This window comes from Vulpes lagopus, chromosome 10 (genome assembly GCF_018345385.1).
Source record: "Vulpes lagopus strain Blue_001 chromosome 10, ASM1834538v1, whole genome shotgun sequence".
Classification (NCBI taxonomy): domain Eukaryota; kingdom Metazoa; phylum Chordata; class Mammalia; order Carnivora; family Canidae; genus Vulpes; species Vulpes lagopus.
In genome coordinates this window covers 68,990,295-69,129,266 of record NC_054833.1, presented here as the reverse complement: position 1 = coordinate 69,129,266, position 138,972 = coordinate 68,990,295, and the positions used below count along the sequence as shown (strand labels likewise).

The following is a 138,972-nucleotide window of genomic DNA, read 5'->3' as shown; positions in this document are numbered from 1 at the left end:
CAAAGGAAGGATGAAAAGCGTGCCACAGACATCAATGAAGTGACTCTCATCCCATGCCAGCCTCCCGGGCACCCACATGATTCAGGCAAGGCCCTTCAGCTGCAAGAGATGATGGTTAGTCAGGGAGCCTGACAGACAGCCCAAGAATCACAAAACTCCATGTGGGGCACTATAAATAGACTCATGAGCAAGAGTCTCCGGAAGGTGCCAAACACCACCTGGGTGAGGTCAGGGAAGGCTCCTCAGAGGAAGTGACTTTGGTACTGGACCTTTAAGAATCAATAGGAGCTTGTCAGGCAGAGAAGCAAGAAAGAGTCTTCCAGTAAAGTGTTGGAGGTGCTAAATGGGCCCCATATAAGGGCCAGCACGGGATGCAGAGCTGCATTGCTGCCAGGGGAGGAAGCATCACATGACAGCTTCTGTTTTTCTTCCTCACCAGTTGTAGCAGTATCTGCTGGCTTCCCTCTACCTCGAAAGAACCCGGGGAGGGTGATGAACCTCATGATCACTCAGAAACCAGAAGGAGCATTTGATGGGATCACAGCAGGTTGCTGTTTACCCTGACTCTGAGAAGGAACATCCCAAACACCCCTCTCTGTGCACCCAGGGAAACAGACACAGGGAGGAAGAGGGTGTGGCTAAATAGGGTGTGGGTGTGAGCCAAGATGGGAGGGACCCCGGGATGACAGAGGACTGGAAAGAGAAGATGGCCAGAATTCACAACTGAGGAAGTTCACTCACTCATTCATTCAGCAACTATTTATTGAGCAGTTAGTGTGCCTAGCACTGAGGACACAACACAACATTGAACAAGACAGACACCACTCCCTGCCCTCAGGGAGGTGATGGTCTGGTGGGCAAACCAGACAAGCAAAATGCCTAGGTTGCATCATTATAGCCTATCAGAGGATAAGTGCTATGGGACGAAGGATAGAAGGCGATGGGGAGTGCGTCCGGGTGTGGGGACTATACTTTTAGAAACAGAAGTCAGGAAAAGGTTCACTAGAAGGTGACATGTAAGCAGAGAGCTGAGGAAGTGAGGGAGGAGTCATGGGATGTCTGGTGGAAAAGCATGCAGGCAGAAGGAACAGCATGTGCAAAGGCCCTAAGGTAGATGACTTCTAGGGGAATAACAGTGTGGCTGGAGTAGTGGGAGCTTGGCGGGGGGGCTGTTCTCACCTATGGTACCTCTTCTACATCTGCAACACACTCTTGCACAAGCAAAACACCACGAGCCTCCTTTCACACCTGTGTAGGTCCACACAGCCCAAATACACATGTATACGTGAACACAGCAAGGTGCACAAGTGTGCACATACATGTGGAATGGCCACACAGATGCAGGCACATTAACAGACTCCATCCACACGCACAGCTGTGCCCACTCACCACCCGGCACTGGCAGGGGTCTCCGCGGCCTGCTGATACACAGCGCCCTCTGGTGACCGTTTCTGGCATGGTGGCTGGATGTGAGCGGGTCACTTGAGGGAGCCCCGGGGCAGACTCAGCCACCCTCTCTACTCTTTCCGTCCTTTCCTTTCCTGCCCCCAGTCCCTCCACACTGCAGCCAGAGAGAGCCTTCCAAAATGCGGGGCTGGCCGTGCTCCAAACCCTGCCTGGGCTCCCTCAGTGGGGAACTTCCCCCGGCATCTTCCCATTCCAGCCACTCCCAGCGCAAGCTTTCCTCCCTGAACCTGTGTTCGCAGAGGCTGCTCCCTCAGCTAGGGATGTGCTCCCTGCCTTCTCCACCTGACTCAAGCCCTCCCCTGCTTCGCTGCCCAGTTCTGAAATCAAATGGGGAGGCTTTTCCTGACACACACCAGTAGCACCTCTACCCCAGCCCTCTCATCGAGGACCGTGGCTCTGCCAGCGCCTGCAACCCATCAGCCTCTCCTTCGAACCTGTGGCCCTCCAGAGCAGGAGCTGGGACTAGTTCCTGCAGGCCCAGCACGGGGCCAGCTGCAAGTGATGCTCGGAGGCAGTAGGAGTTACCTGGAAGGAGCACAGCAGCGGGTGGGAGCCTCTCACTCAGGATCAGGCTCCAAAGTTGTGGTGTATGGAGAAAACCGAGAAGGCAGGCAGGGGCTCACTTGCCTTATTTATTTATTCATTCATTCATTTATTCATTTATTCATTTATTCATGAGAGACACAGAGAAAGGCAGAGACATAGGCAGAGGGAGAAGCAGGCTCCCTATGGGGAGCCCGATGTGGGACTCAATCCCCAGACCCGGGATCACACCCTGAACCGGAGGCAGATGCCCAACCACTGAACCACCCAGGCGTCCCTCACTTGCCCTATTTAAATTGTGACCACCCTCAAGTATCAAAGGGTGAATTCCTACAAGCTAGATGACTCTGCTAGCAAAGCAGCAAGTACTATTTTTAGAGCACCTGCTATGTGCTAATCCCTCAAAGCACATCGTCTTGTAGACTTATTATGATGCAAGGTGCATGAGGGCAGGGACTTTACTTTGGTCACTGCGGTGTCCCCAGCATCCAGCAGGCACTTAGTGAATAATCATGGAGGGGAGAAAGGCTTACACAGCTCAGAAGAGGCACACTAGCATCACCATGCCCATTTAACAGAGAAGGAAACTGAGGCCCAGAGAGATACCTGAAGCAGTTAGTCACAGTAGAATCAACTGTTGTTGAAACTGTCAGTTGGAGACAGAGTTTTCCCTGCCTTTCTCTGCCCGTGCTTTCATTAAATGGTTTGCAACATCCTTCTACTGAGCAAAACAAGTTGTCCTTGAGCTCTTGCCACTGCTCTCTGGAAAAATGCCAAGCCCTTGCTTGGAGCCCTTGGGATGGAGCTCTTGGGGCTGTCCAGCCCAATGTTCTGCAGGGATAAGCTCAGAAACCCTGAGGCTACCCCAGGGACACATGCAGGCAACCAGGGGCTCTGGACCCCCAGGACCCCCAGGACCCCCAGTCCAGAGCTTGTCTGTCACCAAGTCCTCACACATGGCCCTGCCTGCCCAGGAGAAAGGGATGGGTGTTGATTGACACCTGTCTCACTCCAAAGCTGAGCCTTGATGTGACCCAGTGCGGTCAACATGGTTAGGCTTTCATCTTATACAAAAGGAAACTGAGGCCCGAAGCTTCAAGCAGCTTCTGTGTTCTCACTGCCAGGAAGAATGAAACCAGACTTTTAACCCACATCATTGGAACAGCCTACTATGTATTAAGCAGTTTACTAGAAGGCTCATACCTGTTATCTCACCTCCAGGAACTCAGAGTGGTCCTTATCACTGTGGCATGGTGTTTGCAACAAGTGCAATGACAGAGAAAAATAAATTGCCTGTCTAGACCAAGGAGAAGAGAGGCAGAACTGCATTCAGATCGGGCTGACTCCATGACCTGAGCATACCCCAATGGCTGCCTGCAAAGAGCTGTTTTTGGATGTAAAGGCGTCCTGGCTTCCCCAGGAAGTAGCTGAGTGACCTTGAGCTAACCACTTGTCTCAGCCAGGCATTGGAGATTAGCACATCCGCATCCGTTCTCGTCAATGCTTCTGTGCCCTTTCAGCTATCTCCAAGCCTTGACTTCCATCCTTCCTATGACAGGGGTCTCATCCCCTCACTAGAAGTGTCTTCCATTCCCGGGGAATTCTGACCATCACCTGCTTCTTCCTGAGGTCATACTGAGGTTTGCCCCTCTTGGAGATCCCAAGCTCAAATCCACCCATCCATTCAGTATATATTTCCTGAGCATCTACTTTTGCCTGACACCCATTAAGTACGGAGGAGACAGCAAAAAGCAAGACATACAAGGTCCCTGACTTCATGGAGCAAACTTCTGGGGGAGGTTGAGAAGGAAGGCAATTCATCATATGTACATATGAAGTAAATACATCAAATAATTTCCAAAAATGAGGGCTGTGAACAAAAGCGAAGTATGGTGATGTGGCAAAGAAGCACCATTAGGAAAGTCAAGGAGGCCTTCCTGGAGGAAGTATCTTCTCAGCCCAGACTTGGGTGGAAAAAAATGCCCATGTGAAACTGGGGGTAGGAGCTGACATAAAATAGACCATGGTACAAAGTAGGTGCTCAGAGAAAAAGATGAAGGGGATTTCTAGTTAACCATGAACTGAATGGGGATATTTTTTCCCTTCCCTCCCCAAACCCTTCTAAAATAACAATAGAAAAATATAAGATAAAATAAATCTTTGAGGCACAAGCTCACAAGGACAAAGAGACAATTTGAGACAAGGGGAATCCACAACATCTTCAAAGCTAGCCAATGAACAGACAAATAGAAACTAACTTAGGTAGTGGAAGGAGGTGAAATCAAGTCTGGAGAAGGAGGGGGCCAACCTCAGGCCAGACCACTGACCTGACACTCCCTCAGAAATACTCAGCCCGGGAGGCCCCAGGTTCCCCTGGAAGGGGAGGGGCAGCTGGGGATGGAAACCCAATGAGGCAAGAGTTTATAAAAGGAGCAGTTATGCCTCCCAACCTCCCACAGACAAAGATCATGAACCTCCAGCCTAGAAGGATCCCCTGAGTGCCCCCCTTGACATAAAAAGGAAAAAAATCAGCTGCTAACTCCTAACAAAACAGATCACACAAAATAGAGGATGTACATAAAATACTCCACAGCTCAGATGGGAAACAATATTTCCATAACCACGATACTGTAAACACCAAATACTGATGTAGCCACACATTTTGAGCACATGAGGTTGGGCACTTGGGGGAGGAGAAGCACAGGAATGTGCATGTAAGAGAACGAAATCTTCCCCTCCACCCTAGGAGCTATCAGATACTGTCTAAAATGGGAAAGAAAGACAGAAATGGCCATCTAAGCATGTGATGGAGAAATAAGGAAGGAAGAGCTAAAGGGGTTGCAAGCAGTCACACTAGAATATCAGCTGCGGGCAGGAAGGGACTTGCTCTGCTGGGGACATCGCAGAGTCCCCAGTGCCCAGAACAGAGCCTGGCACACACCGGATGCTCCATCCTATTTGTCCATGGACAGGCAGCTGCTGGCTTCTCCTTGTTCTTCTTACAAGCCTGGTCGTGCTGTTTGACTCCAACACTGTGTACATGCTTTGCTTTAGTACGAAGTGGAAGTCAGCTTGAAGAGAAAAGAAGAAGGCGAGTCATCTAGAGCCTGGCTCCAGGCATGAGAGGATATGAGGGGAGCAGGCCCAGGTCGTGGAAGGCCAAAATGGAATAGGTTTAGAGCACCTGCCGTCATTCCGGGACGCTCTGGCCTGCCAGCCACACACTCCCCAGAAAAGCCACAGGTCCCTCCGCAGAGCCATGTGCTTGAAGACCCCACAGGGGCCTCTGCTGTGGGATCAGTGCTGCAGCCACGCCCAGCGCCCCCAGTCCTCCCGCTGCCTGCCTTCCACGAGTTGGGGCACGCTGTCTGCTGGGTTGTGCCCGGGTCCTGGTGTCCCATGTCTCCAGTGGAGGCAGCTCTGCCCTGGAGGGAGGGAACATGCTGGAGACCCCAAGCCAGCATCTGCTGCAGAGCAGGCAAGAAAAGGACACATGTACCCACCCAGGGGGACCCTGGGCAGGACAGGCCACTGTGTAGTGTCTGGCTGCCCGCCCCGGCCTTGGCTGGGACGCGACCTCGAAGCCGAGGACCACTCTGAGGGACCCGCTGTGGAGACAACCGGGACAGCACAGACATCCAGCCTGAAGCCAGGCCTGAGATCTGTCCCGGCCGGTTCCCAAGTGGTGTTGAGCATGGCCCACCTCCCCACGCAGAGAGGCCTCAGGGGAAGCCTCCTCCGGCCCAGCTGGGCCCTGTGCAGGCCTAGAGTCAGGGCTCTTCTGGGGAAGCTCCCCTGCGTGAAATGCCCTTGGCTGCCACCCGCCGCCAACTCCTGCTCAGAGTCAAAGGCTCAACCATCTCATCCTTTGAAATGTTCTGTTTCCAGACCCTTCCCAGCACCCACAGGTCTTCCTGGTATAAGGAGAGAAAGGGTATTCAGGTGATCCATGTTGGGGAAATTGTCATTTGAAGGGTCACAGACATTCGTGGGTGGAAAGAGGAGTCTGTCCTGGAGGGAAGCTCCAGTGAAAGATTGAGATTGATCAGACATCTGGTGGGCTGGCAGCCACGATGCCCCCGGCCTGCCAAGACCAGTGGCTTCCTTTGCCCTTCTCCTAGGGATGGATTTGCTCTGCCCTGGCTCTGGAAGTGATTGCTTCTGCTCAGGGATGAGAGAGCCAACAAGTAGCAGGGAGGATGTTGGGTCTCGCACACTCAGAGGTGCCCTCCGGCCTCCACCCCACGGTGTTGTTCTGTGAATGATTCAGATCTGAGGCCACTTGCAGGGGGCACTGCTGTGATGACCAAGTCCTTAGGGGCTATGCAGGGGCAAGGTTGGAGAGCACCGAGCCACATGGCCTCTTTTGTGGTAGGAGCTCTCCCCTCTGCCAGCTGGTCTCCGCCTCGCATGAGCCACCGGGAAAGTTTGCTCAAAGCTGCTGCCTGGACCGAGTTGCTCTGTGGGAATGTAGGAAATAGTCCCAGCAGGTCAGCCTTGGTGGCATCTGGGCGAAGAGATCACAAGGAATGTGTTTGTCTTCTTTATGCTTTTCCATCGAACGGCTCTGTAAGAACCATGTGTTATTTTTAATATATATTAATTATGTAGTGGTTTGATATGTTTATAAAGCCAATTAATCTAATTGATGTTTCTCTGATTTTTAAGATTTTTTTTAGAGACAGAGAGTGAAGGAGAGCAGGGAGAGGAGAGTGGGAGGAGGGGCAGAGGCAGAGAGAATCCTTAGCAGGCTCCACGGCCAGACGGAGCCCCACGCGGGGCTGGATCTCACCACCCTGAGATTGTCACCTGAGCCGAAATCAAGAGTTGGACACTTAACCGACTGAGCCAGCCAGGCACCCCTATTTGATATTTCACTGTAAACAAACAAAATATCATCATTATTTTTAACACTACCTTTCTTTACACCTCAGATCCTGCCTTTTACGTGAAGTCTTCCTGAAATACCCAAACCGAGAGCCTCACAGGACTTGACACCATCTAATGACTCAAAACTGCAGACTCTGGTAGTGTCAGGGGCTGGGTGTGTATGGTGGTTTGGGGGAGGCAGAGGGTCACAGCCAAAGGTCCCTGGCTCTAATCCAGCCTGGCTGTTTCACAGATGGGGGGTAAACAGTGTCTCTCATGTCTGACCCAGGCTGAGTTCCAAGCCAGCACTGCCTCTGCAGCCCCCGGCTCCTAAGTCCCAGAAGATATATGTTGAGAAAGGCATCAGGGTCAGACACAAGGAGTCACCCCTCCACTTATTTCCTGCTGAGTTTCAAGCTCCCCTAAACTCAGTGCTGTAGAAGAACCATTTTATCATGCTCAGGGCACAGCAGCGGTGGCCTGGCTCTGACCCATGACATCTGGGGCCTCAGTGGAGTCGCCTGGAGCCCCTTCACTTCAATATTGGGTCTGGAGGCCTGGTAGGGTCTGTGGACTGGAGCACCTCTGCCAGTGGCCAGGGCTTCCTCGCAGCCTGGTGGGTGGAGAACTGGGGTGGAAGTTCAATGGCCATGTCCCATGTGGTGTTAGAAGTCACCCGGTATCACTTCTGCCTTACTGTATTGGCCAGAGAGCCCACCCTGTTTCAAGGACAGGAGGCATAGACTCTGCCTCACGATGAGAAGAACATTGGAGAGCATACAGCCATTTCTGTAAAAACTCACAGCCCCTCTGCCATTTCTCGTGGACTGTGACCATTGGAAGAGCCACCTACCACACTTCCCAGTATGTCAGCATCTCTTAGGGCCCCTGTGGGGACCTTCTTCCTCCAGTGAGGAGGCTGGTACAAGTGCAGGCGGGCAGGGCGGAGGCACATGGTGGCAGGATCTTAGAAAGATGCAGACCTCAGTAACTGGCAGGAACGGGGTGGAGGCTGAGGGAGGAGGCCAGAGTGATGAGGCTTCAAGTCTCCCATAGGTTCAGGAGAAGGGTGCCAATCACAGAGATAAAACTGGGCTGGGCAGTAGGTGTGAGAAGAGAAGATAGTGAGCTTGGTGGGGAACATGTTGAGTTGAAGAGTCTGACAGCCCTCTCATCTTTCTAGGCTGAGTGACAGCACCACCTCCCCCAGAAAGCTTTCCCTGCTGCTCCAGGTGGAATTACTGCTCTGTCCTCTGGGTTCCTAAAAACCCTGTGTTGCCCTCATCATGCTGGACTGGAGCCCACAAGCCCAGGCCTAATGCAGCTTTGGGGCCCCAGCCTCATCTAAGGGCAAGAGAAGGGCACTTCCAGGCTAAGAGGCCTCCCGGCAGGTGGAAACCCCACAGATGGCCAAGAGCCTCTGGGATGGAATTCCGGCTCCACCATTTACTGGTGTGTGACACCAAGCAAGTTATGGGATTGCGTAGCTGCTCCATGAGCCTCAGTTTCCTCCTCTGTTTGGAGGTTTTACTGGTACTCACTTTAAAGAGTCAGAGGGGAACTAGAAGGCACCTAGCACGTAGGCAGAGCTCAACCAGAGCTTGGATGTGAAAGCAGCCCACTCCTGAGGCCTGGGGGCGGGAGGAGGCCTCAGGATTTGGGCCAGCTCAGTGGCCTCCTGGGTTTGGAGCTGGATACATGGGGTCCCCTGAAGGATGCATCTCAGCCTGGCCCTTCCCTCGGGGGCATCCAGTCTGAAACAAAGACGAGCCTTGGGCAGGTGGAAAGTGGCTCACAGAGGGGGCAGCTGGGGTGAAGGGCAGGTGCATCCTAACACGGCTGGGTCCTGCCATAGGCCCTCCCCGCACCGCGGCCTCCGAGGAGTGTCTGAGCCGGCCTGTTCCCACCAGTGAGATCTGAGATCCCAATGAATGAGGGCAAGGCCTGGGTGGGGAGGACAGTTGGAGAAGCAGCACTGCATGCAGGAGGACTTGGAGATGGGGCGTCAGTGAGCTTGAAGGGACAGGGGAGGGGCCGGTGGCAGGTGAGGTGGGGATGGCACGATGGACTTCCCAGCAGCCTTGTGGCGCTCAGCGAGGACGCGCACATACTGGGCCCAGGAGCACAGAGCCGCCGGCCACACAGGCTGGGCAGGCCCCATGGCAGGCACTGAGGCCACGGGCCCAGTGTGGCCCAGCAGACAAGCACTCAGGGCCAGGAGACACTGTGCCCGCATGTAAAGCCTGCTTGGCTGCTATTGCATCCAGTGAGCCACTTCATCTCCCCAAGCCTCAGTTTCCTCATCTGGAAAATGGGACCATAGCAGCCACTGCCCACAAGGGGCATAACTCTTGCAGGCACGGACAAGGTGTTCAGTAAACAGTCACTGTTTGCCTCCAGTTGTTAGCTCAGCGCACCCAGGTCCGTGCAACAGAACCTGCCAATGTGCCTCCGTGCCACCCTGTCTGGGCTGTGGGATCTTGGGTGGCCCTATCGGCTCTCCAAGTCTCAGTTGTCTCTTCTGGCAAACGGAAATAAGATCCTGGGTGCCCCAGTGAGGCTCAGAGCAGAGAGCGTGTCCATGCGTACCGGGCACACCGGAGTCGTGGCTCTGGACTGGGAGATGGGGAGGCATGTGGCTTTGCCCGGTTGGCAGGGAGGGCAGGCCGAGCTCATGTCCGAGGTCTCCTCTAGGGCACCCTCCCTTCCCAGGAGCAGCCTAAGCAAGCAGCCTAGGCCAGCTGGTTGGTTTTGATAAGTCAATAGTATAAGCAACAAATCGCACAGAGATGTCCTGGGTGCTGGAGGAGGCCGTGTCTCCCTCAGGCCTCCTCCTCCTCCCACTCAGGAGGGGACCTGAGTGTTGGGTTTGGCAGCCCAGGGAAGCCTCTGTTGGCAGGTGCCACTGAGAGTTCTGGACCAAGAGGCATGAAGTTTTGTTCTATCCACAAGAACAAAATAGAATAATAAAGCAGAAGTAGTAATAAGAATAGTAATGATAAAAGCACCCACTTATTGAACATTTATGATGTTATTGAATTCTCAAAACCAGCCCAAAAGAATATATTTGCAAAACACATCTCTGATGAAGGGCTTGTACCCAGAATATACACAGAATTCTTACATACAAAAATAAGAAAACAAACCACCCAATAAAAAATGTGCAAAAAAGGGCACGTGGGTGGCTCATTTGGGTTAAATGTCCACCTACAGCTTGGGTCATGATCCCAGAGTCCTAGGATCAAGCCCCGTGTCAGGCTCCCTGCTCAGTGAGGACCCTACTTCTCCTTCTCCCTCTGCCCCTCCTCCTGCTTGTTCTCTCTCTCTGTCTCTCTCTGTGTCAAATAAATTAATTGAGTCTTTTTTAAAAACGTGCAAAAGATCTAAATCGACACCTCACCAAAGAAGATACACAAATGGCAAATAAACATGTGAAAAGATGATCATCATCATTAGTCATTAGGGGAATGCAAATTAAAACCACGAGGTGCTACTACATATCAATTAGAATGACTAAAATTTAAAAGATGGACAATTCCAAGTGCTGGACAGGATGTGCAGAAACCTTACCTCAGCTCAAGACTTGATCTCAGGGTCATGAGTTTCAGCCCCGTGTGGGCTCTATGCCGAGAGCCTGCTTTTTAAAAAAGGGAAAAATGGGGGGGAATCCCTGGGGGACTCAGCGGCTTAGTGCCTGCCTTCGGCCCAGGGCATGATCCTGGAGACTGGGGATCGAGTCCCAGGATTGAGTCCCACATCGGGCTCCCTGGATGGAGCCTGCTTCTCCCTCTGCCTGTGTCTCTGCCTCTCTCTCTCTCTCTATCTCTTGTGAATAAATATTTTTTAAAAATAAATTAAAATAAATTTAAAAAGGAAAAAAACCTGCATGCAATAGTAGTTGTTTTCAATATAACCAAAACCTAGGAGGAACCAAATGTCCATGAACTTGTGAGTGGAAAAACAAATTATGGCATATCCATCCATGGAATACTATTCGGCGATGAAAAAGTTCTGAGCTACAGACAGAGGCAACAGCACGAGGCAACAGCACGGGTGACTCTCAAGTGCATTATGCTGAGTCAAAGAAGCCACGCTGGAAAGGTGACATCGGATATGATTCCATTTGTGCGCCGTCTGGAAAAGGCAGAACTAAAGAGACACAAACAGATCAGTGGTTGCCAAGGACCTGGAGTGGGAGGATTAACTGCAAAAGGGCATAGGAAATTTGGGACTGAAGGAAATACTCCCCAGGATGTTTGTGATGGTGCTTACAGGGCTGTATACTTTTGTCAAAAGCCATTAAAATCATATTTAACATGTATGAATTTTATATGAATTTTATAGTATTACACTACACCTTAAAAGCTTGTGGAGGAAGAGGGAAGCCAGTTCAATAAAGAAAAAAAGCCCTGGGGATCCCTGGGTGGCGCAGCGGTTTGGTGCCTGACTTTGGCCCAGGGTGCGATCCTGGAGACCCAGGATCAAATCCCACGTCGGGCTCCTGGTGCCTGGAGCCTGCTTCTCCCTCTGCCTGTGTCTCTGCCTCTCTCTCTCTCTCTCTCTCTGTGTGTGTGTGTGTGTGACTATCATAAATAAATAAAAATTTAAAAAAAAAAAAAAAAAGAAAAAAAGCCCTGAGCAGCTGGCATGGGAGGGGGGGGACGGACCTGATGCTCAGAGGATGACATCATGGGTCCAGGCCTTGTGGCAACTGTGACAGGAGGAGCACACGGAGAGCTAGGTGAGGCTGAGGGCAGTGGCAGCCAGGTGGGTCTGGGCTCGGGGAAGACAAGGGCTGGAGGAGGCAGCAATGGCTTTTCAGGGCAGGCTGGGGGCAGGGTGTCACAGCTGGAGATTTGGAGATTTGGGGAATTGCAGGGGCAGAGGGACATGTGGTGGCTCCAACTGTTCACAGGACAATGGGTCAGGAGCCTTCTCACCCATTACCTCCTTAATTCCTCACCCCAAACTATAGCTCAGAGAGGTTAGGCCAGCCTCCCAGGTCACACAGCAAAGCTGGTGGCAGAGCCTGGCCTGTTGACTCCAAAGTCAGTGTTCTTGCTCAAGGTGTAGAAGGGAAGCCAAGAATCTCTGAGGACCAGCCTCCCTGCCCAACTTGATATGCAACTCAATCAAGTCACTTCCCCTCCCCAGGCCTCAGTTTCCACCTCTGTAAAATGGGACTCTAACAGAATCATTCTCATAGAGCTCTGGTGGGGGAGAAAGAAAAGACTCAGGGATAGGAAGTGCCCTACTGCCACCAGCCCAAACACCTACCCTCACACTGGCTGAGGAAAATGAATTAGGAAGGTAAAGTGGCAATAAAAATGGGGCTCCTTCCTGCTCCCTGGGCCTCAGTCTCCCCATTTGGCATGAGGGTTAATTGAGTTAAGTGACAGGTGGGAAACAGGGGGCTAGTTTGAACACCCACACATATTTTTATTATGAAAAATTTCAAGCACTTAAGCTGAAGGCTGGGGGTGGCCGTTGCTAATGCTCGGCTGTGTGTTCTCCTCTCTCCCCGCTTCTCTCTCGCTCCCACGTGGAGGTATACGTTGCGGTCTGAATCACTCCAGGGTAAGTTGCTGCCATCACAACCTTTCACTCCTAACCCTTCAGCATGAAGAACAGGAACATTCTCACTTGTCACCACTATACGATTATCCCATCAAAGAAAAAAGCTATAATTCCATCTAATACGTAATCCATATTCCAGGCACCCCATTGTCTCCAAAATATCTTTTATTGACTGGATTTTTTGTTTGAACCAAGATCCAGCCCAGATTCACTTATTCTATGTGGTATTGTCTCTTCTTTTCCCATATTTTTTTGAGAAAATTTTACATCTCCAGAAAAAAAAAATGGCCTGAATTGCACAATGACTGTGCACACGACCTTCACCCAGCCATGTTGGTTGGTTGTTAAACTCCCCAGATCCTCTCTCTCCCCATCAACCATTTGAGAGTTAGTAGTAGAAACGCATAATTGAAAAAATATTTTTTAAAAAGAAAAAAAAACATGCATAATTGTGTTTTCTAAGCAGATGCCATCATTTATATATAAGAAGACTTGACTTTATTATTTGATTTCCAGCTCCTGTTGAAAAACCAGGACAGCTTTCCCATGTAGGATACTCAGTGAGTAGCTGATGCCGCTTTGGATGGGGCAGGAAGTCCCCACTCTGCCACACTCCACACTGCTCCCTGTTGTCTGACACCCATCCCGTCTCCCTCAGTCACACAACCTGCCTGGGCCCCGCCGCCACTGCACTTTCGACTCCGATCTACTCCAGATGATCGCTGAGAGACTTGGTCTTCTCAAGAAGGAGCCATCTTTGCCCTTGGGAAGGTCTTGTCTGTCAGGCCCACCTGGTGTCTTGTCCTCTGCTTGGCGTGTCAGACTCTGGACTCAGCCTCATCTGGGTTCAAAGCCCAGCTCATGACTTACCACTGAGGAGGCTACAGACAGTTCTCAGCCTCTCCAAAGTCTCGTCCCCTCATTTGCACAATCCCTGCTTCCCCGGGTAAGTGTGAGGATTTAATGGGATCACACAGCACTCAGCGCAGTGCCCGGCATCGAAGGAGCACTCCAGAGATGCTGCTGGTAGCAGATGTATTTTTGAGAAGACAGTTGCAAAGGTAGGCAGAAACATCTGTACAAACATTCATGTCAATGCAGTGGAAAACTGGAAGTTGACCTAAATGCCCAACAATAGGGAACTGGTTAATTACTGTACCTTTAAGACAGAAGAATCAGCAATGGAGACAAAGATGCTATATTTAGAAATGACCCAAATAGCCATCAATAAAGGACTGTGTCTAAGAGAATGGTTAGGGTCTCGTCATCTGTTAGTGACATCATGAGATTTTGTTAATGAAACAGTGCACAGCTGTAGAGCAGGGACACAGCGATGTACTGACACGCCTGGGCCTTGGGGACATCCTGGTAGGTGATATGCCCCACTTCGGGGTTATATGCTCATTTGCAGATTAAAAATGGGAAAAAAGAATATATACTTGTATTTACTCAGGTTTCTGTGTGGAGAAGTCTAGACACATTAAAAAAATAAACAAATAAAACTGCTTCCCTATGTGCAGTGGGGAACCGGGCACATGGAGGACATGGCATGAGGCCGATTGTTCCTGGTTGCCCTTATGTATTTTACTTTAGTTTTTCACACATGTGAACATATTGCTAAACTAAATTTAAAAATGCTTTTAAAAGGGGCACCTGGGCAGGGGCGCCTAGGTGGCTCAGCAGTTAAATGTCTGCCTTCGGCCCAAGGTGTGATCCTGAAGTCCGGGATGGAGCCCCACATTATGCTCCCTGCATGGAGCCTGCTTCTCCCTCTGCCTGTGTCTCTGCCTCTCTCTCTGTGCCTCTCATGAATAAATAAGTAAAATCTTTAAAAAAATGAAAGGTGGGACGCCTGGGGACGCCAGGGTGGCTCAGCGGTTGAGCGTCTGCCTTTGGCTCAGGGAGTGATCCTAGGATCCGGGATCCAGCCCTGTATCAGGCTCCAAGCCTGCTTCTCTCTCTGCCTGTGTCTCTGCTGTTCTCTGTGTGTCTCTCATGAACAAATAAATCTTTTTTAAAAATTGGGGGGTGTCACCTGAGTGGCTCAGTTGGTTAAGTGTCTGCCCTCAGCTCAGGTCACCAGGTCATGGTCTTGGAGTCCTGGTATCAAGCCCCAGGTCGGGCTGTCTGCTCAGTAAGGGGTCTGCTTCTCTCTCTGCCTCTTCCCCTACTCAAACTCTCCCCCCTCCTCCAGCAAATTAATAAATAAAAATCTTTTAAAAAAACTGTTCTTAAAAAAAAAAAAAAAAAAAAAACTGTTCTTAAGAATAATCTGTGGTTTCCATATATTAACAAAGGAAAATGTTCACAGTTTATTGTTAAAAGGGAAAAAACCCACTACAAAACAGTGGTTATGATCTGATTACATTTTTGTTAAAGTCTATGTGCAGAGCTCCAGGTGAGCAGGAGTTTCATCCACCTTATTTGTTACTGTTCTCAGCACACACAGGAGTGGCTCACTAAACATTGAATGAGCAAGTGAATGAATGAGTGAGTGAAGGCCGGATGTCTAGGACACGCAGCCAACCTGTGAGCATGGTGGACTTTGGAGGTAGGTTTCCGAGGGGCTTTTATACTGTTGAGATTTTTTTGGTTTATTCTGAAACTTTTAAATGAGCACCCCTTGTGCATCTAGTCAGGAAAGAAGAGCAGTGAAGGCATCCCACCCACCCCACCCACACTTATTCCACGCAGGCCTGGCAGAGATGAGGTCCTGGGGGTTAGCTAAGGCTGCGGGAAGGAAGGGGAGGCCCAGAGAAGGCCTGTGACTGGCTGAGGGTCCCACAGTGGGGCCCAGATGGACGAGCCAGGCCTGCTCAACCTCCAACACCAGGAAGTTTGGATGCTTGGTGAGGTTACTCGTACCCATCAACTCCATTTCACAGATAAGGAAACTGAGACCCAGGGGTATGAGTTAGAGGGGCTAAGAGCACAGGTTCGGAGACAGACTGGCTCAGATTCTAAATCGGTCATTTTACCCCCGGAGTCTCCTCCTCATGAAGCTTCAGTCCCCCTGGCCTACGCACTGCAGTGGCGTGGGGGCGGGGGGGGGGGAGGGCTAACGCCCACAAGCTACCTGCGACAACCACAGATCTTAGCACTGGCCATTGTTGCCACTGCTTGCAGTGGTGTAAAGGTCCCCTGCCTCTCAGCTTTCCTTTCCATGGTCCACCCCTGACTAAAGAGGCAGGAGCTTCCTCACAGCTGAGGTCATTATGCAGTTCCATGGAATGCTCCAGAACCTTGGAAAGGAACAGACTGCTGACATGCATAGCACCCTGGGCACATCACAAAGATGTCATGTCAACTGACAGAGGCAGACACAGCCACATATTGTATGATTCCATTTCTATGACATGCTGGAAAAGGCAAGAGAAGAGGGGCAGAGAACAAATCAGAGGTGGGAGAGGTTTAAAGGGGCTCAGAGGACTTGGGAGGATGATAAAACTTTCATTACTTGGTTGGGGGGAAGCTATGGGAGGGTATACATTTGTCAAAACTATACGCTGAAAGGCTCATTTTTTACTATATATGAATATGATCTGAAACTTTTTCAATTAAAAAAAAAAACCCAAAACAAAAACCTCAGCCATGATGGGTACGTTGGGCTTCATTTTACTATTCAATGTATTTACATCTACCGTATGCTTGAAATTTTCCAATATTAAGAAGAAAAGGAAAAAACCTAAGACTGCATCCCTGATCTGCTCAAAATGTTCCCATAGCTCGGTCCTGGCTCAAACTAAAAGCCAAATGCCCCATTGTGGCCAGTGAGGATCCTCAATCTATCCCCCAGACCCCTCAGCCTCACCCCTCTCCCCAGCTCACTTTGCCCTAGCCCCACTTGCCTCAATGTGTTTTTAAACATACCTCAGGGCCTTTGCACTAGCTATTGTCTCTGCTGGACCGCTTTTCCCCACAACATCGCCTGACTCACTTTCTTACCTCCTTCAAATCTTAAGAGACCCCAAGTCATTTGAGGCATATCCTGGCAACCCTGTGAAATTTCCTTCAGAAGCATGCCCCATTTCCCTCCCGGCTGAATCTCTGGGGCATTGGTCTCCATGAGATGGGCCATGTAGTTCTTTCTTTGCTTATTATCTCTCCCTCTGCTAGAATGTAAGCTCGTGAAGGGCAAGGAGCTCAGTCTGTTTTGTGATGTCCCCTTAGAATAGTGCCTGGCACACAGTAGGTGCTCAATACATATTTGTCAAATGAATAGTGCTCACTTTGGCAGCACATATGATATTTGCAAAATGAATTAATGATTGACTGAATAAATAATATCCTCATCCATAGGACCTGGTCTCCATGTGGCCCCAGCAGTTCCCAGCCATAGGGTCTTTAAGCACCCCCAGCTCATCTACTGGGGTCTCACTTTCATTCAGCAGCCCATCCCCAAGGTCTCTTTCATGGCCAGCATGCTCTAGGGTCAAAAGATAAAGCAAATCCATTCAGCTTGGGGTGTGTTAACTGCTCACTTTACCTTTTATTAAGCTACTGCCTTGTTTCATAAAGGACTTCTGCAAGTTTTAAAGACCCAAGCAAGCTAATAGACATTACAACCCAGGAGAGAAAGAAAGGAGTCAAAAACAGGGTGGATCCTGGGCTTTTCCGCTAGGCCTCACGTGCACTGGGTTCTGCCAAGGACTCATTCAGAGAGGAATCTCCCCTGGACCTAGGCTGACCAGGAAGCATCAATGAGGGCTTCCTGGAGGAAGTGATGTTTGAGCAACAACACAAGCAAAGGCCCAGAGTAGGAAACAGAATGGCCTGTTCATGGAATGTCCAGAACAAGCTCTTTGGAGAACAAAGAAGTCACCTGAGGCATATATGAGGTCACATCTTGCTTGCTCAGGATTGTGGCCAGCCCTGCCTCAGGTGAGGTCAAGGCCCTCTCTATCCCCAGAATCTGTCTCCTTGTACATAATGACTCACTCCTCGGCCTTGTTTTTGTTTGCAAACTCCATGATATAATGCACTCTTGTTAGAAAAAATTCTCCTACAGTATTCTCAGTAAAAATATCTGGCAAAGGACTCACAACAAGTTATGGGGGAAAAAAACTCCCATAAATCAAAAAGAAGAAAAATGAATGGGCATAACATTTAAGCAGGTTCTCCACGAAACGGGCATCCAAGTAGCTAAGAATCATTTGACAAAGGCTCAACGCCATCAGTCTCAGGAAAATGCAAATGTAAGCCATCGAAAGACCACTTCACACTTATCAGAATGGCTAAAGTTAAAAGGATGGCAACACCAAATGGAATTCTCAAGATTATCATTAGGAGGAGTATAAAATGGTGCAAGCACTTTGGAAAAAGGTCTGGCAATTTCTCTTATACCTTCTATAAGATCCAGTATAGCATCCAACAGGAGTGCTACAGTAGAGATACCAAAAGAGGGTTCAAGACTGTGTTCAAAAGACGTGTTCAAGATTTAGTCATAACAGTCAAAACCTGAAGGCAACACAAATGCCCACCAACAGGTGGGTGGAGAAATAAATGATGGTGGGGCACCTGGCTGGTTCACTCAGCATGTGACTCTTGATCTCAGGCTCTGGAGGTCAAGCCCCACCATGGGTGTGGAGCCTACTGTAAGAATGTAAATAAATTAATAATAATATTAATTAAATAATTATGGTATATGCACACAATGGAATACCTACCATTCAGCAATGAAAAAGATACACCAACATGAAAGAATCTCCTACATAAAATGTTGAGCAAAAGATACTGAACACTAAAAAGTGCCTACTGTATGATTATGTGAAGTTCTGGGAGAATCAAAGTAGTCAAGGACAATGATTGGAAGGGAATGAGGGAACCTCAAGTATTCTCTACTGTGAGTTGGGTAGTGGTCACGTGGGAATGAACCTCAAGCTTCCATCTTAACAAACTAGTAAAAGGTAACCTGTAGTCATGTGTTTCCTAAGCAGCAGTGGTGGGAGGGGGCGCTGCTTTGGGTGTGAATCAGACGAGGGTTGGGGAAAGGCTGGTCAAGTCCCCTTTTGAGAAAAGAAGTCTGCCAGCACCCCCCCACCACCCCCACGGTCCTGTGAGTCGTTGAGAAAGTCTCTGCTCTCTTTCTGGAGCTCAGTTTCCCCATCTGTGGGGTGGATCCCAGGATCTCCAAAGCTCCCTCCTACACTTCTGCCTCTTTTGGGGGTGAGGCGGCATTTCACCATCCGCCCTATCGCCCTATGGGCTACCCCAAACAAGGCTTCTCAGGTTTGACCCTCCTCGCAGTCACACCTGCGTATAGGTGCCGCATCTGCAACATCAACCGTCCCCCTGCTGCTTATGAATTGCAGCTGTGTGCCTTGGGCCTCTATTCCTCATCTGTAAACTAGAGTCAAGCAGAACTATTTTCCAGGCTCGTGATAAGAATGTTCACTGAGCGCAGGTGTAGCTTACCAGGGCTTTGCCCCGCACCCGCTGCGCACACAGCAAGTGCTTAATAACTGGTGGCTTCGAGGGGAGGATTAGAGTTCCCCGTATATAGGTCGTTTCATGTTCTTGAGAAGGGGTCCGTGTAGGGGGCCCAAGTGGCTCGCGGGTCCAACGCAAGAGGGCACAGCGTCCCCGGGGCGGACGCGGCTCGCGTTGTTTTGTTTGGAGGGACGAGTGGCACGCGGCCAGGGAGGCGCTCGGCCCCTTTAAGAGTCGGATGGAATGTATCAAAACAGAAAGGCCGCGTGCCCATTGGCCGCGCGCCGCACGTGACCTCACAGCTGATTTCCTGGCCCCCCTCCTTTTTTTGTTGCTGCCGCCGCCGCGGCCGCCGCCGAGTGTCAGTTTCTGCGCCGCCGCCTGCGGTCCCCCGGCCGTCCCGCGGCCCCCCCGCCGCCGCCGCCGCCGCCGCCGCCCCCCCGCCGCGGGCCCGCGCACCTCTCCGCGCGGCCGGCCCCGCCGAGCCGGCTCGGCCCGAGGGTCCCGGCGGCCGCTGCCGGCGCTGCCCCGCGCGCAGATGGCGCACTCGGCGGCCGCCGTGCCGCTGGGCGCGCTGGAGCAGGGCTGCCCCATCCGCGTGGAGCACGACCGCCGGCGCCGCCAGTTCACCGTCCGGCTCAACGGTAACGCGGCGTCCGGCCCGCCCCCGCCTTTTGTCTGCGAGCGAGCGGGGCCCGCCGAGGCCGCCCCCTAGCTGGGGCGCGCGCCCTCGGCCCCGGGCCCGGGAGGGGCGTCGCGAGCGCGCGCCGCGGGGTGGCCTCCGCTGGGCCCCGCTCCGCTCCCGCTCCGCCCCGCGCTCCGGGAGCAGGCCACGCGCTGTGCCCGCGGGCGAGGCGGGGGCGCGGCCGGCTCGCGGGGCGGGGGGGGGAGGGGGCCCCGGGGCAGGCAGAGGTCCAAGCAGAGCGGGCCCGGGTCCTTCGCCGCCAGCACCCAGCTTCAGGCCGCAGGGGACCCGCACCTGCTCCAGCGCCGCCGTGTCCCGGTGTTGGACACCCCCTGGGGGCTGTTGTGGGAGTCCTGGAGAGTGAGTCCACCGTGACCTCCTGCCTCTCCCTGGTGGCCACACGGCTTCTGGCCACCCCTGGGAACTTTAGCTTTTCTGCACCCGGGTTGGGGGCATCTCCTGGGCAGACCTGGGGTGAGGGAGAGAGGGGTGTCAGCTTCACGGGGGGGGGGGTGCGATAGAGGGGAAGGTGTCACCATGGGTCCGTTGGCTCTGAGACTTTGGCCAAGTGACCTCCACTCTGTGTGCCCCGGCTTCTCCATCTCTACAATGGGAGTGACACCAGTGCACACCTGTCCCCTGGTTGGAGGGACAAAATGCTGTAATAATGAGAGTAAAGAAGCCTTAGAATAGCCCTGGCAGAGCAAGTGCTGCTCTACTGGTGGTGGTTTTGAAAACCAGAAAGCAAAGTCTTCATTTCCTGTAAAGAAAGTTTCCACCACTTACTAGCCTGTGCCCCCTCCCTGCTAAGAGGTCTGAGGGGACAGAAAATAGAATGATAAGATCTAGGATTACGAGCTCTCTATGCACCCCCTCTCTGCATTAATAACTTTTTCTTCCATCCCAGCTGGGCCCCCCTGCGGCAGTGTCCAAGCCAGAAGGGCCCTCAGAGGCCATTGTGCCCATTTCTGACAAGGGAAGACAGAGGCTCGGCAAAGGGAGAGGCTCGCCTGAGGTCAGGCAGTGAGTTAGGGCAGAGCTGGGATAGGATCCCCCCTGGTGTGAGCCCTGGAGCTGGGCTTATCCAGCCTGTACTTGCACGGGAGGTCAGGAGGGGCTGGGGCAGGGACAAGGACAGACCGCATCCTTGCTACAACATCCCCTTCATGTGGGCATTCTCACCCCACGTTACAGATGAGTAAACTGAGTTTTGAACGGTAGGGGAGGAGTGACCCCCAAAGTGCCAGAGCTCAAGCCCAGGCCCGACTGACCAGGCACCGTGTTCTTTCCGTGTGGACGCAAGTCCTTCCACCACTGTGGTGCTCACTGTGGTCCAGGTGACCTTGACACTCCAGTTGGCCACTTGTGTGGAGGGTCCTTGTGGCTTTTCACAGCTTCTTTTCTGAGGTTCCAGGGAGGCCTGTGTTTCCCTAGGGGCTCAGGAGGTTCCTCTGTACAGTCAGAATGTTTGGGGTTTTCCTTTTTGTTGCCAATCAGTCCAGCCAAAGGACACCCCTCCAGGATTGGCAGTGGTCAAGGCTGGATGTGCCTAGCCGTATTTCTAACCTTGTCTCCTGCCCTTCCCTGAATGGCTAACTCCATCATGGACTGGGGCTCCCCAGCCAAGCCCAGGGAGCAGTGGGAGGCCACCAGCTTCTGTCCAGCCTGGGAGGGGGGTCTGGCTGTGTATATGGGGAGTAGGGTGAGAGCATCCATGTCTGGGCCTGGGCCTTTCCTCAGCTGCAGAGGGTAACGTCCTGCCATAGAGCCCCCCCGAACAGCAGGGCAGGCCCTGGAGACTGGCTCAGGGTGCCTACCGAGGGAGGTGAATGCTCAGCCTGAGAGCCAGAGCAGCCTCTGGGGCCATCCCCCTGGCAGAGCTGTACCGATGAGTTTCTGGCGAGCTCTGCTTGTGGGCGATGGCAGAGGCTGAGCCACTGCATCCGAGTCCTTGTGTCCCGGGCGGGTTCTGGGCATGGGGGGGGAGGGGAGTGAGGGGAAACTGCTCTTCCTGTTTTATAGATGAGGATCCCGAGATACAGGGGAGTGACTGGCTTGCTCAGGGTCTTGTACTCAGAGGTGGGAGAACTGGGATCCCTCACACAAGCCGTTATTGAGTGCCTCCTGTGTGCCAAACATTGTTCTAGGTGCTGAGTACTGGTAGGCTGACAGTCTAGACGGGCGGTGGACAATACGTGAAGTGTCAAGTGTCCTAGAAGGCAAGGGCCTGGTTAGGCAAAGGCTGCTGCCTAGAATCCAGGGTCCAGGAGGGCCACTCTGGGAACGTGCCAGTTACTTAAAGACCTAAAGGAGGCAAGAAGGGAGAGCTCCAGCAGAAAGAGCATTCCAAGTGGAGGAGGCAGCAAGACCGAAGGCCCTGTATGTCACAGGTGGGGACACCAGGGCACACAGCCAGTAGGCATCTAAGGCAGCACCGAGCCCCTGTCCCTGGGAAGTCCCTCCTTGGCCTTAGCTCTGACCTCCCAGCCAGGGCTGAGTGTCCCACGTGTTGCAGGGAGGAAGGTCATCTGGGTCCTAGAATCCTGGTGCTTTCTGCATGCTCCCTGATCCCCAACCCTGGGGCAGGGTAAGCCCTGACTTCCAGTCCCAGCTCTGCCGAGTGACCTCAGGCTAGCCAGTCCTGACACCTCTGTGTCCCAAGCACTTACCTGTCCCTCCTAGGACACTTGCTACACCCTCCTGGACCTTAGAATCACCTTGAGATCATGAACTGTAACTAGTTTTGAGAACAGTTAAAGCTGCTCCACTAGTGAGGGCCCTGCCCTGGGTTTCTCCACTCTGGTACCCTCCACCCAGCCCCAACTCAGCCCCAAAGTCCCCGGGGAAGTTATCAGGAGAAGCGGTCACTGAGAAATTGTCTTCCCTGGCAGGTGGGAGGAGGAACCAGGACTCTGCTTGGTCCGGAGGCCCCCAACGGCCAGCACCAACCCCCTTGCTAGTGAGCTGGGAGTTCTTGGCAGCTCACCAAACCCCGCCCAGAGAAGGGTCTGGGGCCTGAGCAGGTGACAAGGACAGCTTGGCAAAGGCTGGGGCAGGTCAGGAGCTGGGCGAGCTTGAGGAACAGCAAGGCCAGTGTGGCTGGCCCGGGGCCCTGACAGGACATGCAGGATCCGGTGGGTGGATGCAGGGAAGCCGACAAGGCAGCCAGAAGGGAGTGCCTGCGGAGATGTGAGCAGTGGCCAGATTGCAGGCACGTTGTGAAGATCATGTCCGTGGACCTATTCAAGGGTCAGATCAGAGTCTGAGATGAAGGCCAGGCACAGAGGACCTTGAGGATCTTGGCCTGAGTCACAGGAGGATGGCCATGTCCTAGGGCTCTCCAGGGCAGTTTGGTAGGGTGAGGGGGATCAGGCTGTGTCAGATAGGGGGGTTGGGACAAGGTGACCTGCACTGCCCCACTAACCTGAGGTGCTGGGCCACAGAGCAGGTCCACAGAGCAGGTGCCCCAGGACTGTGCACTAGGGGTCTGGTTCCTCAGCCTAGAATGCTGTGGCCTGGCCGGTGGAAGGGTTCATTATAGAGCTTTTCCCTCACACGTAGCCTACGCCCACCCTGGTGACCCAGATGGCCTTTAAGTACCTCTTACAGCCAGAAAACTCAAAGTGAGCTCAGCTCCACATGCTGCCGGGCTGTGTGACTGCCTCTCAGAGTCTCCATTTCCCCATCTGTAAACAGGGCTGTAAGAATCTCACCCACTTTGTAAGATTGTGGTAAGGCATAGTGTATGGAGAGAGCTGAGCACAGGACTGCCTGTTGCAGCGCCCCATAGGGGTGAGCTGCCTTTCGTCTCCCAAAAAGGCCAGCCTGGGAAAGCCAGGACCCCCGCGTGGCTTCCTACTGCTCTCCCTCCCTCATTCAGGTTCAGCCCTGCCCACTCACTGATCCTTGAACATTCCACCTCAGGGCCTTTGCACATGCTGTTCTTGCCACCTGGACAGCTCATCCTCCACATCTCCTTTTGGATCATTCACCTTCTCCAGGTCTTTGCTCAAAAGAGGCCTCCCTGTAGACTCTAAGATGGCAACCCTCCCCCCTTCTCTGCTGTGTTCCAGCTTATCACCTTCAGGTTTCGATTATTATCACAGTATTATCTGTTTTCCTCCATGAAGGAAGGTGTAGTCAGTTTTCTTCACAGCTGCATGCACAGCACTCAGAACCCTGCCTAACACAGTCAGCCCTCCATGGGTTTTGGGGTACTTCAGTGGCCTGGGCATGCAGGCAGCAGCTCCGTCAGTGACTGGTGACCAGCTCAGGCCCAAAATAGCCTCCTGATCTCTGCCCTCCTGTATTGGGTGCGGTGAATTCACTCCTTGGGACAGAGGCAGGAGCCAAGAACCAAGTCCCATGGTGCAGGGGGCCAGCTGGGGCAGGTGGCAGAGGAGGCCATGGCCGGACCCTGGCCACATGGCTCCGCTGGAGCTCCGGGGAGAGGCAGAAAGCCGCCCACCTGGGACTGGAGTGTCCTGCAGCGTCCGGCTTGCTGTGAGACTCTGGTCTGGTCATTGAGATCTCTTGGCCTGTCAGCCTTCCACACTCGCCAGGGGCTGGGAGCCCAGGCAGCAGTTAGGGACGCATTCTCTAGGATGCTTTAAGTTCAAGCACATGAAAGACCCTTGGCTTTAAAGATTTTAGGGCAGCCCCGGTGGCTTGGTGGCTTGGCAGTTTAGTGCTGCCTTCAGCCCAGGGCGTGATCCTGGAGACTCGGGATCAAGTCCCATGTCGGGCTCCCTGCATGGAGCCTGCTTCTCCCTCTGCCTGTGTCTCTGCCCACCGCCCCCCCCATGTGTTTCTCATAAATAAAAAAATAATTTTAAAAAATCTTTAAAGATTCTAAAAAGATGCTTGGCATCTCCATGCTCTCTTTTAAAGCCAATGAATTGTGTTTTCTAACCTCAGGGCCTTGCCGTTGACCCTGTCCTGTCTGTCCCTCCCTCAGGCACCACCTCAACTCAGAGGTTTTCTTGGAGGATCCCTGGGACTGCCTTGGGCTACATGGCCCCGTCTCGCCCCCAACCTGCTTTTTTCTTTCCTTCGTACACTTTGTGAAATTATAGACCGTGGAGTTGTCCTCACCCTGTCTTTCTCTCATTTACCATGTCCAGGTCACAGGCATGGCCTGCCAACTACGCCCTCACACCACCGGCAGAGCCTGGTGCCTTCCCGCACCCCTGCCTCCACCTGGCCACAGCCTTGGTCCATCCTGACTCACCTGGCTAGTGCGGCCGCCGTCTCATTGGTCTCCCTGTTCCTGCCCGGGTCCCCTCTTGCAGCGGCCAGAAGGATCCCTGAAGTCATGAGTCACCTCCTGCGCCTCCCCTGCCGAGGACCCTCCTATGGTTCCCAGCTCACAGGGATTTAAAGGCTCTGCCGGACCTGCTCCTGTCACGTCCCCGCCCTCCTCACCCCCCACCCTCCCCTTTGCCCACACTGCTCTGGCCACCCCAACCTCCTCACTGTCCCTCAAACACACCAGACCCCCGCTGCCTCGGAGCCTTTGCATTGGCTGTTCCCTCTGCCAAAACACGGTTCCCCAGACATCCTGTGACTGACTCCTTCTCCTTCCTCTCTCTACCCAGCACTCCCTCCGCCCCTGCCCCACCCCTGGCCACACTACACATTGACTTGCTTTTCTTGTTTATTCTGTCTCCCCTTTTAGTCCGTTCCAGGAGGGCAAGGCTCTTTGTTTAGCTTGTTTGTAGCTGAGTCTCAGTACCAGAAACAGTGCCTGGGGCTCAGTAAACATCTGTCAGGTGGAACAGATGGATACAGGGACAGATGGACAGAGAGGACAGCTAGGTAGTGGGTGGCGGGGTGGGTGGATGAGTGGGCAGACGGCTGGAGGCGTGTGGAGAATGATGAACACTGCAAAGGCTCATGTGGGGCTCAGTGTACTCTAGGCGGTGCTCCCAGCATCTTGTAGAGATGACTCCTTTAATCTTCTAAACACTGTGAGGAATGCTTTATTATATCCCCACTTTATGGGTAAGGAAACTGAGGCACAGGGAGGTCATTCAGAGTCCAACTCCAGCACTCACGTTCCGCATCCCTAGCCCTCTGTTTGCCTGATTAAGCCCCAAGAGGCTCCAGGGCCTCACCTGTTCTCCACCCTCCCTCCACAGGATGTCACGACCGGGCCGTCCTGCTCTACGAGTACGTGGGCAAGCGGATCGTGGACCTGCAGCACACCGAGGTCCCCGACGCCTACCGCGGGCGTGGCATTGCCAAGCACCTTGCTAAGGTACCGCGGGCAGAGGGTGGAGGGTGGGGAGGGGGCGCTGTCCTCTCGTTCAGCTAAACCAGAGCCCTGGGGGCCGAGCCAGGCCTGTTTCTTGGCCAAAGTGCAGATGGGCGCCCACCTTGCCAACAACTTACTGCTGGGAGTGGGCAGTCGGCCGGCCACACACTCTGCCCTCCCCTGGCTCCTCTGGGGTGGGTGGTGGTGGTTCTGGGCTAAGGCCTGGGGTTCCATGGAGCTCAGCTTACAGGGCCACCGACACCTGTATGTCAGGAGCTCACTGGCTGAGCCCAGCACCCAGAATATAATTCATAGGTGCTCAGTAAACCTTTAGTGAGTGAGTAGATAAGCGAAGGTCCAAGTACGTGACTTCTGTCCCATTCCCTGCCCCTGAGGCCCTCCATCCCCACAACGCCTCCAGCCAAGGCTGGCTGCAGAGCAGGTTTGGGCTTAATGCAGGGAAGTACAGCCCAGAACAGAGAATGGCCTTCCACTCATGCCTCTGAGGGCTGCACCAGGCCCGTGTTCCTCCCCGGCCTGCTCTAGCCACCTCCACCCCCGCCTTGAGCCTCTGTCGCTCTGCTGCCCTCTGCCCTGAAGCAGCCACTGGCACCAGGACCAGCAGCTCATGCCCATGTCTGGAAGACAAAGTGACCTTCTTCCTTTACATGGGATCAGCCTCTGCACTGCTCTGGGGGGCTGTCCCAGGTTGCCTCTGTGGGAACTCAGAGAGTCACTGACCTGGAGAGAGGGGAGGTGGGCCATGGAGCTGCGGAGCCCTGGCTGGCCATGGGACCCACCGCAGGCCCTGTCTGGGGCTCCCCTGAGCCCCGCTTGCTGAGGGCATGGAGGTTCTTGCTGTGTGGCCTCTGACTGCCGCCTTCTGGGGCCTTGAGTTTCTTTTTCTGTGAAACGGGAGAATAGACTGGAATCTTGTCTCTCGAGGGTCTCAGGGTGTGAGCCCCAAGGTGGGGTGTGGACGGTGAGACACAGCAAGGCCTGCTCGGGCGTGTGGAGCTGGAGGTTCAGACTGGCTGACATGTAAGCACAGGGTCCCTGGTAGGCGCTCGGTACATGCTGCGCCCCTCTCATCAGACCAGCCAACCCTACCCAGGCTGTCCTCCACTTTGTTGTAGCAGACGTTTATTAAACACCAGCTGTGCGCAGGCATCCTGCAAGGTGCCGGAGAGCAGGGGGTGCACTGGGCACACCCTTGCTCTCCAGGGCCTGAGCACCTTCCTGAGAACAGCCATGGGTGTGAGGAGCGCCACCTGCTGGCACCCTCATCGCTCCCCCCATGATCGGCTTCAGGAGCCCTAAAATGCCCACACTGACCTCTGCTAGGTGTAGGGAGCCCTGGGGGTTGTGGGAGCCACAGGCACCCCTCACCCAGCCAGAGGGTGAGGTTCCAGGACCAGGCATCAAATGAGTGGCCACATGAAGATGAGAGAAAAGGAGCCATAGGCAGTAGGCACCTTGTGAGTGCAGAGGCGGTGAGATCGGATCGGAGGGTGTGCTGGGTGCCAGGCCTCGCACGTGGGGTGTGGGACAGGCAGGACGTGGCATGGGGTCAGGGGTTCTTTGGTTTCATGCCCACCTGATGCTGTGCCAGATGCACAGGGCTGCGGCCCCTTGCTACTCGGTTCCCTGGCTGCCTGTGTGCAACCTGCTCTCCCAGGGCCTTGGGAGAGCATCCTGGTTTATCTGCCTCAGTGTCATGTGGCCTCGGGCAATTTTGCCAAAGCTTTCTGCCTCAGTTTCCCCCACTGTGAAAGGAGGGTGGCGGCAGCACCTCCCTCCTCCCGTGGCTGGCCAGATAGGACCCTTGGCCAGTGCAGCCAGCTCCAGCCCTCGGAGGGACCAGGCTGGGAGGTGTGGGGGCTGGGCTCGGGCGGCAGGCACTGACGGCTTCTCTCTCTGCCCCGGCTGCCAGGCTGCTCTGGACTTTGTAGTGGAGGAGGACCTGAAGGCCCATCTCACGTGCTGGTACATCCAGAAGTACGTCAAAGAGAACCCCCTGCCGCAGTACCTGGAGCGCCTGCAGCCGTAACCCCGGCCCCGTGGGGCAGGAGCCTCCACGCCAGACCTCTCCTCGCGGCCTTTGCCCGGCCCTCCGCGTGCTCTCAGGAAACCTGGTCCCCACCAGGGACAGACTCAGAGTTATTTTTGTAAGGACACCTTGTCGGTGGCCCTGGGAGGCCACTGGCCGATGATGGGCCGTAGTCCAGCTCCCGTGGAGCAGGGGAGGCCAGGCGGCCGAGCTCCTGGCAGCTCCCCCTCAGCAGATGCCGGCTGGCTTCTTGCGAGGGCCCGCAGCCGGGTCTGCAAGGTGGCCGGGGTCATCCCTGTGGCCAGTCCGGGTGCCACCTGCTCTTCCTGCTCTGTGATGGGCAGGAGGGCTGATTTGGGGCCCCCTCTGCTGCCACCTAGGGCTCTATCCTTCATGCAGATGACGAGGGGCTTCCCTGAGTGCAGAGGAGCAATAAGAAACCTCGTGTGCCAACCTCCCGGGGGCGTAGCACCAAGCCACGGCTGCCACCAGTGCGGCCCCTTCTCCTCCTCCTCCTCCGACACACATGCCCCAGGCTCTGGGGGGCAGGCCAAGGCGAGGGGTGGCCCTCCTTCATGTGCAAAGCCTGGGACGCACAGACTGGGCTCCCACCATGGCTCAACTGTGCACACGTGAGCACACATGCACACGCACAGACACGCAAAAGCTCACACACACGGGACACTGCAGGGCTGTGCATCAGTGGAGTGGCAGGTGGAGGGGGCGCTGGGTGTTCTGTCCTTGGCACCCATGTCCTTAACTCCTTGCCATTGTCTGTCAGCTCTGCAGCACATCGCGGCCCTGTCCCCTGTGGCTGTCCTCCTGTCTCCCCGCAGCCTGCAGCCAGCCCCGTAGGTGGCCTGAGCACTGGCAGCCACCCTCCCTTTGCTGGCCTCTTGGCTGCCCTGTGGGTGGGCTTTCTCAGAGAGGACCCTTTGGAGCTTAGGTGGGAGGGAGGCAAAGTGTCCTCAGAAAACTGTCCTCACCATCCAAGGGGAAGGACGTTTCTGTGAAGGGGATTTCCTTTGTGGACATTGGACATCCGAGCATCTTTCTTTCATGGCACACTTACGGCTGGGCATGTTCTGTTGCCTGGCTGGGATCCCAGACCAACTTCCTTGGTAATGGCCCTGGAGGTGCACACCGGCACCCTCTGTCCTGCAGGCCTTATGAGCTGGGTAGGGCTTGGGGTCCTGACCACCTGTGCCCTACTTCCCACAAGAATCAAGTCTATGCCTCCCTCTCTGTGGGGCTGGAGGGAGACTCTGGAGGCAGAGCCCCTGAAGGGCTGAGACAAAAGTTAACAGCACAGTGCTCGGGGTAGCGTGGCCCCTCCAGGCCTCTGGCTGGCGTGGGCTTGGGGAGGCATGTGGGATGGGGCTGGCGACCCCTCCTTTTCTCTGCTTTGCTGTAGCAGGCCTTGGCTTGGGTTGCCTTTCCACTCACCTCTTCCCTCTGGGTCTCGGCACCAAGCTCACCACAACCACCAGGCCAGCTTGGCCGCCCATCTCAGATGTTTGCACAGACACCTTCCCACCCAGCGGCAGGAACACTTAGATCAGGACGCCTGACAGCCTACCTGTGTGTGCGTGGGAGGGGGGTCCCAGAGCCCCAGAGAGGCAGTGTCTTCAGCATCCCCACTCCCATGTGCTAGCTCCCAAACCTGCTCTGGCCTCTAAGAATTCTCCTCCCCAAGGGCTGGGGGCACCTCTCACCTTCCCACCATGCTCCTCAGTTCTTTTTGCAAAGGGCTATTCTGAGGAGCCAGAGAAGCCCCTGGGCCTCCACTGTGCTGGGAGTCCCTGGCCAGGAATAACTGGCACGAGTAGGTTCTGTTGCTGAGTCCCCTCCAAACTGGGGGTGTCCCCTCCCTGGCACAGCTCAAAGAAAGGGGGTTGTTGGCCTGAGCGTGGACAGATGGGCCAGTCTGGGGTCTGGGCCTTCTCCCTCTGGCTCCTGGGGCAGTGGGATTATGAGTCCCCTTCCTTTCCCACTCCCCACCCACACATGCCTTCCCAAGGTCAAACACAGACTCAGTCATGAAAACTCCGCAGTAGCTCAGAATCCCGTGGCCTGCAGAATGATGGGAACCAGCTCCAGGAGGGTACTGGGCCCCAGCGCCCTCCCAGGCCATCCATGGGGGGGCCCTACAAGCAGTAGCACACGGGACCCCAGAGAGGTCCCCAGGGCAAGCAGGGTTTACAAGAACAGAGAGCCACGTGGCACGGAGAGAGCAGGCCTGTCCTGGTCCTCAATGTGTCCACCTGTGTTCTTACCGCAGGTGACGTGCCATATCTGGCCAGCAGACACACAAAACACTTACTACTTGAACCAGGAGATACGCAGGGTCTTGGGGGACTGGTATCAGCCCTGGGCTGGGGAATGGCTTGTCCCCACTTCCTGCAGGAGCACCCTGGAGCCTGCCCATCTCCCGGATGCCTTAAAGTATTGCTGACTCCACTGCAGTGGCCAGCCTGGCCCTAAATCTCCAGCAGGGCCTCAGGGCAGCAACAGCCTGCCCTCTCAAGGCCCCGGAGCCCCCAGCCCACCTCCACCGGCCTCCCTACCCCCTGGTGCTACTCTGCCTGGCAGTCCAGCCTCACCCGCACCGTCCCTGGATGCTCCAGGAGCCCTTCCTCTGCAGGCAGGTCATGTGGGCCACCCACAGGGGCAGGGGGATGCTCTGGGATCCCACCCTGGCCCCCCTTCCAGCAGAGTGCCCCAAAGGCCCTGCATTCTCCCGCCACATCTTGCTTTGTGGGTTTCCTTCTCTTGCCCAGTCACAATAGGTGGTAACTCATGTGCCTTTCCTACTCAGGACCTGTTCCAGGTGGCGCCTGGGCCAAGGCTGGTCTTCAGACCTGCTCCCGTTGTTACTTCTCAAACTCCTCAACAGATTGCATGGCATACATTTCAATAAAAGGTGTGACCTAGTGCTCTGGCTTCCAGAAGTGGCACAGGGGCGCTCAGGCCAAGGGGCCGTTCCCCCCCACACCGTGGTGCTCTGTCCTCTACCCCCAACGTCCCTGCGCCGGTCTGATCACTGGCCCCCGCCTTTCCTGAGGAAGAGAGAAGTTCAGGGTCAGGATCCATGGGCATGAGTAAGGAGGGGAGAAGGCAGGCTTGGCAGGCACCCTCTGCTCTTCCATCCCCTGTCCCTGGCAGCAAAGCCCCCATTTCCTGGTCAGGAAGGCGAGGCTCTGATGGGCCCCGGGGGCCTGGCTGAGGTCTCCCAGCCGGACAGCGGTGGCATCAAGGTCTGGGGATTTGGCCATCCTTTCTTTCCCTTGTTGCAGCTCCCCCTCCTGAGGCTGCAGCCATGCTCTCAGCAATGCAGCCCGCAAAGCAGGGGAATGAGGTTTGCCAGGAAGAGGCTGTGATGTCCTGTCCCGTCCCGTCTCAGCCGTTGCCCTTAGACCTGCTCCTCTCCCCACTAAAGAGCCTTCCCTTGGGGCTTCTGGTGCAGTGGAGAGATGCAGGCTCCCATGTAGGCCTGCGGGGGGGGGCAGGAGGCTGTGCTCTGTGCTTGAGGGCCATGTGGCCACAGCGTGTGAGTGTCCCCCTCCCTACCCCCCAGGCCGCGGCCCAGGGAGGGGGACCCCTGCATGGGGAATTTCCTAGTTTACACTCAAGATGACGGCGCTACCCCAAACAACAGGAGAACAGGGCGCTGCGGTCACCAGGCCTTTTGAAATCCTGTCTGGCTTCTCATGGCACTGCCATGAGATCCCAGTTCTTAGACCTACTTCACAGATGGAGAAACTGAGGCCCAGAATGGGGCGGGGAGGTCGTCACTAGGCTGCAGAGCACCAGGACCCACACCTCGCTGGTTGTCTCAGTCCTGCAGCCACAGGACATCAGAGAGGGGCTTTCCTGGCTGCCAAGGATGCTCCGGAGCCAAGTCTACAGCTTCCGTTCTGCTGACCCCGCTGCAGCCCCAGCATCCCGCCCACGCGGCAGCATTTGGAGCTGTCTGTCGTCTGGTCTGTCCGGTGACTGGGGACAGCAGCCAATGGGTCTCTGAGCTCTGGCTTCAGGAGGCGCCTCCACCCCCAACACCCCTCCCTGAAACTAGGAGAGATGTTAAGTAGCAATCTTGCCACCACGGAGTGCTGTGAACCTCCAGGGTCTCCCCTGACCCCAGGGGGCAGTGAGGTCATGACTGCCCCAGCCCAGTCGGATCACACAAGCATGCCTGGTGCCTGTGTTCGAGGGACTGTTCCCTTGGAGGCCGTCGCTCTGACCCAGAATGACATGGGTTCCTGTAGAGATAGGAAAATGCAAACTGCACCAGGTGCTACAAATGGGATTTAATGCAGGGGACTGGTTACCAAATTGTGGGAGGAGCAGAAGGGCAAGCACAAGAAGGTGACCCAAACATTGGGAAGTGCAGGAAGCTGCTATGACACGAGTGGGGGCACAGTGTCACAGCAAGCCATGATCACTGGGCCTCTGCTAGGACCTCGCTGCCTGGATAAAGCCTGGAGTGCATGTGCCCACCCATCGCTGCTGCCATGGCCATTGAAAACACCCCCAGGTCCAGAAACTTGCCCGCACCGTCTCCTAGCCTCGTGCCACTGCCCCCCTCGGGCAGAAGCGAACGGGCAGCCACTGCTAAGGGCTCTGCGGAGTGTGGCTTGCAGGCATCTCTTCCCGGTGTGATCCGTGGATGCCCCCAGACAAGTAGTCAGGATGAGATATTCCTGCCAGCTAGGGGCAGGACATCTGATGTCATGCCCATCTGTCTACACCAATGGCTGAAGCTGGCCAGCATGATCGAGAATGACTGGTCCCGATGCCAGACCGACCCAGAATGGCTGTTGGAATGGCAACTCATGTTTGGAGGCACTCAGTCTTCATGATGCTGGTGTGTCACGGGCTGGGGTGTCCTGAGCTTGTCGTAGGTGAAAGGGGACACTTGCAGGCTGTGAATCAGGTTTGGGTGGGAGATCTGTGGATGAGATTCAGCAATCTTCTGAATTAGGGAGAGGGTGGAACACATGAGGTCAAAGGAGGATCCTTCAAGAGGATTCTATCAAAAGGCATTTCACGGGCAGCCCAAGTGGCTCAGAGGTTTGGCGCTGCCTTCAGCTGAGGGTGTGATCCTGGGGACCCGGGATCGAGTCCCATGTAGGGTTCCTTGTGTGGAGCCTGCTTCTCCCTCTGCCTGTGTCTCTGCCTCTCTCTCTCTCTGTGTCTCTCATGAATAAATGAATAAAATCTTAAAAAAAAAAAAAAAAGGCACTTCACGATGAAGTCACATGTTAGATGTGGAAAGATGCTGAGATGGAATGTGAATAAGCCTCTCCATGGTTATTCTGGAATTTAGAATAAGGAGAGTCGGGGAGAAAAGAATTTACCAGTGTTTTATCTGCTAAGACCAACAGGCCAATTAAAGGTATGAACTAGGTCATTCAAATTTCCCAAGCTGCCTGTGAAGGGAGAGTCTTCCTCCTACGTGTGGAGACCCTGCAGTTCAGAAGGCCAATCCCATTGCCCCGTGCAGTACCCATTATGTATTCAGTGAAGATATAGGGGTGACCAAGGCAGATGGAGCTCCATCTTCAGGGGACCCTGCACCCAGTAAGAAGACTGTGACAGGGCTACTGGTGTACACAGGCAAGGTGCCCACCCCAATGCAGAGGGCCCTGGAAGGCTCTCTTGAGGAAGGAATATCTAGATTGAAAGCTAAAAGGTAGGTGGGCTTTTTATAGGAATCAGCACACAGGCCCCATATGAAATGGTCCTCGTGGCCTCTGACCTCAGCTCACACCACTCTAGCCACACAGGCCTCCCTGCTGTTCCTCATACCCGTGAGGTCACTTCCACCCCAGAGCCTTTGCACGTGCTGTTCTATCAGTGCAGGATGCTCTTCTCCCAGTCATCCTTGGGTCTCCCTCCATGGCCTCCTTCAGGTGTGTACCCAACTGTCACTTCTCACTGAGGTCGCCTTTTCCAGATCCCACCCTGCCTTTAAGTTGCTACCCACCCCTCCTGATTCCCTTACTCTGCTCTAGTTTTTTAATTTTTGCTTTCTTCTTACATATTATCTAATGGATTTATGTTAGCTTATTTATTATGTGTTGTCTGCATCTCACTGCTAGAGTACAAGCCCCATGAAGGCAGTAGTTTGTTCGTTTTCCATTTTGCTCATTTCAATATCCCCAGATCAGATCAGTGCCTGGCACAGATTTAAGGCTCAACTATACTTGTTGGATCGATGGACAGACAGATGGACAGGTAGATAAGTGGATGGAACAGTAATGGGAACGAAAGCTCTGGGTAGACTACACAGCACAAGTGAAGGCCCAGCAGTGAGGCAGCTGACAGCACCTCTTGACCTTGCATGTGTCTGAAAGCAAGAGAGTCAGGAAACAAGTGTGGAGAGGAGAGCAGAGCCAGGTGATGGGGAGCCTTGAGGTGTGTAGAGGCTGCCCACAGCCGTAGCTGTTGCCACTCATGGACGCACAGCTGGAACTAGCAGCCTCTCCACAGCTGGTGTGCCCTGGGTCTGAGTCATTGCCAATGGAACATGTGTAGAAGTGAGGTGGGCCGTTTCTGGGCCCCGTCTTTCCCATCCACTGCTGGGTGCTGTCCATGGCAAGGCTCTGGGGGTCGTGAATCTACTGGTAAGGAACACAGGTTTCTGAGCTGCGGCATGGACACAACCCCCTGCCAAAAACAAACCCTTCTTTTGGCTTGTTCCATGAGCGAGGAATCCATGCCTACCATGTTTTAAGCACTCTGACTCTGGGGGTATGTATGTTACAACAGACAGTGCACTAACTCTAGGGTGCTTCTGTTCCTTAAAATCTGGTATTTGTAGCACTGGCTTGGCAGTGAGGCGGCGGGGGACATGGACATAGATACTGCAGAGTGGAAAGTTGGAGATCCACGCCATGCAGGGAAAGATGCAGAGCCGGCTCCTACTAAGCCTGTGGCTCCCAGAGCAATCCGAGACAAGCTGACAGCAACGTGAGCTGGTGCCTCCTTCAGTTTGCAGCGAGGGGTGAGGAAGGGGTGTGCAACAGAGGAGATGGCCTGCAGACGGTAGGCCGGGGGTGGAAGGGGTGTACCACCCCCACCCCCAGTGCTGGCGAAGGCAACTGCTACCGGCCACAACTAGCAGGGACTCTAACTGAAAATGTTTGAAGCAGCAGCAGCCCATCACAACTGTCTCGATTCTGTAGACAAAGCCTTGGCTGCCCGGCAAGATCAGATGCAGGATCCGCTGGGCCCGCCAGCTAGTTGTCTGAGCTGCTTGGGAGGTTAAGCATCAGTAAACTGAGGCAGAGACAGACAAGTCATTATAAAGCAAAGAGATGGAGCCTCTTGAAAGCCACATTAGGCAAGAGTGTCAGGCTCAGTCCTCCAGAACTTCCTGACAGGGAAGGTCCCTAAATTTCAGAGGGAATTATGTGGCCAACAAAGTCAAGAACTGGTGGCCTCGCCCCAAAGCCAGGCCCATGTGGGCCAGCTGCAGAAAGTGTGCAGAGCCCTCCTCAGAGGTAGTCATGGAGGAAACAGGACGTGGGTACAGTCCTCCCAGAGACTGGAGTCCAGGCCCCACAACACCTGCCCCTCAGGATCCCATTGTCGCTGGCCCGGTGTGGCCACCTGGGACCCATGCTCCTGCTCTCCCTTCTTCTGATGAGAGTTTCACCAACTTTGATCCTGTGCCGTCCCACCATTTCATTCTGGCTTGGAGTGGGCAGTCATTTGTATTTTCCTCCTAGCTCCCTGGCTACTGCTGGTGGGGAACATGCTGCATCTCTAAGAGACAGGGGGCCTCAAACAGGAATGGGGTGTGTGTGTGGGGGTGTCCGTCTGGTGAGGGTGCATGTGAAGAAGGCAGAGCACTGCTATTTGGTTGTCAGAGGACAGATTGTTGCAGGGACTCAGTAGGTCACCAAAACTCCATTTCCTGTCCTTCCTAGACAGATGGCATCTCCCAGTGTCCCTGGTCATTAATGGGCAGCAGAAGTGCACAGAAGCTTTCGGAGGATGGTGTCTCCCCTACCCCCACCTCTCTCTCACCTTCAGGAAGTGGCAGACTGCTGGGAGGGAGAACCCAGCATTGCCTCTCATCTCTGAAGCATTGTCGGTCTATTTGTTAGACTCACAACAACTTAACACACACACACACACACACACACACACACACACACACACACACACACAGGCCTGATCAGGCATTTAGACTTGCGACTGAAGCTTATAGGGACTCATCGATGGCTCGTAAGCAGAAAAGTGCCATGTTCGTATTTGTTTTAAAGGAATTATGGTGGTTGGAGTGTGGACAGAGGATTGCAAGGTGAAGGCTGGGTGTAGGAAGGCGGCTTAGGAGGTTGGGGCAGATCCTAGGTGTCCTGGAACAGAACAGGGGGAGCAAGATCGAGAAATGGGTAAGTGTGAGGTGTTCACCCTGTCCCAGAGTCCACAGCTGACAAGTGGCAGGGTCAGGACTCCAACTAGGGTCTGTCTGGGTGGAAGAGGGCCCTATGTGTTGAGGTGCGTGTGCACATGTGTGTGTATACGTGGCCCCCAGATTCCATCTCCCCTGCAGCCAGCCTAGGCTAGGGCCCTGCCCCTCACCTGACCTTCTGGTCTGGCAGCTCTCTCGTGCCCTCTGGGCTGCTCTTCACAAAGTAGCCAGAAAGATCTTCCTAAAACCTCAGACCATGGCTTTGTCCTGCTCCAAACGCTCCAGTGCCCTCCCACTGCATGAAGGGTCCAAGCCGAGGACCCTTGCTCGCCCATATCCCTCATGTTCGTTACACTTCAGCGGTACTGACCCGGTTTCTGGTTTCAACTCCCTCAAGCGTGTTCCTGCCTCAGGCCTTTGCACTTCTGTTCCCTCCTCCTGGAATTGTCTTCCTCCAATATTACCATAATTTCACCTTCCTTGTCACTTAGATCGGTTTTAATTAGACAGATGTTCAGCTGCTAGGAAAACCCAACTCTCAGTGGCATTTCATTGGTCCTATGTATTACAAAGTCCAGAGGATGAAGGTCCAGGGCTTGTGTGGAGGTACTATGATGTCACTGAAGGCCCAGGCTCTTTTCATCCTCCTTCTGCATCTCCTTAGTATGTTGGCTGTTGTCCTCCTGCTTGTTGTTTCATGGTCACAAAATGGCTTCTTACCTCCAGGTATCACAGCCATATTCTAGGCAAGAGGAAAAGTGGGTGCTGCCTGTCTTGACGTCTCCATCTAACGTTGCCTCCCTGGGCACTCTTTACCTCGCTGCCCCATCTTATTCTGGTCCTTTATCACTCCTTGGAGTTTTCTTGCTTGTTGATCAACTCTTGTCACTGAAATAAAAGCCCCCAAAGCAGGACTACACTTGTGCTCACTGCTAAACCCCGGCTGCGGCACAGTGACTGGAACATATTTGTTGAATGAATGAACAATGAAGTCCCCTAGTTGGCTTGGTGCTGGAGTCGGGACTCAAACCCAGATCTCCCACCTCCTGGGCCTGGACATTTCACAGAGCGTCCCCAAGACCCTCTCTGTGTGAGGAGCTACCCAGTCCATTTGCAGGTTCCGGGCGTATGAACAAGGAGCCTGTGTTTTCAGGCCTGGATGGAGAGACAGAGAAAAAAAATCCCCCATGCCTCCCACTGGGATTTGGGGAGTCCTCCTTACTCAGAGTGTGAGGCAGTCTTTCTTCAGAGGCCGCTGGCGGGCAAGATGATCCTGGGCCGTGCAGAGCCCAGAGTTAAATGGCAACCCCTCACCTCGAGGGCAAGTGCTTTCTTTTTCCTGGGAGCTTTAGGGGAGTGACATCTTACCAGAATTTAATAACCTTTGTTGGGGTTCCTTTTCATTGTATTTATTTTTGCAGGATCCTACATGCAATATAGGGATTCGATTCAGATAGTCATACAGAGTTTCTCCTTTAAATAAATATATTTCAGTGTTCAAAGAGTGAACCCATTCAAAGAGCAATATTAAGAGTGGCCTAAAGATCTGGTACAAATGCCAATCATCACCTCTACCTAATTCCAAAACATTTTCTTCATCCCCAGAAGAAACCTGGTACATTAGCAGTCTGATTCATCTGCCTCCCCCAACACTCCTCTCCCGCCTCCCACAACTACAAATCTACTTTATGTCTCTGTAGATTTGTCGATGTGGGCATTTCACATACATGGAATCATACAGTGTAGCTTCTTTCACTCAGCGTATTGTCAATGTTCATCCATGTTATAGCACGTGTCAGTACTTCATTTTTTATGGCCAAATAGTGTTCCATTGTGTGGATGGACCCTGTTTTGTTTATCTGCTCATCCATGGATGGACATTTGGGTTTTTCCATCTTTTGGTAATTGTGTATTATTGCTGCTGAGAGCATGGGGGTTCAAGCATCTGTTTACATACGACGTTTGATGGTCACGTTTGTGCTTCCTGCAGAGGCCTATGGCCAGGCACTTTTTTTTTTTTTAAGATTTTATTTATTTATTCATGAGAGACACAGAGAGAGGGAGAGAGGCAGAGAGAGACAAGGCAGAGGGAGAAGCAAGCTCCACACAGGGAGCCTGATGTGGGACTCGATTCTGGGACTCCAGGATCATGCCCTGGGCCAAAGGCAGGCACCAAACCGCTGAGTCACCCAGGCGTCCCATGGCCAGGCACTTCTAATTCCACTTCCTGTGATAGCTGGCTCTCCGGCTCTTCTTTGAACCCCTAGGGATATGGTGACCCATCCTCTCGGCGGGGTCCCCTCATCTCTCCAGGCATTCCCTGGGGCAGGACAGCATTTAAAATGGTGTCAGATCCCTTCTCCCATCTCCTCCTGTCCAGGTGGGGAATGTACCTGGCCCAAGCACCAGCCTGGCCCTCTCTCCAAGTCCTACCCCCTTGGTTGCCAGCGCAGCTTCCCAACCTAGGGGACCCAGAGCAAGTGTCGTCACCCCACATGTCCTTGTCTCAAATCAATCTGTCCTCTGATCTCCAACTCCTTTTAGGCTGGATGTGGGCGATGGTCACCATCACAGAGCACAAAGGCTTTCTACATTTGGTGGCCATGGTTCAAACTGGGCAACGGGGCTCTGGGCAGAGTTGTGTCCCTCCAAAATTCATATGATGAAGTCCAGTATCTCAGAATGTGGCTGTATTTGGAGGTAGTCTTTAAAGAGGTGAGTAGAATGAAATGAGATCAGATGGGAGGCCCCTGATCCAATCTGACTGAAGACTTCGTTAGAGGAGTCTGGACACACAAGGAGACACCAGGGTTGTGTGTGTACACGGGGAGACATGTGAGGACACAGCGAGAATGGGGCTATCTGCAGGCCAAGGAGAGAGGCCTCAGGAGAAACCAGCCCCCTAGCACGTGATCTCAAACTTCTAGCTCCTAAAATCATGAAAAGAGAAATGTCTGTTGCTTAGGCCCCCCAGTCTGTGGGACTTTGTTCTGGCAGCCCCAGCAAATGATTGGAGACTGTGTTTTAATGTCCTGTGAAGCTCCAAAATCGCTCTACTTCCCCTGCGGGTCCACAACCCCAGCCAGCTTGTGCCAATGACCTATGAGTAAGTGTCTCCCCTGCTTCACGCTCCTGAGGGAGGCACCTGCTATAAAATGAACTATAAAAAGGCACTATTATCATCAAACCATGTTGGCCTAGTTTGTCCAGGAGTTCCTCATATTGAAACTGGGACTCCCGTGTCACCCTTCGCTAACCCCTCAGCCCTGGATCCGGGGCTGGCCAAGTGGGCTAAGGAAAGGCAGGGACCTTGTCGACATCCTCCTCTGTCACCTGGGTTTTTGCACAACCTGGCATGGAGCAGGTACTCAGCAAGGGTCTGGTGACACGTAACTGAGTAACACACCTCGCACGAATATCTATTACTGCTGAGCGGCCTCATGCTGACGGTGATGGGTCTTCAGCGAGGAGGGCATGAAGACAAAGTAGGGGCAATCTGTGCCTTTCCCAGACTCGTGTTGGGAAACCGTGGGAACTGGTTGATCTTCACAGGCACCTGCTTGTGTTTCCTTAGGACTGTGGTTTGTACACAAACCAGGGCCTTTTCTGTGTCTGAGGTGGAGTGCTGATAGGTGGGAGGATGGAGGCCCCAGGAGCGTCCTGGGACACTGGCTGGTTGCCACTGGGTAATGACTGGGTTTCTGCTCCAGTGAGCACTGGTAGGCCAGCTTTTGTCTCATGGAGGGGAGAGCATCCACCAGGATAGGATTTTAGGAGAGCTTGTTCCCGTTGTGTGCCACCATGTCACATGCCACCTCAAAACACAGTAGCATACGACAACAGCCATTTTTGTCTGCTTATGGAGTCTGGGGGTCAGGAGCTAGACAGGGCATGGCTCTGAGCAACAGGGACACTCATCTCTGTCTCTGTATGTCCAGGTCTCGGTAGCGATGTTGTGAAAACTGCTGGTGAAGCTGTGGGAAAACAGACCCTGCTGGTGGGAGTACAGGGCCATTCGGGGAGATTTACCAAAGCGATGAGCACCCCATACCTTTGACCCAGCAAGTTGTTTTTAGGAAATTATCCCACAGGAAGGTTTGCACACGGGCACCAGGAAGTTGTGCAAGCACAAGTATTGCAGCCCTCTTTGAAACAGTAAAAGACTACTGGGAGGCTGGCTAATAGAATCATGGCATACCCAAACATGGGATGCCAAGCATGGTTAAGCCCAACGTGTGCGCAGAGTGATCTCCAAGATGCAGTGAACTGAAAACAAGTCACAGAGCCGTGTGTGTACAGCGTGTGCCCCATGAGTGAAAGAAAACAGCCATTGTTAGTAGATGTATACATTTGCCTATGTCTGGGTTATCCACAAAAGACACATAAGAAAGATACAAGCAACAGCTCTGGAAGCTGTTAAGGACTAGGTAATGGGGGGATGCCTGGGGGGCTCAGTGGTTGAGCCTCTGCCTTTGGCTCAGGTTGTGATCCTGGAGTCCTGGGGTTGAGTTCTGCATCGGGCTCCCTGCATGGGGCCTGCTTCTCCCTCTGCCTGTGTCTCTGCCTCTCTGTGTCTCTCATGAATAAATAAAATCTTAAAAAAAATTGTAAGTACAAACCTTTGTGTAAAAAACATTATACAAAAATGTCTTTGTTTGCCTCCTTGGATGCCTACTATGTGCCAAGAAGCATATGAGCAGGCGTAATTTGTTGAACACACACTCGTTTCTCCTCCCCAAAATAGCTGTGCATGGTAGCGGGTGAGTGGTGTCTGCTGCTTTCATTGCACACTTGCCTTTTTAGACTCTTCTCTGCAGCTTGGACTGGAAGCCTGCAAACCACATTTCCCAGACTCCCCTATCAGGTGACTCTGCTTATAGGAGGCATTGGCAGAGGTTCAGACGACAGGAAGGAGAGAGAAGCTACCCCAGTGCAGGATTCTGTGGCACCACAGGCCGCAGTGGTGACAGCAGCTGTGTCAGCAGCATCCCCAGGAGAGTGGCTCTCAGCTTCTGCTCAAGCAAGCGGGGATCCTGGTTCTGGGAAACACTACATTTTCTTTTGCTCCTCCAGTCTTCAGGCCACAGCTGTTCCCTCTACTTACTAGTCTGTGGGCGTCCTCATTGTCCCCTTGCTTCTCCTGCCCTTGCAACATCTCTGTAAATATTGCCCTGTGTTAAATTCCTTCTGCTTGAAATACCTAGGGTGCTTTCTGCCCAAACTAGACACTAACACACAAATTTACCCCCATTTTGCGGATGAAAAAATTGAACCTCAAAGACAGGAAATGACTTACCCAAAGGCAAACCCACTACCGCTCCTCCCTCACCCCAAGCTCCAGTCACCCTGGTCCCATTTCTGGAACACATCAAGCTTGCTCACACTCCAGAGCCTTCACACATACTCTCTCCAAGAAGAACATTCTGTCTCCAGCTTTACATGTGCATACTCTTTCTTTCCATTCAGGTCCCATTCCAGGGTTACCTCTTGAAAGAGATCTCCTGTAGCGACCCATAATCTCCAAGTAACCCTATTACATCATCCTGCTTCATTTCTTCTTAGAAATTCTCTGAAAATACTTACTTGGTTGTTATCTCATGAGACTGAAAAACCCAGGAGACCAGGAACAGTGTTTGCCTTACTAAATGCTGTGTCTCTACGCCTATGAGTGTGACACTGAGTGTGTACTCAATACTCATTTGCTATAAGAATGAATGAGAGACACCTGGGTAGCTCAGCAGTTGAGCATCCACCTTCAGCTCAGGTTGTGATCTCAGGGTCCTGGGATCGAGTCCCACATTGGGCTCCCTGTGAGGAGTCTACTTCTCCCTCTGCCTGTGTCTCTGTGTCTCTCATGAATAAATAAATAAAATCTTTTAAAAAATGAATGAATGAAAAGGGTAAACGGAGAAGTGGCAGATTATTTTTGACCACCAGTTAGGACCCACATCTCTCGCTGGCCATCTGCCTGCTTGCAGTTCAGGGGTCTCTTCAGGAGGCTTGACTGCATGGGAGGCCATAGGAATTCCAATTTCCACCATTCTGATTGTGCCCTTGGTGGGTGCTCAGTTACTACATGCTGAGCCTACTAACCTGCCTATGAACCTTCCAGAAGATGTGTGTGCAGTAAGAGTGATTAAGAGGCAACATTCTGTGGTGGGGGGTGGGGGGGGGGAGGTGGTTTCTCAGCTTAAGTCAGCAGACTGGAAGCAGATGGGCTGCTAGAAGTTTAGTACGAGAGCCGGAGAGATAGGAAGATCATCCTCGGTGCACAGCTATTTGAGTACTTGCATTTCCTCTGTGCAGTAGACATTGGCTTGAGATCTGTTCTTGTTGATGAAGACAATGGCGTTTCCAGAGCTCCTCCGGAGAGGCACCACAGCATAGTGTAATCTCTGCAACCAGACAGCTTAGGTTCAATTCCTTGCACCATTCCTGACCGGCAGGGTGACCTTGGAAAGTCACTCAGGTCCTCTGTGACTCGGTTTCCTCATTTGCACAATGAGAATGTTGATGATAAACAGCATCAGCTTCACAGGGCTATTGTGAAGATCAATAGTTAAATCACTTAACATAGTTTGAGCAGGGCTTGTTGTGATATCACCGTCGGTTGTTATTGTTACCTGTGTAATATGTACACATAAATTCCATACATGTATCATCTAACATAATGCAGTCCTGTGAGGAGAGGTACTACTATCACCTCCACTTTACAAACAAGGAAAGAGAAACAGGTTATAGAAGCAGCCCTAGATCCAGGATATGGAGCCATGCTTCAAACCCAGCTGTTCTAGAAACCCTCCTCATCACTACACTGGTCCAGAGAAAAGCGGCCTATCCGTAGGTAATGACAAGGCAGCACAGTAACTCTTCAGAGGTCACTAAGTGAGGCAGGGTTGTTTGACCTGAGCAGGTACTTCTGAGGTACCAGACAGGCCTAAAATCTAAAGCATAGTTGGCTGGGAGAGAAAGACATTTTAGGGAAGGCACAGATTTGCTCTGGATTCGCTAGCCTGGCGAGTTCCAGGGAGGAAGGAGAAGCAGTTGAAGCTGGTGAGGAAGGCAACCTCTAAACTAGGGAGGGGCTTCTAGATTGTGCTACGGAGCTTGAATTTCATCGTATAGGTAATGAGGGACTGGGAGATGATTTCAAGCAGTTAAGTCTATCGTAGAATGTGAGCTGTTAAGGAGCTACTGAGGAGTCCTCACGGCCTACCGTGCCTCCTACGCCTGACGGCCCTCTGCCCAGGCGACTGACTTCCGCCAGACTTGGATGCTGAAGCAGGCATTGTGCTTCTTCCTCTCTCTCTGAATCTGAAGCAGATTTTGACATAAAAGAGTTGCTCAAATATTTATGGAATGAACTACTGTGTTGTAACATTGTGGAAAGCGGGAGGGGAACTACAAGTTCCAACGCTGGGAGGGCTCCTCCCACCCCCAGAGTCCAAAGGTCCGTGGGAGCAGCGCCTAGGGAGTCCGTCGTGCCTCCAGCCAGCAGCGTCCAGGCAGAGGAATGCCAGGTCTGGGGCAGGGCGCCCGCCTGGTGGGGTGAGGTGCCCAGCATATACCTTCAAAGAGACCGAAATAGGAGATTATATCCAGGTCCCCGCACGGAGACAGGAGTGGGATGTGTGGCGGAGACAAGAGGGCCGAAGTGGCCCGGTCTAAAATGGGCTTGTCCTGTATAGAAGCCTGTTTCGCTCACAGCAATGATCCCACGTGGTAGCTCTTTCTCTCCTGCGCTAGGAGACTCTCAATTCCAACGGTCTGCAAGCGGGGGCTTTCGTGGCAGAAGGGACCGCCTCTGTCTCGTCCCCAAAGCATCCCTGGAGTCCAGAGAAATGGGGGGAATGCAGCGGGAGTAGCGAGTGCCTCGGAGAAAAGGCAGTGGGGCCTCCGGCCCCTCGGTGACCGCAGTGGGCAGAGGTGGCTGTGAAGGGCACGTCTGGCCGCCTTCGCGGACGGCGGGACCCGGGCGCGGGCCGGGCGCGAGGGCGCCAAGCGAGGCTGGCACCGGGAAGCGGCGGACTAGCCGCACGGAAAGCGCGGCGCCCCTCCGCGACTGCAGCCGGCAGCGGCCGGACCGCCTCCCGCGCGGCGCTCTGGGAGTTGTAGGCACTTTCTTTCCACTCTCCTTCGGCGCCTTTGCTCTTGAAGCCCAAGGCAGTACAAGCCTGTGAGCGCCTATGACTCCCCAGGCTGCGAACTCTGGGAATTTCAATTTCTAAAAAGGTGCCCTGACTACGACCCTTCCCAGGATGCCTCCCTCCACTCAACCCGGTTTGAGGACTACATTTCCCAGGCGACCTCAAGGAGGTGGGGCTTCCGAGCTCCGCGGTGCATTGTGGACATTGCAGTCTCCTAGGCACTCGATTTCCACTTCCCGGGCAGTCAGGAGCTGAGGCCCGGACTACATTTCCCTTCCGTCCGCCCACTATCCCGAGGCCGCCTTGGCGCGAGACATTTGCGAGCTGAGTGTCTCCAAGATGGCCGCTTGGGGAAGGAGGCGTCTTGGCCCGGGCAGCAGTGGCGGCAGCGCCCGAGAGAGGTGAGATCTCGGGGCCTGTTGCTCTCCCAGTCCAGTGGCTCAGGAGCCTGGAAGCAAGCGAGGCCTCCTGGGACTGCGCCGCTGTCCCTGCCTTCGTCCCCGGGCTCCCCTGCTCGCCCACCCGCCCTCCACAGACCCTGCGGGGCACGCGGGGCCCCTGCTCCGGCTGATCCAGGATCTCGGTGGGAGCCGGCGCCCGCTCTGGCTCCTCGCGGAGGAGCGGCCTCCTCGGAGGGCTCGGGGGAGGTGACGATGGCGGGGCCGGGCGAGGTGGGCCGCGGCCGTACGAGAGCCGGGCCCGGCCCGGCCCAGGCCACGCGGGAAGGACCTGGCGCCCCGCGCAGGCCCAGGGGACCCGCCTAGCATCCCGCGGCCGAGCGGCGGTCGAAGCTCCTGTCCCGCCGGGCCAAGAGAGCGTGGCCTTCTCGGCTGCGACCCCTGACGCGGTGAGGAGTAGCTCCCGGGAGGCAGAAGACAGGGAAGCCTTCACCGAGTGGGCCGGCTGCGGGAAGGGCAGTGCGGTCTGCACATTTCTCAGGGTAGCTTTAACCTTCCCCGCTTCGCCTCCCGGGCCGAAGGCGGGCCGCTTCCGCGAACCCTCGATTCCTGCGACTTTTCGAGGGTTCTCTGCAAGCGCCCCTGCCGTGGAAGTCCTTTAAAGTGACCTTCCCTAATGAATGAGCTAGGGGCTTGTTTATTCCAAGGTGGATCTCCATGTAGAGAACTGGTTTCTAGAAGACGAGATTGAAATACTCTTTGTGTTTCGTGTTGAATTTAGTTTTTGCTTCAGGAAAGCAGTTTCAGCTAGTAGAAGGCACTGGAAGCTGTCCAGGTACTAGAAATTTGGGGAAGGATGTGTATTGAGGAAGTCACCTGGATTCAGCTGCTCTGTCCATTTTGTTACGGCCTGGTTGGTATAGCAGAGGTCAGGAAGAAAGTTTGGTGTTTGCTTTTTTTTTTTTTTTTTGTCTCTTTGGAGAGGTTTATTAAATAGAAAAGTTCTCTCTCAACTACCCTCATTCTTTTCTTTTCTTTTCTTTCTTCTTTTTTTTTTTTTTTTTTTTTTTAATTCATCACATTCATTGCTGGTGCCTGCAGATGGTTTTCTCAGCTCAGAAGATTCTTCCTGTTTGGTAGTTGTGATAGGCCAGCTTGCATTTTATTCTTAAGCTCAGAGTTATCCAATGTTATCTGTTCAGCATTTCCGCTTCCGTGGAAAAGCAGTGAATGGCAAGCAGATATTTTTGTTTTTCCAACTGCCATCTGCTATTTCTTAGATCAGACTATAGGAAGAAGTTAAAGAAGTGACCTCGATAGTTTCCAGATGGCCTTTAAACCTGGCGCACGTTTTCAAGATCTTCAATGGGAAAATTAATCCTTTAGTAATAGGAATTAACCTGTTTGGAAAAGCCAGAGTAACTGAGAGAAAGATGTTTCTCCTTACTGGAGAAAAACAACTGGAAGGGCCAAATGGGGTTGCCCTAGACGATCCTACAAGGGCTGTACCAGCACAAGTTAAGCTCTTATTGATCTAAGAAATCAGATACTGGGGATTTTATCTCCTTGGTTGGCATTAATTCAAAGCTGAGTTTGCAAACTAGCAGCCCATAGGCTGAATCCAACCCTTGACTGTTAGTCTTCAGTTTTCAAAAATAATTTAAATTACTTGACAATACTTGTAAGTTGAAAGATTTCACATAAAACTCTCCTTGAAAAGTTCAGTAGTGGCTGCCTTTTTTTTGGTCAGGGCAAGTGCTTTCTAGTTCATTACTCACCTGACAGCTTGACTCATTGCAGTTACCTCCCTAGTCTCCTTAAGTGTGCAGGTTGCAACCTTTGGCCTGGAACTGAAAGCTCTGCTCACACATGCAGATGCTGTATGTCAGCCAGGAATGGGGCATCAGGTTTTGTGATTCGGGTGGCACCATCTCTCTTTTCTTACAGATACGGTGGTGTGTGGCTGGGGGGAACCCTTCTGTTTGCCTTTGCTGTGCGGCCCTAGCCAGGCTCTGTTGGAGAAGTCATTTGTCTGAACCCAGTTCCCCTAAGATCCTCCCACACTGAGCAGGGGATGGAAACATAACCCGCTGCTGGGCCAGCTAGCGAACTTCTGGGCACACCTCCATTCCTGCTCAGTGGGTGGAAAGACTGTTCGGGTGGGGCAGGCTGGATTAATTGATTGCCCAGCATGGTAGATTAAGAAGCCCAAGCATGTTACTGCCTCTTACGACTGAAATAGGCTGTTTATGGCTCTCTGCGATGAGTTTGTTCCATGTCACATTTGTGCTGACTCAGATCTTAGCTTCACATTGTAAGACCACTTTCCAGAATTGCTTGACACACCCAGCTGGAGTCTGCTTTATGCTGAAAGTGAAGGACGCATTGCTTGGTGTGGGGCAGGGGCTGGAGCAGAGCAACACTCTGGGCAAACTTTCCAGATTCGCCAGTGGCTGCCAGCTCTGAAGCATGACATGTTTAAAAGGCCCTGCCCAGGGCCAGACTGTCCACTGGAATTACTGACATCAACTGTGTGTTAATGGTGGTTCACTTTAGAATACACAATGTGTGAATTCTTTACCTGGTTCTTGAGTCTAGAACTGTGTTCATTCAGGAGCTACTAGTCACATGTGGCAATTAAATTTAAATTAATTAAAAACAGGGGCACCTGGCTGGCTCAGTCAGTAGCATATGCCACTCTTCACCTTCGGGTTTTGAGTTTGAGGCCCACATTGGGTGTAGAGATTACCTTAAAAAAATTAATTAAATAAAAGTTAATAAGATGAAAAAGTTCAGCTCCTTAGTCACACTAGTCACTTTTCAAGTGCTCAGTAGCCACATGGGGCTTGGGGCTACCATGTTAGATAGGGCAGATAGAGAACACCTCCATCACTGCAGAAAGTTCTGTTGATACAACAACACTGGTCTAGACTAAAAGAGGAAAGGGGTGGAAATAGCAAAATACTAGCTGCTTGCATGTTGATTTTTCTCTCCACTCCATTAAATCCAGGGACTCCACAGTGTTTGTAATGAAGAACATCAGACTCTGAGCTGTAACCTGAATTCTTGTCCAAAATTCAGCACACTGGCAGCGAGCACACGAAACAGATTGCCACTTGTCCTGTCGGCGTCTTTGAGACACACTTGCCCATCTAGGAAGGCCCAGTGCAGGTATCTGTGTGTTCTGCCACTTGGGTGCCACCCTGGACCAGCTCACAGACGGTCCCGCCTGTCCTACTCGGGCTGCTTGTCTTCACTCCCTCAGGGCCTCTGAGCATCCCTGAGTTCTCCGTGATTGTTGGAATGTGAGTATAGCCACATGCTCTCAGTTCCTGTTTTTCTCATCACATGAAGATGTACTCGATCTGATTCTGATCATGATGCAAGGCAGCGGTGCCGTTTAAAGGCCTGGGGTGTTCAGAGGGCCGGGCATACTGTACTAAACGCTCAGGTTGTAGGGGGAACTCACTTTTTGTAGCCCTTCTCTTCCTTGGCTTGTGCAGCCATCTGCCCAAGCTTTAGGCAGCCAGTTCCATGGGATTACATCTACATCATTCTGTACCGTACCTTCTTTCCTAGGACCTCCGTTTTTTTGACAGCTTTGCTTTGCTTTAATATGTGAATCATATAGATGTGATCCTGGATGGCTGGTGGAGGGTTTAGTTCCCAGTCCAGCTAAACAGATGGGCCACAAGCCATGGAGGCAGGTGGCTCACATTCCAGGAGTGACATTCTCTTCATTCTGATCTGATCCTTTCCTTTTAGAGTTGAGGACACTGAGTGGTCTGGGTTGTTTTTTTGTTTGTTTGTTTTTTGGTATTTTTCTCTCTCTTGGAAAACTGCCTTCTGGCCCTACTGTGTGGTAAAAATGTTTCTTTCCTCCTGGTCTGGATGAGCCACACAGGTACAGCATCCATACCCATCTCTAGGTGTGTGGGTTCTCCTCAGCTGGCTACCAGAAGGTGGAGTCGTGCACGCTTGGGCCAGATGTTCTGATCCCGAATATTGGATATTGCAAGTTAAGATCATCTGCTGGAGTTCATCCTCTTAAGGCACGAATTTCCATTTTCCTTGATTGACTTGAGCAGTCTAGATTCCAGCAACAATACCTCGTGCCTCAGTGGTTTAGTCCTTTAGGTCACATTCCAGCTCAGACCCAACTTTCTGAAGAAGGGCAGGATGATCTTGTATGCAGGGAGGGGAGGGGGAGGCCAAGGCCAGGCCTGAGTTTGGCTTCTGTGTCCTGGGCCTCAGGGAGCAGGGGCAGTGGGAGGAGGGAGGAGGTACTCCACAGAGTGAACACCCAGGCATCTCCCAGCCGCCACTGATGTTCTGTTGCCAGCAGCAGTGTTACAGGCCATGGAGTTCTTAGGAAAGCCAATCATCACTTAGTAGAGTCGGAAGAGTCCTTTAGCTCAGGGCTATTGAGTTGGATTTTCCGCCATAATGGAAACATTCTGTATCCATGCTGGGTGTTCTGTATCCATTAGGGTAGCCAGGAGCCACAGGTGGCTGTGGAGTGTTTGAAGGGTGGCTCCTGCTCCCAAGGAACTGGATTTTTTACTTTACAATTGTAGTTAATATATACACGGCCTCATGGCCCTTACACTGGGGTGGTACTTTGCAGCTGTTGTGGTTGGCAGAGCCGGCCCCATTCCACCCTCACTGCAGCACTTGGTAAGAGCCAGGGCCTTTGCCCTGTTTGACATGAGGCAACCTGGCTTAGAGCAGCAAGGTCTTTTGTCCTTGGATACAAAGCCAGCGAGTAACTGAGAGGGAACTTGAATCCAGGTCTCTTGACCTCCCACATGTGGTGTGTTGTGTTCTTTTTCCCCACAGCAGAGCTGCCCAGTTAACCAGAGTGCCCGGAAGGAAAGTGTGCTCTCCTGGATATGGCTTTCTCTGAAACAGAGCAAAATGCCGTGTGCCTGTGGAAGTTCCTTGGCCTCTTTGGAACCATCCTCAATATTTGGGGCTACGTGCCTCTGTCCTAATTGGCCTTTACATCCACAGTGTAGAATCCTACTGCTTTCTTTGCTTCCCAAGGAAGCAATTTTTGATTAGCCAAAGGTGTGTTCACCTAGATTGGGGGCGGGTGGGAGGGGGTAGAGGTAAAGTCCAGCACCTCACATATCGTAGGTAATGAAGTGGCCACATGCTTACTAGGTGGAAAGCAACCTGACATATGGACCTAGTTTAATTTTTCACCCACCAGCTCTCTTAATTACTATAATTGTTTTTCTCCTGCCACTCATTTCAGATGAGCTTCCACTAATGTCTGTTGCTAACCTATCACAGTCAGGCCCAGTGCTAGGTGTACTATGGTGAAAACACAGAGCTCCAAATTGACCTCCTTGGTATTTCAGATGGGAGTTCTTACCCTGGCCTGCCTGGGAGCCCAAGGCCCACTCCAGGCAATGGGCCTAAAGCAGGTGCCTCTGCTATAGTTAGGTTAGGTTCTTCTGGTTCTGCCATGACCAGAACGTTATGGTGGCTTGCACGGGGGCCCCTTGGCCAGTGCTGGCTTGAGCAGACAGGGAAATGGATTTTTCCTCCCACTCACTGGCAGGACTGCTGGGGTGTGAGACCAGCGAGATATCTCAGCCATGAGATGCTGCCTATGCCCAGACTCGCAGTGGTGGGCTTATTCCCTGGTATTGTGGGCTTCTCCGCAAGCTCGGAGACACTTTAGAGCCAGTTGGGCTCCTTCCTGCTCGCCTCGGCTGTGTGGTCTCATCACCCCATGGGATCCAGGGCTGTTGAGTTTTCTTTTTATGAAAAAATTGAAAATTTTCCCATTATAAAAGAAGCACATGCTCATTTGTTTTCTTCTTTGGAAAATACAGAAACGAATGAAGGAAAATAAAATTTTAGTCCCCTGCTAGGCCACCATCCAAAGAAAACTACTGTTGACCTTTCTTCGTGTACAGCATCTTAAATACTTCCCTCCAGATGTTCTATTTTGGGTTTTTAAAAATTGTATGTTAAATATATCAAAAGTATGTTTCTGACATTGGAAAAGCTATAAACTTGCTACCATATGTCTGACCCTTGAAAACATTACACTAAATGAAAGAAGCCAGTCACAAAAGGCCCCAACATGATCTCATTTAATGGAATGTCCAGAATAGGTGAGTCCATCGAGTCAGTAAGCCCCAGCTTGCCAGGGGCTGGGAGGGTCAGGAGAAATGGGGAGCAATGGGATTTCTTTTTGGGGTGATGGAAATACTCCAAAATTGATTGTGGTGTTTGTTGCACAAGGTAGTGAAGGTGCTAAGCCCCTGAATGGTACACTCCAGATGGGTGAATTGTCCGGCATGGACTTGTCTCAGTAAAGCTGTTACTGAAAAGTACTCATCAAAACCACAATGAGATGCCACTTCACACCTGTCAGGATGGCTGCTGTTCAAAACAGACCATTATAAGTATTTATGAGGACAGGGAGTGGTTGGAACCCTCGTGCTCTTTTGGTGGGAACGTAAAGGGATCCAGCCCTGGTGGGAGATAATGTGGTGGCTCCTCAAACAGGTCAAAGTAGAATTACCACACGGTCCAACAATTCTACTTCTAGATGTATATTTAAACGAATTGAAATCGGAAATTTGAGCCGATAATTTTATACCGTCTTCACAGAAGCATTATTCCCAATAGCTAGAAGGCGGAAGTAGCCCAAGCATGATCGATGGATGAACAAGTGTACAGACGTACGATGGAATATTCTTTATTCATCCTTAAAAAGAAGAGAAGTTCTGACTCATGCTCTATAGCATGATTGAACCTTGAAAACATGTCAAGTTGAGTGAGCCAATCGCAAAAGGATAAATACTGTATGATGTCACTTATGTGTGGTACCTAAGGTGGCCAGATTCACAGAGACAAAGTAGAAGCATTGGGGACAGAGTTTTTGCAAGGTGAAGCCATTCTGGAGATGGGTTGCACAATAGTGTGAAGGTACCTCGCACTACTGAATGTACGCTTACCTGGTTGGGACAGTGCATTTTCTGTGTGTTGCACCATGATTTGAAGACCGTTAATAAACCCATGTGCTCCCTGCTAAGCTTAAGTAGAAACTAGCATTATCCTGGCCCCATGTTCCCACAGGCACCCTCACTCATGACTTGTCATTTCCTTGCTTTTCTTCATAGCACACAGGAGAACATTCCTAAGTATAGCATATCCTTTGGTTCTGTGTGCTACTGAATGTGTATGTGAGGTGTCCATCTGTGTGTTCTGGAGCTGTTTTCTCCACCTTACAAGTGAGGGATTCAGCTGTACCTCCATTTCCCCTCTGGTGGAGGAACAGCCTGGTTCATCCATCTCCTCATACGGTGCTGCTCGGAACATTTTTGCACCGCTCTGACTTTTGGGAGGTATCTCCAGACCTTGGGGATCCCATGTTTGAGACCACTTTTACAATTTCAGATTCCTGGGAATCCCTGGGTGGCTCAGGGGTTTAGTGCCTGCCATTGGCTCAGAGTGTGAACCTGGGATTGAGTCCTGCATCGGGCTTCCTGCATGGAGCCTGCTTCTCCCTCTGCCTGTGTCTCTGCCTCTCTTTCTCTCTGTGTCTCTAATGAATAAATAAAATCTTAAAAAAAAAAAATTCAGATTCTTCTGAGACCAGCTTCCCAGTCCCCTATACAGGGGACTACACAGCTACATGCTGGGCAGGCTGTCAGGTGCACAGAGGGCACCCACATCCGGGGAATGGAGTTCAGCAGGTTGATTCTTCATTATGGCCACCTTTTCACCAGAAAGCCAGCGTTCTGATGACAGTTTCCAGACTACCATCAGCGTGGATACAGAGGAGGAGAGGGGAAGGTCTCAGGCCCGCTCTCGTTGAAGGCAGGGGAAGGGAGGTTGATTCAAGAGCCCTACTCACAAGTGCCCATGATCCTGAGGCAGCATCCACAGCAGCCCCTCCAGCACAGATGCCTTGATGCTCTGCTCCATAGGCTAGTTAAGGGCTCAACATGCAAACTGATCTCAGCACTGGCAGAGGGAGTTTAAGAGCATGACTCTACAGGGGTCCATAAGTACCATGGATCGTGCTAAATTCAAAAGGTTTAAAAGTTATTTGGTAAAAGAGACCCCTTTTCTTTCTGGAGCCACTCCATTCTTCTCCCCAGCAATAGTCCTAATTTTCAGGTCTTTGTATTTTCAGAAATGTTCTGTGCATGTAAAAGTGTGTACCTTTTTAAAAGTACACTAAAGATACCATAATATGATCACTGTCCTGTACTTGTCTTCTTCACTTTATTTCTTGGATACTTTTCCATCAGTGCTCTTTCTCTTTTTTTACATGAACTTTAAAAAAAAAAAAAAAAGATTGGTTTGAGAGAGAGAGAGAGCATGCACGCACGCACACCCACACCCACACGCACATGCCAAGTAGTGGGGAGGAGCAGAGGGAGAGGGAGACAAGCAGACTCCGCCCTGAGTGCAGAGCTCAACTTGGCGCTTGATCCCAGGACCCTGAGATCATGACCTGAGGTGAAACCAAGAGCCGGGTGCTCAATTGACTGAGCCACCAGACAGTTCTACATGAACTCTTTTTTTTTTTTTTTTTTTTTAATTTTTATTTATTTATGATAGTCACACAGAGAGAGAGAGAGAGAGAGAGAGAGAGAGAGAGGCAGAGACATAGGCAGAGGGAGAAGCAGGCTCCATGCACCGGGAGCCTGATGTGGGATTCGATCCCGGGTCTCCAAGATCACGCCCTGGGCCAAAGGCAAGCGCCAAACCACTGCGCCACCCAGGGATCCCTACATGAACTCTTTTTTATGCACTCTTCTTACTGGTCATTTCACACTTGCTGTGAAAAGCAAAAATACAGTTTCTGAAGAGTCCTTAGGACTCCTATTAGCTTTTTGTTTTGTTTTGTTTTGTTTTTGATCTGCATTTGTGTACCATGGCTCTAGTTAGGGCTTGGGTGTTTCCTTCCATAGTTGAGTTACATGTGACCTGGAAGCAAAAGCATGCCACATGGGGGTGGGCATTGGAGTAGTTGGGTGGCAGCAGACATAGCTCTCTTCTGGGAGTACTTGCCACCAGGTTTCTGAAGTAACAACCCGTGGCAGCCATGCAGACTGGATCCAGTGGTCCAGGCAGATTTAATTTAATTTAATTTAATTTAATTTAATTTAATTTAATTTATTCATGAGAGACACCGAGAAAGCGGCAGAGACACAGGCAGATGGAGAAGCAGGCTCCCTCTGGGGAGCCTGATGCGGGACTCCATCCCAGGACCCTGGATCACCTGAACTGAAGGCCGACACTCAACCACTGAGCCACCCAGGTATCCCTTCAGGCAGCTTTTTTTTTTTTTAAGATTTTATTTATTTATTCATGAGAGACACAGAGAGAGGCAGAGACACAGGCAGAGGGAGAAGCAGGCTCCATGCAGGAAGCCCAACATGGGACTTGATCCTGGGTCTCCAGGATGACGACCTGGGCTGAAGGCAGCGCTAAACCGCTGAGCCACCCGGGCTGCCCTCGGGCAGCTTTTAAAACGTATGAGACCTCACACCTCAACTGTCAGAGCCCAGATAGAAGGAGTAGATGTTGATTGCTTGATAGGGGAGCCTCTAACAAATGGGGCCTCTGGTGTGTGTGTGTGTGTGTGTGTGTGTGTGGAACTTTTGTGTCTCCTTCCATGTGTAGCATATAGAATCTTGGAAATCTACTTCTCAAGACTTCAGATTATATCCTTTCCCAATGAGACAGTCTCTCCTGAATTTGGGTACAGCAGTTTGGCTTTAAGAGCAGAATTCATGGGCAGCCCTGGTGGCGCAGCGGTTTAGTGCCACCTGCAGCCTGGGGTGTGATCCTGGAGACCCGGGATCGAGTCCTGCATCGGGCTTCCTGCATGGAGTCTGCTTCTCCCTCCGCCTGTGTCTCTGCCTCTCTCTTTGCTCTCTCTGAATGAATGAATGAATGAATAAATAAATAAATAAATAAATAAATCTTTAAAAAAAATTTTTTTTTAAAAAAGCACAATTCATGAGTGTCAAGGCAGTGTGTATGGCACTACCTACTGGGCTGGCTTCAGAGGTTGACTTGTGTGAAGTCACCTAGAAAGTTACTTCAATGTGGCTCTTGTTTTTACACTATGGGGGCTGATTCATGGTGACCAGGTGGGAGTGGGGTGACCTGCCCACAGTAAGCTGTTGGGACTTCAGGCAGCTGTGGCATGCTGTGGCAAGGTTGGGTGTATGTATTGGATGAGCACACCTGTGTCTACACATACTTGTCTGAGCTGTGTTGTTTGTGGCTGCCCATAGCCAGAAAGCAGGGGGTGAACAACTGTCTGTGTCTACTCACTGTTCCTGTGCTGTTGGGCCTGATGCTGGGCACATGTGACAACAATAGTGAGACAGGAACCTGTAGGGTACTGGCCTCTCACTGTCAGGCTTGAAGGGGACCTATGGACACATCTACTCATCTGTCTCAACAAGCAGCAGAAGAGTCCCCTGCCCACCATGCCTGCCCCTAGGATGGAGGCCAGCTGGGTTTGCAGAAGGGAGGGCAGCAGGGGGCTGGGGGAGGTGGGGGTGGGATCTGCTCGCTGATGTGTTTCCAGAACGGAACACTCTGTTCCAGACACTAGAGTTTCAATGGGCATTTTCTTTTTTTTCTTTTCTTTTCTTTTTTCTTTTCTTTTCTTTTTTCTTTTCTTTTCTTTCTCTTTTCTCTTTTCTCTTTTCTTTCTTTTCTTTTCTTTTCTTTCTTTTAAGATTTTATTTATTTATTCATGAGAGACACACAGAGAGAGAGAGAACCAGAGACACAGGCAGAGGGAGAAGCAGGCTCCATGCAGGGAGCCCAACATGGGACTCGATCCCAGGTCTCCAGGGAGGCAGCACTAAACCGCTGCGCCACCAGGGCTGCCCTCAACGGTCATTTTCTTATTGGCCTCAACATACTTTTTCACAACATTCAGGATGGCTACAATCTGCTGGGCAGAGAAGGCACTGTAAACTGAGGTAGATTTTGGGTTTGGGCAGGAACATTCTGTAATCCCAACCTTGACACCCATGTTTTGCTTTAAATGTTCTAGAGGGACTTTGGGGCCAGAAAGGCATCCCTGGCCTCACTTTGCCAGTCAGTGGGACACACACTGACTTGGAAGTGCGTCCTCTTCACAGCTTGAGAGCACATGGGAAGTCTGAGCTGTCTGGGAGCGAGTCCTCTTCTTGGCCCTGTGCACATGGGGGCTGTCAGCCCATTACCAGTACTTCATTTGTTCTGTGACTTATCTAGTCAGCGTGAGACTGTGCCTCTTAGGTTTGCTTCTTTGCTAAAGGTGGCTTCTACAGTGCTGAGTCTTGCCTGGAAGAACTGAAACAAGCTCCATCTCCCCTCCCTGAATTAAACCCAAATGAAAGCCTTGAAAGGGAAAACTGTCCTTTTCCTATTTCATCAACTTCTGGTGGATTCTTCCAGAAACAGGTCATTAACTCATCCTGGAGAGGCAGCCCCAACTACTGGCACACTGTAGGGAGCTGCTTTGGCAGTGTCTCATATTCAGGAGGCTTCTTGTCTGACCCTCAGAGAACAGTTTCTCCCCCGTGCACACCGTTTAATTAGGGCCTGTGATTTAATTAGGTGTCTCAGAGCCCAGCTTAATTACAGTTACTTTTTCAGGATAAAGAATTCCCTCTGCCCAGGTCCCAGCCAGCAGTGCCTTTTGCTCAAGTAGTTCCCACCTGGGCACGGAGGCCCTCCTGGAGGATGCTTCTCTCCCTGCACTTGAGGGCACAGTCAGCCCATTACCAGTGACTTCATTCCTGATGTGAACACAGGAGAGTATTGACCAGTTGTTTTTCTGACAGTGAAACTCTGCCTCTGAGGTTTACTTATTTGTTGTCTAAAAGTAGTTTTTATCGTGCCGAATCCTGCCTGTGAGTGATAGCTGGCAGTGGTGCTCAGTGGTCTCACTCTTTGATCACCTGTCCTTTCTCCTGGAAGTGTGCCCACAACAGTCCAGTTTTCACCATACTTAACATGTAATTTCATCTTTGAAGGCAGGCTAGGACCTAGAGGTTCTGGAGGTGGCCTTGTTTTAGAAGCCTTCACTTGTCCTTAATGTGTGCAGTCAATGACGAGGAAACTCAGCCCAGCTCCCCGTGGCTTCACTCTGCCTGGTGTGCAGGCCTGGGATATGTGGGGCCAGTGGGCCTCGTGTCCTTGAGCACTTAGGGCTGTGCTACTTGGATGATCAGACCTCAGGTGCGTGGGCTGCCTTCACCTTTGTATGGCTGTATGGCTCAGTATGCCAGTCCAGAGCCCCAGTTAGAGGGGGTTGGTCTGGGGTGGGGGGAGCAGTGAGCACCAGGAGCCAGGTGGAGGGGGGGGTCTCCTTTGTGGTGGTCTGACCAGCCCAGAGACCAGGGGTCGCTGAAAGGAAGGGGCTACTTTTCCCTGAGGCATGGGAAAGGTGCTCTGTGCTGCCTGGTGTGTTGGCTTAAGTGGCTTGATCCAGCTTCAAGAGCTGTGTTTAGCGGTGTTCCCCCTCAGAGGCTGGTATGAAGGCTTTTGACCAGATGAACTAAGAACACAAAACTAGGAGAAACGGTATATGTTGGATGACGGTATGGAAATTCAGAAGGATCTGGACAGGCTGAAACAAGCCAAATGGAAATGACAAGGCGTGTACAGGTCTATATTTAGGTTTGCCCATCAGGGGTATGGAAAGATTCTGCTTTGGATGCAAAGTTTGCACTGAAGAGGCCTCAAATAGAATCCTGAAACCACCTAAAATGCCCCCATGGCCCATGGTCACAGCTCACTCGCTGGCCTTGATGTGCAGCTGAGTCTCTGGCCTCCAGATTTATCTTCCACCGGTGAGGGTCAAGTCACCCATCCCTAGTCCTAGGAGTTGGATCAGCTCAGCCACGTGAAGTGGGTCTTTGTGAACAGTGTTTCTTTTGTGTGAGAGAGAAACGTTTCCTGGCAATCCATACAGAGAGTCCTGGTGGTACAGGGTCAGTATGGGTGGGAACCTCTGGGGGCCCTTAAGGTCCCTCTTACACTAAATTCCATTGTCCCTGTTCTTGAGGCATCGTCTTTTCCTAGTTGAATCAGAGGGCTTCTTTTCCTAAGCTGTGTGCTGGTGTTCTTGGGGCTGCTGGCCTCGGGTGTTTTCTGCAGCTTGTCCTCTCATGGTGGCCAGAGGAGTTTTGTTCTCTGTCATCCAAGGAAAAGACAACCCTATCTGTCTTGTGTTCTGCAGGCCAGGGATGACTACTTTTGAGCCTTGCAGAGGGTAGAGTGTTTGGCACAGCCAGCCATGGGTCTGTTGGTTTCCATGGAAGATTACTCCTCCACCTGCTCTGGTTAACCAAGACCACGTTTCATTTTCCAACCTTAGGCCTCTGTGTTAACAGGATGCCAGGCAAAACATTCTTCCTCTGGGCTCCTTTGCAAACTTCACTCCACACTGCCTTGGGCTAACCGCCAGGTTTGGTACACCTTGCAGGCAGTCATCATAGAGATCTGGGTACTCCTTTTCCTGTGTCTTTCTACATTTCAGTATTTTACTCTTCCAGAAAAAAAAATTTTTTTTAACTGAGTCACCTTGTGTATTGGGTTCCAAGGAAGATAACATAAGCGAGACATGGTGCCCTCAAGAACTCAGACTCTCTGGTGAGCCTGAGGCCCCAGACTTCAGCCATGGACTTCTCCCCAGGGTCTCAGCACAGAAGTGCGGTGAGTGCTTCTCAGCCTAACTGTCTCCTCTTTCTCCTCCCACCCCCCCAACCCCCAAGGGTGAGCTTGTCGGCCACAGACTGTTACATTGTGCATGAGATCTACAATGGGGAGAATGCCCAAGACCAGTTTGAATATGAGCTGGAGCAGGCCCTGGAAGCCCAGTACAAGTACATCGTGATCGAGCCCACGCGCATTGGTGATGAGACGGCCCGCTGGATCACTGTGGGCAATTGCCTGCACAAGACCACCGTGCTAGCGGGTACCGCCTGCCTCTTCACCCCATTGGCGCTGCCCTTAGATTACTCCCACTACATCTCCCTGCCCGCAGGCGTGCTCAGCCTGGCCTGCTGCACCCTCTACGGGATCTCCTGGCAGTTTGACCCCTGCTGCAAGTACCAAGTGGAGTACGACGCCTATAAACTGTCCCGCCTGCCCCTGCACACACTCACTTCCTCTACCCCGGTGGTGCTGGTCCGGAAGGACGACTTGCACAGAAAGAGACTGCACAACACGATAGCACTGGCCGCCCTGGTGTACTGTGTAAAGAAGATTTACGAACTCTACGCCGTATGATTTCAGTAGGACAGGGAGAGGAGCAAACAGCCCAGCCCAGGAGAGACAAGAGTATTCAGATTGCCACAGTAACATTTTTTTGCTCTGTGAGGCAGCAGAGCCTGGGAAGGTGTTTGGTTTAATATTTGTTATTTTAAAAAAATAACACAGGTCACAGGTGTACCAAGGGTTTTTCAACTCATTACACTAAGATGTGGATTTCCATAACCCACAGGGGGTCTGAGGTGTGGAAGTCTGACCAGGCAATGGAATGTTGATGGCAACGCTACTGAGGGGGTGTGAATGCGCTTGCGGGGTGGGTGGGGGGGGAGGTCTTTAAGTATATCCTTTAACTGTACCATCCAGAGCCAACCAGAAGCTATTGACCATTAAAATTATGAGAATTTCAACTTCAGGTGTCTTCTCTTTCCGTTACTGCCTACAGCTGCTGCAGTCAGCTCCAGGTGGTAGCTGGCACATGGTAGCCGTGGGCACCATAGGTGCCGCCCTGTTCCTTGTTGCGACCTGGGATCACCATTCGCAGCAAGAACAGTCCTTTGAACAAGGCGGGCCCAGACCCCTTCCAGAGCAGTCGCACAGCTCATGCCAGCCTCCTTTTCAAGGCCAGCACTGCTAAATGCTATTTGGGGACATGGTAGGATCAGGTGATGAGGCCTAGAGGTCACTGGATTTCCACATGGGTCCATGTAGAGTGGAGGCCTGGGACCTCCTGTCCAAAGATTCTCATTTAGGACACACAGGTGGAACATCTGTATTTTTTTCAAAGCCTCGAAGCTCTTCCTGATGTGACCTGGAGTTCAAGCCCACTGCCTCTCCCAGATCTCCCATTCCACAGGAGCCAGCTCCTGAGCCCCTCCCTCATAGCAAAGGGCATGTTACACACCATCCTCCATATCCCCTCTAAGGTGTTAGATAAATGAAAAACCTTCCCTTCCACAAAGATGTCAGGTCCCCTGTCTTACCAGCAACCTTCCTAAGACCTGCTCTCATTCTTCCCTGAAGAACTACATGGCACTTCCTTTTTAAGAAGCCACCTAATTTTAAAGGATTCATTGGGAAGATCTGACACCAGAGAATAATGAAGGGGTACATGGAAAGGCGTTCAGGAGGTCGGGGGCGATTGATCCATTCATTACAAGGGGAGATCCAGACCTTTTAAAAGACTTCAAAATGGACCATGGTCTGCAATGAGTTTGAAAAACTTTAATTCCAAGGGGCCTAAAAATACTAATCACTCAGCTGAATGCTGGGTGGCAAAATGGTGTTGGGGCACACTACTGTGTACATGGCAGTCTGGTCATCTGGAACAATGATAAATCGGTAGTGACCCTAGACAAACACCTGGAGTCGCCTGTGCAGTGCACACTACCCTTGGGTGTCTGACTGCTGGCTCCCAAGCTGGCTGGGCAGGAATGGTAAGGTGCTTTTGTAATAAATGGCTCAGATTTGGAAAGGGAGCCCTGTGCTCTGCCTGCAAATCAGACTTTCAAGGGGGAGGTGGCTGGAAGTGGACAAGCAGTAGCCATCTCGGTCAGGTCAGCTGAGAAGTCCTCACCAGAATAGAAGCCAGTGCAAACAGGCTGGCTCCAGCTGCACTGAACAAAGAGATTTTTGTCAGGTGGACGAGCCCAGATTCTGAAATAGCACCTCAGCTACGTGTTCCCTGCCAAGGCGAGGCCTTAGGGCTGCTGTGAAGCACAGGGCAGGAATTTGATGTTCCAGGCCTCTACATGAGCAGTGCCCCAAGTCAGCTGGGAAGGGGAGCGGCAGGACCACACCTGCGCCTGGAAAGCCTTCCCTTCTCTGTGCCACCTTCAGACTCACACACGTCACTGATGAGTGGGATAGCTCCCTGGTGATGTGCCACAGTGCTCTTAAAAGAAACAGCCTTAACTGCCAACTGGGAAACAAAGGTCAGGTCAGCTGGGCCCTTCTCTGCAAAGTGTATGTACACATGACTCCTGCGTGTGCCCACATCCATGAATGCATCATGCCATTAATCCAATTACACGAGTCTTTGAGCTGCCCAGTGTCTCGCCCCAATTTCAGAGAAGAGCAAAGAGCCTCTCTAAAAGCTCATCAGGAAATGCAGAGGAGCAGACCCCTATAAACACTTACTCTCTCTTGTTAGCCTATCAGTTCCCTCCAAAGTGTTCACATCTGGTTCAGTAGCTGTCGTCCCCAATGAAAAAGGGAAGGTAGAGTGCTTCCTTGGAGCCTGCTGGGTGCCGGGCAGTGTGCCCAGGCCGCTGTGCACTCACTGCTCCGTCTAATCACTTGAGCTGTGGCCACTCAGCAGTGCACAGATGTGCAGCACTGCTGTCTGGAAACTCGTCTGGTTGTGCTTTCCTGACTCTGGTTTGGGCACGAAGCACAAAAGCGCCTGCTTCTGCCCTGGGGCCAGTGAAACACCAGGAGGCCTAAAGAGCAAAGAGGAAAGTGCCTTTGAACGTTTATCTGCAGGCAGGACAACCCAGCGTTTCAACCCTACCCCCATCCAAGGATGAAAGAGGGGAAAACAAACCCGTGAGGACAGAAAAGAGAAACTGGAACCACAGCACCACCACTAGCCCTGGAGGCAGATGTTCATATTCAAACACTTGTGTGAAAGCAACAGTAGGGTCCTGGCCAGGACACCATGTGGGTGGGGGGGGCCTTGCCCTCAGGGAGGGACCTGGAAGGCTCGGCAAGCCCCATCTTGACCCAAGCAGCACTCTCTCCAGGGAGATGCGCCCAACTCCAGAGGCACCCCAGATGCTTTGGGGGCTGCATGGACTTGAAAGAACACTCAAGTTGATGACCCTTTTTAGTCCTCAACTTCATTTCTGAGGCCAAAAAGAGCATATGTGTGGTTCAAGTGCAGCTTTAATACCTCTCTGGTGTTGCCAACTCCTCAAGAGCAGCTGGGCCTTGGCCTCTGCCAGCCAGCCAGCTGGAGGTAGCTAGATTTTAATAGTTGTGTGAAATTATTTGCTATTTATATGGTAGAATATAAAGTTTCAAGAGTGAGTTTAAGAAAATGAGTTTGAGTCTTTGAAAACGTGAGGTAAATGAACATCCCGTGGCTTTGGAGCTGGCTCAGGTGTCGTGTCTAGGCTGAGACCCTTTGTGTCTGCTCCAAGCTCTGCATGTCAACCCACACCAGAGTCATGGCTTGGTGGCTCCCAGCTGCTACGATGGCCCCCAGAGCAAGAACTGCAACAGTGAAGTTGGTGCCGTCTCTTGAGGACCGACTGTATGGCTGCTAAACGTATGTTTAGAGGGCCGCAGGTCACAGGGGTCTCCAGCTGCTGCCCATTTTGTTTAACAGGGCGAGGACAGCCCCTGGATACGGGCCCTGCTGAAAGTGCCAATCAGTAAATGTCCACGGAGACATGTTCTGTCGTTCCCATTTAAAGGAATAGCTTCCCCTGTTGCTGCCTTTTCCTGAGGACCTGCTATGCACTTGGCAATCATTCAATCTCAGAGTAGGCTTTAGAGGGGCCGCTACTGCTGTCCCAGGTCCAGCTCTTCCCTGCCTCTAACAGCCCTGATGTGAACAGTAAGATCTTTCTCTTCCATGTTAGGAGGGAGGGAGACAGTTTATGTGGAAAATGAAAAGCCAACCAGTATATCCATATCCATATTTCAACCATGGGCCCTGGAATGTTCAGGCACTTGTGAGAGCTAGGGAAGATCACCAGGTCTAATCCCCCACTCCTCATCCTTCTGTGCCCAGGAAACTCGAAAGCCTCAAACAACTAAGCATAGGTTGGCTTTGGTCATTTTTATTTCAGGGATTGCTGTTTAAAATACAAGCTCCATAGGGCCAGGGTTAGGATATAGTACAAGATGCCAGTAGGATGTGCCAGGACATTTTTATTCCAAGTCTGGGAAGCCATGTAATATACCCACAATTTCCACTTTCAGCCTAAATAATAGGAAAAGTTTCATCCTAAACTTCAGATATGAAGTTGACTTACTCACTGAACCTCAACCATGTATTTTTAATAAAGCAAAGGTGGAAGCAGGAGTCCTTTCTGGCTATGTTCCAATGGGCATGGCTAACAAATGACTGCTCTCACTGGGGGTCCGCTGCTGCTCTAGAATCCCTCTCCACCTGACTGGGCTTCTGGGTCTGGTTTCCTAGAGGATATTGGGACCGTGTGGGGTTTTCTTCTCCCTTTTGGCTGCTGTGTCCTCTGTAAATTCATCTTCTGCTTGGAGTGGGGTCTGGTCTACAGGACTCCAGCTGAGAGTTCACAGGGAAACCAGGGAATTCCTTTTAGTTACTAAAGCATCACTTGGGTTACGTGGAAAGATAGAACACATAGGAGCCCATTTGTTGTGTTGGATGATGGACTGCAGGATCCTGAAAATGGATATGAGTGACAGCTTCTAATGATGACGGCCTTTTCCCTTGAGTACTGCAGGTGACTCTGCCAAAACCATTAGGTGTGTGGTCCAGATAAGTCAAATATGAGAACCAGGTCAGGTGACATTAGGAAGTCTTCTGTCTTTAAGACTGAAACACTTTCTAGGAGCTGGCTAAGGCTGGAATTCAAAGGCATGGTGCTTTCAGCCCTTAAGGACTACAATTCTTACCATTCATTCATTTCAGATTCTTGGTTTAAACCTAGCTCCACACTTGTTCCTTATGGTTTACCCCTCACCCCTGAGAAGGCTATTGCCTTTTCTGTTTCTCATTCTATCAGCAGGGATCTTTAGAAGTGTGTGTTCCATCTTTCCCACCTGTATCTCAACAAATGCAGCTGTCCCCTGTCAAGCAGCTGCATTCAGGCAAGTGCTGCCCCCCAATCCCAGCTCAGATGCACTACTAGCAGTTCTTGGATTTCCGCTCCTTTCTGGCCCTGGAGGCCATGAGGCTGAAGAAGAGCCCAGGAGCCAGAGTTCGCAGATAAATGGCCAAAGAAGGCAACAGGTCAGCCAGGATCACATCTTTCTTTTTCTTCCCCACAGCAGCCAGAACATCTCGGGCCACCTCCACAGGGCTTCGGCCCTGAGCCGTGGTCTTGTCCATAACTAAAATAAACAAACAAACAAAAGAAATACATGAACTAGAAGCAGAAGTCCCTCTCTCAAGGACTTGAGCTGACATGGAGCAATGTCAGCTGGATTTGCTGAATTTCCCACCATGAAGCTCTTCCTGCTATCTGTTGGGAGGCAGGTGGTATGCCACCATCCCTGACTATTCTGTACTCCAAAGACATGAGGAAGCCATTGGCTCCGTGCATGTGAGCAGGGAAAGGGGGGACGTGGGTGAGATGTGGTAATGACGTAAACAGGGGTCCCCCACAATGCTTAGGATCTGGTGGCCCACGACAAAGGACAAAGGCCAGCCCAGATGGGGTCCCAAAGGGTGAGCCCTTCACACATACCAATTCCAGACCTTGGTAATTGTCTATTGGAACAAACAATGAAGGATGGTGTGGCACTGAACTTTTTTCGTGTAGCTTGGCCTGAGGTCTGCCAGATGGGGGATGGGAGAAGACTATGACCCCCGACTGCAGCAAGAGTGAAGTGACACAGGATTTGATGTCACAGGTCCCCACATCATGTGTTAACTGGATAAGGACCAGGAAGAAAGCCTTGGTTTGTTTGAGGTGTTACAGACAGCTGTGGGGAGTTTAGGAGGTATTAGGCTGGTTAAGACCAACCGCCGTTCCTTCTTTTCTGGTAATCTGACAATTTTGCCGACAATGTAGAACCAGCTGGCAGGTGGAGAGGAGAGGCCACTAGCACAGGCCATTTGAAACCATCAGTATGCTGTCCAAACTGCAGGAGCTTCCTCACCAAAATCGGTTCTCATTGTGTTTTTGTTAACACAGAATAGGAGGTTTCTGATTATTGCCTATTTTAAAATGCCACAAAGAGAATTTTTTTAAAAAAGATTCTTCTGGGTATAAATAAGTATGAACTTCTCTGGCTCTAGGCTACTGTATGAGTGAGCTTGCTGAGTGAGCAACTATCCAAGGCACACGCACTCATGGTTCAAGGCTTCCTGGGGTGGAGCAGAAGGCCTGCAGGTGCCCAATGAACACCACAGCACAGGCCCAGGAGGGCACATCCAGGGAGGCGGGACATGGCAAGCCACTTTTCAAGAGGTGGGGTCATGCAAGCAGGGGAAGGTAGTGCCAGCTCCCACAGCAATGTCACGCACAGGTCAGCTGACCTGGAGCCAGGCTCCGGCCCACTAGTGCTGACTCTGACTCAGCTCGCCATGTCATTGGCTGAAGCAAGGAGACTGAGCCTGGCACACCCGACCGCATGCCAGAAGACTGTGCACTTCTGCTTTGAGCGCTCTGAAATCAGTCATTTCTCAAACACACGGGTGGGGAATCTTTTGGGTCAAGCAACCCATACTTTCCATGAAGTTAATCCACTTTAATTTTACTTTAATTTGGAAGCTTGGCCTCAGGACTCCAAGTCCTGGACCCTGTTCCCACAGCTGCAGTGGTGACACTCAGGCTAAGAACGGCTTGTAGTAAATGACCACCATGCAACAGTATGTATAACCAACACTCACACATCACGGTTTTTAGTTTTAAAAATTACGTTCCAAATGAAACTGACCAAAGAATCATCAGATAAGAGAAGCACATCTCACTGTGGCCAAACAACAGCTTGTCACGGAAGGAAAGACAAACCAGGGCCTCACCTCCGTATGTGGACCCGTCCGCAGTGACGGCATTTAGAGAGAGGTTGGTGTGGATGTAGCCAGGGCTGATGACGGTCACCTCAATCTCGTACTGCTCCATTTCGGCACGAAGACAGTCAAAGAATGCCTGGGTTGCATGTTTGGAGGCTGCATCTGCAAAAGTTCGTGGCCAGACAATGCAAGTGAGGGAGAGGGCCTGGGACAAGCCCACATATTCATTCCCTTTCATTTAAAAATTGATAATACAATTTAAGTTACAGTATCATGGCAATGTTCATTTCCTGATTTAGAGAAGTGCACTGTATCCTTGTTCTTAGGAAATACCCTGAACTGTATAGGAGTAAAGGAGTGTTGTATCTCCAACCTTCTTTCAAGTGGCTCAGGAAAAAAAATTATAAATTATATATTAAAAATTTTATATATACACATAGGTACATACATACACACAGCACACATAGACTAGGATAAAGCAAATATGGTCAAATGTTAACAACTGGGGAATCTGTATGAAGGAGACAAGGGAGTTTTTTGTACAGTTCCTGCAACTTTTCTTTAAATCTGAAATAATTTTTTTTTAAAGATGTATTTATTTATCCTAGAGAGAGAGAGAGAGAGAGCCAGAGAGCACACATGTGCATGAGTAGGGGGACAGGCAAAGAGAGAAGGAGAGAATCTCAAGCAGACTCTGTGCTAAGAATGGAGCCCAATGCAGGACCTGACCTCACAATCCATGAGATCACAACCTGAGCTAAAATCATAAGTCAGACACTCAACTGACTGAGCTACCCAGGCACCTCGGAATCTGAAATTATTCCAACGTTAAGAGTTAAAAACAAAAACAAAAACACAATTTAGTGCCTAGTGGGTAAAACATTCACACAGGACAGAGGATATGAAGTAAAAAGTGAAAGTCTTTTCTGGCTTCCAGCTCCATTCTCCAGAAGGTAACCTATGCTAATGGTTTCTTAGGATGTACTTTTTATATATCCATGTATATATATGTGATTTTACACTTACTGTTTTTTTCTACAGAAATGAGCTCATAGTGTTTATATTTTTCCTGCAAGTAGCTTTCTTCAACTAGTGACACAGACAAAAAGTCTCTGTGCTGGCCATGCAGGTCCGTCATGCTCTCCATGGGTCATGAGACCACTGAACGGACCCCATCAATAGAACTTCATAGGTTGTTTCCAGGTTTTGTCACTGAAACGGTGCTACCAGTGAGCATCCCTGCATGCATGGGAATGTGTGTATAAAATCCATACTCATTTTATTATGTATTTTGTTTGACAAACTTCCATGAAGTGGCTATTCATCTGTTTTTATTTTATTTTATTTTATTTTATTTTATTTTATTTTATTTTATTTATTTATTCATTCATTCATTCATTCATTCATTCATTCATGAGAGACACAGAGAGAGGCAGAGACATAGGCAGAGGGAGAAGCAGTCTCCCTGCAGGGAGCCCGATGCAGGATGTGATCCCAGAACCCTAGGATTATGACCTGAGCCAAAGACAGATGCCCAACCACTGAGCCCTGGGGGCCTGCTTCTCCCTCTGCCTATGTTTCTGCCCTTCTCTCTCTCATGAATAAATAAATAAAATCTTAAAAAAAAAAAAAAGGAGCTATCGATCTTGTTCCAACTTGGTAGAAATAGAGCCACAGCTACTCTTCAGTCACAGCTCCACAACATGGGGAAAGGTGCTCTGAGTGGGGACACTGTGACCCAACAATGACATTCTTGGAAAACACACAGCATCTCCACTGAAAGTCAGTTTCCTCCAATTCAGAGTTCTAAATGTTTTGGTCTTAGTAAAGGGGCATTCATCAGCCAAAAAAACAGGAAGAGAAGAAGCAAGGAAACGTCCCAGCAAGTCACAGTGTTGGAACTCACTGCAGAACCTTTCTGAGGCCAGCAACTTTGGTTTGGGCCAAGTTTCTGGGGGCTGGATGAGTAGTTTGAGGGTAGGCAGGTGGACAGAGATTCTGCTATCAGCTGTGGTCTGCTAGCAGCTATCAGCTGCTATCGGGTACAGCCCAGGACCAAGGACTGAGAAGAATCATCCTACTCCCCAAAATAGAACGCTGCACCATGATGACTGGTCTCCCAGTCTCATGCTGTAGGTCAGCAGCCAAGCTGTGCTGACACCCTCACCACAGCTGTCAACAGTAAGCCCCTATATCCGCAGGGCACGGGGTTCAACACACCACCCAGATCATCTTGCTGGGTCCTCACAACAGCAGTGGGAGGCAGGTAGAGCTGCTCTCCCATTTTGTAGATGAGAAGACTGCTGTTCACCAGGATTAATCCATGTGCCCAGGCGCACTGCCACATTCTGTCTGGTTTTTATAAAGTGTCCAGACCAACTATGTGTGACCTACTGCAGGCACAGGCCCAAGTGGAGAAGAAAATTCACTGAGACTAAATCAAAGTAAAGTTTGGAAGTAACTTAGTAGAGAGCACACTGCAGAGCCTTTACTCTGATGTACCTGTCATTAGCATTGTACCTCACTTGCTTTATCATTTGTGATTATATTTATTCCTGTTACAGCTGCCTTCAATGGCTGTCCTGCACTGCTGGGAGCCGAAACAATGCTGGCAAACAGGAAAGTACCAACCATAGAAACAAACAGAGATAGAGAGCTTCACAATTCACAAAGGACTCTCCATCTCCAGACGTCTTCTTTTATCTTAAACACAGTTTGGTGGAGCGTGTATAAGAACTGTCAATCTCTTCACCAGCCAGGAAATGGGGGGTCAGAGAAGCTAAATTACTTGCCCAAGAACATGCAAAAGGCAGAGCAGGGGGTCATATCTTGAGAGAAAGAGGATGTCTTTGTGACAGTTCCAGTTCAGAGAGCTGGCTACACCATGTCATCCAGCTGGGTGTCTGCTACTCTCTTCGCCAAGTGCTGACCCAACGCTGCTCTCTCTTCTATCTCTGCCAAGTCTGCAGCTGAGTGAGGCTGAGGCCAGCACTGGGAGGTGGTGAGAGTAGATGAGGCTGCTACATGTCACAATTGCAGGGGGTGGAGCAGAGAAAGGAGTTACTGGGGAACTTTGTGAAATCACCTTTAAAGTCTTTTCTTTTTTTTTTTTTTTTTTAAGATTTTATTCATTTATTCATGAGAGACACAGAGAGAGAGAGGCAGAGACATAGGCAGAGGGAGGAGAAGCAGGCTCCCTGCAGGGAGCCCGATGTGGGACTCCATCCCGGATCCCAGGATTGCTACCTGAACTGAAGGCAGACACTCAACCGCTGAGCCACCCAGGCGTCCCACCTTTAAAATCTTTTAACAGAACAAGACTAGGCTTCTTTGGTTGCTGGTACAACATGATGGCAGACAGATGAGTGAAATGGTATCTCAAACATCTGAAACATCTGACGCAGTCACTCGTACACAGAGGTGAGAGTGTGAACTGGAAGTCAATTTAGCAGTTTTATTTTTTTGGTCCCATTTACTATTTCCACTTTTTGGAAACCCTCCCATGAGTGCCCAAAGATGTAAGTATTTAAGGATATTCTAAATAGCACATCATTGCTACTGGTCAAGAACTGAAGGGAAAATAATCCTCATGTGCCCAGGGAAATGGCTAAATAACTCATGTCACATCTGTTCAATGAATTACTATGGACTCACTTAAAAGGATCATGTAACCTGCATATGTTGATGTGGAAAGCTGTGTTGTCCAGTGGAATAAGCAAGCCATGGAACAGTACATAAAATGCGATCCTATGTTTGTATGTTTGATCACATGATAGAAGTTTGGAGGTGTGGGCTGCAGAGCAATGCAGTGGTAGTGCCTGTGTCCACAGTGAAAACCAATAATGAGACATTAGCTGCCACACACTGGCACTGCACTTAATGGTGCTCAGACTACCTCCATCTTCCAGCAGCCCTCCAAAGCTGGGACTGCCCTTATCTCCCTTTTGCAGATGAAGACTGGGGTACAGAGCACAAGGAGGACATTTGCACAAGGTCATGAGGAAGGGGTAAGGAGTAGAGCTGGGATTTGAACCCAGGCATTCTGCTCAGGAGAACACATTCTGATCAAGTCCCTTCATATTCTGTGTTAAGTATTTATCTAATGTCTGAATTCTGTATACTAAATGTGCTATTTTTATAATCATGAGAAAACAATAAGGAAAAGCACTTGGGGGAGGGAGAAGGGAGTACTCACATGCAGATCGAAAAGGAATGCTGATCTTGCCCTGGATGCTGCTGATCACAACAATGTGGCCTTGTCGCCTTTTGATCATGGAGGGTAGGAGTGCTAAAGAAAGAGAGCAGAGGCTTTATTGGAGGATTTTTCTTCTGGTCACTGCAAGCTATGCTGAGAGGAGGTGACCTTGCTTATTACAAGCAGTCAGAGCCAGGGAGGTAAGTGGGAGAAGCTTCTCAGTGGGGCGTACCATGCCTGGTTAGAACTCTCAGGCCTCCTGCACCCAGCAGACTGCCAGCAGGAGGGAGGAGGCAGAGAGGGAGGTAGGCAGAAGCCTACCCACTAGGAACAGTCAGGTTGGTCCCCTTTTCTAGGGAGAGCCTCTCCCCTTGAGTGGTATCTGTGCCTGGGCACAAAAATAGCCCTGTTTTGTATGGGTTTCCAAACACCACTGAAAGGAAATGGAGGCATTGCTGTACAAATAAAGCTGTCACTGAGGAGAAAATCTTGATTTAAGGCTACAAAGCAGATAAAGAAAATGCAAATGAAAGCCTGGAGAAAACAAACACCCAAGCTGTAATGACAACACCTATTCCAAGGTAAAATAGATGGAGACAGACAACATCTACCTAAAAATGAATCAAATAAAGTAAAAAGAATGCCAACATATAGTGCTCTTTTTTTCTTTTAATTCAGGACTGTTACCTTTTGTTAGAGCAACTGGGCCAAAGTAGTTTGTCTCCATGACTTTCTTATCCACATCCGTGGTGGTGTCCACAATGGCGCCTCTGTAGCTGATGCCGGCATTGTTGATGAGCACATCCACATAGCCAAAGCACTGCAGGATCTCAGCTGTTGCTGCTACGATGGCCCCAGGGTCTGCGAGGTCAAAGGTCACCATGTAAGGCTTGTGTGTCTGCACCTGGTCAAATTTGACAGAAACCAAATGCACCTTCAGAGTGACAGGCATGTGAACCACATGTCCCCTGCTTTTCAGAGTGCCAGGAGTGGCCTCCTGGGCATGACATGACAAAGGTTCTAGCATTGCTCTTCCAAAGAAATGTGGCCCCAAGGATCCTGCCTACAGTGCTCACAACCTGACCTGGACAACTTTTCCCCTGAATTGAAAATGACTACTAGAGCCAGACTCCCCTTGCTGCCTTATGCCAGAACTGTGCTGTATGTTGTAATTACATTAAATAGTACCCTTACTGAGAGGTGCTATCCTTCTCAGGTTGTCACTTTTGTTCGTGAAACATTTTTTATGTATCTCCTACGTGCCAGGCACTGGGGACAGAGCAGAAAGCAAGACAAAATACAGTTCCTCTCTTCCAGAAGCATACTGTTTAGTGAGGAAGACAAATTCCATAACTGTAAAGGATATCATGAAGAAGTAGAAGATGCTAGAGAAATGAATAACTGGGCAATCTAACATATAGGGCTTCCCAATGGAAGTGAGTTTAACAAGAGATCCAAAGGAGGAATGGGGATATGAAATCAGAGAATATGGCAAGATGGCAGAGTAGGAAGTGCCAGGAATCTGCCCTTTTTTTTTTTTTTTTTTTGAATCTGCCTTTCTATCTGTATGCTATACTGGCAGAAACTCTCCAAAGTGACAATTTTGGAACTCTAGAGTCTACCTGAATGCATGCAGCTTCCAGGGAAGTGCTTGGCTGGAAAATTATAGATAATTGTGGTCAGTTCTAGTCATCACCTTGGTGGTAGCTTTCTACCTCCCAGTCCTGCATCCTTGTGGCAGGCAGCTGAGGGAAGGCAACCAACGTTTCTGGTACAGCTTGGGGGAGCCAAGGTAGACAATAAGGATCTTGTCTTCTAAAAATCAGGGTTCTGTTCTGATGGATCACTGAGGGGTGGCATGGAGGCAAGATGCATTATTTTAACCACCACTGGCTAAAATGGGTTCCAATAGATTCGAAGGAGTTACACCTGTTGTTCTGATATTCAAAAATATAAATAAATCCCCAGGAAATATACCTGAGGAAGCCCCACATGATGGACTTACTAGACAAAGATTTTTAAAACAAATATCTTACAAGATCCTCAAAGTTCTAAAGGAAGACATGGATGAAGGAAAGAAATTGATGTATAAACAAAGTGAATATTGTTAAAGAAATGCCATCAAAGGAACAAATTATAAAAAAATTCTGGAGCTCAAAAGTACAATGATTGTAATAGAAAATATACAAGTTCAAAAGCACATTTGAGCAAGCAGAAGAGTGAATCAGTGGAACTGAAGAGAGGATGGCTGAAATTACTGAGTCTGAGAACAAGAAAAAAAATGAAGATAAGTAAACAGAGCCTAAAAGATCTGTGGGATACCATCAAGTGGACCAATAGACACACTGTGGGAATCTGACAAGAAGAACAGAGATAGGGGAAGAAAGAATATCTTGGGCAGCCCTGGTGGTGCAGTGGCTTAGCACTGCCTGCAGCCAGGGGTGTGATCCTGGAGACCCGGGATCGAGTCCCACGTCAGGCTCCCTGCATGGAACCTGCTTCTCCCTCTGTCTCTCTTTCTCTCTCTCTCTCTCTGTCTCTATGAATAAATAAATAAAATATTTTTTTTTTAAAAATCATAAGAGGGATCCCTGGGTGGCGCAGCGGTTTGGCGCCTGCCTTTGGCCCGGGGTGCGATCCTGGAGACCCGGGATCAAATCCCACATTGGGCTCCCTGCATGGAGCCTGCTTCTCCCTCTGCCTGTGTCTCTGCCTCTCTCTCTCTCTGTGTGTGTCTCTCATGAATAAATAAACAAAAATCTAAAAAAAAAAAAAAAAAAAAAAAAAAGACAATCTACTGAATGAGAAAAAATATTTGCAAATCATAGACCTGATAAAGGATTACTATCCAGAATATATAGAGAACTAAACTCAACAACAAAACCAAACAACCTGATTTAAAAGGACAGAAAAGGGACTGGAAAAGACATTTCTCCAAAGACATATAGTCAGTAAGAACATGAAGAGATGCTTGACATCATTTGTAATTAGGGTAATGCAATCAAAACCACAATGAGATACCACTGTATATCTCCTGGATGGTTACAATTAAAAAACAAACAAAAGAACAAGTGTTGGCAAGGATGTGGAGAAAGCAAAACCTTTGTGTGTTGCTAGTGGGAATGTAAAATGGTACAGCTGTTGCAGAAAATAGTTGACAGTTCTTCAAAATGTTATACACAAGACCCAGCTGTTTCACTTTTAGGTATATATTCACAAAAATTAAAAGCAAGGACTCAAACAGATAATGTGTATAGTTATGTTCACTGTACCATTATTCACAATAGTACATCTACACGTACACATGTACATCTAGTGTACATCAACAAATTAATAAACAAAATGTTGCATATATGTACACTGGAATATTACTCTGCCATAAAATGGAATAAAATTTTGATACATGCTACAATAATGGATGAACCCTGAAGACCTAATGCTCAATGAAATAGCCAGACACAGGGGGATTTCAAAACTTACTGCAAAGCTACAGCAATTCATGGACTGGAATGGCTGTAGTCCTGGGTGGCTCAGCGGTTTCGCGCCTACCTTTGGCCCAGGGTGCCATCCTGGAGTCCCGGGATCGAGTCCCGCATCAGGCTCCCGGAATGGAGCCTGCTTCTCCCTCTGCCTGTGTCTCTGCCTCTCTCTATATATATGTCTATCATAAATAAATAAAAATAAATCTTTAAAAAAAATAGCCAGACACAAAAGACAAATATATTTTCTACTTATATAAGGTATCTAGAATCAGCAAATACATAGAAAGTAGAATAGAGGTTTCCAGGCACTGGGGAGAGGGAAGGGAGAGTGAATTATTAATAGGTACAGAATTTTATGGGAGATGATAAAAAGGTTTTAATATAGAAAGTAGTGATAGTTACACACATTCTGAATGCGTTTAATGCCACTGAATTGTATACCTACAAGTGGTTAAAATGATTAATACTGTGATATGTATATTTTACTTATATGTATATCTTTATATGCACATAAGTACTATGTTATGTACACTTTTCCACAACTAAAATTTTAGAATTCATGGTCAACCTCCTCCCATTTCCCCACCATAGAAAGATGAATATGTATTAGCCAGGTAAAGAGGGAGTGGAAGCATTCACGGAGGGAACTGCCTAAACTCAGTGACTCAGTGCCACTAAGTGGCAGAGGTAAGATCTGAACCTTGTGACCATCCCCTATCCTTAGGCAACGGAGATCTGCTGCCTCTGCTGGCACAAAGTGACCATGTGAATGCCCCATATGTGCAGGACTGGCCACTATCTCCTTGGACACCTGCAGATGATGGACTGTGCCTCTGGCCCACAGAAAAACACCCCTGGGCTCACCTTGGTGGCTGGAGAAGCTGTAAGTTCTTTGGTGAGCTCTTCCAGGGCCTTCCGGTTTCGGCCACAAAGCACCAGCTTAGCACCCGCAGTATAGAAGACTCTGGCACATTCTATAGAAAAGAGAAAAAAATCTTGACAGCTGAAGAAATTCAATGCCTTTCTTCCCCAGTGCAGGTCAGACCAAATTCATTTGATGTTTCAGAGTATGAATTTGTTTCTTTGTGCACTGTGCACGTGTGTATTTGCCCTTGCTGTGGACCAGGTGTGGAGCTAGGAGACAAGCCTCCAGTGATAAATGAGCCCTGTTGTTGCCCTAGGAGAGTCCACATCAGTGGTATGGCAGACGCCAAGGCAAGAGGAAGTCTGGGACTGCTGGACAGGTTTATTAGGTACCACACTCAGCTTTTCCACAATGATCTTTAGCTCTGAACAATGCTGGGAGCATTACCCCCTTTTTCACAGCTGAGGAAGTCAGAAAGGTCAAGCTATGTGCTCAATGATCGGGCAGCACCGGCTACTGTGAGGCTGGGGTCTGCCGAGGCCTGCGTTCTGACACAATCCAGGCTGTTTGCCAAGGTGCTGCAATGCAACAGGTACAGATCTACAAGGGTAGGTGAGTGCTTACATGGTCTGTACAAGCACAGGGGACACAGGGCTCTGTTGAGAAGGGATCGGGGGCCCCAAGGAGCTGTTTCTCTGGAAAGGGCTCGAGGCTAAGGGAGCGGAGTTAACAAAATGCCTGAGGGGCCATGGACAGATACATCTGGGACACAAAGTGGAGAGTCTTGTAGCCTTGCTAGGCTGGGAAATGACAAACAAGTTTGAAGAGGTGAAGCGTACGGAGTGCCCACAATGGTGAAAGATCAGGGGTTTTTTTTGTTTTTGTTTTTTATTTTTTTATTTTTTGAAAGATCAGTTTAAAAGGCTGGGGATGGTAGAGAAGGAAGGGGACTGGTGGAGATCAGGCTCTGGTGAACCCACTCCAACTAAAGGGCATCAACTGGAGACCAGGGTAGCTCTACTACTCAGTGTTCTTTTGGTGGCAATAAAAGAGACACAATTCACACTGGAGCAAAAAAAAAAAAAAAAAAAAAAAAAAGAGAGAGATTTATTAGGAGGATGCCAGAATTAAAAGCGCTAAGTGGCTAAGACTTGGAGGGACAGGCATGGTGGCTGCCCAGGGCCGCTGGCAGCAGGAACCAGGGTCTCAGCAGCCTTTTCTCCACTTCATCTCCCTGACCTGGCTTCCCCCAAGATGAGAACAGGGCTGCGGGCAGCTCTGAGTCACATCAACACAGCTCCCCTGCCAGACAGGAGAGGGGTCACTTAGGCAAGCTCTGCTGCCAGAATCCCAGGGTGTGACTGTGACCTGCCATTGTGGGGTGGCATCTTGAGGACTAGCCCAGCAAGGGTCACAGGCAAATCCCATGAGGCCCAGGGGGAAGGGCAAGGAGGGGAGACCTCCAGAACTGGGACTTAACCTGTGGGGGAGAGGGTAGAGGAGGATCTCTTGCTTCTTGCTTGCTCTGAGCCCAGACATGGCCTAACTAAATGTTCACTGCCCTGAAAACATACAGCTTGTGAAAAGCAGTGCAGCCCAGTGGTCAAGGGAATGGACTCAAGCTAGACCTCCTACACCCAATGTTGACCTCGGTCACTTCCTGGTTCTATGATCTTGGGTAAGTTATAACCTCTGTGCTTCTCATTTTCCTCTTTTATAGAATACAGGTAGAAATAGCACTGGGACTGAATGAGTAAAAGTAGATATAATACAGTAGAGAAAAAGCACTATAGAAAAAAGTACCATAGAAGTGTTCATTGTTTTCATATTTCTAAGCTGCCTTTTTAAAATGTTCTAAAAACTGTTGGAGAAAACTAAAACCCAAGGGTTAAAAGAGGCACTGCCTGTCCACACCTGAGGGTTGGTCTCCCTCAAACACCCACAGGCAGATTTGCACAGACCCCTTTGGCCCCTAGCCAACCAAACAGCCAGTACTCCACCCGCTGTGTCCTGGACTGAATCTTACAGGCTCAAGCAGTCATGTGTGGTCTACTACCCAGGCTCAGAGAAAGGACAGGCCTGCCCTGGGAGCCGTGCAGCAAGTGGTTGAGGGATTAAGCCTATCACTTCCTGGCTGGGAGGGGAAGACATTGTAGGGTCCAGTCAGGATGTGCTGGCCTGACAGCCTTTCCCCCACAAAAGTGCCAAAAGCTAGAAGGGTTCAAAACAGGAGGGGAAAATAAACTCCAGCATCCTTCAGGAAAGCAGAGAAAAAGTTCTTTGATGTCTGCCCTGTCTCATGGCGCGAAGCCCTCTCTGTGCCCTCTACAGCTCCTCCTTTAGCTCCTCTTACAGCTTTCACTTAGCATTCCCAGCCCAGCACCTCCTGGCATGTATCCAGATGGAGTTTTCTGGAAGGGCTAAGGAGACTAAATCAAGACATTTTCAGGTGTCCTGTATCACCTTCTTTGAAGATTTGGTTGGTGTGTTCAGTGGCTCATCCTGACACAGAGCACAAACCCAGACAGAGCTGTAGCCCCTGCTCTGCTTGTCCCTGGATGGTCCAGTAGAGGTCCCAGCCCCTGCCCAGTCTGCCTTGCTGTACTTCCTCAGCAGAGCAGCTCATGCCTTACAGGGATGGGGGTGGTGCCTGCACTCAAAGCCAGACACCGGCATTCCTGAGGCTACAACTGCTCATGTGGTTTACTAAATCATTCCCAAAGAGGAGGAATCTCAGGCACTGTTGGCCTCCTCAACCCATTTCATCCTGACCTGATACAATGGACATTTTGTGAGGTGTCACCAGAGTGCAGAGACGCAAAACCCAAGGTGGGGAGAGGCACACTAGCCTCTAAACGGCTTCTGGAAAATAGTCACGTACATTCTGCTTAAGCTTTACTTCCTAGCACAGCCAAAAAAGGGAGGAAATTGAAGTCTGTGTAGGGAGTGACAGAAATGAAAACAACAGATTGCAAGGATTCCATTTTCATTTCTTGAAAAAGCTGACACAGGGAGGCAAGGGTCAAGGAAAAAAGGAAAACAGTCCCAAAGTACCATTTATCTAGCTAGGGCTGCCAGACGATTCTCCAGGGCTGTCGGCATCCTGGCTTGTTAAATCAAGAGAGTTATTCACACCCTCAGGGCTTATGCTGGCTAAAGTGGGTATCCAGAACATTCTGTTCCTTTAGTCAATGGTCTTACTGTTTTACAAGGATAAGCCCATGTAGCTTAAATACACAAAATAAGAGACAAAACAGGAGAAATACAGAAAGCTATCTGAAGACTTATCACATAATCCAGGCTTTCACAGCCGCTGACATGGCAGGCAGAGCAGAGCCTGGGCAACTCACACTCTTCTGCGGAAAGCTGAGGTGCAACAGCGCCTCCTCAGCGGTCACCCACAGAGGCATTTGCACTTGAGACGGCTAGTTAAGAATCTGTTCCTATTATATCTGGCCAAAGGGGAAAGAGATCCAGTCTCAGATGTTAAACAGGGAGCATATAAGCAGAGTGATTTGGAATCAGGAAATGGCGGACCTAATATATGACATAAATACACACACACACACACACACACACACAAACAGGTTTTGTTTTTCTTTCAATTGTATTTTCTATTCCCCGCACAATCTTGGTTTCCAGAAGAGGAAATGTAGAATGACGAGGACAGTGTCTTTCTCCAATATTCACGTATTGAAGCCCCTGCAAGTCACCATCTCAGCCAGCTCTCAAATACTCTTCAAGGACTTTAAAAAAAAAAAAGCTTCTCTCTGAGATCAAGAGAAGTGGCTGCTGACTACCCTATATATAGTAGCTAAGTAAGGTCAGAGGACTGACCATGGCAAAGCTGGAGGCAGCTGTCCCCATGCAGGTCTGGGTATCGAATGACAGGCCCAGGGTTCACCCCCGGAGCCCTCACCTAAAACATAAGAGTGGCGTATAAATGAATCTGTGCTACGTAAAGCCTCCCCAGGCTTCCCTTAGCCAACTGCAAGCAGACAAGGCCCTGTCTATTCTTTAAGATCTTGTGACACCCAAGTGCTTTCCAGCCCTGCATGACCGTGTTGCTCCCTGCCCTGGGCTTGTCTGCTATGCCCTCCTTGCTGGACCATGCTTCTCCTTTCCCTGACCATCTCCCCCAGAGGGGAGATAATACTGAGTCCTGCAGTCAGATGTGGGGCTGGCTTGAATCTAGAAGTCCTAGGGCACATCTGCATCATAGCTGTGAGAGTTCAGTGAGATAAAGTGTAAGCCCCCTACTGGGCCTGGATGGAACACCCATTACTGAAATATCAATATACTGACATAAGTCCTTGCCACTCCCCCTCAGATGTGAACTCCCTAAGGGAAGGGACCCTGTCTTTCCTTCGTGTGTCCCAGCATTTGGCCCAGAGCCTCACAAATGGCCCAGATGCTCAATCAGCGTTGGCTGTGGTACTACCAACCACAAGATGCAGCAGGGATGGGTTTACTGCAATTCTGGGTGCCTCTCAGCTTTCTTCCATGGCACCAAGAGCCAGTGTGGATGGAAGACCAGTCCTGGTGTGGTGTGGGATGGGAGCAGATGCTGAGGAGGAGGAAGCTCCATTTGACGCGCCTGCATTGGCCCCTGGTACTCTGCCAAAATCAGCGTACATGTGTGGAAGGGAAATGACAGCAGCTCTACAAACTCATCTGGATGAGGTCAGGGGTGGTGACTGACTCTGGGCCTGTATTCCGGCATACAACCCCAGGACCAAGAGGCTTGACATGTTCACTAAAACAGAGAGAACTAGTGATGCCTGGGTGGCTCAGTGGTTGAGCATCTGCCTTCGGCTCAGGGTCTGATCCTGGAGTCCCAGGATCAAGTTCTGCATCAGGCTCCCTGAATGAAGCCTGCTTCTCCCTCTGCCTGTGTCTCTCATGAATAAATATATATAAAACTTAAAAAAAAAATAAAACAGAACTAAATTGAAGAAGTGAGGTAAGGAACAGCTGAAATGTCACTTACTCTGTTTCCAACCTTGCCAAGGCCAAACTCAAGGTATAGCTGAAGGCACAGCCCCAGTGAGAGGAAGGTGAGGGGGAGGGAACGCCAAGGCCAGGGACTGGGGATGCTGACTGAATCCAGGAAAAAGCATGCTTTGGCCCCTCAGCGGTAAAACTGTTTTTTAAATTAGTGGCCATATTTGATAATTGGGAGCCTTCATATAAAAACCCCTATTTCATCATCAAGACAGTGTGGTACTGGCACAAAAACAGACACACAGATCAATGGAACAGAATAGAGAATCCAGAAGTGGACCCTCAACTTTATGGTCAACAATATTCGACAAAGGAGGAAAGACTATCCACTGGAAAAAAGTCTCTTCAATAAATAGTTGCTGGGAAAATTGGACATCCACATGCAGAAGAATGAAACTAGACCATTCTCTTATACCAGACACAAAGATAAACTCAAAATGGATGAAAGATCTTAATGTGAGACAAGATTCCATCAAAATCCTAGAGGAGAACACATGCAACACCCTTTTTGAACTTGGCCACAGCAACTTCTTGCAAGATACATCCATGAAGGCAAGAGAAACAAAAGCAAAAATGAACTATTGGGACTTCATCAAGATAAGAAGCTTTTGCACAGCCAAAGAAACAGTCAACAAAACTAAAAGACAACCTACAGAATGGGAGAAGATATCTGCAAATGACCTATCAGATAAAGAGCTAGCATCCAAGATCTATAAAGAACTTATTAAACTCAACAGCAAAGAAACAAACAATCCACTCATGAAATGGGCAAAAGACATGAACAGAAATCTCACAGAGGAAGACATAGACGTGGCCAACAAGCACATGAGAAAATGCTCCACATCACTTGCCGTCAGGGAGATACAAATCAAAACCACAATGAGATACCACCTCATACCAGTAAGAATGGGGAAAATTAACAAGGCAGGAAATAACAAATGTTGGAGAGGATGTGGGAAAGGGGAACCCTCTTGCACTGTTGGTGGGAATGGGAACTGGTGCAGCCACTCTGGAAAACTGTGTGGACTTTCCTCAAAGAGTTAAAAAGAGATCTGCCCTACGACCCAGCCATTGCACTGCTGGGGATTTACCCCAAAGATACAGATGCAGTGAAATGCCAGGACACCTGCACCCCGATGTTTATAGCAGCAATGTCCACAATAGCCAAACTGTGGAAGGAGCCTTGGTGTCCATCAAAAGATGAATGGATAAAGAAGATGTGGTTTATGTATACAATGGAATATTACTCAGCCATTAGAAACGACAAATACCCACCATTTGCTTCGATGTGGATGGAACTGGAGGGTATTATGCTGAGTGAAATAAATCAATTGGAGAAGGACAAACATTATATGGTCTCATTCATTTGGGGAATATAAAATATAGTCAAAGGGAATAAAGGGAAAAGGAGAAAAAATGAGTGGGAAATATCAGAAAGGGAGACAGAACATGAGAGACTCCTAACTCTGAGAAACGAACAAGGGGTGGTAGAAAGGGAGGTGGGCGGGAGGTGGGGTGACTGGGTGATGGGCACTGAGGGGGGCACTTGATGAGATGAGCACTGGGTGTTATTCTATATGTTGGCAAATTGAACACCAATAAAAAATAAAAATAAAAATAAAAACTATTTTCACAACTAGCTGGAGTGGAATAAGGTGGCCCCCTTTGATGAAACACTTGAGTCTTCAGTTTGCCACAGTCCTCCTCAGGGCTTTTGCTTCCCAATACTGATGCTGAAAGTCAGGGGCCATTTCTCATTGCACTTAAGCTCTCGCCTTTTCCACATGGACCAGAGGCAATAACATACTCTTGTTCCAAGTTACTTAGCTTGTTGCACTTATTTGCACACATGCAGCGGAGCTGCTCCTGGTGCCTGGGCTCAGTTCCCTGCCCCCTGGCAGCACTGCCCCCAGGACCTACCTCGCCCCAGGCCTGAGGTAGCACCCGTAATGACCACCACAGCGTTCCGGAGGTAGGCCCTCATGCGGATCCGTTGCAGCAGCTTGAAGAGGCTAAAGATTCCCACACAGCCAAACAGCAGGGGCAGGATGGCCGTAGAGGTAATAAAGTCCATGATCCTCACCTTCAGCAGACTCTTCCTGAAAGAACCCAAATCAAATAATTTTGTGACAAAACAGAAAAATTCCAGGGACTTGCCAGCCCTCCTCCCTCTAGACTAATAATACAGAGCCCAGAACTCTCTTGTGTGGACTTTAGCTCTTAGCCCAGCACTATCTTTTTAGGCCTGTTTTCTATGCCAACGGCTCAGCACCATTGCTTTCTCTCACTTTGACTGACATGAGCAAACAGCAAAGCCACAGGCCTTGAGATGCCTCTGAGGCGCCCAGCGACCCCAGAACAAACAGAGAGTCATTCAGTGAGGGACCCAGTTACCTATGAGTGTGACAGGAGGCTCGGGTATAACCACACTCACCTGATTCTCCTTCAGAAACCTATTTAGGGAGACCTAAGTACATCCATTATCATTTTCAACCCCATTTGTGAAACTAGAAAACATTTTTTTTAAAAAAGGATAAAGAAAATCATGCCAATCCTTCTGCTCTTCCCTAAGCAGATGGAGGTTTCTGGGTGGGGTGTGCCCTGGATGGTCTCTGTGATGGCCTGTAAATGTCCTCCTGGCCATAGGCCTCACAGTCACCCAACGGGAATTCAGTGCAGAGGGGAGCTGCCCTTTGCCAAGCATAGGCGCAGACTCAGGCTGTAAAGCAGGATGCCCTGCCATGCACTGTGGCGTATTCTCACTTAGCATTCGCCACAGATCCATGATCAACCAGATGAAATCAGAAGTCTACAGGAGCCGTCTATGTGACAGCAGCAGTCAATTCTTAGGATCCATTCCTTCCACGACTGTCCCAAATTCCCTTACTCTCCCAAGCTTCCTGATTCCTTGTCACTCACCCATGCCTCCATTGAACAAGGTAAGCTAAGAGAGGAGGGAGACGAAGGATTAAAAAAAGGTCAAGGATGAGCCAGTGAGGAGCAACACCATGTCTGTCACTTTGAAAAAAAATGCCCTGTAAGGCTATTTGACAAGTGGGCTGAGTCTATTATACAAAAGGCCCTACACCCACAGTCCTCCTCCAGGACTGAGACATCATGAGCATAGTAATCTTGTTCAGGAAGGAAGAGGCTGGAAACCAAAAGCAGAGCTCCTATGAACCAGCCTAAAGCTTTCAACGCTTCATCAGATTAGGAGTAACTATGTCAAATCCTTGCTCATCTGCTGAATGTACCATATCCTCAACTTCCTATATTAAAAAAAAAATTTCTGCTTCCTTTCCAAGACAACATCAACTCTGTGGGTATCACAAAGCCAGAAACCCACTGAACCCCAACAAAGATCCACTTACATGTTGAGCTGCTTTGGTCTTGAACCTTAGAATCAGGGTGAGCTGTACCGATCTAAGTTAAACTGCTTAAGTGCAAAAGGGTTCTGCTCAGATTTGAACTGCCAACTCAACTATTTATTTATTTCATCTACCTTTCTAAATATATCCAATTTCTTGGTCACCATAAAAAATTAACATTCTTAGACCAACGTGTAAAAATGAGTTTCCCACCAATCTCCACTTAATCCACTTCTGAAAAATCCCCAACAACTGTCTGCTAAGTGGTTACATTTCTCTCTCACCCTACATTGTGCCAAGCCTATACTCAGATGAACTGGCAATTAAAGTGGCTTCTAAAGTGCCAAGCTCTTTACCTGGGTACTATTGGCACCACCCCCTGCCCACAAATGGAAGCTAAGGCCAACTGTTCTAGCCTACAGGAAGGGCCGAGTCCCAGGGGAAACATTAGAACTCAAGGACACCTGGGAAGTACTCAGAACTGTGTAGAACAGGTACCAGTACCTCTGCAGTTCTGTGGGTCTGCAGGTACTGCCTTGAGGCCTTCGTAGGACCCACTCTCTGAAGACTGCAGGGTATAGGAGTATTTCCCAGGGGTGGGAGGGTGAATTCTGGGGAACAGGAATGATTGCTAGTTTGTTAGTATAGCTTTAGCAGAAAACTACAGCAATTGATAGAAAACACAGGTAAGGCCCCAAGGTAATTATAGCTCAGAACTTTCATGTAATGAACTTGGGGGGGTAGGGAATTTTCAATCCAGCAGGATGGCTATCTAGGAAGAGCTTTAGCCCACTGCAATCCCAGATCCTTATACCAGGCAGGTCCCAACGTGGATCACCCTGCTTGGCACAGAATCACATGGGGCCCGGCCACTGCCCAGGATGACCAAGGAGGTGAGGAAAGGACTCTGAAGGCACAACAGGCCTCAGTCCCTGGGTGGAGGTGCAGAGCTCCATTAGATCAGCTGGGTGGAAACAGCTCCACACACTCCTCCACAGGCCCCCAGAGACCAGAGCTTTGTGGAACCTGCCTGTTTCAGACCTTCAATCTGGGGCTGAGCCAGAATTCCACTGAAGGCTACAGGGATGTCATGTACTATGCAGCCTATTGCCCCCCCCGTCAAAATTCAGAGGTTGCAGAGACAACAAGGAAAACACTAACTGTAGCCAAGTGACAACAGTGGAGGAGTTAAGGATGAGCCCTTGAACCAGCCTGGCTAGGTTCACATCCTGGCTCAGCCACTAACTTACCAGCCTGGGTGAGGGACCTCCCCACACTGGGCCTTCGTGTCCTCATCTGTAAAATGAGGGCATGTGAGTACCCACCTCACATGTCTGTTATGAGGTCAGATGAATTAATACATGGAAATGTGTGTACAGTCCCTAGAAAAGTGTAAGCACTCAGTAAATGTAGTTGCTATTGGCATCATCATGACCCAGAGAAAAAGTTCCTGGCCCAAGAATTAGTTTCCCAACAGTTAGATTTCTAAAGTTGTCTGAAAGAGTCCCTGGTTTATGAAAACTGGTTTCTTCCAAATGAAGCATAATCATTAAACATAGTTTGCTGGTGTTTAATTTTTATACCTTCATAAACCATTTGGTTGAATTACATTAATAGGAAAAAAAGAAACCCCAACTTTGTCAGAAGGAGTCAGAATCTCAGATGCCACAGTGTATATCAGAAAATGTGGCCACCAGAACAGTCATCGAAGCAAACACAACAAGGAGAGAGTAGACAAGTGCCCAAAGTCCCTGCTCCCCTTTTTTCACACCCAGTGAGGAGCAGGATGAAAACAAACCCACCTAGCAAGGATCCCCCACCCCCACCCCCTGGGGAAGACAATGACAGCTCCCAACAAACTGCATTTTCATGCACCTATTTCCAACACAAGCCAGCAATCTAGGACACGAAGAAAAGAGAGAGATCTACACACCGTCTCGTATACTTCTGGGATTCCTTGCGCACCTGACACAACAGCGCATGCCAGCCTTGGTCTCCTGGCCCTGGGGACCACTTTGCCTGAGGCAAATATGGCACCAGGTTAATGGGATCCATCCTCGGCCCGTGGGCCGGCTTTCTGTGGGGAGAGCGCACATCTGCATTCAGTCTGGCAAGTTGTTAACAGAATCAGAATGCAAAGTAAATTAGAAATCAGCACCAACTGTGCCCAGGTAACTCAGGATGATGATGGTGGGAAAAGACATTCCAGAGCAAGTCGTTTATTTGAGAGTATTATGCTCAGTTTCAGGGTAGGTATTCAGGTCACTTTCCTGACCAGGTGAAACTGGTCATATTGACAATCCCAATTTTCTGGGAGTTTCTCAAAATTCCTAAAGACTTTCCCCTTTTAATCCACTCTACAGTGCACATGGGCATACAGATGGGGTCCTGGGCTGCTAGGCCTCCCCTGTCTCTGAATGCTAGTGGGGCCAGCCCCTCTGTGTCTCAGCTTCAGCAGCGGGATGGCCAAGAAAGCTAAATATGAAGGTAACATAGCCCTATCGTCTTGCTGTGGTATCTGGGGGCATTCTCCAAGCAAACAGACAGGTTCAAAGTGGAAGAAAGGAATTGTGTCCTGACTGGCCACATTTCCAGATTAGAAAATAAATCTCCTATGTAAAAGAAGATCAAGGGGGTCTGTTTTATTGAAAATGGAATATAAGAAGGACTTTACAATGTTTACAAATTTTGCATTTTATGTTGAAATGCTTAACTGCTAGTTTCAGATAGAACTGGGAAGGCAAGATTGATGGTATAAAAAGGCAGTGGGAAAAAAAATTTAGCTCACGATTTCTCTCATTTGGAGATCACTTATACATAGAAAGGACAGCCCAGCATCACTGTGAGCTACAGCAGAAAGTAGGACAAGTGACAAAGAGAGAGTGAGATCAGAAAAGGAAGAAGGTGAGAGAACCCCCCTCAAATAGAAGCCACAGTTCACACGGGGTCTAGAAGTACAAGTGCACTGCCTAACAGAAAAGTGTGCACTCACAGTTGTGTCTACTCTCGTAACTGACAGGGAAGTGACCTGAAGCATGACCTTACACTAGTAAGCCACATCAAGTGGCGTGAAGAAGTTAGAGTTCAGGCATTCACACACAAAGCTTGTCTGCTTGTATTTTCATATACCACAGACTATGGAGCTCTAGACCTAAGTTAAAAGAGGGTAAAGGGTAGAAAAATCCCTTCCTGGGTGAGTGTTACTTCAGTCTGGACAGCCAGAAAGTTCATGGGTTCTCACTGTGATTTTGAAATTCAGCTGTTCCCTATTTCCACTGAGAGGTTCTTTAAAAAGACTTTTGGAACCTCAAACTGGAAATAAGACTATTTCCAAGAAATCAACTCTGAGCAGAAATGTCACTTCAATGTTATTCCATTCCTCATCCTTTAGCTAAAATTCTACATTGCATTTCACAGATGGAATCTGTTCCTAAGATTCCTTTCTTCTCTCAACCAATTACAAAAAATTAAGTAAATGGAACCATCATTAAAAAAAAGGTTATTAGGAATCTACTCAGAACCACAGAAATTAAACCATTAACAGCCACACCCTAAAATCACCAGAGGGTATCTGAAAGCCCTTCACAGTTAAAGAATAAAAGTGATTTCAGGTCTGAAAGGAGCATTAGTCACGAAATAATTTGTCATGTTATGCACAAGAAAATCAGGCTAAAGGGCAGAGTAGAGTTCCAACTGGAAGGCAGGTTGCTGAAATCATGCAGCAAGGAGTGGCTGAGTATCACCAAAAGCAGTTAGGATCCCGTTCCCACAAACCTATGCCTCTTCTTGTATTTCAACTGATGACCAGCTCTATTTAAGAGACCAGCTGGTCTATTAAAGGTGACATAAGCTATGGGTCACGCTTATGACCCATATCTGAAAATACATATCTATTTTCAGAAAGTAAAAGCAGAGTAAAGCTGCTCTTTTTTGGTCTCAGGCGTAGGAGAAGCAGCAGCTAAGGCCGTCTTTGACTGGAAAGAAAGAACAATATCCTACCTCAGATGACAGCTACTTTGCCAGTGGTGGGTCCTGGTGCCAGCGTCTTCTCTGGGCTCTTGACCCGGGGCAGTGTGACTACAACTAGAGGCCAGAGGACACCTGCAGTCAGCAAGCCCTCCCTGGACTGCTGGAACAAGCCACCGACAAGTGGCTTCGAGGGTGTATTTCAGGATGCCTGCCTTAGGGCCCCCAGTTGAAAGGAGTGCAGGCTGGCATTAGGAAAGCTAAAACCCAAAAGCAGTCCTGAAACTGTTTCAGATGGAGCTCCTGAGGGCCCACTCCAGGGAAGAGCAACTACACTGAAGCAAACCCTGCTCTCCAGTGAAACGCTGAGCACACGCTGCAGAGCAGCCCCAGCCAGGGAGGGCGGGAAGAGAGATGCCAGCACAGCTCCAGACCCTGCCGTGCAGGCTCCCCACACAGGAGCTGGGCACCAGAGTCTAGTCGTTTATTGTGGGCCAAAGGCTTAGCTCTGCTTTTAAAGACAGCACTCATGATGTCTACGTAGCACCTTGCCACAAAAGAAACAATTCTGGTTTCTAATGTGCTTTATAGAATGAATTAAGTCTTACTGGAAGATGCAGGGGTGATCTCACCCTCTTTCCTAGGAAACACACAAGTAGCTCTGACAGAAATCAAATGGCACACTCACTGTGACGGTGAAGCAGAAAAAACACTACATTGGCACTTGGGGAGCTGGGTTAGAGTCCACTATATCATGTACTTGCTGTATGGTATGGGAAAATTTACTTATGATCTGCAAATATGTGCCCTGATTTCAAAATGTGGATGATTATTCCAATGACAAGACACAAAGGAAGCATCTCATACATGCTGACATCCTGAACAAACATGCTACTGATTCCTAAACTCACGGAGGAAAGGCAGTTCTGAGAGGATCTGGGAAAGGAACGAAGCATGGCAGCCAAGTGGGTGGCATTAAGGGCAATTCATGTTTAAGCATGTTTGGTAAAAAGACCAAATGTATTACTTTATATTCACATATCAAGTGCCATCTGCTACCAGACTCGGCTAAAACTGGGATGTAAGGCAATGAATGAAGTAGACATGGTTTCTGACCTTGTGGAGCTGACAGCCTACATGGGGAGACTTACAATGAAAAAACACAAAAATTAAATGATTAGAATTGTGATAATGAAAGAAACAATCATGGTAAAACCACATAGAGGTGGCCTGTCTAAGGGACAAACCGTTCCTCAAGCTTTAATCCAAAGTCAAAACAATTCAAACCACTATGCTGGCCACACAACACACAACCTGGCCTAGGGCAGCTACTAGTTTCTGACTCCTGAGTTTTAGATTATTACCTTAAGGTCTTACATATAATAATGAATATGACAGACGAGATACCCATGTAAATGTAAAGTCAAGAATCCAGTATGTTTATGATTTTTAAAAGATGTATTTATTTTATTTTTAGAGAGAGAGTGGGAAGGACAGAGGAAGAGGGAGAGAGAATCCTAAATGGACTTCGGAGCCCATCAAGGGGCTGGATCTCATGACCCTGAGTTGAAACCAAGGGTGGGACACTTAACTGACTGGCGCCCCAGGAATCCAGCGTGTTTAAAAGAAGCTGGTAAGGCCCAAACCAGAGTATCTAATAGTAACTGTGTATGGGTATCAGCTCCAAGAATAAGCAGAAAACATAGTAAACAATATTTGTACTCAAACGTGGGTACAATCACGTACTATATCTCCTATAGTATAAATTCATTCCACAAACATTTACTGAGCACCTACTGTGTGTCAATTTTTCCAGTTTCTGTGGTATAGTGAACGAACAGTAAGTATACTGCTGTGTTCATGGAGATGACATATCAATGGGAGAGACAAACAATAAAAAGGATAAGCAAATAAAATGTACATTAAAAGGGCTCTAGGACAATGGTGGAATAGGAGGAACCAGGAATCTATCTCCCCGCCTACTCAGTAACTGCATTGGCAGAATCTGTCCCCTAGAACTATGTATTTTAGAACTGGGCAGTCTTTTAAAGGCTTGCAAATTCCCAGAAGGCTTGGCTGGGGAGTTGTGGTTAATTTCTGTCAATTTCGGCTATAGGCACAGTAGCAGCAACACAATCTCCACCCTAGGGGAATGCAGCCATGCACCAGATCCTGGAGCAATTTACATATAGCTTGCTAGAATGAGGGTGGGCAAAAAAGGCCTGCCCCTCTGATTATCAGGGATTTGTGCCTGACTGCTTTATAGCTGCTTCTGATCACAGAGGTGCAGACAGAGGTGGGCAGCCAGTGTGGCTGCAGCTCCCTCCATTGTAGCAAGCCTCTCCACCTCTGGATGAGGGGGCCACCAGGGTGTTTATAGGGCTAGCAGCATTTTATCCTCCCTTCATTTTCCTCTTTTTCTCCTTTTGGAAGCCAGTAATTAGAGTAAGACATTCAAAAGCAATTGAATACATGGGGAAAATTAGAAAGTGACTGAATATCCAGGAAAAGGCACATGCTCAGAAAAGACCTGAGAAGACCTTAAATTCAAAGATCGTGCTGATCCTCAGCACAAAGTCAGCCTATAAAAATAAATACTTGAATTAATTAATTAACAAAAGACAGCAAACACTAGGGAACAGAGAAAATCTGATTTCAGAGTTACCATATTATTAGATTAAAATGTCCAGTTTTCAACAAAAAAAGTCAAACAGCATACAAAGAAATAGGAAACTGTCTCATTCAAAGGAAAAAAATAAACAACAGAAACTATCCCTGCAAAAGAACTATAAATTTACCTGAAGAAGATATTAAAACAATCATCTAAAGCTGCTCAAAAAACTAAAGATGTAGAGAACATCAAGCAAATAATGTGTAAAAATAATGGAAATACCAATAATAAGACAAAATCTAAAAAAAAAAAAAAAGGAAAAGGAAATACTGGAGTTGAAAAGAATAACAGAAATGAAAAAGTCACTAGAGCCATTTAAAGGGAATTTAAGCAGGCAGAAGACAGAATCAGTGAACTTGAAGATAGGGCAATGGAAAGCACTGAATCTAAGAAACGGGGAAAAAGACTGAATAAAAGTGAACAGAACATAAGGGACCCATGAGACACATCAAGCCAACCAGCATATACACTGCAGAAGCTTCAAAAACAGAAGAGAGAAAGGGGCAGAGAGAATACTTGAAGTAGTGGCTGAAAACTTCCCAACTCTGCTGAAAGACATGAATATAAACACCCAAAAAACTCAATGAACTCCAGGTAACATGAACTCAAAGAGACCCATATGAAGACATATTATCATCAAACTATCTAAAGGCAAAGACAGAGAACCCTGAAAGTTGGAAAAGTGACTTGTCACACACAAGAGCTCCTCAATAAAATTATCGACACATTTCTCATCACAAACTTTAGAGAATATAACACACACACACACACACACACACACAAAAGAGAATAGAACGCAGTGGGCAATATATTCAAAGTGCTAAAAAAAACAAAAACAAAAAACAAAAAAACACCAAAAAGCTGTCAACCAAAAATCTTGTATCTGGCAAAACTGTCCTTCAAAAGTGAGGGAAAAATTAAGACATTCCCAGATAAACAAAAGCTGAGATAGTTTATCACTACTTTTACTCTGCAAAAAGTATCACAGGCGTCCTCAAGGTGAAATGAAAAGACACTACACAGTACCTCAAAGCCATGCGGAGAAATAAAGATTTCAATAAAGATAAATACATGCAAATTATTATAACAACAGTTTGTAAAACCACTTTCTGTTTTCTACATGATTTAAAAGGCTAATACATCTTTAAAAAATAATTTTTAGTTTAAAAGCTAATATTATTTTAACTTTGGTCTGTAACTCCAAATCTTGTTTCCTACATAACTTAGGAGACTAATGCATTTAAAATTAGTATTAGTTTAGTCTTTGGGGCATGCAATGTATAAAGATGTAATTTTGCAACATCAAAACCAAAGGGATGGGGACAGAGTTGTAAAGTAGAATTTTTGTCTGTTATTGAAGTTAAACTGGTATAAAATCAAATTACAATGTTATAATATTAGGATGTTAAACATAATCCCAATTGTAACCATAAAGAAAATAACTATACAACGTACACAAAAGGAAATGAAAACAGAATCAAACATTTCACTACAAAAAAAAAAAATCAACTAATGTAAAAGACAGTAAAAAAAGAAATGGGGGGGGAGACAGAGAACAAATAGCATAACTGCAGAAGTAAGTCCTTTCTTACCTGTAATTACTTTAAATGTAAATGGATTAAACTCTCCAAAGAACAGAATTTGGCAGAATAGATAAAAATCACATGATTCAACTATATGCTGCCTACAAGAGACTCACTTGAGATCTAAAGACACAAACGGGTTGAAAGTGAAAGGATGGAAAAAGATACCCCACGCAAACAGCAAAAGAGAACAGGGTGGCTACATTAATATCAGATAAAATGGACTTTAAATCTGCTTTTGGTTTTTTAAAGATTTTATTTATTATTTATTTGACAGAGAGAGAGGCAGAGAGGAAGAGTGTATGCACAAGTAGGGGGAGTGGCAGGCAGAGGGAGAGGGAGAAGCAGAACCCTGGGATGTTCTCAAGTACACATAGGACAATTTCCAAGATATACATACATTAGGCCACAAATTTCCAAATTAGTCTCAATATTTAAAAGACAGATATCATATAAACTATCTTCTGTAACCACAACAGGATAAAGCTGAAAATCAGTAACAAGAGATATTAGAAAATACTTAGTGATAAATAAAAACAAAAACATAATATATTAAACTAAAATATACAACAAAAGAGTGGTAAGGGGGAAATTCATAACTATAAATATGCACATTATAAAACAAGAAAGACTTCAATGACCTAACTCTACAATTTAAAAATACTAGAAAAAGAACAACTAAAGTCAAAGCCAGCAGAAGAAAGGAAATAATAAAGATTAAAGCAGAGATAAATGAAACAGAAAATAGAGAAATCATTGAAACCAAAAGTTGATGCTTTGAAAAGATCAACAAAATTGACAAACCTTTACCTAGATGTACTAAAAAGAAAGAAAAGACTCAACTTACTAAGATCAGAAAAGAAAGTGATGACATTACTACTGATTCTACAGAAATAAAAAGATTACAAGAGAGTACTATGAACATTATACACCAACAAACTGAATAACCTGGATGAAATGGACATATCCTAGAAACATAAAACCTACCAAAACTCAATCACTAAGAAATAGAATATCCGAATAGACCAATAACTACTAAAGAGACTGAATCTATAATAAAAAAATGTCAAGAAAGAAAAATCCTTTCTTTCCCAGGGGTGCCTGGGTGGCTCAGCACATGATCTCAGGGTCATGAGATTAAGCCCATGTCAAACTCTGTGCTGAGTGTGGAGCCTGATTAAGATTCTCTCTCTCAGTCTGACCCTCTATGCCACTTCAAGTACACTCTCTATCTCTTTCTCTCTCTCTCTAAAAAAAGGAAAAACAAGTCTCAGGTCCAATGGCTTTATTGGTGCATTCTACCAAACATTTAAAGAACTAACACTAGTCCTTAAACTTTTCCGAAAAATTGTAAAGAACACTTCCTAACTTATTCAATGAGATCAGCACTGCCCTGATACCAAGGGGAAAAAAGAAAAAACACCATGAAGAAAAAAAAACAAAAACATAAACAAATACAGACCAACATCCCTTTTGAAAATTGATGTAAAAATCCCCCCCAAAATATTAACAAATTCAACTCAGCAGCATATTAAAAAAAATTATACACCATGACCAAATGGGATATGTCCCTGAAATCCAAAAATAGTTCAACAAATGAAAATTGATCATTGTAATATGCCACATCAGCTAGAGGAATAAAACCATGTAACCATCTCAACTGATGCGGAAAAAGCACTTGACAAAATTTAACACCCGTTTCATGATAAACACACCTAACAAAATAGTAATAGAAGGAAACTGCCTCAAATTAATAAAAACTACATATGAAAAACCCACAGCGAACCTCATACTCAACTGTAAAAGACTGAAAACTTTTCTTCTAAGACCAAGAACAAAAATAAATAAATAAATGAGACCAAGAACAAAGCATGGGTGTCAACTTCCCCACACAGTATTGGAATGAGGCAAGAAATAAAAGGCATCTAAATTGGAAAGGAGGAGGTAAAATTATCCGTTTGCAGACGGTATGATCTTACATAGGAAACCCTACACAAAAATGTGTGAGGATAAATAAATATAGCAAAGTAGCAAAATACAAAGTCCACACACACAAATCAGTTGGTATTTCTACATGCAAACAATGACCAACTGAGAAGGAAATTACAAAAACAATTCTATTTAAGATACAGCTGAAAAAATTAAATACTTAATAATTTTTTTAAAGATTTTATTTATTTATTCATGAGAGACACAGAGAGAGAGAGGCACAGACACAGGCAGAGGGAGAAGCAGGCTTCATGCAGGGAGCCCGATGTGGGACTCGATCCTGGAACTCCAGGATCATGCCCTGAGCCTAAGGCAGACAGACGCCCAACTGCTGAGCCACCCAGGCATCCCTAAATACTTAATAACTTAACCAAGAAGGTAAAGACTTGTAAAATGAAAACTACCAAATATTCCTAAAAGAAATTCAACAAGACATAAATGGAATATATCCCATATTCATGGAACAGAACACTTAATATTATTAAAATATCAACACTACCCAAAGTGCTCTACAGATTCAATGCAATTCCTATCAAAATCCCAGAGATATTTTACAGAAATAAAAGAATTCTTCCTTAAAATTAATACGGAATCTCAAATGTCTCCTAATAGCCAAAACAATCTTGAGAAAGAACAAAGCTGGACGACTTCTATTTCCCAATTTCAAAACTTACTACAAAGCTACAGTAACCAAAAGTGTGTGGTTTGGGCATAAAGATAGACATATAGACCAGTGGAATACAGCAGCAAGTCCAGAAATAAACCCTTCCACATATGGTCAAATGATCTCTGACAAGGGTACCAAGATCATTCAGTGGGGGAAGGGATGGTCCTTTCAACAGACAGTGCTGGCAAAACTGGATATCCACATGCAAAAGAGCAAAGTTGGACCCTTCCCTTATACAAAAGTTAACTCAAAATGAAACAAGAACCTAAATGTAAAGACCTAAAACAATAAAACTCTTTGAAGAAAACATAGGGCAAAAGCTTCACAATGTTGGATTTGGCAATGATTTCTAGGATCAACTCCAAAGGCAAAAGCAACAAAAGAAAAACTAGATAAACTGAACTTCATGAAAATTTTAAACTTTTTCTCATTAAAAGACACTATCCACAGAATAAAAAGGCAACCTACGGGAGAAACTGTTTTCAAACTATATACCTATTAAGGGATCAATATCCAGATTATAGAGAACTCATACAATGCAAAACAAATCAAAACAAAAACAAACAACCCTATTCAAAAATGTCCAAAGACTTGAATAGATATTTCTCAATAGGAGATATACAAATGGCCAATAAAGTACATGAAAAGATGCTCAATATCACTACCTAATGCAAATGAAAACTATGAGATACTACTTCATATCCATTAGGATGACTACTACAAAAAAAAAAAAAAAACAGAAAATAACAACTGTTGGGGAGGATGTAGAGAAGTTGAAACCCTTGAGGACTGTGGGTGGGAATGTAAAATGGTAGAGATGCTGATAAAACAGTATAAAATTTTGTCAAAAAATTAGAAGCAGAATTATCATATGATCCAGTGATTCCACTTGTGGATATATACTCCAAAAAATTGAAAACAGGCCCTCAAAGAGAGATGTGTGCACCCATGTTCATCAAAGCATTATTCACCAGAGATAAAACATGGAAGCAACCAAAGTGTCCATCAACCAATGAACAGATAAACAAAATATAGTATATATACAATGGAATATTATTCAGCCTTTAAAACAAAGGAAATTCTGCAATATGCTACAACATGGATGAACCTTGCACACATTATGGTAAGTGAAATAAGCCAGTTACAAAAGGACAATCACTTTATAATTCCACTTCTATGAGATACTTGGAGCAGTCAAAAACTTAAAGCCAAAAAGTAGAATGGCAGTTGCTAGAGGCTGGGGTGGAAGCAGGAAAGGATGGGAGTTAAGTTTTAATGGGTACAGAGTTTCAGTTTTGCAAGATAAAGAGTTTTGGAGATAGGCAGTAGTGATGGTGGGTGGCACAACAATACGAATGTATCTAATACTGCTAAGCTGTACACTTAAAAAGTAGAGGGTTTAGCTGTCTCAATCTGTGGAGTGTGCAACTGTTGATCTCAAGGGTTTTGAGTTCCAGCCCCATGTTGGGTGTTGAGATCACTTAAAAATAAAATCCTTTAAAAAAAGATGGTGAACTTTATTATGTGTATTTTATCACAATTAAAAAGAAAGAAAAAGAAGTATGTCATTCACAAAGAATTAAACACTAAATGTTGCCCAACTTCAAGTAGGCTCATGGTTGAAATCAGATTATCTTAAATTTTAACAAATGACTCGGTTTCCTCATGGATTTAGATAAATCATCTGCCCCTGTCTACTATCTCTCTTAGACAATTTGCCTTACAGTAATTCATTTAGGATGATGCTTCCTCTGAATTCCAAGTTATTTTTAGAATTGAAAAACATTATTGTGAAATTTAACTAAGAAATGCCCTTTATTCTGAAGCAGTTTTTACAATGCTTATTATACTTAAAACTTGTAGTGCCCTGACTTTTATGCCAGAAAACATAAAGGAAGAAATTTCACAAACTGAAAGGGCAAAAGGAGAAGGAAAGCATAATAACCTGAGAGGGGTTTTCCATAGCCAACTTCTAAGCTTTCATTTAAAAATAGCCTAGCGAGTGCCCTATCACTTTATTTTCAGTGTCCTAGCAAACTGCTCCATGAGCATAGCTATGTCTCCTCAGGACAGACCCATGGCAGGGAGCCAACCAAACTATTTCAACCTCAGATTTCCCACTTTTCTCCAAGCATATTTTCCCCCTTATTTCTCTCTGAGACTTTTCGGTCTTCAAAAATATATATTTGGCAAATTCCAGAGTCTATATGAAAAGAAAAAACAGGGACCCCTTGGTGGCTCAGTGGTTGATCTGCCTTTGGTTCAGGGCATGATCCTGGGGTCCCAGGATGGAGCCCCATATATCAGGCTCCCTGCACGGAGCTTGCTTTTCCCTCTTCCTATGTCTCTGCCTCTCTGTCTCTCATGAATAAGTAAATAAAATCTTTAAAATAAAATCAAAGTAAAAATTAAAAGAAAAACACTTCCAATTGAAATAATCTTTTATACATACACTGTATTTGTTGGTGGTGTCTAACAGTATAAGGGCTATCTTTTAAACTGCATTTAAATATACAACATCACATAATGAAACTTTTTTTTCTGGTAATATAAGAGTTATTAAAGCTTAGCCACAGAATGAGGTGAAAGCAAACCAACTTTAAAGCCAATTTTAGGAGTCAAGAAATGAAAGATTTAAGTTTCTTTCCTTCCATAGCAAAATGCTGATGGTTGTTGAGGTTGTATACAGGGTATATGGGGACTCACTGTACTATTCTAGTTTTGTGTATCTTTGAGCATTTCCTTAATTTCTACTTCATGCTCAACTTTGCTAAAATGAAGTTGGAAAAGTGAACAATTAGCTACACTGAAAGTATTACTTTGTAAAATAAGATTAGCTAATACCACCAACTAGAACACCAAAAGGGACAAACTGACTAATGTTAAGTTATAGTGGCATCTATGGGGGGCAGCACGGTGGGTGGGGTTTTGATTTGGACCTTTCCTGGGCCTTGAGACCAGGTGACTGACTACAGAGTAAATCACCAGACTTCCAGGCTTCCCTTCCTGATGATTTTCCAAATCAGCTGGTTCTAAACCACATTACTCATCCTCATCTAATCATGACCTACATAAGAAGCACCTCTTAAAATCCAGATCCAGGGCCCCACCCACTACAGACCTTTGAAATCAGTGATACCAGAAAAGGTGAGATCTGGGAATCTGGACTTTTGATGCCCTCCTCTGATAATTTTTAACAGATACCAAAGTTAAAAGCCCCTGAAAATCTCTTTGTCTACAAAGACAGATGTGCCACTCTGGGGGTCATAAGGGCTATCTGCCAACCTCCATTCACAAGGTCAGGGGTAACTGCTTCTTTTCTAGATTTCATCAACAGGAAGGCTAACAAGGTCCTCCACCGCCACCTCTACCACAAAGACCAGCCCCGCCACCCCCAACTGCCCAGAAACCACCAATCTCATAATTTTTATCCCTGTTTACATCAGTCACCACAGGAAGTCTGGGCCTCCTGAGACATCCTTGGACTCCCAAATCACTCTGTGCACTCCCTTTTCTGACCCCACTTCCCAGCCTTCCTCATATTAACCTGGTAGTACTCTTGATCAGTCAGCAGCAAAATCACTTGCATCTTCAACTCTTGCATTCTCTACTCTGAACAGCCCCTTCACTGTCCTGTTCCAATGATGTCTGGCTCATCCTGAGGACAGATACCCCACAAACCTCTGCCAGTGGCGGCTGTTTCTCCCTCATACCCTCACAAACTGGCTCAAATTCCTCACTATTCCTCCCTTTCTCCCTAAAACTGCCCAGCTTTGACTCTTCCTTGTCAGACTATGTCACTCACTGCCCCCCTCCTTATAATCACCTACTTTCCTCTTGGTCACCACCACCTCCCAAGTCCCCCAGCATTACTTAAAAAGATGTTTAGCTACTTACTGTCATTCCTCCCAGCACATTTCCTGTCATCATAATTCTTAGAGATTTTATATATACATGGGTTCTCCTACCTCTGCCTTAGTTCTGTGACCTGTCCTCCATTATCTTGTCCTCCACCCTACTTCAGCCACTCCCACAGTCAAACAGCAGCCCTTTATAATCTTTGAATTCCACGTTAGACTTCCCCTGGGAGCCTGCTTCTCCTTCTGCCTATGTCTCTGCCTCTCTCTCTCTCTGTCTCTCATGAATAAATAAATAAAATCTTTAAAAAAAAAAAGAAAGAAAGAAAGAAGAAAGAAGAAAGAAAGAAAGAAAGAAAGAAAGAAGAAAGAAAGAAAGAGGCCTGGAGATGATGTTTTTTTTTTTAAGATTTTATTTATTTATTCATGAGAGACACACAGAGAGAGAGAGACAGAGACAGAAACATAGGCAGAAGGAAAAGCAGGCTCGGAGCCTGCTGCAGAACTCAATCCCAGGACCCCAGGATTACGACCCGAGCCAAAGGCAGATGATCAACCACTGAGCCATCCAGGTGCCCCTGGGCTATTTATTTCTACCTGCAGATACAACACATAGTCTGGAGTTATTTCCTTTTGACCTAATTAGAGGACTTCCCTTTATATTTCTTTTTTTTTTTTAATTATTGTTTAATTAATTTTTTAAAAGATTTTATTTATTGATGAGACACACACAGAGAGAGAGAGAGAGAGAGGCAGAGACACAGGCAGAGGGAGAAGCAGGTTCTATGCTGGGAGCCCAATGTGGGACTCAATCCTGGGACTCCAGGATCACACCCTAGGCCGAAGGCAGGCGCCAAACCACTGAGCCACCCAGGGATCCCCTTCCCTTTATATTTCTTGAAAGATAAGTCTGTAATCCATAATTACCGCATCTTTGTTTACATGAGAATATATTTTACTTTCATTTTGAAGGATAGTTTTAGATATAAAATTTAATATAGAACTTGGTGTTGACAGCTTTTTCATTGAACATGTAACTCCACTGTTGTGTGTCACTTTTTTTCAATTATTAATACTTTATTTTGTAGAGCTATTTTAGGTTCACAGCAAAATTGAGCAGAAAGTACAGTTCCCCTATACCTCATATCCTCACAGGTACAGAACTTCCCCCATTATCATCCCCCACCATGGTGGTAAATTTGTTACAACTGATGAACTACATTGATATATCATTATCAACCAAAGTCCATAGTTTACATTATGGTTTACTGTTGGTGCACATTCTATGGGTTTTGAAAAATGTATAATGACATGTGCCCACCACCATGGTATCATATAGAATAGTTTCACTGCCTTGAATATTCTGTCTGGAACATAAAGACTCCTAACTCTGGGAAACGAACTAGGGGTGGTGGAAGGGGAGGAGGGCGGGAGTTGGAGGGGAATGGGTGACGGGCACTGAGGCGGACACTTGACGGGATGAGCACTGGGTGTTTTTCTGTATGTTGGTAAATTGAACACCAATAAAAATTAATTTAAAAAAAAAAGAGATGAGAAAAAAAAAAAAAGAATATTCTGTCTGTTGATTCATCCCTTCCTCCCCTGCTAACTCCTGTCAACCACTGATATTTCTAATGTCTCCATAGTTTTGCCTTTTCCAGAATGTCAGATAGTTGGAATCATACATTATGCAACCTTTTCCGGGGGCCTCTTTCACTCAGTAATATGCATTTAAGGTTACTCCATGTCTCCTCATGGTTTGATAGCTCATTTCCTTTTCACATTGAATAACATTCTTTTGTACCACAAAAAAAATATAGTATTCCTAGATGTACCACAGTTTATTCACCTATTTCCCTACTGAAGGGCCTCTTGGTTGCTTGCTGGTTGTGGCAATTACGAGTAAAGATGCTAAAAATATGTTTGCAGGTTTTTGTGTGGACTTAAGTTTTCCATTTATTTGGGTAAATTCCAAAGAGTGCAATTGCTGGATCATACAGTAAGAGTATGTTTAATTTTGTAAGAAACTGCCAAACTGTCTTCCAAAGTGGCTGTGACCTTTTGCATTCCTACCAGCAATAAATGAGAGGTCCTTTTGATACATATACTTGCCAGGATTGGTGGTGTCAGAGTTTTGGATGTTGGCCATTCAAATAGGTATATATATCAATATCTCATTGTTGTTTTAATTTGCCATTCCCAGTGACATATGAAGTTGAACATCTTTTCATGTTTACTTGCCATCTGCATATCTTTTTTGCAGAAGAGTCTGTTATTCTTTTGCTCAAATTTTGAGCTGTTTATTTTCTTACTATTGAGTTTTTCTTTTAAGATTTTATTTATTTATTCATGAGACGCACAAAGAAAGGCAGAGACACAGGCAGAGGGAAAAGCAGGCTCCCTGGGGAAAACTGGATGTAGACTCAATCCCAGGACCCAGGGATCATGCCCTGAGCCAAAGGCAGATGTTCAATCACTGAGCCATCCAGGTGCCTCACTACTGAGTTTTAAATTAAGAGTTCTTTGTTTATTTTGGACAACAGTTCTTGATCAGATAGGTTTTCTTTCTTTTTTTTTTTTTTAGATAGGTTTTCTACAAATATTTTCTCCCAATCTGTGGCTTGTCTTCCCCTTTTATTGACATTGGTCTTCCCAGAGCAGAAGTTTTTCATTTTAATGAAGTCTGGTTTCTCAAGAATTTCTTTCATGATCATGTCTTTGGTGTGGTATCTAAGAAGTCATCACTACCCCTCAGATCATTGAGGTTTTCTCCATCATTATATTTTAGTTTTGTAGCTTTGTGTTTTACATTTGGGTCTGTGACCTAGTCTGAGTTAATTTTTGTGAAGGGTATAAGATCTGTGTTTAGGTTCATATTTTGGGTGTGAATGTTCCAGCATCATTTGTTGAAAAAACTATCTTTGCTCCATTGTATTGTCTTTGTTCCTCTGTCAACAAACAAGTGACTATAGCATTATGTGTCTATTTCTTGGCTCTCTATTCTGTTCCATTGATCTGTTTGTCTGTTCTGTCATCAATACCACACTGTCTTGATTACTGTAGCTTTATAGCCAGCCTTGAGGTTGCATAGTGTCATCTTCCAACTTTGTTCTTTTTCAGTCATCACATTGGCTATTCTGGGTCTTTTCCCTCTCCATATAAATTTTAGGATCAGTTTGCTAATATCCACAAAATAACTAGCTAGGGTTTTTATTAAGATTATGTTGAATCCAAAGATCAAGTTGAGAAGAACTGGTATCTTGATGATATTAATTCTACCCATGAACATGAAATATATATTTAGTTCTTTTATTGGTAGTTTCCCTCATATACATCTTGTATGTATTTTGTTAGACTTATACTTAGGAACTTCATTTTTGCTGGGGGGTAAGGGAGGATGCTACCAGTAATGATAGTCTTTAATTTCAAATTCCACTTATTTATTGCTGGTATACAGGAAAGTGACTGACTTTCATATATTGAATTTGTATCTTGTAACCTAGCTATAATTGCTTATTAATTCCAGGAGGTTTTTTGCTGATTCTTTTGGATTTTCCACATAGACAATTATGTCATCTGTGAAAAAACACCAATTTATTTCTTCTTTCTCAAATAGTATAATCTATTTCTTTTTATCTTACTGCATTAGTTAGGACTTCCAGTACTATGTTGAAAAGCACTGGTGAGAAGAGTATTGCTTTGTTCCTGATCTCAGCAGGGAAGCTTTGAGTTTCTCACCATTAAGTACATTAATGGTGGTTGTGGGTTTATTGTAAATGTTCTTTGTTGAGTTGAGGAAGTGTTCTCTTCCATTCCCATTTGCTGAGAGTTGATTTTTGTGTTGTTGTTGTTTTTAATCATGAATGAGTATTGGATTTTGTCATATGCTTTTTCTATATCCATTGATATGGTAACATAATTTTTCTTCTTTAGTATGTTAACGTGATGGATTACATTAATTGATTTTAGAATGTCCAACCAGCCTTACATGCTGAGATAAATTCCACTTGGCCATAGTGTATATAATTCTTTTTATACAATGCTTGATTCAATTTGGTAATATCTGGTTGAGGATTTTTGTATATGTTCATAAGAAATATTGGTCTATAGTTTTATTTTCTTATAATCTCTTTGTTCAGTTTCAGTATCAGTGTAATGTTGGCCTCACAGAGTGAGTTGTGAAGTATCCCCTCTGCTTCTATCTTTTGGAAGAGATTGTAGAGAATTGGCATAATTATTTTTTTTTTAAGATTTTATTTATTTGTGAGAGACACAGAGAGAGAAGCAGAGACATAGGCAGAGGGAGAAGCAGGCAGAAAGCCCGATGCAGGACTCGATGCCGTTACTCTGGGATCACACCCTGAGTCAAAAGCAGATGCTCAACCGCTGAGCCACCAGGCATCCCATGAATTGGCATAATTTCTTATTTAAATGTTTATCAGAATTCTCCACTGAAGTCATTCAGGTCTGATGTTTCCTACTTTGGAACAGTAATTATCAATCACATTTCTTTCATAGATATTGGTCTATTCAGATTGTCTATTTCCTCTTGTATGAGTTTGACAGATTGTGTCTTTCAAAGAATTGGTCAATTTCATCTAGGTTATCAAATTTGTGGGCACAGAATTGTTAACAGAATTCTTTTATATCATGTCTCAGGATCTGTAGTGATGTCTTCTCTTTCTCTTTTGATATTAACAATATCTTTTTTCCCCCCTTAGTTAGCCTGGTAAGGCTTATCAATTTTATTGCTTTCTTCAAAAAATCAACTTTTGGTTTTGATTTTCTTTACTGATTTCCTATTATCAATTTCATTGATTTCTATCCAATTATCATATTATTCTGCTTACTTTTGATTTAATTTGCTCTTTTTCCCAAGGTAGAAGCTTAAATTACTAATTTTGGATTTCTCTTCTTTTATAATAAATGCATTCAATGCAATAAATTTCCAAACACAGTTTTGACTACATTCCACATATTTTGATAGATTTTCTTTTCACTTAGTTCAAAATATTTTTAAATTTCAGATTTCTTTTTTGACCCACATGTTTTTAGAAGTGTGTGTTTAATCTCCCAAGAATTATGGGGCATTTTCCAACTATCTTTCTGTTACTGACTCCTACTTTAATTCCAATGTAGACTGAAACCAGACAATGTATGATATCTATTATTTTAAGTTTGTTAAATTGTGTTTTATGGTCCAGAATGTGATCTATCTTGCTGAATGTTTCATGTGAAATTGAGAACAATTTTTAATCTGCTCTTGTTGGATGAAATGTTCTATAGATGTTAATTTTATCCATTGATTGATGGTGCTGTTAACTTCAAATATGTTCTTACTGATTTTCTGGTGGGTGGATTATGTCCATTTCTGATAGAGAGGTATTAAATTCTCCAATTGTAATAGTGGATTCATCTATTTGTCTTTGTAGTTCTATCAGTTTTTGCCTCATGTACCTTGACACACCGTAGTTTGATGTATACACATTATGGAACATTACATCTTTTGGAAGTATTTTTTACTCTATCATTATGTAATGCCCTTCTTTATTCCTGATCACTTTCCTTATCCTGAAGTCTTCTCTAAGATTAATACAGGTACTACTGCTGTCTTTTCATTAGTGTTAGCATGATATATCTTTTTCTATCTCTTTTTTTTTAAAGGTATATGTATCTTTATATTTAAAATAGGTTTCTTATACACAACATTCTGTGGGGTCTTGTTTTTGATCCACTCTGACAATTTCTTTATATAGACCTTTGACCTTTACAGTGATTATTGATATAGTTAGATTAATATCGATCATTATTTGTTGCTGTTTTCTCTTTGTTCTCATCATTCTTTGCTACTATTTTTGTCTTCCATACTCTTTCTACCTTTTGGAGTTTTAACTAAGCATTTATATGATTCCATTTTCTTTTTCTTAGAATATCAATTATACTTTTTAAAAAACATTTTTAGAGGTTGCCTTACAGAATGTGGTATATATTTATAACTAATCCAAACCCACTTTCAGATAATACTATGTCACACTTCACAGATAATGCAAGTGACAAGATACTCCTAATTCCTTTCTTCCATCTCTTATATCATTACTGTCATTCATCTCACTTATACATAAGCATATACACAGAAACACGCACATGCCCCCCCTCCCCTCCCCACACACACAAATTGATACATGTTTCCCATTATTATTCTGAGCAAACTATTACCTGTTAGGCCAATTAAGCATAGGAAAAAATAATTACTTTCACCAATACTCTTCCTTCTTTGATATAGATCTGAGTTTCCGACCTATACCATTTTCCTTCTCTGAAGAACTTATTTTATCATTTCATGCAAGGCAAGTCTACTGGCAACAAATTTCCTCAATTTTCATCTGAAGAGTTTATTTCCCCTTCGCTTTTGAAAGATAACTTCCCAAGGTATAGAATTGTAGGCTTTTTGGGGTGCCTGGCTGGCTCAGTCAGTGGAGCATGTGACTCTTGATCTCAGGGCTGTGAGCTCAAGGCCCATGTTTGCTTGCTTAAGTAGAGATTACTTAAAAAATAAAAAGTAAAAAAAAAAATTTTTTTTCCAAATTCTAGGCTTTTTTCTCCTAATACTTCAGAAATTTCATAGCATTCTGTTTTTGTCTGCACAACTTCTGAGGAGAAATCAGATGTATTTCTTATCTTTGTTCCTCTATGGTAAATTTGCTTTTTAAATTTTTTGTGTTTGTTTGTTTTTGTTTTTTTACTTCTTCTAAGATTTCTTATCTTTGATTTTCTGAAGTTTAACAATAGTATGCCTAGGGGTTGTGAGGTTTTCTTGGTATTACCTTACTTGATGTTCTCTGAGCTTCTTGGATCTGTGATTTGGTGTCTCAGATTAATTTGGGGATATTCTCTATCATGATTACTTCAAATATTGCTTCTAATTTTTTTCCTTTTCCTTATGGTATTCCCATTATGCATGTTACATCTTTTGTAGTTGTTTCAGGGTTTTTTTGTTTTTTGTTTTGTTTTGTTTTGTTTTTTTGTTTTATGATAGTCACAGAGAGAGAGAGAGAGAGAGAGGCAGAGACACAGGCAGAGGAAGAAGCAGGCTCCATGCACTGGGAGCCCGACGTGGGATTCGATCCCGGGTCTCCAGGATCGCGCCCTGGGCCAAAGGCAGGCGCTAAACCGCTGTGCCACCCAGGGATCCCTGTTTCAGTTTTTATATATATTTTTCTGCCTTTTTGCTTTTCAGTTTTGAAAGTTCCTATTGTCATATGCTCAAGCTCAGAGATTCTTTCCTCAGCCATGCCCATCAAAGATATTCATTTCTCTTAGTGTTTTCTATCTCTAGTACTTTTTTATTCTTTCCTAGATTTTCTATCTCTCTGCTTATATAATCCATCTGTTCTTGCATGTTGTCTGTTTTTTGTTCTTTGAAGTCTTTAGCATTTTAATCATAGTTTTCAAGTTCTCAGACTGTTAATTCCAACTCTCCTGCCACATCTGACACTGGTTCTAATGCTGTTCAGTCTCTTCAGACTATGTTGTCTTTTGGTATGCCTTATAGTGTTTTGTTGAAAGGCAGAAATGGTGTACTGGTTAAAAAGAACTATAGTAAATAGGGCTTGAGAGATGCAGATATAGTCTTTTGGTGAGCTTATCTCCTGAACTGTGAACTTCATCAGTGACTCTCAGGGTTTTATTCCCCTCCTTAGATAGGACAAGACAGGATGACTAGAGGAAACTGGAGTTGAGTATTTTCCTTTCCCTAAATTCCTTGGATAAAATAGTTTCTCCTGAGGGCAGGTCTTGTTAAGAACAGAATGATCTGACATATTTCAAATCAGTTGCTTTTCCCTCCCCATACCAGAAGCACAAGGGAAGTTTTCTCTAATATTTATTGCAAGGTCTTGGTAGAGCTCCTGGAGTCAAAACTCATGAAACTGTGGGGCCTCCCTGAGACTGGGTCCCTCCAGATTTTAACTCTCAGACTTGTCCATATGGAGCCTCCAGCGATTTGTTGATTACAGTTCAGGTTTTCCTGTAGGAGTACTGCTCCAATTAACGTCATTCTCTCTATCCACCTGTCTTGCCAACTTTGATGGCAACTGTTTGCTCTATGATCTCATGACTCTGATGGATCTAAAAAGCTGGTTGATTTTTCCATTTGTTCAGCTCTTTACTTGTTAGGATGTAAAGGAAACTTCTAAGCTCCTTACATGCTAAATAAGCCAGAAGCTCAAACATCATTCTTTAAGATTAGAAGTTAAGCCATAAATCATATGGTTGTTCCTTGTATGTGATGAGTAATTTTTTTCTTATTATTTCTCAGTCTTATCTTTGGCTTTCAACAGTTTTCCTGTGATGTATCTAGGTGTGAATCTTTGTGTTTAACCTACTTGGGGTTCACTGAGTTTCCTGGAAATAGCTATAGCTATAGATATATATTGATGTTTATGGGTAGCCTAAGTAAAATTCCCCAAAGATGTCCACATCCTAATCCCTTGAACCTATGAGTGTATTATCTTATTTATATGGTAAAAGAAACTTTACAAATGTGATTAGTTAAGGATCTCAAGATGGGAAGTTTTTTGTTTTGTTTTTTAAGATTTATTTATTTATTCATTCAGAGAGAGCGAAGAGAGAGACAGAGACACAGGCAGAGGGAGAAGCAGGCTCCATGCAGGAAGCCCGATGTGGGACTTGATCCTGGGTCTCCAGGATCACACCCAGGGCTGCAGGCGACGCTAAACCGCTGCGCCACCGGGACTGCCCTCAAGATGGGAAGATTATCCTGAATTATCTGGGCAGACCCAATACAATCACAAGAGTCCTCATAAGAGGGAGGCAAGAGGGTTGAGTAGATGTGACAATAGGAGTAGAGGTTAGAGTAATATGAGGAAGGGACCCTGAGTTATGAATGTTACAGAAGCTGGAAAAGGCAGGTAAACAGATTCCCTCTAGAGCTTCCAGCAGGAATACAACCTTGCTGACACCTTGATTTTAGGACTTCTGACCTCCAGAACTATAAGATAATAAATGTATGGAGTTTTAAGCTATTTCATTTGTGGTAATTTATTATAGCAGCAATAGGAAACTAATACAATATTCTTTATCAAGATTGGGGATTTGGGGATATTATTTCTTTAAATACTTTTTCTGCCCTATTCTCTCTTCTCCTGAGACTCCCAAATGATAGTATACCTGATATTATCCCACAGATTTCTGAGGCTCTAATACTCTGTCTTGAACCTTTGTTCTTTTTGCTATTTTCCCCTAGGTATGAATCACACTTTCCTATTTCTTCAACATGGCTTATAAATTTTTTATTGAAAGCTGGTTATTTTAGATATTACATTGTAGCAACTCCAGATTCTCATTTTCCCCTCTGGAGACTGGCAGAGTAGCTGACTTTTAAAATTTGTTTAATAACTTGTCTCTACTAAACCTATGTATTGATTTTGTTTCACCCACAGTGTGTAGCCATTGATGTCTCTGCTTTTTTTTTTTATTATTTTTATGCTTAGATTTCTATTGGTGATAAACTCTGTATCTGAATATCTTAATGGTCAACCATTATATGTCAGTGTTTATGCCCAAGCACCTCAGACAAGTACAGCTCCTATCCTTTACAGATGAATCTATGTGTGGTATGGGAAGTACATTCAAAGTTCAAGCAATTTTCAAGTCTTCCTCAGCTTTTACTTTTCATCAAGCTTTCTCCTAACTCCTCTGTATTTGCACACTGTCATCTAAGGATATGTGGATAGCTTGGGCCCTTCTCTAGTAAACTATGCTCAAACATGTAGCTTTCCAGTCATCCAGGATATGTGGGGGTTTATCAAGCCTATCTATGGCTGTCTCACTTATAGGACCTGTCAAATTTCTAGGTAGTTCTACTGGTCTACTGCTTGCCCAACCAGGGCAACCATCTAAGACTAGAAAGCTGCTGGTCTTCCCTACTAACTTCCCAACAAGACTACTAGCTTTACTGACAAAGCTGCTGGGCATGGTTTTTTGTTTTCTCTCTATTCCACATAGTTAGCCCCCTCAGACAATGAGACAGCTGGTCACCCAGTTGAACTACTGCACTAACTGAGCTGAGGGAATGGGATGGGAGCAGCCCAAACAAGACCACCACAGATTCCCATTGGTCTCACCTAATGTTCAATGCTTTTTCATGAATAAATGCTTCTCAGATGGTTGTGTGTCTTTGGTCAATTTCCAGACCTCTGAAATTGTTGTTTTTGAGAATTTTGTCCTGTTTTATAGTTGGTTTTTTTGGGAAATTTGCAACCTCTTTACCATACTAGAAGTCTTCCCACCCCATCCCAAGAACTTAATGAAATTTTTTCTACCCCTAGAAATTAAAACTGAAGATAATTTCAAATGGAAATTATGTCTCTCAAATAATCCTGTCTTCGTAATCAAACTTTCAGAAAATATGGCTTATAAGATATGGTATGTGGCCAAGTTAAATTTAAAATGTTGAGGGAGGGCAGCCCGGGTGGCTCAGCAGTTTAGCGCTGCCTTCAGCCCAGGGCCTGATCCTGGAGACCCGGGATCGAGTCCCACATCGGGCTCCCTGCATGGAGCCTGCTTCTCCCTCTGCCTCTGTGTGTGTGTGTGTGTGTGTGTGTGTGTGTGTGTGTGTCTCATGAATAAATAAATAAAATCTTTAAAAAAAATAAAATAAAATGTTGAGGGAAAAAAAGAAATTTAATTTTAACTTCAAGTTTACAGGAGGAAAAAACAATACTACATCACTGTGAAATTTGCTTCTTGTTGTAAGAATTCACATTTCCTCACTTTATCCAGTATCCCTGGCCTAGTGTCAGTTGCTATAGTTGTCCAACCACACTTTTCTTCTGATACAATTCAGAACCAAATTTTGTTTCTTAAAATTCAGCGGGTTTTTTTTTCCAATAAATAATTTCTCTTGGTTTTTACCTAAGGTCAAGTTTTCTATTGAGATATAAGTGATAGGTATGATGATAATTTCAAATTATTTATATGATATAGCAAACTGTCTTTGGAACCAGGGAGACCTAGGTTCAAATACCAATAATCAAAAACAAACAAACAAACAAATACCAATAATCAGACTAACTTGGTAAATATCTCTAGACAAGTTACTACTTCAGTCAGTTTCCTTATCTGCAAAATATGTATAACATGGGACACCTGGGTGGCTCAGTAGTTGAGTATCTGCCTTCAGCTCAGGTCATGATCCCAGGGTCCTGGGATTGAGTCCACATCAGTTTCCCTGCAGAGAGCCTGCTCCTCCCTCTGCCTAAGTCTCTTCCTCTCTCTCTGTGTGTCTCAAATAAATAAATAAATAAATAAATATTTTGAAGGGAATCCACAAATCCCCTGAAGTCCATCTGGACACCACAAGTTAGATTACCTACCTTTGCTAGAAAATTCTTCTACAATGCAAATATTCACCTCTTAAACCTGACTGAAGTAGTATATCTGGATCTTCATAAGTCTAGATTCCTTAAACAGAGGCAGTCCAGCATTAAAAATGAAATGCAAATCACTGTAACTACTACATGATGGAGCAATGTTGCCACCATTTACTTCCTATTCTACAATGGAACTTATTTTCCACGTTGGACCCCAGCTTCCCTACCTATAAAATAAGGAAATAATCCTCATCCTATACATATCTCAAGACAATTAAGAGATAAAGAGGTAACAATTCCTCATATATTATAAAGTGATGAGTGGGGTCCATTGGAATTACTTACTCCAGCTGCTAGAAGGATCCTCTGCTGTTACATATTTACCTCATGTGAGTGTTTCTCAACCTGAAAATCAGATCAAGAAAGCTCAGAAATGTCTGGTTCCTCATGCCAGAGTCCTTGGGATACCTGGTTGTACTTGCTCTGTCCACATGTGGACTCCCTCTGGTAGCCTAAGCCTCTCAATTTTCTATGTTTCCTGTGCCAGACACAAAGTGTATGTTCAATAAATATTGTTCAATGAATAATAAACAAATGGACAGCATACATGAAATAAGCAAACTGAATACCGATAGCGCCCTGGGCTCCCTCAAGGTACTCTTATTCCTAATTTTCAGGAGCTGGAACTTCAGGCCCCAATCACTATCCCAAAGAGTCAGCGGAGAGCAAAAACTGTAACGCTTTTGTGCAACCTACTGGATCAGGCCCTTGGGAGGTGCATGCACAGTATGTAAGAACTACTATTTGTCACAATTTCTAAATCTCCAGGTCAAAAGAGAAAAAAGCTTACCCTTTGTAAAGACCAGGCAACTAACAGGAAAAGAGGAACAGTGCTGCTTTCAGATACTTGTTATATATTATAGAAGGCTACAAGATAGAATGTCACAATCCTTCAATCCCTGGAAAATGTGGTAGAAATTACTAGATGTCCCAACTCCTCAAACCAGACGTATATTTGTTTCTAATATAATTAATCTTTTACCTATTCTGTGACCCTTTCTAATACACATGACAACTTTAATGGAGTAAAACAATAATATTACACAAATGTCCAAATTACACTTTAAAAAAGTAACTTTTAGCTTGTTACCATATATGGCTATTGTGTAAAGAAAAATATTAATAACAATTACTAACTTTTTTTTTAGTGTTTGCAACATACTGGACTACATACTCCATACCAATGATCTCATTTCATCCTCATAGCAATCCTATGAGGTAGGTATGATAGTTATTTCCATTTGCTAAATGAGAAAAGCACTTGAAGTCACATAGCTAGCAAACAGCAGAATAGAGATTTGAACCAGGTATTTAGACTCTAAAGTCCATATTAACTGTTAAGCGCATCAAATAGGGGGTAAACAATATTCGTAATCCTTTAGTTGGAGCTTTAAACAGGAAGAATTTTAATACTGTCTAGGAGATGAATAGATCCCCATATTCAGCTGCAATCACCCAAACAAAATACAAAGGCTTTTATGCAAGAAGTGAATGTAAACAAGCTAATCGCTTAACAGGAACTCAGTACAATTTCCTTGATTCTATTTAGCTAATGTTTTAGGCCTATCTGGACTATAATACCACACTCCCAGAGAATTTTGAAGCAATAGTAGTTTCCTAATACACTCTCCAATTTAACAGCTGCTAAGTACTACTCACATAGACTTGGAAAATCTTACATCTCCCTTCAAAACTTAGTGTTCCTAGTACAAACATGACCTTACTTAATGAAGTAAAGCTCTAACTACAGCAAACAAGTTCAAACTACTGGTAAGCAATGTTCCATTAATTCAGCTGCTATCAGCAGATCTCTCCCTCTACAAAGTAGATGAGTAGACGAGTCTCAAGTTACCATAAACTTAAGGAGATGGGAGGGAGAGCTCAGGCACAATGTAAACGAATTTACTCAATTTCCTATTTTGGTGGGTGGCAAGAAGCTTTCAAGCTAAATTTACATGCCATTCAATCTCAATTTCCATCCTCATGTTTATAGCTTTCCAGAATAGATTAATGGAGAGTTCATTTCTGCATTAAAATCTTAACATGGGGCGCCTGGGTGGCTCAGTCGGTTAAGGGTCTGCCTTTGACTCAGATCATGGTCCCCAAGTCCTATGTAGGGCTCCCTGTTCAGTGGGGAGCCTGCTTCTCCCTCTCTCTCTGCCTCACCCCCTGCTTGTGCTCTCTCTCTTGCTCACTCTCCCTCTCTCAAATAAATAAAATCTTAAAAAAAAAAATCTTAACATTACCTGGCAAAAAAAGGTTTCATATGTGTATAACTGGGGTTAAAAACAGGACAGTAGACCCAAAACAGTCACATATGCTAAGCCCCACATCACTGAATCAAGTCTTAGCTTAATTACAGTTTCAGACTCTGCCAGAAGTGGAATCTTAAACCAGTCAATCAGGAATCACTAATCAGCATTAGTGAGGTAATCTGTCTGATAGACCCCTGTCATCCCCTAAACGAAAGTGAACTTGCCAAAAATCAATCCTCTTTTTGCTAGCATAACTTTCTTGTTCCACTCTTATACTTATAAAAGGCTTTCACTGTGTACAGTTCCTTGGAGCTCCTTCCTGTCTACTAAATGGGATGTTGCCTGATTCATGATTCACTGAATAAAGCTAATAAAATCTTTAAATTTTACTTATTTGAATTTTGCTTTTTAACACCTGGTAGACTAAGAAATGACAGTACTGACATTAAGAAGGATAAGACAAGCCCTGGAAGGGTTAACTACAAGAGAAAAGAGTTTTGGCTGGAAACTACTGGCAGGACCCAGATCTACATTTTTCTTTAAATCAATGTACAAGGGATCCCTGGGTGGCGCAGCGGTTTGGCGCCTGCCTTTGGCCCAGGGCGCGATCCTGGAGACCCGGGATCGAATCCCACGTCGGGCTCCCGGTGCATGGAGCCTGCTTCTCCTCCCTCTGCCTGTGTCTCTGCCTCTCTCTCTCTCTCTGTGACTATCATAAATAAAATAAAATTCTTAAAAAAAAAAAATAAATAAATAAATAAATAAAATAAATCAATGTACAAGAAATTATGGAAAAAAAAAAAAAGAAAGAAAGAAATTATAGGCTAGATTTGACCATTTGAGGGCATTCTAACTATGCAAAACTACATGGAACTAACTTCCATGATGTTCTGAAGATGACTATCTTCAGAATAATCCCCATTCTGTGTGTGCTCCTCCCCAACATTTTACTGTACCGTAAATATAAGTAAATTTTAAAAATTGACTTTTCCCTGTTGCCAAAAGGGAAGGAAAGAGACTGTTTTTCCCTCCCTCCTTTTTCTTAAAGCATTTCTTTGAATAATCTAGTATTTATAAAACTTTCCTCTCTATCTTTGATATATATGCAAATCTTTTTAAAGGTTAAATAAGTTAGCTGCAGAACTCAGGAGTATTTTTCTAAAGGTCCTAGATGCCATCTTAAATGCCATCTTAATGTAAATGCCATCTTAAATGTAAATATCAAGGAAGCCAGCCCCCCACTCCCAGTCGCTGTAGGAGTTTAGCCTACACACCTCATTACTTGCACAGAGAATGGAGAGGTTTTACTTTTCCTTCAGATAAAGGCAATTAACTAGTACAGGTGGCCACCCCAATTACCATTTGTATTTAGGAGGAACAATGAAAGCATGTACATCAAAAGGTGCTGTCAAGTCTTCTTACAAATTACCATCAATCTTGAGACTGTATGTAATGGACTGTAAATGGTAAAACCTCTTTTTTTGTTTTTGTAATCTCAATAGCCGATTATTTGTGATGTATTTCAGTCTGGTTTAATGCTTATTCAATAATAGAACTAGTTTCTTTCATTCCACATTTGTGAAGAGCATTTCTTAGGTGAGCAGATCTTAACTTTTCCCCAACATAAATGTGGAGAAATTCAACTCCCTGCTGGGCTACCTCACTGTCAAGCCAGACCTTGATGGCTCCCTCAGGATAAGAAGAAAAAAAAAAAAAAAATCCCACCCTGACAAGGGTTTTTTAAGGGACTTAGCCCATTACTGTTATCTGAGTACCAGATCCTTCTATACTATTCCCTTTGTGACACTTCCACTTGGATTTCAAAGACATCTTTTTCAAAACTGAACTCATGTTCTTCCTCCAGAATTTCCTAACACAGAAGCACAAGCCAGAAAATGACGAATTGGCCCTACCACATCCCTCTCCCTTCTCACCCCAAAGTGAATATATTACCAAGCTCTATTGATCCTACCTCCTAAATAGCTCTCAAATCCATTGACTTTTGCCTCCATTGAGGAGCCAAAGTGATCTTTTAATAATATAGACCTGCTGATGCTACTCTCATGCCTGAAATTCTTCAATGGCTTCCCACCATTCTTAGGATAAGCCTTAAATCCTTGGCGTGACCTATGAGGCCTGCATGGTCTGATCCCAGCCTACCTCTTCAACCTCATCTCCCTCTCTCCCTCCCTCTCTGCCCTCCAGCCCCAAATGGGAGCTTAAGCTCCACAAGGACTGAAACCATGACTATCTGCTCATGCTGTATCCCTAGCCAGCACCTACCATATAATAAATGCTAAATAAATATATGTTGAAGAATAATGTTGATAAAGCAACTGCAGCATCTTAGGAGCACCTGGGTGGCTAAGTTGGTCAGGTGCCCAACTCTTGATTTCGCTTCAGGTCACGACATCAGAGTGGTGGGATCTAGTCCAAGTCAGGCTCCATGCTCAGCCTGGAGTCTGCTCATCCCTATCACTCTGCTCCTCCCTCTGCTACTCCCCCTGCTCATGTTCTTTCTCTCAAATAAATAAATAAAATCTTAAAAAACAAAAACAAAAACACCCTGCAATACTAAATAGAAGGCAAATAAAACATTAACTAAATTAATGCATGGTGAAGGAGAAGAATGTCCCTATGCATCCTAGGTGCATCCTAGGTGGCTAACATAGGGTGTGGACTATAGTGGGGCTATAAAATGTTTGTTAAAGCATTTTGCAAACCAGAGACAATATGATGGAACAAAATATTGGCACTCAGTGCCTATTTATCTTTGTAGTACAAATCATCAATGCCAATTAAGTCTCTCCTTTAGGTATTTATCACTTCCCTTATCCCCAGCCTCCATCCTGTGGGCAACCAGAGGTCTAACCAACCACATGTTTGAAGGAGGCAGGACTCCAATCAGAGCTAGAAAATAGATATGGTGTGTGGGAGTTGATTATAAATTCTGAGAAGCAAATAATCCAAGACGGGGGAGCAATACTGCTCTTTGGATAAGATCCCTACCTACATTTTGTGTTAGACTTGGGCGACATTCCCCAACCCTTGGCCACACAGGACTTTCAGTAACTATAAAACACAACCTCCTCCTATTCTCCAGGCTTCACACATGCCCCTACTTCCCCCTGGTAGTTCTTTACCCTTCTCTTTGCCCAATTTAACTCCAACTCAGTCCTTTTTAGGTCTCAGCTAAATATTTCCTCAGCAGAGCCTTCTTCACTCCCTCCCTCTACCAAATGGTCCCATTATCATTCTCATAGCTCCCTCTACTGTCCTCCATAACATGTGCCATAATCAAAATTAATATTTAGTTTATAATTCTCTAGCTCCACTATTAGACTTATAAACAACCTGACAATAGGGAATATGTCAGTTTTGGCAATTACTATATTCCCAACACCTAGCACACTGCTGGTAGAGTAGATGTGTTCAATAAATATCTGCTAAATGAAGGAATGAATGAAATACATAGATAAGCACTAGCTTTTTTTTTTTTTTTTTTTAAGATTTTATTTATTAGAGAGAGGGAGGCAGAGACACAGGCAGAGGGAGAGGTAGGTCCCATGCAGGGAGCCCAATGTGGGACTCGATCCAGGGTCTCCAGGATCACACCCTGGGCTGAAGGTGGCATTAAACCATTGAGCCACCCGGGCTGCCCAAGCACTAGCTTTTGGAGGACATAGAATTGGCTCTGTCCTTACTAGTTCTGTGCCTTTGGATAAATTTCTTACCATCTCTGAGCCCATTTCTTTCTTATAAATAAAGATAACTATTCCTACTTCACAGAGTTATTGTGAGAATTGAATAATCCAATAAAATGCTTAGCATTAAGTCTGGCACATTACACTCATTGAATGTTAACTATTATTATTATGGAGAAAAAGAGGAATGTATGTTAGGGAAGGCACATTCCATGCTCTTGACTAGAACACAAACACAGCTCCATTTATACAAACATAGTTTCAAATGTGAATAAAATATTTTAAGTATACTATGACTGTATTATCTCAAAGAATACTGAAGAGAGCACAGGCAAGCAGTAATTTCATTCACATCGGCCATAGCAACTTCTTTCAAGTTATGTCTTCTAAAGCAAGGGAAACAAAAGCAAAAATAAACTATTGGAACTACATCAAAATAAAAATCTTCGGGCAGCCCCAGTAGTGCAGCGGTTTGGTGCCGTCTGCAGCCTGGGGTGTGATCGAGGAGACACGGGATCCAGTCCCACACCGGGCTCCCTGCATGGAGCCTACTTCTCCCTCTCCCTCTGCCTGTGTCTCTGCCTTTCCCTGTGTGTCTATGAATAAATAAATAAAATCTTTTAAAAAATAAAATAAAATAAAAATCTTCTGCAAAGTGAAGGAAGCAATCAACAAAACTAGGAGACAACCTAATAAATGGGAGAAGGTATTTGCAAATGACATATCCAATAAAAAGTTAGTATCCAGGACTGCCTGGGTGGCTCAGTGGTTGAGACTCTGCCTTTGGCTCAGGATGTGATCCCAGGGTCTGGAATCGAGTTCCGCATCACGTTCTCCGCAGGGAGCCTGCTTCTCCTTCTGCCTATGTCTCTGCCTCTCTCTCTCTGTGTGTCTCATGAATAAATAAATAAAATCTTAAAAAAAAAAAGTTAGTACCCAAAATATAGAAAGAACTTATTAAACCAAAAAATACATAACCCAAATTAAAAAGTGGGCAGAAGACATGAACAGACATTTTCAAAAGACATACAGATGGCCAACAGACACGTGAAAAGATGCTCAGCATCACTCATCATCAGGGAAATGGAAATCAAAAACTTCAATGAGATACCACCTCACACCTGTCAGAATGGCTAAAACCAAAAATATAAGATACAAGTGTTGACAAGGATGTGAAGAAAAAGCAACCATCTTGCACTGTTGGTGGGAATGCAAACTGGTGCAGCCACTATGGAAAACAGTATAGAAGTTACTCAAAAAATGAAAAACAGAACTACTCTATGATCCAGTAATCACATTACTGGGTATTTACTCAATGAATACAAAAACACTAATTGGAAAGGATATATGCACCCCAGTGTTTACCCCAGTATTATTTACAAGAGTCAAATTATGAAAGCAGATCAAGTATCCACCAACAGATGAATGAATAAAGAAACATATACAATGGATTGTATATATCATACTCACACACACAATATATATTTTGTCTATATATATAATACATAACATGTATATTGTAGTCTGTGTATATATGCATATTGTACACATATACACTGTATGTGTATATATACATATATTGTATAGTATGCATATTGTGTATATATACAGTTCATTGTGTGTACATATATATATATGTACACACAATTCAGTCATAAATGAAATCTTGCCATTTGCAACAACATGGATGGAGCTAGAGTATAACGCTAAGCAAAATAAGTCAGAGAAAGACAACTATGGTATGTTTTCACTCATTTGTAATTTAAGAACCAAAATAAAGAAAAAGAGAGAGAGACAAACCAAAAAAAAGGACTCAACCATAGAGAAAAAAACTGATGGTTACCAGAGGGGAGATGTGGGGGGTTGGGTAAAATAGGTGAAGGGGATTAAGAATACAGTTATCTTGATGAGCACCAAGTAACATACAGAACTGCTAAATCACTAATATTGTGGGCAGCCCGAATGGCTCAATGGTTGAACGTCTGCCTTCAGCCCAGGGCGTGATCCTGGGGGCCCAGGATAGAGCCCCACATCGGGCTCCCTGCATGGAGCCTGCTCCTCCCTCTGCCTGTGTCTCTGCCTCTCTCTCTCTGTGTATTTCATGAATAAATAAAATCTTTTTTAAAAAATCACTATATTGTAACCTGAAGCTCATATAACATTGGGTTAACTATGCTGGGATTAAAATTAAAAAAAAAATTAAATACAAATTAAAATAAAAGAATCCTCAAATAGGTCTGTTCATAAAGCCAAGAATCTTTTTGGATGTGAAGTGATCATGCATTTATGAGGGTTGCACACTCTTGTATAGTGTCAGATTCTTTCAAAGCAAAGTACATCATAAATCCATTACTGCAGGGCAGCAGGGTTCCAGACATGGGCTTCAACACCTAGATGACCTCAGTCCAACTATGCTGATCTTGGCCCAGGATGTGCAGATAAAACAACAGGCTTTTACCTTTAAGATAAGTGCCCTCCCATCCCAGTAAGAAACTCCATGCCTTAATGATAAAACGTTCCTTCATTCCAGTGTTCCCCAGCATCGGAGGGTAATCTTTCTCCTTTCCTGGTGTATTCTACATTCCCCAAGATAGCCCCCTTTAACATTGTTTCTGTCCTTAGATTCTCTAAATCTAGACACATCATTCAACTTCCCTAAGCCTCAATTTCTTCATCTATAAAAATTGAACTAAAATAGTACTTCCCCAGGCACCAGGGTGGTTCAGTCAGCTAAGCATCACTCTTGATTTTGGCTGGGATCATGATCTCAGGGTTGTGAGATATGGCCCCGTGTCAGGCTCCAAGCTCAGTGAGGAGTCTGCTTTAGATTCTTTGTCTCACTCTCCCTTTGCTCCTCTCCCTGAGTGCATGTGTGTGCTCTCTCTCTAAGTAACTAAATCCTTAAAAAAAAAAAAAAAAATAGTACTTCCCTCTTGGGCAAATGGCTCAGTTTATGCCATAAAATTAATACATGGTAAGTACTGTTTTAGTGTTTCTACCAAATCCCTAACCAATCTACAATCCAGAAAAAAATGTATAAAAAAGATCCTTTCCAATGGTATAAATGTGGTTTTTTTTTTCAAAGTCTGTGTTTTCTACAATAAAAGAAACCCTCCACCCAGCAATAAAAAGAATGATCCTAAAGAAGCTTCAAATGTTGCAAAGGAAAATAAGAGAACAAATTACGTGGTCTTCTGTTTCCTGGAGAAAAGGTTAATTCAGCAAAAAATAATGTATGCATATCCATTTTTATAATGCCTCCTTTTAAAACGAGCCCTATTGGGACTGCATAGACTACAAGTCAACTCTTAATCTGGAGGCCTTGGGGATCCCTGGGTGGCTCTGTGGTTTTAGCGGGGGCCTTCGGCCCAGGGCGTGGTCCTAGAGACCCGGGATCGAGTCCCGCGTCGGGCTCCCTGCATGGAGCCTGCTTCTCCCTCTGCCTGTGTCTCTGCCTCTCTCTCTATCATGAATAAATTAAAAAAAAACAAAAAACAAAAAACTAGAAGCCTCACCACCTTGTCTTTGCGGACACTAAAACGTCATCCCAGAAGATCCCAGCAAGAAGCAGCTCACTGGTGACCCCTGATCAAGGCCCAATCCTGGTCCTTCCTCCCATCTCTGCTCCTTCCCATCATAAGCCTCAGGAGAAACAAAAAAGCATCGTTACCTTAGGCATTCTACAGGTAATCTCATTTACTTTTCACAACCACACAAAATTACTACGGAGTACCCAGGCGCCAAGTGTTTCAGACATTTGCCCAGAGTCGCACAGGCAGGAAGCGGCGGATCAAGGGCTGGAGTACGCTCTCTAGAAGAGCCCCACTCCTGCGGGTGCTCAAAGGTCAATACTCTCCCCAGCCTTGGGACAAGCAGCAGCTCCCTGCCTAATCCCAGGTCTCTAACGCCAGGCTCCGTCGCCAGCAGCCCCCAGCGCTCGAGGCTGGAGGACACCCGGGTCCGAGGGAGCGGGCGGGGGGTAGGGACAGGTCCCTGCCGGGGTGGCAGGGGGCCGCCCGAAGAGAATGCGCCAGAGGCAAGGCTCCAGGGTCCGTGCCGCAGCGGAGCCTTCCCTTAGAGCTTCCCAGAGGCCGGCCCCGGGACGCGGCGTGCCCCTCGGGGTCCGCAGCCTCCGTTCGGCCTCCACAGCCGCTTCCCTCCCTCCGCCTGGGCCAAGGATGCACTCGAGTCGGGATCCACCCGCGCGCCTCAGCTCCGGGCCGGTCCCTCCGCCCCTCGCCCCCTAGGTCGCTTCCTCCCCGGCCCTTACCTGGTCGCCCCAGGGACCATGGTCAATCAACTTCATCCTCCCGCCTCGGAAGTGACGCGAGACTTCGCTCGCGCGGCTCCGTCCAATCCCGGCCCTCGGGCTGCGCATGCGTGTCGGGCGTGCGTCCCTGCAGGTGCCGGTAAGGTGAGCGGGCGTCTGAAGTGTGAAAGGCCGACTCCTACCTGAGTGCCTTCCTTCCAGCTCTGGGAGGCAAAGTCGGAAGGTCGTGGTTTGGGTTTCGCGCACCCTCTCGGTGCTGTGTTGAGGTGGAGTGAAGTGACCGGCCCACTACAGGATGTGTGCACCGTTACCAAGACTTCTTATAAACTATAAAGAATAAAGAGGTCAATGGAAAAGAAGATAGGGCTAGAAACAAACCCACGAGCATGTAGTCACATCCCCCCCCCCAACAAAGGAGCCACCATAAAGCAATGGGAAATTTGTTTTCAGTAAATAGTGCTAGATCAGTTGACTCCTGATGGGGGTGGTGTTGGGTAATGAGCCTAGACTCCCACCTCATACAAAAAAAAAAAAAAAAAACTCCATTCAAAAGTACACCTAAATGTGAAAGGTATAAGTCTGGAAAATAGCAGCACGATATTGTGACCATGGGATGGGGAAGTACTTTATTTAGCAGGACACAAAAAGTACCAACCCTAAAGAGAAAGGCTGGAAGACAGAAGAGAGTACCATGCAAGGAATAGAGCGGAGAAGATCTTTGCAACACATACGTCTGAAAGTGAATTGATTCCGAATATATAAGTAATTCTTGCAAGTACATTTTTTAAAGTATCTGAGTGGTTGAAGGAGAACCATGAGAAAAGGATGTTGAAAGAGAAACTGAGGACAGTTCTCATAGTTCAAAATTCAAGAGATGGCAAAAATGTGTAAGTTGAAAAATCTCTCTCCCTGTTCTCCAGGTATCCAGTTCTCTTCTCAATAGCTAACAATGCTATTAGCTATATTTGTCTTTCCAGAGCTATCTTATGCATAATCAAGCAATTATGTGTACATTCAACATTCTCCCCACCGTACCTTGTACTAACATCATACTGTAAACCTGCTCTGTATGTTGCTTGTAATCACTTTAGTCAGTATTTCATAGAAATCCTTGCAAGTACTCACAAAATTTAGAAACAGGAAGTTTTATTTTTTTAACTAAATGTTAGCTATCTTTTCAAATGATATATTTAATATGTTTTCATTAGACATTTTCACAGGAATTTGTATACTCTCTTGCCCCCTATCGATTGTTCAGGAAAGTCTAGGCTCCTGCTTGCATGTTCCCAAAATGCAAATGTCCCACTAATAAACCCAATATGATCCTGAGTCCTTACTGCAAGGCTGAGCAGTTTCCTAGGGTTAATTTTCTAAGCTTATCATCCATCTCTCTAGCCAACATAAACTTCAGTCCTGCTTGGAGTCATTCTGGAAGCAAGAATGAATTCCGTTGTTTTTATAACAATTTGAGGTGGATTTTTTGTCAGATGCAAGTATAAGAACTCTAACTTCCCAGCCAGAATATTATACAAATAGAACCCATGGCTTTCAGTGAAAACGGAATGGGATGAGGGCACCTGGGTGGCTCAGTGGTAGAGTGTCTGCCTTTGGCTCACATTGTGATCCTGGGGTCCTGAGATTGAGTCCTGCATTGGGCTCCCCACAGGGAGCCTGCTTCTGCCTCTGCCTGTGTCTCTGCCTCTCTGTGTCTCTCATGAATAAATAAATAAAATCTTTTAAAAAAGAAAAAGAAAATGGGACAAGGGACTTCCCAAGAAGACGGAATAGACATGCTATTCCTCTTGCTAAGGACAACTAAAAACCCTGGACAATGTATATTTTTAAAAGCATAAGAAGTGTCTGAAAAGTAAAGGGAAGGCACACTGGCTAGGGACCTTGGGACTGGAGAAACAACATGGTGGTGAGTTCCCTAGTTTGTGTTTTTGTTATTGTTCTTTACCTCATTACCCCAGACTGGGTACTAGAGGGGCAGACAACCTAGAAATGCCAACATTCACAGACAGAGCCCCCCCTCCCCAAAGCCCACTGCTCTCTCTAACTAGAAAGACAGGGGAAAGGGCAGCCTTGGAAGACAGAAAACAAACAATGGCTCTACTCCAGCCAAAACACCTGACAAATACTTTGGCCCCATAACCACCTTTGCCGACAAAGGCTTAAATGGAAAGCTTATCCTTCCTCTCAAGCTAAGCTATAAGGGGACTCAGCTACTCCTTTCTTCCCTCTGCTCATATAATATTGGAGAAGGCCAAGTAGACTTGGACTTTCATTCCCATTGGGCAGAAGGCTCTGACCCAATATGGTGTTCATAGAAACCCTGTGGGGAACCTGGACTTCCACCCCCACTTGATGGTAAGGAGGTACCCCCCCTCCTTCCTCTCTGGGGTGGTATTAGAGGGAACTAAATGAAGAGTCAGGACCTTTAACACTGGGGATCCCTGGGTGGCACAGCGGTTTGGTGCCTGCCTTTGGCCCAGGGCGCGATCCTGGAGGCCCGGGATCGAATCCCACATCGGGCTCCCGGTGCATGGAGCCTGCTTCTCCCTCTGCCTATGTCTCTGCCTCTCTCTCTCTCTCTCTCTCTCTCTCTGACTATCATAAATAAATAAAAATTTAAAAAAATAAAAAATAAATTTAAAAAAAGGACCTTTAACACTGCTCAGCAGCAATAGGGTCACCTCCCGCACCACATTCATGGAAGAGCTCAACAATTTGTGGGACATCCCCCAATGACAACAGAAAACATTCTTTTTAAGCACTCACAGAACACATGCCAGAATAGACCGTATTCTGTGCCATAAAAAACTAACCTCAACAAATTTAAAAGAAGTGGAATTATATATAGAATGTGTACCAACTACAATGGAATCAAGCTAGATATCAAGATAATAATAATAGGAAAATCTCCAAAAACTTGGAAGCTAAACAACATACTTTTAAATAATCCATAGATCAAAAAGGTAGTCTCAAGAAATTTTTTAAAAATACACAGAACTCAATGAAAATGAGAATACAATATATCAAAACCTGTGGGACACAGCTAAGGTGGTGCTGAGAGGGAAATTTGCTTACATTAGAAAAGAGGACAGTCTCCAACAAGCTAAAAATAAATTAGGGGAAAAAGACCAAAACAAACAGAAGGAAATAATAAAGACAGCAGAAATCAATGAAATTTTAAGGGGCGCCTGGGTGGTTCAGTGGTTGAGCATCTGCCTTTGGTTCAGGGCATGATCCAATGGTCCTGGGATGGAGTCCCACATTGGGCTCCCTGCATGGAGCTTGCTTCTCCCTCTGCCTATGTCTCTGCCTCTCTCTGTGTCTCCCATGAATAAATAAATAAAATCTTTTATTGAAAAAATAAATTTTTAAATGAAATTAATGAAAGAAAAAGCTGGTTCTTTGAAAAGGTAAAATTGATAAACCTCTAAGGAGACTGACAAAAAAGAGAAGACACCAATGACTATAGTATCAGTAAGAAAATAGCATTATCACTACAGATCCACAGACATCAGAAGGATAAAAAAGGAATACTAAAGCAGCTCATACATACATTTGACAAATTAGATGAAATGGACCAATGCCTTAAAAAGTACAAACTACCAGAACTCTCCCACTATGAAATAGAAAAGTAGAATAGACTTTTAACTATTAAATAATTAAAAGCCTGCCAAAAATGAAATGTTCAGGCCCTGAGAGTTTAATTGGAGAGTTATTCCAAACATTTAAAGAAGTAATACCACTTCTACAAATCTCTTCCAGAAAATAGAAGAGGAAGGGACACTTTCTAATTCTATGAAGTCCATCTGTATTACCCTGATACCAAAACCAGGCAGAGGCAGTACCAAAAGAAAAAAAAAGAAAGAAACTAAAAAACCTTTAGACCAGAATTCCTCATATAAAGGCAAACTTTTTAATAAAATACTAGCAATTAGAATTCAGCAATTTTTAAGATTATATTTACTTATTCATGAGAGACACAGAGAGAGAAAGAGAGGCAGAGACACAGGCAGAGGGAGAAGTAGGCTCCAGGCAGGGAGCCCGACGTGGGACTTGATCCCAGGTCTCCAGGATCACGCCCTGGGCAGAAGGTGGCGCTAAACCGCTGAGCCACCCTGGCTGCCCTAGAATTCAGTAATTTGTAAAAAGAATTATACACCATAACCAAGGGAAGTTTATCCCAGGAATGCAAAGCTGTTTTAATATTTGAGAAACAATCAATGCAATCTTTGATATTAAGAGGTTAATGAAGGAAATAAAGCATACGATCATATCAATCAGAGCAGAAAAAAGATTTTGACAAAATCAAACACCCATTAGTGATAAAAACATTCAACAAACTAAGAATAAAAGGGGGCTTTCTCAACCTGATAAACAGCAGCTATCACAGTTGTCCATATACCTAATAGAGAAAGGTCAAAAACTTTCCCTCTAAAAAACAAACAAAAAACAACAACTTTCCCTCTAAAATTGGACAAGGCAGGGATGCTCACTTTCACTGATACTATTCAACCTAGTACTAGAAGTTCTAGCCAGTGCAATAAAGCAAAGCAAGGAAATAAAGGGTATGCAGATTGAAAAAGAAGAAACTAGATTTCTCACATATTGCTGGTGGGAATGTAAAGTGGTACAGCCACTCCTGAAAACAGTATGATAGTTTCTCAAAACAAAGCAAAAATCTAAACATAAATCTAGTAATTGCATTTATCCCAAAGAAATAGAAACTTAGGAAAAGACAAAAACCCGACCATAATTGTTCATAGACACTGTATTTGCAGTGGACAAAACTGGAATCAGCCAAAATGTCTTTCATGATTAAACAAACTATGGCACATCCATACCATGGAATGCTACCCTTAATAAGGAAGAGGAATGACCTGTTGGTTCATGCAATAATTTGAATGAATCTCAGGACCATTATGCTGAATGAAAAAAAGCCAACCTCAAAAGTTCTCCTGCTTAACGATTCCATTTATATAACATTCTTGAAATGACAGAGTAGTGGTTGTCAGAGGTTAAGAATGGGAGAAAGGGGAATGATTATGACTCTAAAGTGGTGGTGGGAGGGAGAACTTTGTGGCGATAGAATAATTCTGTATCTTGACTGCACTAGTGGTTGCCGGAATCTGCGCATATGACACGGAACTGCACTCACGCACACAAACACACATACGTTGTCAGATTCCTGGCTTTGATATTGTACTGTAATCATGCTCTATACTGCTCTATACCCCTTTTGAAACTTTCTGTGAATCTATAATTCATTCCAAATAAAATTTAAAATTACACACACACGCACACGCACACAAGTGTTGAATTTCTTAACACCTCAGCCTGTTCATCCTTAAAATGTACATAATAAAGTGTGAGACCAAAGGCAGTAGCACTTGTAAAGTGCCACGTAAGTTAGTGTTCAATAAATTGCAGCTGTTGTTTTGATTGCTGTTGGTGGTGGAATTATTGTTGTAAGAATACAAGGATACATAACCACATTTTCCTCTGATGAGAGTAGAAAAAAAATTTCATTGGTAATTACACAGATTTCTGTATTGTTCTAAGGAGAAATTTTCTATTAGTGCCATGAATTCTAACACGACCCCATCCTCCCATCCTATGGATCTTTTTAATAAAATCATTCTCCTCTCATATGTGCTTTGTATCATGCTACTTGGGGGCTGGGGGATGATACAAAGGAGGCTTCCATCCCTTCCCCACCAAACTGAGGTGCAAGGAAAGACTACTGCCTTCCAGAAGCACCTGGAATTGAATGGGTAGTTTGCAGTATTTGTATTTGTACTTGTCATATCACCTCTTCCTCTTAGAGATGTTTTTGTGAGTATAAAGGTTATGCCAAAGATCGTAAATGGTCAGAAGGACAACTGGGAGTGATAACAGAAGAAAGGCAATGCAACTTTTAGGACACTGCCCATCCAAGAGCAGAAAGCACAAAGCTGAGGGGTGCCTGGCTAGCTCAGCTGGTGGAGCTCATGACTCTGGATCTTGGGGTTGTGAGTTTGAGCCCCACGTTGGGTGTAGGGGTGTTTGAGTTACATAAAAATTTAAAAAAAATTTTAAGCACAAAGGTGAAACACACACAATATGTTCTGCTATCTGTGGTTCCTGGGAAATGTTCAGCTTCCCGGCAGGAAGGGGAATTTTATTGCTGCTCACTGAAACTTATGAGAAAAGCAAGTGCTGGTGGCTGCTGCACAGAGATTGTGACCTTCAGAAAGCCTGTATTTCTTCCCTGGGAAGAAGGATTTATAAAAATGTTTAAGTAAAAATGTCCTGTAGGATCCTGTTGCCTAATCTAATAATATCTGCACTGTATTTCTTCAAACCTTTATTCAGAAATAATATTTGAGGAACATCCATAAAATGCTAAGAGTGTCAGATGGAATAAGCATTTTCATAAAATTGATTTTCCACAGGAAGCTGGTGGCATTTGGGGCTAAAACTGTGCTGTCCAATATAGTAACCATGAGGTACATGTGGCTATTTAAATGTAAATCAGTCAAACAGGGTGTCTGGGTTAAGCATCTGCCTTCAGCTCTGGTCATGGTCTCCGGGTCCTGTGATGAGCCCCAGGTTGGGCTCCCTGCTCAGCGGGGAGTCTATTTCTCCCTCTCCCTCTGCCCCTCCCCTCTGCTCATGCTCTCTCTCTCTCTCTCTCACGCACTCTCTCTCTCAAAATAAATAAATAAAATCTTTTTAAAAATAAATAATAAGTTAAAATTAAATTTAAAAATCAGTTCCTCAGTCATACCAGCTACATTTCAAGTGTTCATTACAGATGCAGGACATTTCTGCCATCTCAGAAAGTTCTAAGGAACAGTTGTTGCAAAGGTACATCAACTTTGAAAAACACCCCCTCTGCACTGTTATTTCTACTAGATGTTTCTACTCCCGTCAAAGACACCTGTGAGTCAAACAACGCGCTAATGTCAAGTGGAAGGAAAGTAACCTTCAGACACTGGGATTGGAACCTGATGAGTCTGACTCCAGAGCACACCCCTGGAGATAGTTATACAACCTAGCTTTTCCAGTGAGAGGGCACAGCTCTACAGCTGGTGGTGGCTGTCTCCTTTTGTAGTCCGGGGAGTGAGTTTTCTGACTCTGAGCCCCCGGGGGACACAGAAGCATCACCCTGCAAAACCCACATGCACACACATGCACACAACTTGCCTCAAGACCAATTCTATTTTATGTTCCAGAACTGTTTAGGTTGTGTATGAATCAAGACACGTCAGTTTAATGGTTGCTAGTGTCAATCCTGAGTCAATGAGGAGTGGTCTTACTTGCTTTTCTCTTCCTATATTCAACCCCAGGGCTTCCACTTTCTGAACCTCCTGGTGTGTTTAAAAAATAAATAAGAAAAATTCTTAAAAATCCCAAAATGTGATCACAGTACTTATGGTACACTTTTAAGGTTTCCATTTAACAAATCAATGATTTTGACACATAAATAAAATGTGCTGTGCTTGTGTCCTTTACAATTCCAGAATTCCTGGGGAAATCTACTGACAGCTGCCCCTGGGGTGGAGCGGGGACAGGAGTGTCCATAGTATGAGGAGCGACATTTATGTCTGTCCCGTCAGTGTCACCCCGTCACTCCGTGGCCTCGCAGGGCAGGAAAGTCAGATGTCTAAAACTGTGGCCCCGGTTGCAGACAGAGCCAGGGACCAGGGCCGCCGGCTGGCAGAGGCGTGTTCCGACCTCTTCCAGCAGGTGGCGCCGGCGACCCGAGCCCAGCCCGGAGGGGCCATCTTGCAGGGAATGTGCTTCCAGCTTCCATTTTCTGCCCTTACCAGGAGGAGCCTGTGCTGCTATTCCTGGCGGGGGTGAAGTGTCTGTGTCTTTTACCTTCCTACCAGCGACCCTACCTTTTATTCTTTTTTAAAGATTGTACTTATTCATGAGAGACACACACAGACACAGGCAGAGGGAGAAGCAGGCTCCCTGCAGGGAGCCCAAGGCTGGCAGGACTCCATCCCAGGACCCCGGGATCATGACCTGAGCCAAAGGCAGATGCTCAACCACTGAGCCACCCAGGCGGCCCATCCTACCTCTTAAGCTCCTCTTGGGAGAACTGGGTATAAATAAGTCTGGTTAAGGGAGTGGCTATCTTCTGCTCCTTGTCTTCCCTTAAGGACCTGGCTTCTGCAAGCAATTCCACTTCCCCTCCCTGCTGTCAAGGACATTTAAGGGAGGCCGAAGGACCAGGCGGCTTGGCCGGTCAGTTCGACATCCCTCCATTGCTCTAGCACAGAGATTTAGCCAGACAGAAGCTATGGGTGCCTATTTGAGGTGGTCACATCCCTCTCAGAGGGAGACAAATTGTGGAGGCCAAGAAAATTAAGGCCATTCCACTTTAAGTTCAGCGGTGGCACAAGTACAGCCATCCCAGGCCCCCGTGAAAAAGAGCTGAAATTTACATTACTTCAGTTACAGGGAAAGAAACAGCTTACAGCTTAACGCCCTAGAAAGCCCTGTATTCGAATGAGAACAGAGCCCAAGCCAGTGGCAGGAAGCCCCATATTAAAATGAGAACAGAGCTCAATGCCCCTGAAAGCCCCATATCAGAATGTAAACAGAACTTGAGAAATTCCTCCGCCCCTTCTGGAGGTCCCCTAGACCAGCCCTTAAAACTAAGCCTGAAACCCACCTCGGGGTCCAAGTCCCTGCTCTGCTGTGTCAGGTACACTTGAACCCAAGCTCCAGCTTGTAAATAAACCCTCGTGTGTTTGCATCCGTGTGGGCTCCTTGGTGGTTTCTCAGATTTGCAATCTTGGGCACAACACAAATCAGCTTTGATCCCAAGGTTTCTCCCAGGAAGGGGCTGAATCCTAGGGACTCAAAACCTGTAGCAACTGCCATTTAGCAACTTTGAGACTATGTGCCATCGAGAGGTATTTTTGGTTTTTGAAAACACATGTAATTCTCAAAAATTCTGTTTAAGGACCTATGAAAAGCTATTTGTATGTCGACGGCCCACATGCAGCCCCATCAGCTGTGGGACCATGTCTGTGATGTTTCTGGGTTAACTTAAACTGTCTAATCTGAAAGATGAAAGGAGAAGTGAGAGCTCACACCATGGTCTACCCAAGAGCTGTGCAAAATCATTCAGTGAGAGTCCAGGAGCCTGTGGTTCAGCTGCGGGAGCCCATGACTTCAGGCCTGGGCTTAGTATGTTGTAGGTGCTCAGAAGAGTGTACTGACAGGGCATCCTCTTGGATCTAGGTATCTTTGGTGGAGAAATGCACCTCATTTTCTTACTGCCTATTTCCTTTGTATTTGTTCAACAAATGCTTATGGAGTACTTACTATATGTAGGGTTTTGTTGGGTACAAGGATACAGCAGGCACAGCTCTAGCCCACAAGGAACTCATGATCTGAGGGAGACAGGAGACACTTAGCCACTTCACCGTAATAAGAGAGAGAAAATGACATGCAGAATGAGAGTTTCCATCACACTGCTGTGGATATTTAGGAGATGAGTAAGGATGGACATCCAGCAAGGCCTCATAGAAGAGTAGATGTTTGTGTGGGTCTTTGCAGGATACAGAGTATTTGGACATGTTCATTTCACCATTAGTGACATTAGCAAGGGCACAGAGAATGAATGGTTAGTCATTTGATTTGTCTACTGTGTAGGACAGGTAGAGATGGGAATTTAAAGACCAGACAGGATCAGACAGGACTGTGTTCAGTGGGGAGTGGGGAGCCATGACTGGCTTTGAGAAGTTCTGCACACTGCATCAGGAAAATCCCCACAGCTTCTCTCTGAAACATGACAGAAGAGGGCTGAGAGTAGAGGCAGATATAGCCCAGTTAGGAAACAGGAGTAACACTGTTCACAGATGTATCCCCGGCACCAAACTTAATGCAAATTTGCAGAAAACACATTAAGGAATTATGGAAAGTTAATTCATCATTTAACAACTATTTCTTGCATACCACCATGTGCCAGGGAGTTTAGGGATCAGATTTCAAAATTGTGGGTCCTGAAGACAGAAATGGAGTAGAAACAGGCTGCAGTCCAGAGACACAGTAAGTGTAGACTCAGTGTGACTTGGCAATGGGCTGGATGGAAGGGGAGGGAGCAGGAGAGGCAAACATGACTTGAGCAGGATTCAGGGTGATGTAGGTATAAGAGAAGGGGCAAGTTTGGCAGGGGGAGGGGGTAGGGTAGCAGTGGGGATGAAATGAACTCCACTTTAGATGTGTTGAAGTTGAGGTTCTGGCAAGGGAGCACTCTAGAGCAGCCTAGCAAGCATTGGATTTGTCAGTTTTCCAGCCCTGGAGGCAGAGCAGAGACCATGGGGATTCATGGGATCACCCTAGGGAAAAGGAAAGGGAAGGGAAATGGGAAAGGGAAAGGGAAAAGGTGTGAATTCCAGATCTGCACTGTGAGGTAAGAAAAGAATAGGGCTGTGCTAGACTGAATTACTGTTCACTCATATGTGGCACCCCACCCCGCAGAAGGATTAAACGTCTCTGCCCTGTAGAACTCAGAAGTGGCCATGAGATTTCCATAACCAGGAGATGTGAGAAGTGACACGTGTCACTTCTGAGCAAAAACTAGAAATCAGTATGTGGTTTATCAGACCTCTTTCTTTCTGCCTTGAGATGACCAAGGTCACATACAGAGGCTTCTCTGGTAGTCTGGGTCCTGGAGTGAAGAATGTAAAGGATGAGATCTTACAAGACTATAGTGCAAGCCTTAACAGTGGTTGGACTTTTCTCTTTCTCTCTCTCTCATTCTCATTCTCTCTCTTTCTCTCTCTCAATACAAGTGCCTGACTTAAGTTTTGACTACTGAGGCATCCACTTCAAAGTCAAGTAAACACACTGCCAGCCACAAGACTGCATAAAGAGCCAAGCTACCTCCCTCCCACTGAGGCTCCTTTGATTTAGAAATCTTGGCTGATTTCAATAACTGACTATTTGAGCCCCTTGTCTCTTCTCTTCCCCATACTTTAAATTCCCCCTCTTATGTTTTAAACAACTCACCAATAAGGAGTGAGCCTGTGAAACCCTAGGTCCCCACCCCTTGATCCTAATAAAAGTAGAACTCATGGCCCATGCTCACTCTTTCTGTCTCTACCCCTGACCTCACTGTGTGGCTCCAGGTGTGTTGTATAATTTCCATGTCTTTAAGTAATAAGCCTCTGTTTTTTCAAGGTTTCCTGATGGTTGTTGCTGAAGGGCATCTTGCAATCATTATAGGGACCACAAAATTGGTTACTAGGCTGACACCTACTTAAAACACAGACCCACAATGGATGTGTACATGATCAAAAGCAAACTTTTACTGTGGCAAGCCACTGAAATACAGGGGACATATTTTGCACAGCATAACCTAGCTTATGCCAACTGATAGCAAGGATCTGGTGAACTAAGAGAATGGAAAGAGGAAGAGAGGAGTAGAAGGGGACCATCTGAGAAAGAGGGTGAGAATGGGGACACTTGTGATACAAAAACAGGTGTCTTCTTACTACCATCCAGTTTTAATTTGATGATCAATGTCACTGTTCTTGATAAACACCTAAGTTTATCAAACTGAGCAACATCTTTCAGTATTTCAAACTTTGTATTCCCTCCATCCCAGAAATGCCAAGATTCCAAAGATATCTTTGCACATATATACAAGACTATTCAGTGCACCTTTTTTTGTGATAGCAAAAAATTGTGATGCAGGCAGGCTGGGTCTGGGGACTCAGAGGGGGCCCCACAGAACCAGCCAGGAGAGTCCTTGGCTTTGCACAGGATAGAAATAAAATGTGAGCCAGGAGGGAGTGAAAGCAGAGTTCACTGAATAGTGTTAAGTGATAGATTATAGCAGACTGACTATCTGGGAGACTCAAAAGGAAAGGAGAATGAGTCCCATCATCACTTGGGGTGAGGGGTTTATATGGGAAAGGGGTCCAGGGTATGTGTTCATCCAGGAATCCAGAGTAGGGTCCAATCAAAGGTGAGCGACAGGTGAACAATAAGTGTTCTTTGAATGTACAGGGTATTGATGCCTGAGTTGGCCAAAGTTTGTTCAAAGCTAATCTACCGGAACATGTTTGGGATCTGGTTTTTCTTAGATGTTATCAGGTATATGGGGTCTTAGGATGAAACTCAGACAATGATTAACTTTCTTGCTTTCCCCCTTGGAGAGGAACACAGCTTCCTTGGTTTATTCGGACACAAGTAAAGAGTACATGGGGCCTAGCAGAAAATCAGCAGAGATAGAGTCTTTCTGAAACACAGTCCTTTCAGTTTCCCTATCTCAGGTGGACCAACCCAAGCACTCATTAATGGAAGTTGGTTAAATATATTGGGGCCAAGCTTGCCACTGGAAATTCATAAAACTCAAAGAAGAAAATCTATGCTCCAATATGGGAAGTCACTATACATATTAGTGACTTATATATAAAGTTAAAAAGGCAAAATGAAACTAGATTTTGCTACAATAATACCACCTAATAAATATGTCCCTCACCTCCCCAATTCTATTTGATTTACAACAACATTTTCTTGCTCGTGGATCTAAGGGTCAGACTGCTTGAGGCTGCCAGGCAGGTACAAATGTGCTCTACATACCTTTCATTCTGGGGCCCAGTATGAACATGCAAGCTCTTGTCCTGGCAGATGGCAGGAATGCAAGGATTCTGGAGGTAACCTGCCACATCACTCCTAGAGCCTCTGCTTAGAAATGGCATACTTTCACTTCTGCCCACCTTCTGTTAACTAAAGGAACCTCAAGTCCAATATCAGCAGCAGAGAAGTAAATTCTACCTCAGTGGGGGAGGTGAGAAGAATGAATATTAACTGAGCAAAAACCCAATCAAAGGGCACGTGGGTGGCTCAGTTGGTTAAGCATCTGCCTTTGGCTCAGGTCATGATCCTGGGTTCCTGGAATCAACCCCCACAATGGGCTCCCTACTTTGAAAGGAGTCTCCTTGTCCCTCTCCTTCTGCCTCTCCCCCCACTCAAGTTCTCCTGCTTCCTTAAATAAATAAATAAATAAATAAATAAATAAATAAATAAATCTTAAAAAAAAAAAAAGTTCCAATCAAAACACAGATGCATATGAAGCCAAGCTCAGAGGGCACTCAAAGGAGGGGAACCCAGACATTGGGGCAGGTTGGGACAAGGATGAGAAGGAATAATATCATTGAATGACTTTTATACTTTCTGTTTGTTGAGTGCTATTAATATATTAAGTCAATGTTTCTGAACCACATGAATAAAATTCATGGAGAAAAAAAAATCTAAATTGTGCCGTAAACCTTGATTGTAAATTCCTAGAGGGGAAGATTTATATCTTCTTTGTTTTCACAGCACTGTGTGCTTTTCAGACACTTAATCAAGGCAATAGATAAATGCTGATGATGTCATGATGTTTTTTTTATGCCACCTGCCCCATGGAGCCTTCTCCAACTCTGCCTCCTTCCCCAGGTTGAAAAAAATTGTTCCCATTCACAGAGCCTTTTGATATTCTCATAGCTCCAATCCCATGGAGACTTGGGGGAGGGAGAGAGACACAAATTAGCCATATAGTTGTGTTCATCATCCAAACTACCGTTGGTCTTCCCTCTACCTCATTCTCAAAGACAGGGATGATATTTGTCTCTCTCACCCTTTTTGACATATATTAAGCATTAATGATCTTTTAAAAAAGACTATGTTGCAAAGAGCAGTTTAAATTTACAACAAGATGAGAGGAAGGTACAGAGATTTACCACATACCTTCTGTCCCCACATATACACATGCTCCCATATTATCAATATGACTCATTTTTTTTTTTAACCAAGGATGACTCTACACCAACATATCCTAACCACCCAAGTCCATGGTCTAGAATAGAGTTCACTCTTGGTGTTGTACATTCTATGGGTTTGAACGAAACTACAGTGACATATATCTATCACCATAATATCATACAAAGTATTTTCACTGCCCTAAAAATCCTCTGTGCTCTGCTTATTTATCCCTCCTTCTCCCCATCCCTATTAGTCTTTTGTTGAGGCAAGTTCTGGATATGAAACTTTAAAGCATCTTACCTTAATGTGTGCTTATGAATACTTAATTTCCCCCTTGAAATTTAGGTACTGATGCTTGAAGTCATAGGGGTACTTATCTATAAAGTGAATCTGGGTAGTAAGTATAGTTATTTTGAGGTTGTAGAGTATATGGGGTCCAAATGCCAACTAGCCTATTTTTGAATGTAGGCAAGTGGTGGCAAACGTCTTAATTGAGAGATAAGAAAATGCTTGCTGCCTGGAATTCATGTAAATTCTGACTTTCTCTCCTCAAAGTTCCTGGCTCCTTGTGAAATGGATACTGCCCTCCTGGTAATTGTTGGGGGAATCACAAGTCACATTTGGATTCCCACGAGATACTCAGATACTCGCTCTTCTCCTTTTCACCTTAAATTAAAAGAGGGGAGATGCAAATTCTGACCCCATCAAGGGAGGAAGCTCCTCCTACCGGCTAGCTCTGTAGGGAATCGGTTATCAAAGACTCTAAAATTGCCTCGGACAGCTTTAGGAAACGCAGTGTAGGAGACAAATGGGTGGTTTTGATTTGGGTCTGGTCTAATGTTTATCTTCCCAGATCCACTCAAAGGAATTGCAGTCTTCGTCCCTTTCGGGAGTGTGTGCGCATGCGTGAGTCAGTCCACCAGCTTGTGAGTTACCCCGCAGTCTAGAGACCCGTAGGACTTTGAATCCAGAGGTCCTCATCAAGCTTTGGGTTTATGTCACATCTGGACCAGTCAGGCTCTGTCTCTAGGGCTTTTACTAGAAGCGACTTTAAATCTGAAACGTAAAAAAGGTGGACATTGATTGGCGGATACTTTCTGGCATCCCGAACTGCAAAGTTACGCGTTAATTTCTGTTCCCTGAATCCCTACTCTTTCCTTCCTATAAAATCTCTTTTCGTCATTGTAACAGGGATAAATATTGATCCTCTCGATCGCTATTGGCGTGGAAGTCCCCTGATTTTTATCAGGTCACGCAGGCTTCAACAAGACTACATTTCCCAGCATGCCTTGCAGACTACAGAGCCAATGAGATGTCAGTACCCGAGACGTGACTAGTCCCGTGTCCCGAGGAGCGGGCGCTGAGCGCAGTGTCCCCGGTGATGCCGAGGGGTCCTTGCCTTCGGAGGTAGCTCGTGGTCCCGGGGTGTTGGGCCGGGGATTGCCTGCGGGAAAAGCAGCAGAACAGAGTAAGTGAAGGTGTACGCCACCCTGCCACGCAGTGATTCCACTGCTAGGTGCATTGCCAAGAGAAATGTGCACGGCTGCTTTATTCGTAACCGCCGAAACGCAGAAATGACCCCAAACGTTCATCAACAGATATATTGGAGCATCATCATAGAGGCATTGTTAACAAAGCAAGGGAAAATAGCTGCAGCTAGAGGCAATTCGGATGAGTATCACAGACAGTGATGCGTGATCTTTCACGAACACACGAATATGAGTGGCATCTCATGAAGTCTAGGAACAGGCGATGGAAGTGGCAGAGGCCAAAACAGTGGCTCCTGGGGCCCGGATTGCGAGGAGGAAAGGGGCATGAGAAAGCCTCGTGGTACAGGAATTAGTCTACATGTTGATCTGGGAATGATTGCGTAGATGTATACATATGTAAACATTCTTCAAGTTGTGCACTTAAGATTAGTGCACTTTATTATATATATAATATATATATATATACCACTGTATGTATGTTACACTGCAAAAAAAGTGAAGGATGTCCTAAATAACAATAATTCAACTGAGTACATCGTTTCTAATGGCGGAGTAATATTCCATTGTATACATAGACCACATCCTCTTTATCCATTCATCTTTCGATGGACACCAAGGCTCCTTCCACAGTTTGGCTATTGTGGACATTGCTGCTAGAAACATCGGGGTGCAGGTGTCCTGGCATTTCACTGCATCTGTATCTTTGGGGTAAATCTCCAGCAGTGCAATTGCTGGGTCGTAGGGCAGATCTATTTTTAACTCTTTGAGGAACGTGCACACAGTTTTCCAGAGTGGCTGCACCAGTTCCCATTCCCACCAACAGTGCAGGAGGGTTCCCCTTTCTCCACATCCTCTCCAACACTTGCTGTTTCCTGTCTTGTTAATTTTCCCCATTCTCACTGGTGTGAGGTGGTATCCCATTGTGGTTTTGATTTGTAGCTCCCTGATGGCCAGTGATGCGGAGCATTTTCTCATGTGCTTGTTGGCCATGTCTTCCTCTGTGAGATTTCTGTTCATGTCTTTTGCCCATTTCATGATTGGATTGTTTGTTTCTTTGCTGTTGAGTTTAATAAGTTCTTTATAGATCTTGGATACTAGCCCTTTATCTGATAGGGCATTTGCAAATATTTTCTCCCATTCTGTGGGTTGTCTTTTAGTTTTGTTGACTGTTTCTTTTGCTGTGCAAAAGCTTCTTATTTTGATGAAGTCCCAATAGTTCATTTTTGCTTTTGTTTCTCTTGCCTTCATGGATGTATCTTGCAAGAAGTTGCTGTGGCCAAGTCAAAAAGGGTGTTGCAAAAAAAAAACCCCAAAAAACGGGGGGGGGGGGGTGTTGCCTGTGTTTTCTCTAGGATTTTCATGGATTCTTGTCTCACATTTAGATCTTTCATCCATTTTGAGTTTATCTTTGTGTCTGGTGTAAGAGAATGATCTAGTTTCATTCTTCTGCACGTGGCTGTCCAATTTTCCCAGCACCATTCATTGAAGACACTGGCCTTTTTCCAGTGGATAGTCTTTCCTCCTTTGTCGAATATTAGTTGACCATAAAGTTGAGGGCCCATTTCTGGGTCCTCTATTTTGTTCCATTGATCTATGTGTTTGTTTTTGTGCTAATATCACACTGAACTCTCTCTTTTCATAGATGACATGAGACTGTACATAGAAAACCCAAAATACTCCACCCCAAAGATTGCTAGAACTCATACAGCAATTTGGCAATGTGGCAGGATACAAAATCAATGCCCAGAAATCAGTGGCATTTCTATACAGTAACAATGAGACTGAAGAAAGAGAAATTAAGGAGTCAATCCCATTTACAATTGCACCCAAAAGCGTAAGATACCTAGGAATAAACTAACCAATGAGGTAAAAGATCTATACCCTAAAAACTACAGAACACTTATAAAAGAAATTAAGGAAGACACAAAGAGATGGAAAAATATTCCATGCTCATGGATTGGAAGAATTAATATTGTGAAAATGTCAATGCTACCCAGGGCAATTTACACATTCAGTGCAATCCTTATCAAAATCCCATGGACTTTCTTCTGAGAGTTGGAACAAATAATCTTTGTGTGGAATCAGAAAAGACCCCAAATAGCCAGGGAAATATTGAAAAAGAAAAGCAGGGCAGCCCGGGTGGCTTAGCAGTTTAGTGTTGCCTTCAGCCCAGGGCATGATCCTGGGGACGCCGGGTGGAGTCCCATGTCAGGCTCCCTGCATGGAGCCTGCTTCGCCCTCTGCCTGTGTCTCTGCCTCTCTCTCTTTCTGTGTCTCTCATGAATAAATAAATCAAATCTTAAAAAAAAAAAAAGGAAAGAAAAGAAAGAAAAGAAAAGAAAAGAAAAGAAAAGAAAAGAAAGAAAAAAGAAAAAGAAAACCAGAGCCAAGGGCATCACAACGCTAGATTTCAAGTTTGTACTACAAAGGTCACCCTTCTAAAGGGAATGGAAGGAATCTACCAGCAAACTTTCTAGTGCCAACCAGGAAACTTCCATGATGGGTGGTTAAAGGTTACATTTCTGGGGGATTGACTGCATTTAGGTTAGGTATTAAGTCTTGGTTTACCGGGATCCCTGGGTGGCGCAGCGGTTTGGCGCCTGCCTTCCGCCCAGGGCACGATCCTGGAGATCCGGGATCCAATCCCACGTCGGGCTCCCGGTGGATGGAGCCTGCTTCTCCCTCTGCCTGTGTCTCTGCCTCTCTCTCTATATCATAAATAAAATTTTAAAAAAATTAAAAAAAAGTCTCGGTTTACTGACTTGGGGTTTTAACCTAAGCAATGCCATTTAAGGCTTGTAGTTTTCTTCTTGGCAGAGGTACCACTTCATTATAGCATCAGTATTCCCATAGGATCCAAAATCAACTCAGAAGGTTTCAATGGGAATTCTCTACTTTCATTTTAATCAAATTTCATTTTTTAATAATTGATTCCCTGTATCATCTTGGGGCTGAACTACAAACTCCTTTGATTAGTGACATAATAATTGTGGTTAAAGGAACAGATTCTGGGGTCAGACTTTTGGGCCTTAAATCATACCTCTCCCTCTCACTGGCCACATGAACCTGAAGAAAGTGTTTAACCAGTTTTCCTTGCTTGTAAAGTGAAGCAATTATATTTCCTGCTCCACAGGATTGTTGAATGATTAAATGAGTTAATATATGAAAAGTGCCTAGAATACCAAGAATAAAAAAATACATGCTACTATCTTTTTAAAATATTTTATTTATTTATTTATGAGAGACACACAGAGAGAGGCAGAGACACAGGAAGATGGGGGAGAAGCAGGTTCTATGCAGGGAGCCCGATGTGGGGACTCGATCCCAGGACTCCGAGATCGCACCTTGGGCTGAAGGCAGATGCTCAACCACTGAGCCACCCAGGCGTCCCTCCATGCTACTATTATTGGTGCTCAAGGCCATTTATCCTTTGTGCCCTATCAACCTTCCAGCAAGAGGCCTCCCCATTCACCTTCCAGTATCTGCTCACTCAGGCATATTTAACCATGCTCTTTTACTTCTCTTTTTGCACGCTGCTCCTTCTGCCTGAACACCCTTCCCCAGACTAACACATAGTTTGAGCACAGACATAGAGAACCAGCAATCAGGGACAGCCCCCTACAAGCCCCCCTCCTAAAACAAATCCAAAATGCATGGAAAGGGTCATTATGGGCAAGTCAATAGTTTCCTGAGCTGCATTACACCTTTTTATGATCTAGAATTTTTTGTGTTTGAATTGCATCTGTGTGGTAGGAAGAGAGATGACTTTGATGCTCCTATTGAGAGGTGGGAACTCTCTTCTTGAATCTGGGAGGGCTTGTGACTATGGAGAAATGAGGCCATGCCACTTCCTTTTTTTTTTTTTTTTTAAGACTTTATTTATTTATTCATGAGAGACACAGAGAAAGAGAAGCAGAGACATAGGCAGAGGGAGAAGCTGGCTCCATGCAGGGACCCCGATGTGGGACTTGATCCCAGGATCCTGGGATCATGCCTGAGTCACAGACAGATACTCAACTATCACCCAGGCATTCCTGCCACTTCGAAGTCAAGGTGAGATCAGTTCCTTCTGACTCCTTTGGGATCCATGCTCTTGGTATTCAGCTGAGGAAGCCCAGGCCATATGAAGACAACTTGAGGACTTTCACAGCCACAACTATAGCTCTAACCAACAATCAGAGTCAACTGTCAGACATGTCACCGAGGAAGCCCTCAAGATAAATCTAAAGCCAGCTGTCTCCTTGCAACTGTCTGAGATCCTGACACAGAACCATACTAATCAACTCTCATAACCATGAGAGAATGTCATGATTCTTGTTGTTTTAAACCACCAAATTTGGGAGTGATTTGTTATAAAGCAATGGATAACTGAGGCATTTTTTAAAAAAAGATTTTATTTATTTATTCATGAGAGGCAGAGACACAGGCAGAGGGAGAAGCAGGCTCCCCGCAAGGAGCCCAAGGTGGGACTTGATCCCAGGACCCGGGATCATGCCCTGAGCTGAAGACAGAGGCTCAACTGCTGAGCCACCCAGGTGTCCCATAACTGAGGCAATTTTAATGGGACACTCTTACCCTCCCCCTCTTTCCCCATCTGGATAA

The 138,972-nt window shown here is 46.5% G+C and overlaps 3 protein-coding genes across 7 annotated transcripts; 2 read left to right on the top strand and 1 right to left on the bottom strand.

The window, feature by feature from the left end:
- Positions 1 to 19,323: 19,323 nt before the first annotated feature.
- Positions 19,324 to 30,809, top strand: NATD1 (N-acetyltransferase domain containing 1). Its single transcript, XM_041771886.1, has 3 exons — positions 19,324 to 19,529; positions 25,711 to 25,829; positions 27,760 to 30,809. The coding sequence occupies exons 1-3, from the start codon at positions 19,424 to 19,426 to the stop codon at positions 27,874 to 27,876; spliced, it is 342 nt and encodes a 113-aa protein (XP_041627820.1). The 5' UTR covers positions 19,324 to 19,423; the 3' UTR covers positions 27,877 to 30,809.
- A 13,889-nt stretch (positions 30,810 to 44,698) lies between these two features.
- Positions 44,699 to 59,518, top strand: TMEM11 (transmembrane protein 11). 3 transcript variants are annotated; one of them, XM_041772023.1, is made up of 2 exons: positions 44,699 to 44,849; positions 58,616 to 59,518. In XM_041772023.1, exons 1-2 carry the CDS (start codon positions 44,788 to 44,790, stop codon positions 59,130 to 59,132), a joined length of 579 nt encoding a protein of 192 aa, XP_041627957.1. In that variant the 5' UTR covers positions 44,699 to 44,787; the 3' UTR covers positions 59,133 to 59,518. The 3 variants fall into 3 exon arrangements, 2 of the variants coding, with proteins under 2 accessions (XP_041627957.1, XP_041627958.1); XR_005990372.1 differs by lacking the exons at positions 44,699 to 44,849; positions 58,616 to 59,518 and adding exons at positions 47,879 to 48,151; positions 48,751 to 49,682; XM_041772024.1 differs by lacking the exon at positions 44,699 to 44,849 and adding an exon at positions 47,879 to 48,151.
- A 3,365-nt stretch (positions 59,519 to 62,883) lies between these two features.
- DHRS7B (dehydrogenase/reductase 7B) lies at positions 62,884 to 119,166 on the bottom strand. Of its 3 annotated transcripts, XM_041772637.1 has the most exons (8): positions 119,111 to 119,142; positions 118,359 to 118,482; positions 81,248 to 81,426; positions 74,323 to 74,432; positions 70,664 to 70,880; positions 69,977 to 70,069; positions 65,791 to 65,943; positions 62,884 to 64,154 (listed from the first exon to the last, which is right to left on the bottom strand). In XM_041772637.1, the coding sequence occupies exons 3-8, from the start codon at positions 81,399 to 81,401 to the stop codon at positions 63,949 to 63,951; spliced, it is 933 nt and encodes a 310-aa protein (XP_041628571.1). In that variant the 5' UTR covers positions 81,402 to 81,426; positions 118,359 to 118,482; positions 119,111 to 119,142; the 3' UTR covers positions 62,884 to 63,948. The 3 variants fall into 3 exon arrangements, with proteins under 3 accessions (XP_041628571.1, XP_041628569.1, XP_041628570.1); XM_041772635.1 differs by lacking the exon at positions 118,359 to 118,482 and having other exon boundaries at positions 119,111 to 119,166; XM_041772636.1 differs by lacking the exons at positions 118,359 to 118,482; positions 119,111 to 119,142 and adding an exon at positions 86,695 to 87,030.
- Positions 119,167 to 138,972: the final 19,806 nt, after the last annotated feature.

What these genes read in the sequence shown, in the direction of transcription:
- DHRS7B (XM_041772635.1), bottom strand. Translation starts at nt 119,130, where the DNA reads ATGGTCCCTGGGGCGACCAG. An exon ending in ATGGTCCCTGGGGCGACCAG is followed by an intron (nt 81,427 to 119,110) that starts GTAAGGGCCGGG and finishes GGGTTCTTTCAG; the next exon opens with GAAGAGTCTGCTGAAGGTGA. An exon ending in CATTCCTTTTCGATCTGCAT is followed by an intron (nt 65,944 to 69,976) that starts GTGAGTACTCCC and finishes GAACTTTTGCAG; the next exon opens with ATGCAGCCTCCAAACATGCA.
- NATD1 (XM_041771886.1), top strand. Translation starts at nt 19,424, where the DNA reads ATGGCGCACTCGGCGGCCGCCGTGCCGCTGGGCGCGCTGGAGCAGGGC. An exon ending in GTTCACCGTCCGGCTCAACG is followed by an intron (nt 19,530 to 25,710) that starts GTAACGCGGCGT and finishes CTCCCTCCACAG; the next exon opens with GATGTCACGACCGGGCCGTC. An exon ending in TTGCCAAGCACCTTGCTAAG is followed by an intron (nt 25,830 to 27,759) that starts GTACCGCGGGCA and finishes CCCGGCTGCCAG; the next exon opens with GCTGCTCTGGACTTTGTAGT.
- TMEM11 (XM_041772023.1), top strand. Translation starts at nt 44,788, where the DNA reads ATGGCCGCTTGGGGAAGGAGGCGTCTTGGCCCGGGCAGCAGTGGCGGC. An exon ending in GGCGGCAGCGCCCGAGAGAG is followed by an intron (nt 44,850 to 58,615) that starts GTGAGATCTCGG and finishes CCAACCCCCAAG; the next exon opens with GGTGAGCTTGTCGGCCACAG.